Raw genomic sequence first — 126,406 nt, 5'->3', positions numbered from 1 at the left:
TGAATTTTAATAGCATCCGCGAGTATCTGCAGATATTTGCCATATGTGAATGACATAAAGAGAATACGTGTGTACTCATATCAGCATACATACATACAATTCGCATTCATATACACATAACGGAGAATGCTTATCACAATCTAATAGCAAGCACTGTAAAGAGAAAATATTTTCATAGTTTATTACATTATTAACGGTAATAATGTCTTTCTTGACAACTTGAAATGTGCGCTTCACTGCAGCTGCTTTTGCATTGGTGCGATTTTGTGATACTCAACATAAAAGTTGATGGATATATCACATAAGTTCAAAGGCGAAACTGGGTTAAATCACTGTAACATCTCAGCGTTTACGGCTTATGAAGTTCCCTGAGACTTCGTTAAATACATAGCTAAGGCGTTCACGTAAAGTGTCCTTAATATTTCTCGACAGTTTGCCTAACTAGATTGATGAGTTTCATAGTTTATGGAGTTTATGACATTACAAAATGGATTTGTTATAACAAATATGGAGGGAGAGTGTGCATAAATGTATGTACACATGTATGTGTGTATGTGTGCATGCAGTATAATAATATTTTATAAGCACTGCGAATGCTATAACTTTTATAACAATACATTTCAGTTACTTGTTACTCTTGTTTTAGCTTTTGTACAGTTTTCATCTTCATTGTACCATTTGGTGGAGAATTTTATATATTCCCTGAGGATTGTGGTTTATGGTTTTATGCTTCAGTTGGTGTAGTTAAAACTTTACTTCTACAATTCATTACTGAGGCGAGCATATTCTTGTTTATGTAATGCGGAAATAATATATAAAATGCTAATGAATTATTAAGTCACAGTTCACGTCTGTGTGTTGTAATTCAAATTACTTATTCAACTTAGAAACCTATTAGCCCTGCATCTCACACCCCAAATCTATGAGATTCAGCATACACTTTAACGTCTTACAACAGACACGACTTTCCTCATTCGTTATTGCACGTTCAAGTACCTTCGTTTAATGAAAAGAACAATGAGTAGTCGATCAGCGAAGAACTATTCCAAGCATTGATTTTGGTAAGTGTGAGCCCTGAGGACTCATTAGATTAGGATAGATTAGATTTGTGGGGGGGATTGGACAAGTCCAAGCACTCAGTCAGTAGTCCATTAAACTACACCCGGATAGATATGAGTAGAAGGAATAGAGATAGGAAAGATAAAAGGTGGATGCTAAAAACGAATAAATTAGGTTGAGATCACTCTTCCCCAAATCTCTCGGATTCATTGATGAGTTTTAAGAGATCCGGAAGAGGAACTTTGTTCGCACTCGGTGTATCGTAACCCAATATCTTAAGTCTGATTCTGGAAAATGCAGGACTGTTACAGAGAGAATGCTCTGCAGTGTCGTCATTCTCAAGGCAAGACAGGCATATCGGGCTGCCGACGACCCCCATGGTAGCCATATGTTGACCACAGACGTTGTGCCCTGTGATTACACCCACCAGTACTCTCAGGTCCTTCCTGCTGAGTTTTAGGAGAAAGGTCGCTGTTTTCCTGTTTGATTCTTTTACAAAGAACTTGGGTACTCTGCACGAGTTCAACTCAGACCAACGACCTCGGTGCGTAGACCTCATGAAGTCGTCAATTCATAGTTGAATCGATGCGGAATTGACACCTAGAAAGGGTTCAGGGCCTAGTGGCATACTTGCAGAACCTTCATTTGCCAATTTATCAGCTCACTCGTTCCCTGCAATACCACAATGACCAGGCACCCAAATAAGACTAACTTTGTTGTGTTTTGCAACACTGTTCAGTTTTGTCTTACATTCACCGACTAACTTCGAAGAACAGCGTGGGTTAGCAAGGGCTCTCAGTGCAGCTTGACTGTCACTACAAATTCCAATACTGTTGCCCCGCCACTTTTTCTCAATTAGCCAGTATGCCACATTCAAGATGGCATAGACTTCCGAAAGGAATACCGTGGCCATCTGTCCTGTGGCATAGGAGAACTTAGTGTCTTCGTCTAAGTACCATCCAGATCCGCTTCCATTACTGGTTCTGGATCCGTCGGTGTAGAAAGTGTACTGATATCCCATTAATAGGTTCTCTGGACTCAACCATTGATCTCTATCTGGGATCCAAACATCATACTTCCTACCGAAGCCAACGACAGGCACCCGATTGTCCACCAGCATCGAGAACAGTGTGCACCGCTCCGACAACTGGTGCTACATATATCTGACAGTGGCCAGTGCTTACTTCATTTCCCCAGAATCCGTTTAACTTGAGCCTGTACGCCGTCTTCATTGCTTCCTCTCGAATTTTTCAGATCTAGAGCTTGCAAGTTCAGAATGGCATTAAGGGCATCGCCAGATGTCGTACTCATGGCACCTGTGATACCCAAGCACACACTTCTCTATAGCTTGTTTAGGGGTTTTACTCTGGAATTAACCATTGTGGCTTTCCACCATACTACAGAAGCGTATGTAATAATGGGTCTAATCAGGGTGATGTACAGCCAGTGTACTATCGGCGGCCTTAGACCCCATGTCTTGCCAAAGGTTCTCTTACACTGCCAGAAGACTTTTAGTGTTCGACAGACCTTCTGCTCGACGTGCTTCTTCCAGGTAAGCTTACTATCTAGGAGTATTCCCAAATGTTTAACTTCAGAAGGCAGTTGCAGTGTTACCCCTTTCAATGTGCGTAGTAACAGGCCTTCCACATTGCGTTTCCTAGTGAAATGCACTAAGGTACTTTTTGTAGGCTTCAACGCAAGGCCATGCAATTCGCACCAATACTCAATCTTATTTAGAGCTATCTGCATTTTATTGCATATAACTTCAAGTGATCGTCCTGAGATTAGTACGCACACATCGTCTGCGTAGGCTTGGATGTGTCTAATTTCTTGCAGATCATTAATCACTTGCACCAGAGTAGAGAGAGAGTACACCGCCGTGTGGGCAATCTTTCTTTACCTCAACCCTGACTCCTTCATCGCTTTCTCTATCCATGGTAAGCAGTCTTTTGGATAGCATAGAGTGGATCCATCTGACAATGATTTCTTCCACTCCATGACTTCTGGTAGAAGAGCACATAGAGTCAAAGGTAGCATTGTCGAAGGATCCCACAATGTCCAGAAACACACCAAGAGTGTACTCTCTTGTTTCCAGCCCTTTTTCGATTATGCTAACACACTCGTGCCTGAGGACTCATAGCGCTGTTTTGCGTTACATTCATTTTATGTAAAGCTTACATTGTTATTATGATTTTTTGGCCAGTGTAAGGAAATATGAGAGTGTTGAGCATTTGATTGACTCTGCTTGGTTTAATAAAAATAAGGAACCCAACAGTTGCCAGGAAGAGTGGCTCAGCTCGCGCGGTGTACGAATAATTTTGGTGCTTTGATGCCGAGTCCAGAAAGGCAGTAGTCTATTGAGGATCGAGATCTAAAACTGTTCAAGTACAAAAACCCTTGAACAGGTTAATAAAAAGTTAGAGATATAACATCACTGAGATAGGGTAGTGTCGTTTTCTTGGCTCTCTGGATGTATTCAAGTGGATACAGACCGTGCTTCGAAACCATTTTTTTTTCTACAGCAAACACATTCATTTTTATTTAATACTTTTAATGTAGTAGACACGATTGTTCTACAATTTTCTTATAGCATAAATATGTATTTATCTCTATGGATATATTAGTATATATATTGGGTTGGGGAAAAAATAATGTCGTATTTTGTCAATTGAGCGCGACATTTAAACATATCTTGCGTTGTACTTATTGCATCGGGTCACACTAAACGGCGATTTGAAGACGACAATCTGTACTACAAGTGTCTCTTTGACAGTGTTGTGATCGTACGTTTCAGTCTTAAGTTATAGCGCGTCAAAGATGGAGTCTACTAAGCAAGATATTCGTCATATTTTAGTTTTTTACTATCTTAGAGTTAAAAATGCAACGAAGGCGGCGGCAAAAATTTGTGAAGTTTATGGGCCTGATACTGTAATGATTCGCATAGCACAGCGTTGGTTCGATCGATTTCGTTCCGGCGTAGTAGATGTCGAAGATGCACCCCGTACTGGTAGGCCAATCGTCGTAGAAACTGATAAAATCGTTCAAATTATCCAAAGAGACCGGCATGTGAGCATTCGCTCGATTAGTCAGGAACTAGGTGTAGAACACAAAACCGTTTGGAACCATTTGCAGAAGATTGGATTCCAAAAAAAGCTGGATGTTTGGGTGCCACACGTGTTGACGCAAAAAAATCTCTTGGACCGAATCAACGCTTGCGATTCTCTGCTAAAACGGAACGAACTTGACCCACTTTGGAAGCGGATGGAGTGAAAAAGATCGTGGTCGAGAAACGGGGAGCCGGCCCAAACCATCACCCAGCCCGTATTGACCGCCAGGAAGGTTTTGCTGTGTGTTTGGTGGGATTGGAAGGGAATTATCCCCTATGAGCTGCTCAACTATGGCCAGACCCTTAATTCGGTCCTCTACTATGAGAAACTTGACCATTTGAAGCAGGCGATTGACCAGAAGCGGCCAGAATTGGTCAATAGGAATGGTTTTGTGTTCCACCAGGACACCTCTCGTCCTCACACATCTTTGATGACCCGCCAGAAACTACGGGAGCTCGAATGGGATGTCGTATCGCACCCACCATATAGTCCGGACCTAGCACCAAGTCACTATCATCTCTTCCGGTCCATGCAAAACGCCCTTGGTGATACCAAGTTGGCCTCAAAAGAGGCTCTCTGAGTTTTTTGCAAATACGGAGGGGCGTTGTATAAAGGGAGAATAATGAAGTTGTCATCTAAATGGCAACAAGGTTGCGAACAAAACGGGACATACTTGACTTGAATCGTATAATTTTAAGTACGTTAAATAAAGTGTCAAATTTCGATTACAAATACGACATTTCTTTTTCCCCAACCCAATACATATGAAATGTGTTGCCTTTTTAAGTGTAAAATATCGAAGTAATCTGTGAGCCATCTATAATTTTTTTGAAATAAAACCAATTAAGTTTCCATCAATTAACAAGTTTTATAACGATTATCCCCCGAAGTAACTAACTGTGATAAGCCCAGTGCTATTTTAAGCAAATTTTTAATTAAAAATTGTATTTGATAAAACTAAACACAAAAATATATTAATAATCTTTCTTCGCTCAAAGGAAACAGCATTCCCTTTAATAATGCCTTTTTTCATATGTATATATGTGTATGTGTGAGTAGATACATATGTATGAGCGTTTGTACACGATACGAAGAGTGAGCACATTACCCATCTGCATGTACCAATGCTTTTGGTCGAATATGCAGCCATGAATTATTTGCATTTTCGCACCCTCTTCATTTTTTATGAGTCATTTGGTCGCACTTAATTTTAAATATTTATGGCAGCGCAAACATGTGCGTTTATCAATATCAGCAACGGGCTGGGCAAAAATATTTTCATACCAAAAAGGCAATGCCGAAGAAAAAACACGAAAAACAAAAACAAATTCAGTACGGAAGAGCATTGCCACACATGTTGCAGCACTTAAAAGCAATTAAAAAGAAAAGTTTTCCTTGAAAACAACTTGGGCGGAGTTTGGGTAATTATGAGGAAGCAAGCGAGCATACCAAACACAGTACATATGTATGTATGTATCTACATATGGGCTGACACATAAATACATATATATTAGGGTGGGTCACTTTGTGTGGAACGAATTTTTCCGACGCCGGTCCGAGAAGATTGGGATTCTACATAGAATTCTGAGAAAAAAAGTGCATAGCATAGCTCTGAAGTTAATTTTGAGCCTCCCAAATTTCGAAAGAAGCTAAATTTAGCTTTAATTAATAAGAAAATAGAGAGACAGTTGTGGTTTTGAAGATAGAAAGCAGTACAAATACACCGCCTGTTGAAAGTAAAAAGGTTCCAAAACCAAAATAATCTGAAATACGTTACGTATGTAAATAAAAAATTAATGATTGGAATACAATTTTTTAAGAGAATTTTTTAAATAAAGAGTTTTCTAATAACAGGTGAATGGATTGCGCTATCGAGAGCTGATTAACAATTTTTTAAGGTCGGAATTGGATGGTATTGATCTGAACAACGTTTATTTTCAACAAGACGGGGCTATGTGCCACACAAGCCACGAAACCTTTGATCTTTTACGGGAAAGTTTCCGGACCGTGTTATCTCTCGAAGAGGTGATCACAATTGGCCACCGAGATCTTGTGATTTAACACCTTGTAACTTTTTTCTTTGGGGCCACGTGTAAGAAATGGTCTACGCCAACAGCCAAGGGTCGATTCAAGACCTCAAAAATGGAATTCGTGAGGCTATTGAGGACATAGGGCAGCCACTTTGCAATTCGGTTATGGAAAATTTCATGAAAAGGATATTGTCCTGTAAGCGTGATTGTGGTGGTCATTTGCCTGATGTTATTTTCCACTATTAGCGGCATACCTTCCTCTTTGTAATGAAATAAACATCCGATCATTTATATTAAGAAATAGCATTCTTCTGTAAACATCAAAATAACACCTCTTATTAAAAAACCCTATATATTAAAATTTAATTATTATTTTTTTGTTTTGCACGCTTTAGCTTGATTTACCTATAAAACACCTGCGGGCAGTAGTTTGTCTTACTACAATACTAAACAATTAATAATTTATTTGGTAGCTCCATTTTGAGGTACTTTTAAAAGTGGGGTTCTCTAGAAAATATATTAAAAATAAATTCTGCGGCTCGATAACTCCCCAGCACAAGCTTGGATTTAAAACAACATCATTCATAATACTTAGTTGAAATTAATCTTCCCATAAGGGAGGTCGAAATATACTTTAGGGCTTTCTAGACTTAAACTTTTTTCTGATAATTTGATTTAAAATTCGAGTCTGCTAGGAACAACATAAAAAAATTTATCAAAAAGTGTGCCCACCCTAATGTTCATTTATATATATACATATAGATACTTATACACTAAAATTAACAAAACAACGGTGCTTCAAAAATATGTGGCACTTGACTGTTGAACCGAATGTTTTTTAACGCAACAGCCCACTTGTTGGCAATATTGCTCTATGATGCTTTTAATGATGATTTTCATGGCGCTCTTCATGACGCTTTTCATGATTGTTTTTATTATCTTTTACTACAACAAATAAAAATACACTTATTAAACGCTGACTCCAGCTCTCTAGCACTCACCGTGTTGTCCAATATTTGTGATGATCACCCAAAAATCGATTGTTTTCTCCGGTCCCAATTCTTCATAGTCCCACTTCTTTTTCACACGCACCGCGCCATTCGTTTCGACCGTTACCCATGGATTGTCGTCACGTATTTTAAAGGTTTCCTTATCGGTCTCCTTCTCCAGCTGGAAGACGGATTTACCTTCGGTATCGCCATCTGCCTCGGTAAACTCGATACGTTTGGTCGGGCGTACCGCGCGCGTTACCCGACGCTTTTCGCGATGATGCGAATGCTCATTGACCGCATCGTGCTCCAAGTGTTGCATAATAAAAGAGACCGGTTCGGGTGCTAAAAACTCAAGCAAAACTTTGGCCGGTTGCTTGCTTATCAAACTGGGGTAGCGTAAATCGTGCGCTTCCACTTCGATCAGCAATTCGGAAGTTTGTGGTTGATCGGCTAACATAATTTCACCAGTTTGTGGCACAATGATGACAATGTTGCTTGGCGCATTTAGACGATAGGCAATCTTGTCGCCATCAGCATCGGTGGCTTCAACTTTACCCAAAATGCTGAAGCGTTTCCAGGTCGTGGACGAGTTACCTTCCAAGCTAGTGGACTTCTGGCCGGCAATGGCGAATTTGTAATCAGTCGACTTGAATATAGGGCGATTATCATTTTCATCCAGCACAGTCACTTGTATCTTCGAGACGGTCTTATCGAGCCCATCAATATCTGCGGCTTGTACGGAGAGATCATAGTGCGCCTTTGTTTCACGATCCAGTGGCCGATTGGTGACCAACCACACACCAGTCTCGCCATCGTTATCTACCAAAATCGTGTCCACGCTTATTTCACTACCTTTATCCGATTTACGTGTCTGCAAGGCAAACGCTTGATCGTCATTACCATCGATGATAGTGTAACGCACCTTTTTCGATGCACCAGCATTAGCGTCTGGCGCCGCAGTGCCGCTCAAGGCTTGCATCAGTGGTATGCCGCGTACACGTGTGCCTGCGGGCCGATTCTCACGCACCTCACCGCTTGCATCCAGCATAGTGCCCGGAAAGCGCAGCATATCGCTGCGATGCATCACAAAAAGCTGCAAATTGTGCGTGTTGGTGGCGTTGGGCGTCTCCTCGACCACAACCAGATTCACCGGACGATTGACTAGTGGTGAGATGTCGGAAGTGGTCATAACGACGCCATCATCGAGCACTGTAAAATATTTCGAGTAATCACCGGCGAGCATATGATAAGCACCCACAGGCGCTGATGATGCTGAGGAAGAAGTTGTTGCCTTCAACGACGAGGTCGATTTGTTCAGGGGCACTGTTTTGAATTTCTTAATGCTAAAACCCGGATAAGTATCATGTGGCAACACAAGCGAGTATTCGCTGCTGGCCGAGCCACCACTACCAGCCAACATACGCGCAGCATTAGCCGCCGAAATGCCAACCGTTGCAGGCATACGACCGTCGTCGTTGGACACAGTTGGGGTGGCCATATGCGCTTGCGTAACGCGGATATACGTGAGCAACATGCAGATGGCGATGGCAAGTACATAATCGCGTGATAACGAACGCGACGTAGGGAAGAAATGCGACGCGATATTATACGAACGAATTGACGAAAGACGCGTGTTTATTCGAGGAACCGTAACGGAATCGCGCGTTTCACTGCAGTAAAGCGGATGCCCCCGCTGTGGCACGGGTAAGCAACGCGCCGCCATTTTGGCACGCGTACGCAACTTTTTTGCACTGCTTCGAAGTTTTCGTCGAAGTTTTCTGCACGAAATTTTTCACTGTTGACTGCACTCTTTGCAGGCTTAAATTTCGCGTAGACAAAGCACTTTTCTTAATTTATTTGTTTTGCATCAACACATTTTTGTCACAACTGAAAAGAGAAAGAGCAAGAAAAAGAGGGATTCGTTAGTTGTGAATAATAATATTTCTAATTTTTATCTTTGTATACTATTCTCCTAAAATGTGAGTATGTACATATGGAGGCAATAAAAGTTTAATTAAAGTTTGCTCGAATTCGAGATTACTTTTGGAAAATCAAATATAATATTAAACAATCTGTGTTCCATGGTACGCCGAAAGTGAGGACGTAAAATTTTATTTACTTCCTTATAGAAAAGTAAATATACACGAATAAATTTTGAATGGTTTCACGAAGATCTACAGCCCACCCGAAGCAATTTATTTTACACACACACATAAGCAGTTCATTTGTATACAGGATGCATGCGCATTTGTAGTTGGGGACATGCATATACATATGTTAGTGGTTATAACTTCCCGAAACCATTATTCTTCTTTTTGCTCTTTTTCAGATAAAACATGGAGAGCTACAACTTAACTCAAGAAATAAAGAGGTATGCAGTTATCGTCGCTACTTGTGCAAATCACAACGATTTAAAAATCTCTAATAATCTAAAGTGCGTCGATTCATTCGTTCATAAGGTTCGCCGTGAATTGGAAGCATCAGGCTTTACAAAACACAAATGGCACGAGAAATCTTCTGACACTGTCCGATCTGCAGAATTTGTTTAAAAAGAGCAATCGATCATTCACGAGAACCCTTCAAAATCAATGAGGGCACTAGCAATGTAGCTTAATATTTCTGATGATCTTATAACATACGTCGAGTTGTCCATGAAGATCTCCGATATAAATCCTATGTTATGCGCAGAAGACAGTTTTTGATCTACCAAACACGAGAACTGCGAGTAGTCTGATGAAAACGCCTTCTATACAAATCTAAACACCCTGAAGCGTCTGAGATGTTATCGTTTTTTTAGACAAAAAAATTGTTTACCAAGGTCAAAATACCAACCACAGAAATGACAGATGGCTATACTCCAACCCTACAAAGGTTCTTGTTGTCATGCAAACGTAATGTCCAGCCACTATTTTGGTCTTGGGTGCTGTGCACAACAAACGACATGCCATTTTTTACTCAAAGAATTCTGCTGCATATATCGAGGTTGTAGAGAAAGTAGTGAAACCCTAGATTGACAGTCCATAATATATTTCAGCAAGACTTTCCTTGGTTAGAGTTTGAACAATTATCTATTTGTTTCATTTTTAATTTTAATAATATTTTTTTTTAATTAAATTTTTTTTTATCAAAATATAGTTCAATCTACTACAAAAACCCTGCAAGTGGAAGTTTAAAATTTCAGGAAAATGGAACAAAAATTTAGAAATGTTCATCAAAATTTCTGACTTTTTAATCAGATGCCTCAGAAAATTTTAACAGTTTAATAGCTCATTAAATTTTGGTATTAAGATGCAAGGTCAATAAAGTCGCTCAATAATCGCTCTAGTTTTTTTCTATTCGTGTTGGATGTTTCCTTCATATACAAATAGTTTCGAGTACAAGTGTGTATAAAACAGCTTTGCGTCCCACCCTGTTATATGGACCTCTAAAAAGGCTATACGAAGAAAGCTTCAAACGGCCGAAAAGAAAATGCTAAGACGGTTAACAGCGGTCAAAACGCTGGACGAAGTACCAAACCCGCACATTCGTGAAAGCCTTGAAATTGCGTTGGTTGAACAAAAACTACAAAAGCCATCTTTGCTCATATAGCTAATATCATGTCCAGAGAAAGCCTGAATCCGATATGACAAAGAGAGTTCTAGACAAAGTTACTCCGCCGAGGAAACCAGAGTGGCCCAAACATACACGAACGAAGCAGATGGAAAGCCACGTGAAAGAGGAGAATTTAAATATCGAGCCGAGATCGAAAAATCTGGCAATTACAAACCAGCAGAGTTGACCCCAAGTGAAACGGAACAAAAGCAAGGAGGTAGAAGAAGATTTTAATAAAGGAAAAATACTGATTTTTCAACACTTTTCAAATTTGGGGATTTAGTCCGAACGTCTGGGATTTTTCCGATCAGCTCAAATTTTCATATCTTTTTAGTCTCATTTGGCTGTAGTTTTAAACGAAAAGGAAGAATTGTTAAAAAAATAATAAATTAATATATAATTATATATAAATGATTTTAAAGTAAGCCCAAACTATTTGGAATATAGCAAAAGAAGTTAAAAATTTGAATCTGGTAACCTTAGAAAAGAGCGATGGAGGGGAATAGACAGAGAGATAGCGAGAGAGAGAGGAAAGTAAACAGAAGTTGAGAGACATCAATTAAGGGGTTATACGCAGTTATGAAGCAAATAACAGACGGGTTGTCAAGGATTTATCCTGAAGAAACTTCAGAATATTTTAATTTGAAAATTTTTGGCGGTTATAAAAGCATCCCTCAAGAACGTAACAAAATTTTTTATTTATGAAAATGTTGATTATAGAGCGCGCTGCAGGCGATTTCTGGAACCCCCTTTAAAAAAAGACGATTTACGGTGTACATCGTAACTCAGGATTGGATTATCTGAAATCAAAAAACCAAACAAATTTTGTTAATATATTAGATTATCTAGTAATTAATCGTTCGGCTAATCAAAATAGTGAATTTTCACAAAATGGCAGCTTTTAAAAGAAATGATTTCGATTTTTACGTTAAAATTTGGCCGTAAATTGATTATAAAATGGAAAATAAGTATCATATTTACAAAAGGAACGATTAATTACTAGAAAATGTATCTTTAAAGATTGAGTTAAAACGGTTGACCGATCAACCAAGCCGTTTTCTAGATATCGTGTACACCGACTTGAAAAATGCCGTTTTGAAAAAAACACGTTTAAAGTTTCAACACCGGTTGAACGTGCCGAGGCATCTCTACATATTTAGGTATAACTCCGAAAGTATTGCTTACATCTACTTCAAATTTCGTGCGTATACTTTTGAATATATGTACATTACAAAAATGCAATAAAAAATCGATTTTTTTTGAAAGTCATAACTGCGTATAACCCCTTAAGTGAGGAGATGACATACGCTGCCCTAGAAACTACTGTTTTCGAAGGTGAGGAGATATTTAAAAGAAAGAAAAGGTTGAAGTGAAAATGTTACTTCTTTGAATAAAACCGTTAAGTTTCATTAAGTTGAAATACGGCCGACAAGTTTATCAGCCCACTTGGCTCTTCAGTAGAGCCCTTTATTACAAATTATAGATTCTAAACCCAAACTCTCTCTAATATGAGTTCGGTGATTAAACAAACTTAACCCGTTAATACTGGAATCGGTGGGCTGTAAGGTGATAGCTTACGCCGATGATGTTGTTATTGCTGTCTCTGGTAAATTTGTATCTACATTAAGCGACCTAATACAAAATGCTCTAGATATACTTTCTAGGTGGGCAGAAAAGTGTGGTCTAAGAGTCAACCCAGACAACAAAGCACAACTCACATTGTTCACTAGGAAACACAGAATCCCTCAGCTAAGTGCAATTATGCTCAAGGGGGAAGCTCTTGTGATTTCGGGAGAAACCAAGTACCTGGGACTAAACATAGATAGGAAACTGACTTGGAAGTCAAACATCTTAGAAAGAGTCAGGAAAGCGAACCAAGCTTTGTATGCCTGTAAAAGAGCTTTAGGTAAGACCTGGGGAATTAAACCAAAGGTAGCTTATTGGCTTTACACTGCTGTCGTCAGACCAATTCTTCTATATGAAATTGTTGTCTGGTGGTGTGCTATGCAGAAAAAAACCGATTCTAATTTATTGAATAAGGTGCGGAAATCAGCGGAATTAGCAATATGTGGCGTCATGAAAACCACGCCATCCATGGCTTTGGAAATCATATTACATCTGCCACCCCTAGATCTCTTCTGCAAATACTCAGCGGTCTGCTCCGCTTTAAAGCTCAAAGCGAGCTCACAATGGAGGACTGTCACTCATGGTCATTCAACCATCTTAGACTCCTACACGGATATACTCAGTGACTGTGATTATCACCCTCCCATTCTTTGCTTCGAAAGGAATTTCCTAATGAAAATCCCTTCTAGACTGAGATGGCTTGAAGAAGATCCAACACCCAACACACCCGTTAAGATTTACACGGACGGATCTAAAATGGACACTGGTGCAGGATCAGTGTTATTTTGCAAAGAGCTTACTATTAGTGAATCCTTTAAACTACCGGATCACTGTAGCGTTTCTTCAAGCGGAAATAAACGCTATTCATGAAGCCTTAAAATGGCTAAAGATAAACAGAATATCATCAACGGATATCTGCATTCTATCAGACAGCCAAGTTGCCCTTCGAGACCTGGATGCATTCCAAAAAACATCAAGGAGGGTTTTACGTTGTCGCGAATCTCTAAATGAGATGGCCAAGCAATATCGTATAATCTTATGCTGGGTTCCAGGGCACAGGGATATATCAGCAAACTGTAAGGCACGCCAACTTGCAAGAGAAGGTACCTGTATGCCAGACATAAGTAATTTTATGGAGATACCTCTCGTAACTGTAAGCTTCATTAAGGTCGCATTAATTATATTAGGTCTGCAAATCAAAGATGGATTAGCGTTAACACCTGTGAAATTGCTAGGCAAACATGGCCAAGGCTATATTTACGTCTGCCCAAGAGTATTATAAAACTTAGTAGACTTCAAATCAGGACCTTAGTAGGGCATTGTCTTATAGGAAATGATGGAAGGAGATTAGGCGTTTACACGCATGAGGAGGAGTTGGAAACAATCCAACCCCTTTTTTGCACTTCCCCAGCTCTAGCCAGAAGCAGGAACCGAATTTTGAAATTCTAGGAATATAGATAATCTATACACTTTAGGTATCAACAACCTTTTACGCTTTGTCAAAAGCTCAGGATGGTTCAGTATGGAAAGAGAAATGTAGCCCAGCCCCCACGGCAGACAATGGACCCATTTAGTGGTCCAAGTGGCATCGCTGTCTCTATGTGCGATGCGGCTGCCAAACCTGACCTAGCCTAACCCGTTGACATAGCTTTAAACTTTGACACTTTTTGCAGTGTCTTAAAAATCTTGCACCAAAAACTATTGTTTTCCCATACGCAAATCAAGGTTATTCTACCGTAGTTCTGACCGTTTTTGACTCTTTTGCTTCATAGCAGCTTTTGTTAAAGTTCATGTTCTTTATGGACTTTCATTTCCGATCAAAATGTTGTGTGTAAGTAGCCCGATGGCTACGAATATTGCGTTCCTACTCAGGGAGAGAAGCTTCTGCGTTATTCTCCTGTTGCACTTTCGTCATAAGAGTTTTGTCATTTGCTTAAGTTTTTTCGCCTCTTTTACACTCCTTTAAGCAGGAATTCTCTCATTTTTGAGGCTTTATTCACAAAACTGTTGTAGTTATAATGATCGAGGAATGAACCGGCGCATTGTGATAATGTAAGATTCGGACACCTATTTATCCAATTGTGTATTAAATTTCTTAAAGTATTCAATGAGACCCCGTTTGAATATCACGTAAGCAAAAATGCTGAAGCGTACTTAGATACTCAAAACACAATGCCGCCAACCTTTCAATTCAATTAAAACTACTGGTAATGGCATTTATGATTTTCTCTACACTTTGAGCTCATTACAGCGTCGTTTTTTTTTGTGATTCATAATTAACATTCCCAATATCTAATATCCATTAGCACTTGCTTTGATAGTTCATTTCATTATTCATTAGGTCCTCCTCCGCGCACAGTAGTGGCCACACTGAGCGACCTTACATTTTTCTCAACACAAAATTCCATCTTCTCATGCCCATTGAAATCGCTCCCGTTGGAATCCTATAAAAATCGATAAATATCAATTGAAAAGCAGCCGACTACGTCAGCGTGTCACAACAATTACGGTAAAATTAAAATGTCATTAGCATGCAGACAATGAACGGCATTGAAAACAGGGCGCACAGAGGGGGGTATTCGAGGTTACTAAAAAAAAAAATATTGTAATAACCTGTACAGTTTGTCAAAAAAGAATTTTTACGAGAGGAAAACCATTTTTTTACTTTTGATTTTGTAAATAAATTATTAGGTTATTAAAACTATTATTTTTTTAATTCATTATAAGTTCGATGAGTATGAAATATTTATTCACGAAATTTAATTTAGTTTGATTTAACGATTTTAAAAACCAAAAATTATATTATTAGTAAAAATAAAAAATATTATTATATATAAAAAATTTTCAGAATTTTCAAAAAAAAAAATCATTAGAAAATATTTTACAAAAAAAAAAAACTAATATAAAGTGAAAAAAGTAATATAAATATATCCCAAAATTATTTGTATTATCAGGTCAGTCCATAAGTTCGTGCGTATTTTACCCATCAAATTCACTTTTGTACGATTTTTGCATACAAAAAATTATTCGCGGAATATAACAGAACTATTTATATTTTCTTTGATATATTGTGCATTCAACAAGTGATTGTAATCGCGGATAGAAGCACGTGTTTTAAAAAAATAAAATGGAATCTTCGAACGCGTATAAGCATATTTTGTATTTTTTTTATAAAGGTAGTAAAAATGCAACAACTGCTGCTGCAGAAATAAACACAGTTCACGGAGAGAATACCGTGAGTGTAAGGACTGCGCAAAAGTGGCTTTCAAATTCCGAAGTGATAACTGCGACGCGGAGGATGCCCCACGCGCTCGCCGTCCTGAAGTCTTTAACTCCGTCGCCTTGCTCGAACTCGTGGAAGCTGAGCCAAATTTCACAGTCGATATGATAGCTCAGAGGTTAAATTCATCGCATGGAACAGCTCACAGGCACCTGGTTCAGTTGGGAAAGGTTTCAAAGCTGGGAAAATGGGTTCCGCATAGACTTTCCGTCGCCAACCTTCAGCAGAGAGTGAATGTGTGTTCTCAGCTGCTGCAACGGCTCGAAAATGAAAGTTTTTTTAACCGTATCGTTACTGGTGATGAAAAATGAGTCCTTTACAATAGTCCTGTTCGCAAACGTCAATAGTTAGATAAAGATGAAACACCAGAACCGACCCCTAGAGAGAGCCTTCACCCCAGGAAGATTCTCCTGTCTATTTGGTGGGATATGGCCGTTATTGTTTATTATGAACTTCTGGAACCAAACCAAAGGATAACTTTTGATTATTATTCCCATCAGCTATCAACCCTGAATGAGACACCTAAAAAAAATCGACCGTCTCTAGTGAATAGACGCAAAGTTTTGTTTTACCACGACAACGCAAGGCCTCATACCGCGAGGCACACATTAGGCAAGCTAAACGAGCTCGGATGGGAGCTAATGCCACATCCACAATACTCTCCGGATATTGCACCTTGTGACTATCACCTTTTCCGTGGACTTTAATCCCATATAAGTAACAAGAACTACTCCTCAAAAGAAGCTATAAAAAGGTATATCAAAGCATATTTTGGCTCCAAGGACAAACAATTTTTTGAGCAGGGAATTAAAAATTTGCCTAAACGTTGGGAGGACATTGTAAATAATGAAGGAAAATATATTATTGATTAATAAATACTTTAAACATATTTTTTATTAAAACCACCTTAAAAAACGCTCGAACTTATGGACTGACCTGTTAATGATTGGCTGTTTGTGCGCTGCGCAGAGATCTATTGTGTAGCCAAGTAGCCTGCTCAAACAGTTTTAGGCTCTTAATAAATCTTAAAACCGCTCTAGGCTTAATTTTTAACCAGGTAATTTATGTAGTCTGCGTCGTGCCACTGCTGGGCAGTAGCATAGAACGTGTTCTGCTGTTTCTTGTGCCTCTTTGCAGAGTCTACAGGAATCGTTTTCTATCGCACCTAACTTCTTCATGTGATAATTAAGTTTACAGTGTCCTGTTAGTAGTTCACTGTAAAGTTGTATGTCCTTTCTGCTTAAGTTAAGGATTGCTTCTGGCTTTATCCGTTCTGGATCAATGAGCCTTTTCGACTGCCGCATGCCCCATTGGGCTCTCCAGTATGGAATGAGAAGCTATCCAGCGATTTTAGAGCTGCTTAACTGTCAGAGATTTTAATTTGTATTAAATAGTTCATCTGAAAAAAATATGAAACTATTGTTTTTTTTAGATTCTGTTGCAAGTTACTATTTATTATAATCTTTTCAAAAGATCAAGGTGTGCCGAAGGGCGCTCTGTGTTATTTTTGTCATTTTGATCGACTTTAGAACTTCGAAAAAAAGACAAGTGTCATGAAGGAAAAATTGCAAAATTGTACATAAACTTTGTGGTACCAAAAGGAACAAAAGTCGCATGAATTTAAGGAAGGGAAAAATGTATGGGATTTAAAAAAAGTTGTGCCCTCAAAAGGGACAGAATTGCGACTTTACTCGCACAACGCTTTCTGTTCGGCAATTTCTAACTTTGACCACTCATGTCCGAGTTATGTGCTGTTGTCTCGAAAATTTGTCATAGCTACAGACCTACATACGAAAAACTATAGCTGGTTGGTTTAAGTGGTGATTCTTCCAGAATCCAACTAGCGCTTCCGCACCATTTTGTTGCCACATCCTCGTTACCAAATTGTTTAAGAGTTATTTGCAGCAGGACTATATCCAGTCTGTGCAGTTTAGGAACGTTATTAGGTTGTTAACATCTAAACTAGACAGTTGTTCGAGACTCTCGAACAGCGGTTTGTCCAGAGTTAACATTCTGTCCTTCCATAGGGCAAGGCATTCACAGAAGAAATTGAAGATTGTTTCCTTTTTCTCCGGTTGTTTGCAACTGTGACAGTACGTGTTGTGAGGGATGCCCATTTTCGGCTGCTTGTTCTCCAACAGACCAAATGCCAATTATGACTGCCGTTAGTCTACAGGCGTCCCGTCGTTTCATGTTTACCAATGTTGACGATTGCTTTGTAGGTGGGCCACAACATTCTGCTAATTTTGCATTTCGGAAGTATTTTAGGAAAATTGCACTATTGACTGCATCTAATGGTGTGAATACCAATTAAGCAAGAGCGTTTTTCATTACCTTTAATGCTACGATGTCCCGGGACACAGATTAAGGTAAGTTTATGGTTTTCGCTCAAGGTGGCAAGGCTAGTCCTGCTTTGTTCCACCACTTTAGAGGTTGTTGTCGCCAAATCCAGTGCCTGGATTGCAGCTTGGCTATCCGAAAGAATAGCGGTATTTCTCTTAAAAGAGGGTTTTGCGATTAGTAGCCTACAAGCTTCCCCAATTGCCAGTACTTCGGCCTGAAAGACACTGCAAGCATAAGGGAGATGCACAGATCTTTCAATTTTCAGTCTGTGAGAATATAAACGAAAAACTATAGTATCACAACATTTTCACCAGTTTTGCTATTTGCTTTTGTTTGTTTAATTTTCATCAATTTCATATAAAGTATAGTATATTCTACAACAACTACTAGAGAAATTAAAGTTTATAACTTTGGAACTTTTCACAAGATTTATAAAAATTCAGCTAAGTTTCATCAAAACTTCAAACTTTTTAATTGGAATTTCAGAGCGCAAATTTTTATGCACCCACTAAATTTTAGTATAATAAAGTGCAAGTCTGAAAAGGCTAAAAATCGTCAATGATTTCTGAACATTTTTTTCTTGTTCCTACTTCGACGGCTGCCAGAAAAAATTTCATACAAAGCGCGAATTTAATTTTGTAATGAAGGTCAACTCTTCAGCTACAGTGAATGACATATAGACCCAAAGCATCACACAAATTTTGGCATAAGTCAAATATTATTCCAATTTTTCCATGCGTTTAATGATTTTTGTCAACCTTAAGTTAGACCCTAATTGGAGTAGATCCTCACGCACTTATTCACATCGCAGAAAGGCAAATCTGATAAGCAATTAATTTATCTTCCTCTAACGAAGCGAATAAACACCAAATTCCAATATAGAAATTTCTTATAGCATATTTCAGCGAAGTACTTGGGGGCAGTTAAAGGCTCTGTTAAGTTAAGCGCTACCGCTGTTAAGAGATCTGTTAACTTTCAGTTATGCAAGTAACACGCATTTTTACTGCATTAGACAGAATGAAATGGAAATAGCTGATTTTTGTTTACATTTGAGGATTGCTACTCACCGAGCTCTCTGTATTTTGATATTAATAGGGTTGCCTACACGTTTCGTGTGCTTGGTATGCTTTCCTCGCCTTGGTTATTTTCAAATAGAAGGAGTATTGTAAAAATTGTATATTTTTTTTGAAAATAGATGAAAACTTAGTTCTGTGCATAAACCCTTTCACACAAGACTTAACTAATGATTCATCTTTTGTTTGCATTACAAGGCCTTGGCTGCGCCTAAAAGTGCCTTTTAAAATATATTTAAATTATGGCATACATAACAATTTCGTTAAGGTGAACATAACATTTTCTGTTAGACTAGCAAAAGTGAGTAAAAGCAATACTAAACAATAATATACTCATATAATATTGTAATAAGAGTAAACATTTTTACTAGTTTAACACGAAAAAAGAGAGTTCAATATGGCAAGCGATTGGAGAGGAAAATGAAAAAAGGAGCAACAGTCGAATCGGCGAAGATTACCCGTATATGGTTAAGGTTTGTGGGAAATATACGTAAATAGACTAATGTTAACGCCTTGTTATGTACGCTCATTTTTTTTGAGAAAATCTCCTGCTATTTTATGGAAAAGTACAATAATACATTTTCACTCTACCATTTAATCACTCGCATGGATATTGAACGCAATTTTTTCAGTTTTTCTCTCTACTGCCCCACCTAGTTTATGTGACCAATAGATAGAATAATGCTTTGTTTGCACCCCAAACTTTTTCCTTATTTGGCGTTTCATGCACAGATTTTCGCGCCTGTACACTTCCGAATGGTTGTCACGCACCAACCCATTCGACTACGACGGCCACAGGTAAATGTTAAACGCCCGAAAATTGCGAAGTTGACAAACCTCAAACACTTTCTGGGCCTCTTGAATGAAGGGTATTTTCAGCCTTAGAATTTTTCGAACAGCTCTTATCACCATACCAAACTTTCTTAGCAGCCGTGTAGGCTTACATACCATCAGTAATTTTGAAAGCATGCTGGTGAAATAATATGAGATGAGCAAAAAGCTGCGCGGATATGCAGTTACAATAGAAAAAGCAAATGGAATTTGCAATACAAGTGGCAAAACTTGTGGTATATGAAAACCAGCCGAAACGTAAGAAACTTATATTTATCAGACGTGCAAAAGTCTGTTGTTGTTTTCCTATTATTTCATTTATTTTTCAGTTTTGATTTTGTTTAATTTAAAAATTGCTAATATTTTTATGTTTGTAGTTTTTTCTCAACGGTTTTTATCCACATAAGACTTCATAAGTCATAATTTATGCACAATAAAGCAAACGTGTAAAACATATTACATGTTTTTGATAGTCCATAAATTTCTGTTGAACACGAAAACAAACATTAGAAATTATTGTTATTTTTAAGCCAATACAGAAATTTGTCTGCGAACTGTGGTCATTTGTTCAAGTTAATGGAGCTTGCGAGTTGTTGAAATTGCGCCGTTACAGCTATTGTGGTCAGTAGGAAAGCAGCTGCTAAAGAGAAAAAGATGCGAGTAACTTTAAGTGCCCTGATGGGGAGCATAAAATTCAATAATTTCTGAAATTCCTATTTATCTGGTTGTGAAAAATCTGTCTAAAATTGGGTGCCCTCTACTCTCACAAAATGAAAAATTTATAACAAGGGATTTATTAATAGGACATAAAAAGAAAACGCTGAAAATACGACAAAATTAAACTTTTTCCAAGGTTCCAGCAATGGATTCTGGTAGTGGAGATAACAAAAAATATGCGTGGATCAGCGATGTGAAAGTTTAGTTCTGAAATTTTTAAAGGATTAATTGTCTGATCCTCACTTTTTATAAAGGATGATCAATTTAGAGGTAACAGATTTTGAAATGAAATAAAACAACGAAAATCAAATTGATTGGGCAAACCTTATTATTTTTCTGTAGAACCATTTATGACATTTATTTTTTAAAGCTAACTCCTTTCAAATGTTGGTCGCATCTGCGCCGCAGTTCAGCCATCCGTACAGACCAATTTCGAATGACACGCTGGAGGACTTCGGTCGGTATCTCGTGAATAACTTTTGTAATGTTGGGTTCCCAATGCCTCATTTGAAGCTGGTTTATCCACCAAGCATTTAGGCTTTACTTACACGCAGAAATAAAAATCCAAAGGTGTGATATCACACGATGTTGGTATCCAAACACTGCCCCGAGGCATTGAGATAAATTGCTCATCGAAACGGCAACACAGTACTTCCATTGTTTCACGGGCTGTATAGCAAGTAGGTAACACCTCTAGATCTACAAATTTGAAAGGAAGCAATGAAGGCGGTGTACAGGCTCAAGTTAAACGGAGTCTGGGGAAATGAAGAAAGCACTGGCCACTGTCAGATATACCACCAGTATTCAGAGCGGTGCACACTGTTCTCGATGCTGGTGGACAATCGGGTGTCTGTCGCTTGCCTCGGTAGGAAGTATGATGTTTGGATCCCAGATAGAGATCAATGGTTGAGTCCAGAGAACCTCTTAACGGGATATCAGCACACTTTCTACACCGACGGGTCCAAAACCAGTTATGGAAGCGGTTCTGGATGATACTTAGACGAAGACACTAAGTACTCCTATGCCACAGGACAGATGGCCACGGTATTCCTTACGGAAGTCTATGCCATCTTGAATGTGGCGTACTAGCTAATTGAGAAAAAGTGGCGGGGCAACAGTATTGGAATTTGTAGTGAAAGGCCTTGCTAACCCACGCTGCTCTTCGAAGTTTGTCGGTGAATGTAAGACAAAACTGAACAGTGTTGCAAAACACAACAAAGCTAGTCTTATTTGGGTGCCTGGACATTGTGGTATTGCAGGGAAAGAGTTAGCTGATAAATTGGCAAATGAAGGCTCTGCAAGTATGCCACTAGGCCCTGCACCTTTTCTAAGTGTCAATTCCGCATCGATTCAACTATGAATTGAGGACTTAATGAGGTCTACCACAGAGGTCCTTGGTCTGAGTTGAACTCGTGCAGAGTTGCCAAGTGCTTTGTGAAAGAACCAAACAGGAAAAGAGCGGCCATTCTCCTAAAACTCAGCAGGTAGGTCCTGAAAGTACTGGTAGGTGTAATCACAGGGCACAACGTCTGTGGTCAACATGTCGGGTCGTGGACAGCCCGATATACCTATCCTGTCTTGAAGATGACGGCACTGCAGAGCATTTTCTCTGTAGCTGTCCTGCATTTTCCAGAATAAGACTTAGGATATTGGGTTGCGATACACTAAGTATGGACAAAGTTCATACTCTTCCTCTGCCGGATCTCTTAAAATTCATCTATGAAACCAAGAGATTTGTGGAAGAGTGATCTCAAACTAATTCGTCCGTTTTTACCAACCACACTTTATCTTTCCTATCTCTATTCCTTCTACTGATATCTGTCCCGGTATAGTACAATGGTCTACTGACTGAGGGCTTGGACTTGTTCAACCCCCCACAAATCTAATCGAATCTAAAAGTAACTCCGTCTGGTTAGAACAAATTTGGAAATATTGTGGATATCACGGGCTTCAATTTCCGGCATCAAAAAGCCGTTTATCATGGCGCTATAGCGTTTGCAATTCACCGATACATTGGCGCTAGCCTCGTCCTTAAAGAAATATGGGCCGATGATTCCTCCAGCCCTTAGACCGCAACCAACGGTTGTTTTCAATGAATGTAATGGCTGTTCTTAAAAGGCGTCGGGTTGCTCTTCAGCCGAAATACGGCAATTTTGCATATTAACGCCAAAACTAGGCCTCATCGCTGAATAAAATTCAGGTCCTAAAATTCCAAGCCTTCGACGAGTTTTTCAAGAGCCCAACGAATGAAATTATGACGCTTTAGAATATCGGACAGCTTCAAATCTTGGACTAGCTATAATTTATATGCTTTCAAGCCAGGGTCATTACGAAAAATCGCCCAAGTAGTGCCATGAGATAGGCCCAGTTTTTGAGATTGGCGCCGAATCCATGCTGAATCCGTGTCTTCGACAAAACTTTCATTTGCAGCCGCAATACTCTCTTCACTTCCGCCAGTACGTAGTTTAACCGGTCGAGTATCATAGAATTATCAAAAATTATCCTCAATTTTGCCAATGGTTTGACAAATAGTGCGGTCAGTTGGACGGTTAGTGACACCATAATTTGACCTGAGCGTGCTGAAGTTGAAATGAAGATTATCTCAAACGAAGCTTTTCCCGGAACTAAACTCAATCTACTGCACTTGCTCCATGTTTCTTACTGGGTGCACTTAACAGTCATGGCTTGTTAGAAATAGTGCAGGATTGTTGTACACACAAATATTTGTAATAGGGTGCCTCACCAAACAAAATCGTAGTTTGGGCAACAAAGTTATTACATTTTTTATATGCTAAGGCTTCCTCAAAAATATTTCGGAAAAATTTTAGATCTCAAGTATTTTATAAATAAAAGTAATTATTGAAAGTATTTTCTTTCTCTGATTTTAAAATATCTCGAGTTATCGTGTCTTTTATAATACTACAATTTGTTTAAAAAAAATTTTTTTTTTGAATAAAGTCTTCTCAAATAATAAAATAGTTGAAGTTTGAATAAAAGTGTTTAAATTTTGTATCAACGAAATCAAAATGATGAGACTTTTTATGATATTTTTGTAAGATAGGTCTCAGAGAAACTTGGAAAATCGTGACCGATTTACACTTTTAAGATATCACTGGAAAAAGACATACGAGATGTGTTCAAAAAGTATCGCGAATTTTTTGTTTTTTTCAAAAATTATTTATTTATTCATTAATATCTATTTTGTCCCCTTCAAAGTAGTCCCCATGAGATATTACGCACTTGTGCCAATGTTTTTTCCAAACTTCGAAGCACTTCAAAAAATCATTTTTTTATCTTGTTCAGCTCCTTCTTCGATGCCGTCTTTATCTCGTCAATCGTAGCGTAGTGTCGTCCTTTCATGAGCCTCTTCAGTTTCGGGAAGAAGAAAAAGTCACAGGGGGCCAGATCTGGGGAATACGTTGGCTGTGGCATCATTAATGTGTTGTTCTTGGCCAAAGTCGCGCACAAGCAACGATGTTTTGTTCTTCCACAAATCCGGGCGTTTCTAGCGGATTGCTTCACGCAAATTGCGCACAACTTGCAACTAATGTTCCTTTTTGACCGTTTTACCCTATGGCAAGAACTCATGATGCACAACGCCCCTGCAATCGAGGAAAACGGTAAGCAAAACTTTTACATTCGACCGAACTTGGCGCGCTTTTTTCGGTTGGTGCGTGCGGCAGCTTCCATTGAGTTGATTGAGCTTTGGTTTCCACGTCATACCCATAAACCCACGATTCATGCGATGCTGCTTTCGTTCGAGATTGAGCAGTTTAGGTACGAATTTTGCGGCGACTCTTCCCATGCCCAAATCATTGATAAAACTCGAATGGCACGAGCCAATCGATATGTCTAGGCCCTCAGCAACTTCTCTAACGGTGCTTCGACGATTGGCCAATACCATTTTCTTCACTTCATCAATTTTTTCGTCTGTTGTTGAGGTGCTCGGGCGTCCGGCACGCTTTTCGTCGTTCACATCTTTTCGGCCTTCTGAGAGCATTTTGTACCACCGATAAACGTTACTTCGGTCCAAAGTAGCTTCTCCGTATGACACAGTCAACATTCGGAAAGCATCCGCGCACTTAATTTCGTTTTTCACACACAATTTGATACAAGTTCTTTGATCCATCTTTTTGAATAGGTAAAAATCGAAGACGAGCCGAAACATTTGCAAGCAAAGCAGCTGTCAACAATTAACTGAACATTCAAACTGGCCGAACTCGCAGGCATGAGTGGGATACATGAGTACCAACATATCACCACAAAAAAATCGAAATTCAAACATACGGAACCTGCAAAAATTCAAAATTCGCGATACTTTTTGAACACACCTCGTACATACAAGTATTTTCTCACCGTTTTTATTTCTCGAAAATTTAGTTCCTCAGTTTGAAAATTATTCTAAATATTTTTGAATCAAATATTTCTAAATATTGAATTTAATATATTTAAAGAAAGTCCAATTTTCGGATTTACGTTCAAATCGATCCAGCTCATGAAATTCTTAATATTTTTCGAAAATATTTTGTTGAAATTTTTAAAATTTAATAGATTTTATGATTCCGATGGAAAAATAGCATACATTTTTTTTTTGCATGGAAAACGACGCACCCTAATGCGCATATGTATTGTTTAAGTTTTCCTATAAGTAACTGATTTATTGACAACACTGTAAATAACGTTAAATATTTCGATGTTTGCATTTTTCGGCTCTATGTTATAATTTGTTGCTATTATTATTCATACACTTATTTACATAGCGTATAAATTTTTATTTGCTTTCGGTTTATTGTATTGCAGCAGGGGGTCCACCATCTAACCGCTGCAACTGCAGCATTCGAGGCACATCCCACTTGTTAAATGACTTTTAAATGAGCTTGTAAACAATGGCTTTCCACTTTTTTGATAACTACCGACAAATGCCAGCTGCCTGCGTGGACAATTACTGGACATACAAACATGAAAAGGCGGCTGGCGCGCGTATGGGATATTTCTGCTGTGTGTGTGTGTGCGTGTGTATTTGGATATTTGTACAAATCGATTATCATTTTCAGTTTAGTTTTTGTTTTGATTTGTTTTTGTATGCAAATTTATGCGTTGCGCCCATCTGAAATGATTTCAAGCCAAACAGAAATCAAATTTTAATTGCACCCACACATTAACAGACTGCTTTTTGTTCAATATACGATAGGCATAGCTGCCATGTACCTACTTTTTACAAAAAATTTTACTCTTCTTCTGTAAGCGGAAAATGATGATAATTAACAGCGTAATTTGTAAGCTTTGACTTTTTCCACATTCGAATGCTAATGACTTATATGGGTAATTTTTTTCGTGGAGCTAGAAAATGATAAATTTTTGGGTTGCACACCAACAGCTAACATTTTTTTCAAGCCATTTCGCTTAATGGGAAATAAATTAAATTTCTCTCTCCTCTAAATTATGCCATATAAATAATCGAAGTGCCAGCACTTTAGGTTGTGACTTTTATCCAGCATTTTTTACTACTCCAAATGTATGCAGCAGCGCTGGCAAACAAAAAACCTAAAATAGTTAAGCCTTTGATAGCGACGAACACCTGTTTCAGGTATTTATTATAGATTTTTTTTTCATACAAAACATATTTCAACCAAATCGTTGACTCCTCTAGTGGCTTTGCTACTTAGTTTCATTTTTTGATTAATACCAAACAACATTTTTTAATGAAGTTTTACACTTACTACTTAAGAAAATAATAGCAGAAAAAAAGACAAAATAAAACACAAAACGATTAATTCAAAGAAAAAATAACTAACTCGCTGAACTCAAACAATCTGTGAATAAACGATCCACTTCGGGCTAATTTAATGAATGTCATCGCATTTATGACTCTGGTCTCGCCATCATTGATTTATGTGCAACAAGATAAAAGGTACTAATTTATATTTGAACGACGAGACGGTCAGGCTGATGCTGGCGTTGATACGAAGGAAAAACATTAACACGTTCCTATAACAAACATACACAATCATAAAAATGTTGAAGTACCCTGTAAGAAAAATGTTTACTAGGGAAACAAGTTTCTGGCTAAGAACTCACACTGCGCCCGGCGACATCTGTCTTCACGATGTGAGAGCAGAGAATTATGCGCAACAATCGATGCTCTCACATATTCCGACTGTAGTTTCATTGAAATTATTACAGCTACTGCGTTAGTGAATTGCTGACTCGAAGGAAATGAAGTGTTTTCAAACAAAAGTTACAGCGTCAGAATTTAATTATGCTTAGTATCATTTTTCATTATAAATTTGTTAAATTATTGAAATATCCACAGCCAATTTCCAGTGCTGCCAAGCAAAGCTTTGTTGTGGATTTTAATGTTTTGTGCAAGATAAAAATCGTTTGTTACTATTTTATGGACAGTTGAAAAAACTCACGCAAACTGAAAATGAAAATTCGGGTTGGCGTTTGCTTCAGAGCCTCAAAATCCGTTTAAAAGATACACTTCTACCTTTGTTGTGGATTTTAATGTTTTGTGCAAGATAAAAATCGTTTGTTACTATTTTATGGACAGTTGAAAAAACTCACGCAAACTGAAAATGAAAATTCGGGTTGGCGTGTGCTTCAGAGCCTCAAAATCCGTTTAAAAGATACACTTCTACCTTAAAATAGGAGTAATTTTGCTCAAAGGAGCAGCTATGAACTATTTTTTATAAAAAAAGCAGGAAATACTCGACTTCCGCCAAGCCAAAGTATATTTGGAAGCGTAGTAACCACCGCAATAAAAATCAGCAGTTACAGAAATCAGAGATCATACATTTTCCATCTCTGATTTGCTTGCTTATTTCCGATTTCCAATTTTTCGAAAAGCGTTCTAATTGTTTACAAATTTGCAAAAGTAATAGAAAGAATTGATACATCTGATTAATGCATAGTGATTGTAAACATTAGAGAGTTTTATGGAAAAAAGGCAGGACTCCAAGCGCTTGAGTAAGTTTTGACTTGTTGCAGTTTGAAAACTATTTTACCACTTTTTAAACACATTTTGGTTCACAGATACGTCTCTTATTAAAATTTATGTAATTTATGTTAAAAAAGACCTTCCAGAAGACATAAGCTTCAAAATGCAAAAAACCCTATGTAAATCTGAGCTCCGTGTATATCTTTAATTTACATACATACATATTTTAGGACGACTTTATTTTAAAAATTATAGAAATTGCGCTTTCTGCGTGGTGCAAGAAGGCAATTTTAGGCCTACTGTTATGGCTTGTCAGTGAACATGAGATTCTTTTAAGTCACGCTGGTGATTCATAATTTTTGTTGACTCTAAGTCTGCTAGATATTCAATGAAGTACTTGCTAAAGTGGGGATATCGTTTTTTTCATAGCGAAGCAGCGACGGAAGTAGTGATAATCATCTTTGTCATCATCATATTGGCATTTCAGTCCGACATGCACCATTACCTCCTCCACAATATGCCTCCATTCTTCTCGACAGTCCGCTTTCGCTCTATGTTGTGAGAATCTCATCTTTAGTATATCGTCTTCTACGTCTTGCAACCATCGTAGCCTTGGTCACTCTTTAGCTGCTCATTCTTAGGACGTGTCCATACCAAAATAATCTTTGTGACTTTATAAATTGCATTACATTTTGTTCTGTTATTAAGGGGGGGGGGTAGGGTCACAAAATCGAAATTTTTTTTTCTTCACTTATCTTATAGTAAATCATTTCAAGAATGTTGTGTCAAAATTTTAAGTGGATCGGAGCAGAACTCTCAAAGTTATAGCCTTTGTAGGCACTCTACCTCGAATGCGGATCATCGATAATTTCTCAGAGTCATTTTTTCAAACGCGTTTTTCCCGAAACGACTTCTTAAAAGTCGGTGCCAATCACAACTCCGAAACTATTCAACCGATTCTTTTCACATTTGGCACACGTTTTCTAAATCAAAAATACCTCCCCCTACACTGTTTTTTTTTTATTTATTTTTTTTTAAGGTTGTTTTTCACTTACAAATATGGCGAAATTTTTCGCCAAAAATGCTCGTTTTACGTTTTTTTGCCACCAAAACTACAAAAATGAAAAAAAAAAAATTTTATTAATGTAGGGGGGAGCATTACGTCATACTTTAACTGAAAAATTCGACTTTTTTAGTTTCAGATGATTCTACGACGAATGCCGATTGGCACCGCAGATCACCTCTCGAAAAACATATGTCCAAAAAAACTCTGTCATGGGCTTATTTGTCAATATTTTATTATTAATATTTTTTAAAAACTTATTGAAAAGATGTACAATAACATGCAACTGATTTTATTAAAGTATCTTAAGCCATATTTCTGTAAAAAATTAAAAAAAAAAAAGTTTTTTTTTAGCGCTAAACCCTACCCCCCCCCCCCTTAAAACACTGAGCTCGAGAGTAGAGCCGATTATTTTTCTGAAGATTTTTCTTTCAAAATTGAATCAGAAAATTGACGAAATTAACTTTAAGGACTCAAGTGAGAACCAGTCTTATTTTAGTTTTGTATATCTGGAGGTTTTGTTCCTTTGATATCAATGAAGACTTCATCAGTTTGATATGGGCAGAGTATGATCTGTTTCCTGCCTGAATACGATCTTGTATTGATAAGGACGGATCCTTATTAATGCTGAGTACCTACTACGTGTAAGTATTTAATCACTTGCATGGGCTCAAAAATATAATTTTCGATTCTGAAGAGACTATCATGAAAGGGTCGTATCATATATTTCGTTGTTTCTTCATTTATCTTGAGACCCGCTATAGCTTGCACTAGCCGCATGAAAACGTTCGTGCGCATGTTTGTGTCGATTTATAAAATATTGTGCCTGATTGATCTATTTCATTTATTGCTGAATGCAGTGTTCAATTAAACAAAAAACATTGACAGTGAGTCACCTTATTAAGAGTCATATTGATCAAATTCCTGTATTTTTGTGGTATATCCAGTATTTTTAGGTGATAATCGATACATTTTTTGTAGAGTTTATCAAACGCTCAAACATAGTGTAGATTAATTTTGAACTCATAACATTTTTCGAATATATTCATCATCTTTGCTTATTGTGCGTTCCGAAAAATAAGTGTTCAATGTTGGTACCCACAATAGCACGAGTGAGGGATAGGTTTCGGGAGTTTGCGAATCAGTCATTTCAGCCATTAGCGAATTAGGCATTTTCATCGAAAGTAGGCAAGATATGTCTTGTCCCTCAAAATTGCATCTTAGCTCTCCTTCATATAACTCAAGCATATTTTGAATATAAGCCAACCTGGTTTGTCAATAATACTTTAAAAATTAATAATAATTAGCACTACCCAATGGACTAAAAATTAATAATAATTAGCTGGGGTTCAGCACTACCCAATGGACATATTTTGTGAAAATAAATTTTTTCTCGTGTTATTAATAATTTATAACTTATATGAGTCTAATTGGTCAGCAAATATGGCTCCTAAAAGTATTCCAACAACGGTGCCGCCTATCAGCTCCAAGTGTAGCTAAACTGAGTAGCTCAGGTTAGGCCATAAGTATAATTCCAAAACCAATTTTCAAAGAAATCACTCCAATAGTTAAGAGAAAACGAACTACGAACACATAAGAAATATAAATATATTCAAAATTTTAAATTTCATAATTCATAAATAAATAATAATGAAGAACATTAACACTAAACATTTCTTTACATCTCATTTCTCTAACAAAAATTTAATTTAGAAGCTTCTGAATAATACCTCTATGCTCCGTGTTAACGACTGTTCCAGGTCCCTCGTTAATTCTCATATATATGTGCATAGGTATATGAAAATCGTTGAGTTTAAGACTAGTTCGGATCTATCGAAAACAGTAAGCTGGGCATATTAAACCCAGATATCGTCTTTAGTACTACATAGTAACGAATTACCGAAGAAGTCAAGCAATGAATGCGGGACAATTCACACTTTCCAGAACATCGCCTTGTAAAATTCAACAGCTGTTGATATGAAAATGTAAAGGAAGGTGAACTAAATTCTCTCTAAATTCATTAAAAGCGCGCAAGTGCCATACAAGCTGATACGAGTATTCCTACAGGGTACTTGCACGCGTGTGTTGTGATGTGTGCGCGCTGTTGTTCGACGATCAATAAAACACAATCAGCATGGCATATAGACAGTATGTTTGTATGTACGTGTAGAAACCGAGTAATTCGATTTAATAACCCCAGCTGAACGAGAGCTTTTTAAGGCTTGAGGGGAGTTGCCCGAGAAATAAGCGAAAAGCAAATAAATATAATCAACATTTAATAAAAAAACAATGGCTTTCGTATTTAAACTATTCATATGCATACAAATTTATTTTGATATGCACATTTGTATATATTTTTCGAGTGTTATGAATAAAATTCCCATTTGGCTTGATGCTTGGGCTGATAGTAATGCAAATCTGCGGGAGAGCTAATTTGTAGCACTCTAACCGCTACTCTACCCATTTAGATTTTTGTAGATTAGGCGCTGCTTCTTCTTGGTAGCCTTATTTAATTAACCGCACTTGTCTTGGGGTTTTTTTTTTATAATCAATACAAAAAATGTTCAATCTATAATTAAGATTATATTCAGGGATACAAATGCAAGGTGGCATATAATTTTGTTAAATGTCGCATTTTATTTAAAGTTTGAATGTGAAATGGAAGTGTTGTACAAGTGAAATGAGTAATGCAGGCCCCAACATTACTGAATGACTTCTTAACAAAATTTTTAAATATCCAAAAAAATTTTGTAGTTTCCAACACTTGGACGAAATTTCCTTTTTTTATATTTTTTGCTTTAAATAACATGGCGCAAAATTATTCACTTAATCGCCAATTAAATATATTTGACACTTACGAGCCAAATAGCTTCAGTATAAAAACAGGTAAACAATTAGGTCCGCAAAGGTCAATATAAAGATTTCCAATAATCCAAATTTTTGTTTGTTTATTTATTAAAAAAAAAAAAAAAAATGATTAATTTTGCGCCACCTGCTATGAGACTTCTTCTTCTTCTTAATTGGCGCGATAACCGCTTACGCGATTGTGGCCGAGTTTAACAAAGCGTACCAGTCGTTTCTTTCTCGTGCTAACCGGCTCCAATTGGACACACCAAGTGAAGCCAAGTCTTTCTCCACCTGATCTTTCCATCGCAGAGGAGGCCGCCCTCTTCCTCTGCTACCACCAGCTGGTACCGCATCGAATACTTTCAAAGTCGGAGCGCTTATATCCATTGGGACGACATGACCCAGCCAACGTAGCCGCTGGATATTTGATCTCATACAACTCATCGTTCCATCGACTGCGATATTCGCCGTTGCCAACGTGCAAAGGTCCAAAAATCTTACGCAGAATCTTTCTCTCGAACACTCCAAGCGTCGCTTCATCGGATGTTGTCATCGTCCAAGCTTCTGCGCCATACGTTAGGACGGGCATGATGGGAGCCTTGTAGAGTGTTAATTTTGTTCGTCGAGAGAGGACTTTACTGCTCAGTTGCCTACTTAGTCCAAAGTAGCACTTGTTGGCAAGAGAGATTCTACGTTGGATTTCAAGGCTGACATTGTTATTAATGTGTTAATGCTGGTTCCTAAATAAACGAAGTCTTTTACAACCTCGAAATTATAACTGTCTAGAGTGACGTGGGTGCCGATACGCGAGTGCGCCGACTGTTTGTTTGAAGACAGGAGGTACTTCGTTTTGTCCTCGTTCACCACCAAACCCATTCGCTTTGCCTCTTTATCCAGTTTGGAGTAGGCAGAACTAACAGCGCGGTTGTTAAGGCCGATGATATCGATATCATCGGCATACGCCTGCTATGACACTAGATTATTCAAAACTGTTTATTGGAATTAGTATATGGTACAAGATTCAAATATAAGTCTTCAGCATCTCTGAATTTTGGGAGAAGCAGGAATGAAAAAAGCACCGAAAAACACGTTTCAGTGGGCTTTCAAACGCACTCTTCTTAAAACCATGACTTCAGAATCAGTATACAAAAAGACATAGGAAATGAGTCTCATATAAAAACACATCATGTAGACCTGTGTAATCTATACATTTTAGCTATGAATGAGAAGACATCGAAATTGGCTGCAACGAAATTTTTAAATTATTTTTTTCCTGCAACATTTTTGTTTAATTTTGATCTCCTGTCACCTGAAACTGAAACCTATTAAAAGGTTTCTTATGCTTATGAATTATTTATAAAAATAATTCTGGTACAAAACTAAGCAAATGGAAAATTAGAAATGGGTAGATTTTTAATGTTAAAATGGTACGAAACTCAAAGAAAATTAATAGTAAAATGTGAACTCCAAAGCGGCTGCAGTAAACGAGAATTCTGTCAAATATGAGCGTACAAAAAGTGGTGGTAGATTCTGTTAACAACCGCGCTGTTAGTTCTGCCTACTCCAAACTTCAAAGGTGGTAGATTCTGTTATTCTCTATGCTGCTCCCATTTGAGCGGAAGCTAAACCATTCCACGTACGACACGTAACAAAGGTGTTACGAGTAAATGCACTAAGAGTCGCTTGCGCATACGGGACCGTCTGTGACGACACGATTTGCGTTATCTCCATAAAACTCCCTATGGATATACTCGTGTATGCACGAAAAATTAGTCATCTCTATGACAGGCAGGGAACAAACCCTTATCTAACGCAGTTCATCAACGGAAACAGATGCTTTCGGTCGTATCTCCATCGTTTTAAGCTAGCAGGCAACCCCTACTGCCCACAAAGCTCCAACATAATCGAAGATGCATAGAATGTTGTTTTCCAATGTGACCGTTTTCGAGACGAGCATCAAACACTGGAGGTGCTACTTGGACACCCGTTACAGGTGAACAATCTGATACCAAGAATGCTGTTAAGACATATTCAGCAAAAATAATGCAGTACCTTCGATATGCGGAGTGCGCAGCTGAAGAGTAGGAACTCTTGAGTAAAGAGGCTCTAACTATTTGATTCACGACTATATCAGACGGGAGCAACTCTGTACTAACAGGTTTCATATCTCTTTCTTTCGAGGTTCCTTTTGCTTCAAAAAGCTGAGCAATTGAGACTATTGATGACATGAAACCTTCATATGTCCCTTTTGACACCCTAGATAAGCGCGGCACAGATAGAGACATAAGACGATGGATATGTAGCAGGAATCTGGTGGATCCAGACGTGGGTGAATAGAACTGGTCCACTTCATGGGCGCCGTTCGAGGTCCTCCCGAAGTAATGCAGAAAGTAGGAAGGGAGTCTTGTTAGAAGAGAAGGAAGGATTGTTTTAGTGGCCGCTCCGCTCAATGCAGTAGACGACGGTCGCTGTAAGTGCGTAGGCATTTTGAACCCTATCTCAGCCTCCAAAAAAATAAAAAAAAACGATATGCAACTTACTTGACGCAATTAAGTTTTGAATAGGGTTATTGAATTTGTTGTTCATACACACTCAATAAAGCTAGATCGTTAGCATTTCAGATCAAGGCAAATCGCCGTACTACATTTATTCCGTCACAGTCTCTTCCTTTTTGGTTTCGGCGCTATTCTTTGCACAATTTTAAAATAATTTGATGCTGGAAATCAGCTTTCCACATTTTTTCTATTTACTCAGCATCATTTTGGGCTTCCACTTGTTTCCTCTTCTTTGTTTTCGTGATATTCAGTTTTCTCATTGAAAGATATTCACAGAGTGGCGCGGACAATCTGACTCACTTTATATGCAATTAAGTACTAATTACGGAATTAATTAATTGAGTTCTTATATGGAATATTGAGCTCAACTAAAGCCTTAGTTACCTAAATTTCTTAACTGCGCAATTAAAGTGCATGTCTGAACATAGTATTGAAACACAAAATAATAAAAATATTACAACTAGTGATTTTATCTTTCGAAATCAATTAATAATAATACAAGTTTCTTTTATTTTTTTTTTATTTTTATTTCCCTTTTTTTGATATTTTTTAAATTTTTTTTAATTTTTGTTTCCCTTTTTTGATATTTTTTTATTTTTTTTTTAATTTTTTTTTTTTTAATTTTTTAAAATTTTATTTTTTTAAATGTTTTAATTTTATTTTTATTTTTTTTCTATTTTTTTTTTTAATTTCTTTTTAAATATTTTTTAAATTTTATTTTATTATTTTGATACATTTTTTTTTAATTTTTTTTAATTTTTATTTTCTAATCTGTAGAAGAAGATGCATAGAAGTGGCAAGAGTTAATCTTTTATACAAAATTTTTGTGAAAATTTTTACAAAAAAAATTTTTGTTTAAAACTATAAAATTATAAATGTAATAACAGATGAATATTAAAAGAAGAGCTGATCTGAAATGGCAAGGGCAATTGAGGTCAAATTATATAGCGTGATGGCCCTAGGCACTGTTAATTTTACATTTTAGAAAACATTTTTTGTATGTAATTTTTTTGTTATATATTTTCAAAAAATTTATTTTATGTTAGTATAACGAATTTTCAGCTTAAAATTTCATACAATTACATAATTTACAAAATTAAACAACATTTTTCTATCAATTTTAATTCATAACAATCACATCCGCCTCCTCTCTACAATCAGAAATACGCCCATCTGCCAAAAGCACACAAAAACTTAAAATTTCCAACAACTTTCTGCATTTATCATATTTTTACTAACCAAAACAAAAAAAAAATATTCAAAAATAAATGAAAAGTGAACGCCCCACTGCAATGCTGCAACTGCCAACGATATCAACTTTGTTACTGAACTTTAGTTCGCAACAATACTCGACTCGCAAAGCCAACATAGAGGTGGACTGGCAACAAAGTCAGTACAATTGCCCAGAAAAATGTCAACTGCAACTTTTCGGCCCCGATAGCTGTGCACACACTAACCGAACTTTGACTACACCGCAAATGCTCGAATAACTTTCGTTCATTAGTGTGAGTGTGTGTGTGTATGCGTGAATGTAGAGCTGCGTGAGATGGTATTTGCAATCAGAAAGTGGTCAAATTACCAATCCACAAAGCAACAGCAGTGTGAAAATTCGATATGCAGGAGGAAAAAATTCACTTGCAACAAAAAAGCAAATTATCCACGCATACTTGCCACAAAAGTTATCATAATGAAGTTTCTACTTTTTGCCACTAGAAAAGTGCATAATTAGAGCTGCATTTTTTTGTTTAACTATTTTTTTGTGGGGGCAACGTGTATAGGTATGGGTGTGCGTGTGTGTATGTGAGCATTAACAGTACTTATCCGTACAAGAATCGTGTGTGTGCATTTTAATGTAAAAGTTTGTTTTTTTTTTTTGCTCTTTTCCCACATTAGCCACCAACTTTCCTTGCTTGACACTACTATGAAGCTGATCCAATATAAAGTTTGTAGGTGCCATATTAGCACATATCTACATTTATACTACATATTTGCTTGCCCAATATGCATAGATTTCCTCTGCAGGAAAGTTCAATGCACTAATACCGAAGTGGTTTGCTTCTGATGAATTCTGTACCGTGACTAGTTCCCGTTTCTACCACATCCGATTTCTCTTTTTTTCTGGGCTTATCACTTTTTTCAGATTTGAATAGTTTTTTTTTTATTGTCATTTTAGGCGCAATGTAAACCAAATATTTTATTTTGTAAATTTGCTTCTTCAGAAAATTCGAATGGTGTATACTAATGTTCACATTTTGAAGAGACAATCGAAAAAAGTAGAAGTGGCAGAAGAGCAGTAGAGCTACTTTCTTTATTGTATCAAAAAACGTACTAGGCTCCCATATTTCACCTGCCGTCATGTCAACAATCGCGTTTACAAAATGTGTAACGCAACATATGGCATATCAAAATATTTTGCAAGGCCGCACTGGTAACTAATTTTATCAAGAAATCTTAACACTGCAGCTAACCGATGAATTGAGTTTATCGACGAAGCCTAGCAAAGTTCTGGTTTCCTTCTTGAAATACTTGCATCACCTTTGTTTAAGTAAAAGTTTTGTATAAAACTGAAGTTAGGAAGTAATTAAAATAAAGGGTGGTAAAATTAAATTTCAAGAGCCGGTGTTGATTTTGAATAAAATACAATTTTTTAGGAAATTATTATCATTTCTCTTTATTATGATAATATTGGTATGGCTCAATTACGTACTTAACAAAATATTAGCCAAATGGCCGCCCGGGCTTCGGCGGCACAACCTCCATCCGATGGTCCAAATGTTCGATGACGCTGAGACATAATTGAGGTTCTATGCCGTTAATGTGCCGAATAATCTCATCCTTTAGTTCTTAAATTGTTGCTGGCTTATCGACGTACACCTTTTCTCTCAAATAACCCCAAAGAAAGAAATCCAACGATGTCGTTGACGTTTAGGTGTGGTTCTCATTCAACATCGGCCCTTGAAATTTAACCACACTTTAGTTCGCAAAGCAAAACAAACTTTACCCACATTTACTCCTCCATTTTGAGAGAATTGCAAGCATCCCTCTCAACATTTCCCGCTAAGTTCCTAAACGCCGAGTATTCTTCGAAATTCCCTCTTCCTCAAGTAGAAGGAATATCAATGAAGCCATTTTTTAAGAATTTGATTTCAATGTCATCCAATCAGGCAGGTCCTGTAATTCAGTTGTGAGTGAAATTCATTGAAATGTTCCTGAAATTGCTATGAATTTTTGCAAGTTAATTACAAAAGCTGCTCGAATATCACAAATTACAATTTTTATTTTAGAAAAAAAAAAGCCATAATGCTTTTGTAGCAAGCGTTCGAGTTCGTAGATTTTCTGCGATGACTCAAGTGTCTCAAGTGTAATATTAATATTATTATTTTTAAGTGATAGCACTAAAAAAGTGCACGCATCTCTTCTCATTTCTTTTCTGCTTTGTAGTTATCACACCCTGAAAACAGAAGTCGCTGCCTTTCACATAAGCAGCGAAGTGGTTCACAATAGCCGAAATTGTAATACGAGTAGTACCAGTTATTTTATATCACAACCTCGAGTTTTTCCTGCTGGTCTCATTTCTGTGCGCAGCTAAATTTGCTGCAATAGTTGCATTGGTGTGCCACTAAAAATTAGCACTTAGATTTGGCAATTGTGACATTGAATAATTATAAGCTCTTAAATGAGTACATGGAAAAGCAATTCGCTTGCTAATCACCACTCTAAAGTTTTTAACTATTGCGCTAATTTTTATTGCAGTTCACTGCATACAGAAGTGGGCTGGGTTTATGCAACTTTATTTGCCGAGTAATAGATGCTAATGTTTTTCAGATGTATGTTGTACCGTATGTCTCTGGAATTTATTTAATTTCATGTGCTCGGTAGTTTATATTTATAGCTTTATTGTGGAACAAAATTTGACAGCAATAGTGTCCAAGGCTTTTAGTAGATTCCTGAAAATCAAATCGCATATTTTGGAATTTTAGGTCCAGTTCTTCTCTTTACTTTATCACGTGCGCACTCCACCTAAGTTTCGTGTCGAGCGTCTTACCTAGATACTTTGCTGTATTGGAGTTTAGTACTTTAATGCTGCTTATGTATATTGGTAGGTAGTTGGCCTTTTTGTTTGTAAAGTTGATGTGTACAGACTTTGTTTCATTCAGTTTAATGTGTCATTTATCTGTCCAATTGTATAGATTATTAATAGCAAGCTGCAGTTGTGTAGTAGACTCTATGTCAAGTGATCCAAGTATTTTGGAGACTGCCGTATATTTTTCTCGAAAATTTATTGAATAGTTATATTACATTGCGAAAGGCACTACCAGCTATGACTATCGGCCTAATCATTCTTGGGGTATAATAAGAAAAAGACCGATATAATTTAAAAAACAATTAAATGATTTTCATAATTATTCAATGTGGGAACTTTGGTAGAGAGCATTTTAAAGTGAAATATCTTAAATTTTCTTTTATAAAGCTTAAACTTTTGAAATTAATAAAAATTATCCTTCTTAAATTTTTTAGCAAAAATGTACTATTTTAAAAATATGTTGGAAAAACCAAATGTTTGGGAATAAATATGTTTTGAAAAAAAAAAGTTTGGTAAAAACTAAAAAAAAAATATATTTTTGGAAACAAACAATTGGGAAAAAATATTATTCGAAAAAAAAAATTGGGAAAAAATACTTTTGAAAAAAATTTGGAAAAAAAATTGTTGGAAAAAAAACTTAAAAAAAACTACTTTTGGGAAAGAAATTTGGGGAAAAAACTTTTGGAAAAAAATTTCGGATAACACTTTTGAAAAAAAAAAAAAAAAATGGATAAAAACTTTCGGATACAATTTGAAAAAAAAAAAAATTTTTTTGGTGAAAGTATTTTTGAAAAAAAAAAATTAAAAAAGTATTTTTGGAAAAGAAATATTTTTCGAAAAAAAATTTGGGTTAAAATTTTTGAAGAAAAAATTTTTTTGGAAAAAAATGTCGAATACAATTTTTAATGAAAAAAAAAATTTTGGTAATTTTTAATAAACACTCCTATTCAGATTTTTTCTTATTATTTTCATTAACAGCTGAGACTATGCTCAGCTGAGTAATTCCTCAAAACTTTCAAAATCAGATTCCCTTAATTTTCTTAAAAAATCAGTGTAAAACTCTAATGAGTGCTCTAGTGAAGTGTATAGTTCCTTTAAATGCTAAAATGTAACCCCTCATGGAGTGATTTTGTTCATTGCTTCATATGGAATCGCTCACATCACCTTTTATTTCGTTTCTCTGTTGTCGGAGATTTGATGCATTGTAATGCAAAGGATTGCTGCGGGTACATGGGATACATAGGCTGGTCACATGCATCGTAGGTATTGTTGTGAGGTTTTATTTAATAACGAATTTTACTAGCGATTGCGATTATTGTTCAGTTCGAAAGGAAATCACGATTGCTGATTTCGCTTCGACTATCGGCCAGGCGAATTGTTAGCATTGACGCTTTACCCTGAAGATTCAATTGAATGTGTAGAAGACTAACTATGATTGTTCAATCTGGAGCCAATATCGAAAACGTTCAAAAATATCCAATTTTGCTAAAAAATTAAAGTCAATGTTACTTTTTTTCTATAAAAAAGTAATCCTGTGTCAGTCTCCATTTCTAATGCTGATATTCGCAATTGCATATCAAAGGGACGTTCTGCCTTTGGTATGCTGGATAAAGTCTGGAGATCGGCGCATATATCCAGACGTACGAAGTTGCAGATTTGCGAGGTCAACGTGAAATCTGTGATCCTACATGGTTGTGCGGCGTGAAACCTGACCACGTGCGACTTGCAAACATTGCAGACTTTTTTAATCATTGTCCAACCAAAATCATGCGGATATTCTGACCTAAAACTACAAGTAACACTGGCCTATAGGCTATTACAAAACTAATACCCATCCTTCTCGAAGTACGACGCCGCAGATAAAAGTGGATCGGCCATATACTGCGTAAGCCATACACTGCGTAAGACATCACAACAACTGCGCTGTATTGGAGTTCCCAGATGAAGGAGACCAGCCAACACTTGGAGGCGACAGGTGGATGCAGAAGTACACAAAGCAGAAGAAGGAATAGCCATTTCTAGCTTCAAATAAGTCAAATTATAATCTGCTTGTTGAGATCCTATGTTCCAGGGAAAATATATTTATTTCTTATGCTTCGTAAAAACTTACAAATCCAGATCCATAATCCAGACTCATTCATACGTGATTTCCGGCTCAGAAAAATTACGAAATCTCGGAATGCCGGTGCATACCTAGCTCGGAAGTAGTCCGATCTATCCATTGCCAATATACAGCAAATGATCAAAAAATGTTTTTGGCGACGGTTTGTAATGCCACTCGCACTTCAGTGGTCAATCGAACTGTCTCGACAGTTCGCATAAACGAAGATAGTTTTACGATATTTATATACTATACAAGGTGAAGTCCAAAATAAACAAGACTGGCATCATAAAAATGTTTTTGATGGCGTCATCTTTTAATGAGTTAGTGCTTTGGAAGTTATACCCCTAGCTGACTTCCAGTGAAAACTTGGTGAAATTCGGTTCGGTGGAAGCGAAGTTATTGCGTCAAAAGTGTCAGTATGTTTGTATCAACGGTACAAAAATGAGTTTCGAACAACAAATATTGTTTAAACTGCTAAAACGTTTACCGCAACATTTAGGTAGGTAGGTGAAATGATTGAAGTGCCAGTCTGGTACTCCTCAAGTAGCACTGAAGCGCCGTTTTGATACCATTATAAGACCTCCAACAGGCAGATATCTACAGCCAACCAGAGCTGTTGATATAAAGGAGTAGATTGATGGAATTTAGGTTGGCGCACTGCCCCAGGCTGTCGAAGAAAGGAGCACCCAGTGACCTTAATCGTCTAGCTGAAATATTTGAATTGATCAATTGTCTATCTCGTGCCAGAGTTCATAAGTGGTTTACACGTTTCAGAGATGGTTGTGAGGACATAAATGACAATAAACATACAGGCCGTCCAAAATCAGTAATCACCGAAAACTCCATCGAAATTGTTAGTAAATTTATCAAAAATGAACCGAAATCATCGTTGGAATTGATGGAATCGGAGTTGAATATCTCCAAAACATCGATTTATCGCATTTTAACTGATCATTTGGGCTTATGAAAGGTCTGTGCAAGTTTCGTTCCGCACAAGTTAACTGAGGACTAAAAATTGCACAGAATTCAATTGTCGAAAGACCTCTTAAAAGAGACGAGACAAGATGAGAACTTCCTTTACAAAATTGTAACTGGTGGTGAAATGAGGTGTTTCCAACATGAATCTGAAACTAAGCGTCAAAGTGCCGAATGGAAGGCCCCAGACGAGCGACCACCCAAAAATCGCGTTTGGAAAAGTAAAGAAATCAAGTCGATGCTCATTTATTTTTACGATTCCATGGGAACTGTTCACAAGGAGCTCGTACCAATGGGCCCAACTGTTTTGCGTCCATTTATGCCTTCTAAAAGGCTTGTACCGACAGCCTGAAAGACATTCCGGTCAATTCCCTGAAACACTCTTTCGAAAAGCGTTTAGATCGCGCAACACATTGAATCGAGGCCAGAGGGGACTATTTTGAATAAATAAACTCAAAGTTATTACAAGAAATCTCCTGTTGTTCTTATTTTAGCTCAGTCTTGATTATTTTGGATTTCACCTTGTATTAAGATTATCCAAATTAATTAAATATCTTGGGAATGTACCCACAGCACCGCCGTTACTCAAAGTGACTACGCGAAAGTTATTTATTTATTAACGAAAATTCAATCAAATACAAATCCATATATATCCGTATGAATATTTGTATATGTATGTATGTGTGTATGTTTTTTTTTTAATTTTCGCGCGCTCCTGGTAACTCCATATGCGCCACTACAGCACAACCTTTAATATGTAAACACTTCCACTGTCCTGAAAAGTTAGTTAGCCAAGCAGTTATTTGCTCTGCTGATAGTTTGGCAGCGTAAAATGAATGGTTAAATGGTCAACAAGCGCACTCACTCGACAACAAGTCAAGGACAAAGCAATCAAAAAGTGTTCTTCGAATGTAGGTAGGTATGTACATGTGTTGCGTTGCACACACTACTGACGTTGCACGCACCATGGCACACATATGTGTGCCACACCGCCGCAGCGAATGAATTGTGGATTTGAGAATTTTTCCATATGTACAGATACTCGCACATGTATGGGGTGTGCGTGTGTGTTTGCACATAAGTGTGTACAATTTTCAGCGTCAGGATATATCAACCACCGCTGCAGCAACAAGCAACAAAAAAAAACCAAAACCAACAAAAGTACCATCAACAGCTACGCGCCCTTGAAACTATTTTTCATTGCTTTCCACTGTAGGTGGTAGGTGTTTTTATATTCGATGCGTTTTCGTTATTCATTTTTAGTGGCTAAGTTGAAAATTCGGTCAAATGCAGTCATTCGTTGCTCGAACAGCGGTAATTACAAGAGCCGCGGCGAGGCGGGTCAGCCGTCAGCCATCAGCTGTGTGTTGCGTGTAGGGCATGTGCGCCAAAGGAAGATGAGAGTGGTGGGCTTAAGTGCGCTACGATAGGAATTTAAATAGAATTTTGTGCTTGTGTGTGTGTGTGTGCGCGCTTATATAATATTTGTTAAATCTTGGTAGGTATTAGTTTTATGTTTTGTTTTTTGCTTTTTTGGCAGCGGCTCTAACAAGGGTGACAATTGCGCTAATGCGCTTTCGAGCATTTTCCCATTCGGACCTCATATGTGTCGCAGCCGCATGCAATTTGCCACAGCTGCTTTGCATGTGTTTGCCACACCAATTTGTAAAGGGCATTTACTGCAGCGACGTTAGACCAAATTAATGCATTTTTTATTATTTTTTTTTGTAGTTTTATTTTTTTTTATTTGCTTTCTTTTTTTTTTGTTTTTTTTTTTGGCAACAATAATGAGTTAGTGAGTAATTACTGTTATTATTTGATTTAAGGCGGCATGCAAGTGACTTTTTATGCGTTCGCTCGCCAATAGACCAACAGGGGTGATTTATAAATAGGTCATGTTCAAAATATTTCAACGCGGCAAAAAAGCGAGAATGCGTTGAGAGTGACTTTGTTCGCTATAAATGCACGCATACATGCACAGTCCATAGGTATGCATATACATTAGGGTGGAACATTTTTTATAAAAAAAAAATTGATTCTATTTTTGCCGCTGGAATTAAAAAATGTATTATATTTTAAGGATCCCACCCAAATATTTTAGAAATATATTCCGAGCTGGACCCACTTTAAAGTTCATACAAAAATATTCGGTACTCTTTTTTCAACGAAACTATAAGATTTTTAATATTTTAAGAATTACACCAAAATATTTTGGAAATATTATATGGGTATGGGAATAAGCTTCAGACCTCGCAAAGGAGGTGTGATGCTGATACTATTTTTGTTTTTATTCTAGTAATATACTGGTGATTTGAGGTGTATAAGTGAGGTCTCGATGGCAGTAGTTGACATTCGTTTGAAGCGCTCTTTTTTATCAGACGTCAAAAATGTCTACGTTCGTCCCGAAAAACAGCATTTGAGGGAAGCCATGCTTTATTATTACCTTTTAAAGAAAAGTGCAGCTGAAAAGTGTCGTGTACTGATCACCATTTACGGTAATCAAGCTCCATCAAAATCAACTTGTAAAGAGTGATTTCAACGCTTCCAAAGTGACAGTTTCGACCTGAGTGATAATAATGATACTCAACTACAACAATTATTGGATGAAGACGCATGTCGAACCCTTGATGATATGAAAAGAGTTGGATGTTGACAGATCAACCGTCGGTAAACATCATCAGTAAACATTTGGAAATGGTCCAGAAAACAGGTAATTGTAAGGAGAGGGATATCGCGAGAAGTTTGGTGACGTGTGAGATGCTTCTTGAACCGTAGAAAAGAAAAGGTTTTCTGCATCGCATCACCACTGGCGACAACAAATGGCTCTATATTGAAAACCCTAAGCGCCAAAAATGTAGGAGCCTGCCAGGTGAACCATGTCCATCGACAGTGAAAAAAAATATTCATGCTTCAAAGGTTATGGTGTGCATCTGGTGGAATCAGAAGGGTGTCATCTATTACAAACTCCTCAAGCCATCAGAAACTATCACTGGCGATCGTTACCGGCTGCAGCTAAAGCGTTTGAATCGAACTCTCAAAGAAAAGTGGCCGGAATGGGACGGTAGACATGATAAACTGATTTTGCTGCATGACAACGCCAGGCCACCAGTTGATAAATCGGTCTAGAAATATTTAGACGGTCTGAATTATGAAATCTTGCCCCTTCAGCCGTATTTTCCAAACATTGCAACTTCGGATTACCATCTCCTCCGATCAATGCAGTCGGCCCTTATTGGAGAGCGGTTCACATCTTACGAGAGCATCGCAAACTGGCTCAATGAATGGATCATGTCAAAAGAACTCGAATTTTTCATTAGAAGAATCCGTATGCTGCCTGAAAGATGGAGTAAAGTTGTAGCTTCGAATGGCACATACTTCAGGCATTTAATTGTTTAACAAAGTCGTAACATTGGCTAAGAGAGGACGGTAACTTATTGCCATACCCAATACAAAGATTCACGAGAGCTGGACCTACTTGGAAATCCATACAAAATATTCAGTCCTGTTTTTCCATTGGAAATCAAAATTCATTATATTTTAAGAACTCATCCAAAATATAATAATTTGGAAATATATTACGATTTTTTATAAAGGGTGGTTAAATTTTAAGGGCCGACGTTAAATGTGAACCACACGTCAAGCTTTTTTCTGCATCTCATTGAACATTTTTCAATTTAAGACTAATTCAATTTGAACTATGGAAACACACACAATCGGGTCCACGGTCAGAATGGTAGCAGGAAATGGCAACAGTGAATGACCAATTTTCGAAGAAAATCATCTTCAGTGATGAGACACATTTTCACCTCAGTGGATTCGTCAATAAGCAGAATTGCCGCATTTGGGCGAATGATAATCCAAGACTCATTGCCGAAAAACCAATGCATCCACAAATAGTGACTGTTTGGTGCGGTTTATGGGTCGGCGGCATCATTGGGCCGTATTCTTTCCAAAATGAGGCTGGTCAGGCAGTTACTGTGAATAGTGTTCGGTATCGTGAGATGATAACGAACCTTTTATGGAATTGAAAGATATGAATGTGGACGATATGTGGTTTCAACAGCTAACGAAACAATGGCTCTTTTGCGCGAAAAATTTGATGACTGAATAATCTCACGTCGCGACGATGTCAATTGGCCGCCAAGATCATTTGATTTGAGACCGTTGGACTTCCTTCTTTGGGGTTATTTGAAATAAAAGGTGTACATCGATAAGCCAACAACAATTCAAGAGCTAAAGGAGGAGATAATTCGGCACATTAACGGCATAGAATCTCAATTATGCCTCAGCGTCATCGAACATTTGGACCAACGGATGGAGGTGTGCCGCCGAGGCCGCGGCGACCATTTGGCCAATATTTTGTTTTGTGCGTAATTGAACCATCCCAGTATTATTATAATGAAGAGAAATGGCAAGAATTTCTTAAAAAACTTGTATTTTATTCAAAATCAACACCGGCCCTTGAAACTTAACCACCCTTTGGTATAATAATTGTATTATTATTTAATGTTTGTAAATAAATAAATAAATAAGATTTTTGGCTTTGCACTAAACAAAATTTAATGACTATTCACATCTTTTGTTTAACACATGGGCTGAAAATTCCCAGGCCTAACAAGGAAAACAGGGTTGTTTGTTCAAAATAAGCTTTATTCATCAACGTCAGTTCCATCAAGAGCCAACATAATCATTCCAGCGCCGCTCTAACATTTCAATACCACTTTTGCCGAACGATTTACCTCTTGCCTCCAAATAGGAGTTAGTTTCAGCGATATCCTCTTCATTCAAGCGAAACTTCTCACCGGCGACCATTTTTTTTAGATTTGTGCAGAGCCAGTAGTGGAAGGGAACTAAATATGGCGAATACGGTGGATGTGGGAGCAATTCAAAGTTCAATTCATGTAGTTTTACCTTTGTTTTGAATCATCAACCCATTCTTGTTTGTGGTCATCAGTGAGCGGTGTACCCACTTTGTGTAGCGCATTTTCAAGTCAAATGCTCATGCGCTATAAAGCCAACACATTCTTTTGATATCTTTACTATGCCAGCTAACTCACGCAACTGCACTTTTCGATCATTTAAAACGATTTTGTGGATTTTTTTGATTTTTTCTGATGTTACCGCCTCATTTGGATGTCCACTGCGTTGTGCATCATCGGTGTATTTAAGCCTATCGTTTTATTATTCTTTCTGGTGTAGCGGCGTCCCCATAACACTTTTAAAGCCATTGCTCGCTTAAACGATATTTTTTGCCCTCAAATAGCAGTGTAGAATTAAGACATGAAATTATGTTTGATTCGTTGTTTGGAAAATAACAAAAGTAACGTCACTCTTGGCACAAGAACTCACGAACTAATGAATAGAATATCATGAAGTTTTAAGAAGTGTCTTTTTAAGGTTAGTACTAACTGAAAAAGGGGTAAATGCAATAAAACTAGTGCCATCTATGTGTAAATCCCTGGACTTTTCAGCACAAGCTTAACCGAATTATCAGAAATTCCATACAAATGTTTAAGGTTTTTGCAACAAAAGTCGTGATTTAGCGAATTAAATTACTTAGAGAAATCCCGGAGGCAAAGAAGAGATAGGTTACCATTGCAAATATGTTTACTTATTTCTACAAATATTTTTATTAAAGCCGTAGAGCAGCTATGTTTTAGGTCTAAATACAAACTGCCTTTAAAAAGGCTGGTAAATTTCTTGAGGCCTGTAATCACTAGGGCCAGTATCATTGCTGTGGAAGGAGGCATTGCAGGGAAGCGATGCGTTGGCCGAAAGCAATTGTCATGGGTACGAAATAAAGGCTTTTCCAATGTTAGGTGTTACAGGTGAATGGATTGCGGTATCGAGAGATGATTACAGATTTTTTATGGCCGGAATTGGATGGTATTGATCTGGACCGTTGACCGCTTACTTTCAACAAGACGGCGCTACGTGCCACACAAGCAACGAAACCATTGATTTTTTACGGGAAAAGTTTCCGGACCGTGTTATTTCTCGAAGAGGTGTTCACAATTGGCCACCGAGATCTTGTGATTTAACACCTTGTAACTTTTTTTCTTTGGGGCCACGTGAAAGAGAAGCTCTACGCTAACAGCCCAGGGTCGATTCAAGACCTCAAAGATGGAATTCGTGAGGCTATCGAGGACACAGGGCAGCCACTTTACAATTCGGCTATGGAAAATTTCATGAAAGGGATATTTATTGCCCTGTAAGCGCGGTCGTGGTGGTAATTTGCCTGATGCTATTTTCCACTATTAACGGCATTCCTTCCTCTCTATAATGAAATAAGCAGCCGCTGGTTTATATTAAAAAAATAGCATTTTTCTTTGAATATCAAAATAGCACCACTTATTCGATAACCCTATATAAGACTTTGAACGGGCTTATGCAATATAGCAGAATTATGTACGTAGAGATATTTATAAAGAATTTGTAAATCGTATTAATATACAGCATTTTGTGCCACCTTACAAAACAAATTGCATGATGGCAATGAAAAAACATTAATTTTTTTTTTGGTGAGGCTCTCATTATATTTTTACATAAATACATCAACACACTCGTAGCATATTTATTTACTCATTTTCTTGCATCTACACATGTTTTATGGCTGCTTTTTCACTCTTTATATTTATGCAAATGATTAAACACCTGGGAACAATTTATTGGTTATGGATATTTTCAAATATTTTGAATTTATTTTTTAGTGCATTTTTTCACTTACTCTATACATACAAAGGCTTTTGAAGCTTTGGTTTTAATGTTCACTAAATTAGTCGTATTGTTAGTTAATTCATTTATTTGCTCTAAACGCTTTTTATGACACCTTTGTAGTCTTTATTACCGCTTGACTTGTTCATTAGCCATAAAGTCCGCTTTACAAATTTTAATACCCTGATCAATAAATAGTTATAAAAGCAAAAAACAAAAAACGAAAACAACTCAAATTTGAATATACGATTGCATATACAATACAACAGTTATGAGCTGGAGTGAGTTCTGAAAGTCATCAAATGCATTGTGGCCAGTCGCCGAAGTGAAAAACAAAATGTATTGTGTGGCGAGGAGGAGGTCGAAATTTTCACAGAGTGAAGAGAAATGAATGTGAAATTAGTTATATGGTATATGATTATTTTTATCTTTTCGTTGCATTGAGTGGTTATTCTGCATGTTCGGTTCAAACAATTAATTTTGTTTTAAATCACATCTAATAATCGGTTATTTGCTGCACGAGGTTGATAATCCAAAAAACAAAAAGGCTGTGAAAAACTGCGCCAAGATATGCAATTTAATATGCCGTCACAAGTAAGAGTAGATACTATTTACATCTAATAAAAAATAATAATAAAAAATCGTTCATCCATATCGAGAATAATTTTTTACACAACCTCAAAGAAGAGATAACAGTTTTTTTATTTTATTTTTTTTAGGTAAATGAAAGACATACATACCTGTATATTAGGCCGGGTCGATTTGTGGGGAGGCAAAAAAATCGCCCATTGCTCTGTGAAAATCATATTCTACGGATCAAAATAAGAAAATTTGCCGAAGGAACCATACCTCTAAAGCGCATTCTGATGTCCCCCAATTTGGGTCGAACTTTTTAGTTTATTTTCTCATGTAAAGGCCAAAAATGGTGAAATTTTGAAATGATTGTATGGGGAACCCCCCAGGGGAGTTCCAGGGGGTATGCCACTGGCATGGGTGGATCGGCTGTCCAAAGTTAGTGGGGGTCGGTCATACATTTGGACTCGATTGGAGCACTCTAAATGGGTCAAAGTGGGATTTTTCGTGTGCGGAGCTCGAAATATGACAAGGAACAGTAGGAAACGACGGACAGTAGTTCAAACTTCCAAAATCGTACCAACACCTGACCATCGCCATTATCCTCGCTTCCTTTTTTTCCCATTGCATAAGGAGCAGAAGGTCTCACAAAATATTTCCATCTGGTTCTGTTTCTTGCAGAAAGCTTAATTTCATTCCAAATCTTTCCTGATGTCTCAACTTCTTTCTGGGCTGATCTCCTACACGATATTTTTAGACGGCCAACCTTGCAAGTAGCTGGCGTGTGTTAGTCCTGACGCAAGATTTCATTTGCGTTCTTTTGAAGCATGTGCCCAATCTACCTCTACTTTGTCAGCTCCTTATACTCGTTCATTCTTGAAAGAGCGTCTTTTGAAGTGGTATTCTTATTATTATTGAGCCATGGCGCACTCCGATCTCGAATGTGGTCAATTATGTTTGACTTTGCGCCTATACTTTGTGTACTTCCTCAGACTTTTTGTTGCATAGCACCAATGGAACCAAACAACGTAGATCTGCGTCTTGTGAGATGTGTACTCTCAACGAAGAGATGCCACGCCGTTTGATTGTCCAGTTCGCAAAAATGGCAGATGCTTTTTTTCAGATAAATGATATCGTTTCCTTGAAATGATAACAAAGACTGCAATGCCACGCGCTGTATACAGTTCGTAAGTCTTCGCTGTCTAGCCTAAGTACCCTACTTGATGCTCATCTAAAGGGTGGTTAAGTTTCAAGGGCCGGTGTTGATTTTGAATAAAATACAACTTTTGTTTAGAAAATTATTGTCATTTCTCTTTATTGTGATAATATTGGTATGGCTCAATTACGTATGGAACAAAATATTGACCAAATGGCCGCCGCGGCCTCGACGGCACACCTCCATCCAATGGTCCAAATTTTCGATGACTCTGAGGCATAATTGAAGTTCTATGCCGTTAATGTGCCGGATTATCTCATTCTTTAGCTCTTGAATTGTTGCTGGCTTATCGACGTGCGCGATATGCATTTTTATTTGAACGCCCGTTTTCACAATAACGCGTTGTTGGATTGTATATGTTTACATGGTTCAAATTGAGTTAGTCTAGAATTGAAAAATGTTAAATGAAATGCAGAAAAAAGTTTGACGTTTAGGTGTGGTTAACATTCAATACCGGCCCTTGAATTTTAACCATCCTTTAGAAAGAAGGATAAACTGCTTTACCTACATCTGCTCTGTACTTTCCATCCAGTGTCGTTTGAGTTACTCTTTTCAATTATATACTTGTGTATGTATGTATTGATTCTCAGTCAATTAATTTTAGTTTCTTCTTTAAATTTAATTTTCTTCTTTCACACAGCCTTCACTAACACTCACCATCAGCAATTTTTTCTAAGAGTATCATTAAATGTTATATACTCTGTAATTTTATACATTTCTTGATTGGCCGTATCGAATTCTAGCAAATGGTGTTTTGCCTAATTATTACCAATAAAAATGCTAATTTATAATTTATTTCTCTCCAACGGTGCAATCTCACAATTCTTCGCCCTAGCAGACTATTCCAACACCGCAATGTGATTGGATTGAGGGGAACCAAATAAAATAATAAACAAAATACAGTACAATGTCCAACAATATGCACACACATGCATGCATAAACGTGTGCGATCGTGCCCCTTTCTATAAAAATATTATTACCTCTTACAGCCTTTGCGCTAGTAGCGCCGCTCTCCATTCGTACTATCTATCTACCTACCTTCGTACCTATTTGGCGCATGCCATGCTCAATTCCACGCCAGCAACAAAACAAAAAACAGCTACCTGAGATTGCAGCATTGCTGTCAGCCACTCAGGGGAATCCAAGGTATATTCATATGTGGAATACCCGTATGATATTTCGTGCTTGCTGTGAATGCTTATATGTGTGTTTGTAGGCATGAGTGTGCGCTTGTCACAGCCATGGGTAGAGAGCGTCAACGCGACGCGGAGCACCTGGAAGCAATCTAACTGTCAACTGTGCGAGCCCGCAACAGAGGGTTGATGCTGTCAAAATATGGCAATCATTTTTCAGCATTTGCCAGGGAATTCAAGAAGATGCTGAATTTAATGCGGGCGCGTGTGTGTGAGAGAAAATGATAAGGTTTTTGATTTTTAGGAAATAAGCAAGAGAGGTAGAAGTAATAAAAGAAGAGAAGAGCTGCATTATGAAATATTAAACGGTAAAATGAATTTCTTGCAACGAATAGCGGCAGCAGCAATTTTGAGATTATGATTTTAATGGCTCACTTTAAAAAAAAAAGAAAAAGAAAAAAAAGCGCACACCGTTGAAATTAAAATTCCTTACTTTTTTTGTGTAGTTGTATATCTAAAAAACAAAACAAAAAAACACCCACACACACACTTCGAAAAGTTGATACCACGGCATGCAGCCAAGTTAATTTGCACATTGTACAACCTTCGAAATATCAGCGTTTTTCACACTTCTCTCCACAGCATTAATTCTTGAAATTTTTTTCCGATGCCCAGCAATTTTGAGACCTTGGCGCATGCGCAATACGGTGATTTTATTGTTAACAACTTAATTTGTAGTTGCCGATAATGATGACAACGGCGGTGGCGGTAGCGGCGGCGATGACGCCAAAGTACAACAGCTACTTGCGATACTCCTTTTGTTGAGCAAAAAAAGTATCAGATTTCAGTGCAAGAAGCAGAAAAAACCTGCTGTCGTGCAACGTCTCTGCTGTATTTACTTTTTTCTTTTCTTTTCTGGGCTGATTTCTTGTGCTTTTCATGGAACTGGGTTTCTTTTGCATAAAATTATAAATTTGTTTCTTTTTTTTTTTGATACCGCTGATGGCGGCTATTGATTAAAAGTTAAATATTTGCATGCATTAAGTGAAGGTGTGAAAAAAGTGAAACAAAGATAATAAAAACAATTTAATTTAACAATTTAATAACTTAATTTATGAGCAGGCGTTCAATTTTTCTAGTGAAGTTGGCACAGAAGAAAAACTGATAAAATTGCATGCTAAAAATATCTCTTCACGATTAAAGTAATGATCATTGGCTGGACATTGGATATCTTTTAATCTGACAAAATGGAGACCTGAAATGCAATTTTTTCCAAGATTATTCGGAGGATACTTCCGGAAATGATTTGCATACAATTTTTTACAAAGAGAGTTTATGAACCCGATTTGGGTCTTAAGCCTTATAAAGTCCAGTTAACACAAGAACTCAAGACGGCCGATCATCACCGGAATTCCAACGAAAAATCATCTTGAGTGATGAGGCCCATTTCCACCTCGGTGGCCTCGTCAATAAGCAAAATTGTCGGATCTGTCGCTCAGAAAATCCAAGAGTTATTGTTGAAAAGCCTCTCCATCCTCAACGTCTGACTGTTTGGTGCGGTTTATGGTCCGGCGGAGTCATTGAAGCTTACTTTTTCGAAAATGAAGCTGAAGCAACAGTTACGGTGAATGGATTGCGCTATCGAGAGATGATTAACGATTTTTTATGGCCGGAATTGGATGGTATTGATCTACAAGACGGCACTATGTGCCACTCATTTCTCTTTGAATGTCAAAATAACCTTGGAAAACTTTTAGATAAGTATGAAAATAAATCTCGTTTTTCTACATTTACTATAATAATTAATTTAAATAATAAGTAAATAAATGTTTAAAAATTACGAAATTATATTTATTTTTGTTAAATTTCTGTTAATCTATTCTTTTTCACAACTCAATGAGTAACTTTCGTGTAAGAAAACATACAAATTTCAAACACCCAAAAATAAAACTTTAAAATGCGCAGCATATTTTCACATACAATCCTTTACCGAAGCGCAGCAAATAATTTATTTTGATATTCTCAAAAACCTGTAAAATCATATTTTTTTTCTTACTTTATTACAGAAAATTGAAACATAAAGTTAGTGGCTCTGACTAAACCCAATTACCGAGCATCAAACATTTATTCTTTGTGCGCTTTTCGTAAAACTTTTAGGTAACTCTATTATCGAACAGAATGGAAAATTCAATCAAAAATCTGAAACAGACCTGATTTAATTAAGAAATACCCTGAACTTGCACATGGCCAGTGAATTGTAACAGTCCAAAACACACCAATACATGTGTGAGCAACATGCATGTATGTGTGTATGCTTGTTTGAGTGGCCGCACACTAAGTAAGGAAACAGGGAGCAGCGTGTATGTAGTATTTTAGCTGCTGAGCTAAAATAAATTTATATGAAAGAGCAATCTTTACAAAAACAAAAACCAAAAAAAACAACAACGTATCTTTGTACAAAACCCTGACAATCAAAAACACTGCACAGCAAAGTCAAAGTACTCAAGCTGTGAATGTGAGGAGGCGGCCGTACTGGTAATGGATAGGGCAATTGCCGTGGTAGTTTTGTTGTTGTTAGTGCTGTTGTTGTCCTTGTTGTTTATGGTGTAGTGTTGATCAATTGGCGCATTGCCAAAATCAATATTTTTGCATTCATGCTTTGGGTGCACGTGTGTATGTATGCATGGGTGTGTGTGTGTGCCATGGCAAGTGCCAAATTGCAAAGTGCATTGAACCGGGGTGCAACACTGCAATTACTATTCTATTAATATACATATATTCTTCATACATACATACATACTCCCATAGTGCAGTGTTCACACATACACATGCAAGTTGTAAAAATGCAATCTCTAGAGCGCCTTCAATGGACACGCAGCAAAGCGGTTCAATAAACTGATGAAAGGGATTTCATACCGGAGTCACGTGCATACATGCATACATATGCACACACATACTCGCCGCTCTACACATTCCCAGCTACATATAAATTTGCGCATTGTGAGTTACTGCTGGCTGTGTTTACTATTTTTCACCATTGCCTTGTGAGACGCCACCCACACTCTGTGCGAAGGGCGAGCAACTGCGTGAGGAATTCGACAAAGTAGCGCCAAGGTTAAAATATGCGATTGAAATGGCAATTCAATTCAATTCAAACTGATTGTTTTATGGCAGTCAATGAATTTGTATGTGTGTCTTTGTTTTCTGTTTGCACCACTGTCTGCTGTATTGACTGCCATTCCTTGCCGCAATCTGTCAATATTCGCAATTGTCGTCTATGGTAGCAGGAGTGATGAGCAAATGGAGAAAAAATCAATGAAAATTGTAATGTGAAGATTTGCGAAGAAAACAAGTTCAGGCAACGAAAAAAGGTTACGCATATTGTATGTCTTCTATGAAAATGTATAATTAGCGAATATTGAAATAAATTTATTTGGCCGCTACACCCTTTGTGGGTGTTTGGTCGATCTCCTGCTCCTATTTGTGGTGTGAGTCTTGACGTTTTCCCATGAATGGAGAAATCTTGAGTTTCAAATTCGTTCCGAACAGCAAGCGGTTTTTTTATGAGGAGCTTTTTTCTTAGTACAAATAGCGCTCGGACCGCTATTAGAAGAAAACTTTTTCTATCATTTAGTGTTTCAGGCATTTCCAAGTGGTAGTCAAGTAGCAACCCATTCGGCTACAGCGGCTTGGTTGTTGCTAAGTGGTTCGTGAAAAAGTGCCCAGTTTGCAAAATAAAAAATATTTTTTTATTAACACAATGTTAAAATCGATGAATCAAAGTTCCAATTGTCGGGATATCCATAGTATTCACCAGATTTGGTCCCTAGTGACTTCCATCTGGTTCCAGGCCTAAAAAATTCATGCGTGAAAAGCAATTTTTATCAAATGATGAGGTCATAACAGATTGGGAAGCGTTTTTTGCAGCCCTTCCAGATTCTCCCTGGAGGAATTCATAAATTGGAATCTCGTTGGAACAAGTGTATTGATGTTTCCAAGAGGCTGAATAATAAAGTGAATATCAAACCAAAAAATTGTGTGTTCTTATCAAACTGCGTAACTTATTTAACTGCCTAGTATTTTGCTACAAAGTACGCTAAAGGATGCTACACATTTTTTTGTGGAGAAATATTTTCAAGGCTTGCGACCATTAAAAGTAAGCATTTATATTCATATAACTCCTTATAAAGCTTCCAATTTTTTATTTTTATTTTTAGAAAAATTCTGGGTACGCAGTTTTGTAACCTGTTCTAAATAAATTTTTCAAAATGCAAGTTTCAAGTGGCGAAAGACTGCCCTGGTTTTCGACAATTTTTTTGCAGAGGTGCTGTGCATTTTTTCCATATAAAAGGCTTCCGAATGTGTACCTTAAAAGAAGAAAATTCCCAGATTGGTATGTAAAGAATATTTCGAAAATCGACGTGATTTCCGGGTAGATTCAAACCAACACTTTTGACACTAAAATTTAATATGCTATGAAACTGTATACCCAGAATGGTTCCGAAGAATCTGATTCAAAAATTTAAAATTTTGATGGTAAATTTTTTAAATTTTTGTGAATTTTGTACGAAATTTGAAGCATTGAGTTTTAAGGTTTTTTAGATGAACTTTTTCAAAATCCAAAAAAGCGATTAGGTACAAAAAAATAGTTAAAACTTGGTAGCTCGGCGCACTTTTAGTATTTTTAACACCGTTGTATGGGGTGCCTTTATATGTCGGGATTTGGCAACCCTGGTGTTGCAATCTGGCAACTGACAGCTGTATCGCAAAGTTTGACATTTTTTGGCTTTTACGTACTCAGAACGTTTTGAAATACCAGCACTATTTGTGTTGTTTACAGTAACTTAAAAGATTCATCTCGGTCCAAAAATGGAATTAAATCGTGAACATTTTCGTGCGATTATTTTTTACAACTTTCGACATAGATTAACTCAGCAACATTGCATGGATGAACTTAATTCATTTTTTGGCGATGAAGCTCCATCAAGGACCAGCGTTTATCAATGGTATGGTGAATTCAATCGTGGTCGTAGTTCACTCCAAGACGAATTTCGTGAAGGTCGTCCAAAATCAGTTGTTGTTCCAAAAACCATTGATGCTGTGCGCGAACTGATATTGCAAGATCGTCATGTGACCTATCGTGAGATTGAGACAATCTTAGGCATTAGTGGGACCAGCATACATTCAATATTGCATTAACATTTGACTGTCAAAAAAATTTGTTCGCGTTGGATCCCACACAATTTGTCAATCGCTCAAAAAAAGGCTCGTGTCGATTGGTCGAAGGAAATGCTCAAAAAATACGATCGCGGGGCTTCGAAACACGTCTATGACATCGTGACAGGTGATGAATCATGGATTTACGCGTATGAGCCCAAAAGTAAACAGCAGTCGACTGTATGGGTGTTTCAAGATGAGCCAAATCCAACAAAAGTTGTTCGCGCACGAAGCACTTCCAAGCAAATGGTCGCCTGTTTTTTCGGAAAAACTGGACATGTCGCAAACGTACCACTAGAACAACGCAGAACAGTAAATTCTGAGTGGTACACAACCATTTGTTTGCCAGTTGTCTTCCAAGAAATTAGGAAAACCAATCGCCAAAGACGGATCACTCTTCACCAGGACAATGCGAGCTCTCACACATCGGCTCAAACAACTGCATTTTTGAGCACCCAGAACATCAAATTAATGGGTCATCCGCCGTATCGTCCTGACTTGGCACCGAATAACTTCTTTTTATTTCCGTACGTAGAAAACAAACTGAGAGGTCAACGTTTTTCGACACCTGAAGAAGCGGTTGCGACATTCAGAATGCATATTTTGGAGGTACCTCATTCAGAGTGGCAAAAGTGCTTCGACAATTGGTTCAAACGCATGCAAAACTGTATAGATCTTCATGGAGAATATTTTGAAAAACAATAAAGTGATTTTCGATGATTAAAATTTGTTTTTGTTCTCTAATCCCGACATATAAAAGGCACCCCTCGTACCGTAGGAGAAAAATGTGTAGTTTTCCACGAGATTTATAAAGTTTATTATAGCCTAAGACTTTGGCCAAAATATTTCGGAAATAATATATTAAAAATTATTTATGTGTTTTGCACCGTTTTATTTAGAGCATCCCACAATTTTCGTAAGCGCAATAATTGTAAAGGCTCAAAAGGCTGAAAATAAACCCATAAGCCCCCTTAAAGAGCAAACGTACTTACACACACACACAGACATTCAATAAATTTTTATTTATTTTCCTTCTATTTATTTTTGCATTTCCTGTATTTGTATTGATTTCGGATTATATTCACAAATGAAAGGTGCGGCGGCGGGGAACGCTGGCAAGCAACGAAAATCCAGACAAATCCTCGACTGCGATTTTTCCTTTGTCAGCGCCAGTATAAATTGAACAAAATGGAACCATCAAAGGAAATCAAGCTAAAGGGCTAGGGGAAGGAAGTGCAAGAGTGTCGCCCCCTAATATTTTCTTTTTTTTTATTACTATACGAGTACTGTGACACCAAAGGCACATCCGCCGCTTTTATCTGCCAGCCTGTGCTGCTGCTGCCTCGGCGTTATTTGTCCAGATCATTGAGACATTACGTTGTGTGACGCTTCCTGCAGCGATGACTGCGATACAATCACCACCACCATCACCACCACCAGCTTTAGTCACCATGTAATCCAGACTCATGGCGGCATCCCCGGCACCAGCATTAGTGTGTACTTTCTTCGAGTAGAGGGCAAACCCACCTACTCTGCCGCACATTCCGCTCTCTCCTCGTATACATTTCTCCTGTGCTTTTCTCCGCATGTACGAATAATTTATTTCACTTCTCTTATTGTTTTTTTTCTCTGTTTTTCTACATTTTCCGCTACATTCGCGTTCGTGCAGTCTCATAGTCGCTCGAAAAAAAGGATGCGCGCACAGGTTTAAATCAACTGCAAGTGCACACAAACGTACACACATATATACATATTAACAAGGCAAACACAAGCGTATGCTCATCCTCTCCCCACTGGTAGTGGCAATTCGTGAGTGGTATGCTAGTATATATGTATGTAGATATGTATGTGTATATGACTCATGCGTTTCTGTTGTGTGGCTGCGGTATTGCCTTCCAAATGGTTTTGTTGCAGTTGTTTTTGTTGGCTTGGCTGCACCAGCGTGAGGGCAATCACCCGTCAGCGTGCGCATCGTTATTCTTGTCTGTCCTCATTTCTCCCCTTCAATAGTCTAACCGTCTCCTTACTTCTCTCATATATTTATTTGTGTACCCTCTTCAGGCTCCCTTGCGTTGATTGGTTTGGTTGCTACTTTTGGTGAATTCGCAGTTTGTCTTTGTGCTTTGTGTACTGTTTTCCACTTTTCCTTTTGGGGTTGCGATTTTCTATTGATTTTTTTCTTGCATTACTTTTATTGTTTGCTTATTGTTTTGTTGTTAACGATTTATTCCGTATACTGAATTTCTGGATTTAGCGTTGTGCAACAACGGCAATAACAAACGGATTGCATGGCGGAGCTGAAATATTTTTCGAGACATTGCATGACATTACAAGATTAGGTGCGAATGGTGGTGATGTGTAGGGCGTTGATGACCTGACGACATAGATGACTTTAGAAAGACATTGAAGCCATTCTGATTGTTTTCTTTGTGCTAGAAATTTAAGAATATTGATAGAACGATAGCTGGAATCGATAGATGCAGAAGTGTACTGAAGTTTGGGAATGCTCTCAGACTAGAAAAATCAGTGATGACTCTTGTAATAACTCACCTGTTATATTATCTGTACTCAATAACGAGTCGCACAAATACGTTTATTTAAAATGTTTATTAATTCGTTTAATAGTTACAAATATATTATGCTCGCCGTCCATGTGCTCACACCCATTCACCGTAACTAACTAACTTCTTCCCCTCACTCAGGTAAGGCCACTCTCGCTGGCTGCCATGAAACGGCATCCACTCTCATGAGTGCACGCACAGACACATACATGTCTATACAACTCTTAATTAGTTTTAGGTCTTAAGTCTCAAGTTCATTTCCCGAGATTTCAGGAGTATTTTATTTTACATGCTAAACGAGTTGGGCCTTACAATGGGTTATGAGCCTGGGTGTGTCCCACAGGATAATCTGTTCGGTCTAACCTAATCAACTTGTGGTGTGCCCCAATGAATAACTTATTACCTCGAAAAGGTACTTGTTTCAACTGAATTTTAAAAATATTAGTTAAATAAAGGTTTTGAGCATTTCTTCGCTTTTAAACATAATTAGCATTACCCACTTTCAAATCAATTTCACAATTCCGCGATTGAAGAAGTCCACGCCACTATTGGTAAAGCAACCGATCAGCTCACTTTCACAAATCTCTCCTGAGGACACTTTCGCGCAATCATAGAAATATTGCAAATGCCTCAAGAGGTAATACTCGGTTTGTGTACACCCTCGACTATATGGCGAATGCGAAGGAACCTTGCAGCCAAGATCTCGAAGTTCTTGGTGCCACATTAAAAATATGTGCGGCTTAGCATTGCCTTGAGAAACATCTGAGAGCATCTGTTATATTCTGAGAACATCTGTAAAGTTCTGATCATTTTCGGTCGATCACCTGACTGAATCTGGAAAGTTGTTGGTAGTAACGTACAAATGATTGAACCAGAGTAGCTCATTGGGTTCCCTCTAATCACACCAAACACTTATCAGATCCTTCATCATCGTTAATCCGAATTGGGTGATTATTCCTCACCGCGATTTGATTATTACTTCTCGTGAGTTGCTCAGATTTTATCATCAGCAACCATCCGCTTCAAAATTGAATCGACTTCGTAATGCCTTTCAACAAAGATTTACAGGTATCAGTCAAGCACGTTATTTTCTGTGAATTCATGTAGTACCTTCATCGAGTCTTGTCCTGGGACTAGACTCATACAAATTTTTCTTGGCTAATCTTCATTGTCTGGGAAACAAGTCGATTCAACTCCGTGTTCTTTCATGTTTTTATCAGCATCTGCCATGATTGGCCCAACAAAGCATGCCTCACCACGTATTTGCCGTCATCCATATGAACAGAATGGCATCGTTAAAGCTACAGCTTTGTTGTTGCATTCGGTACTGTTTTGGCGTATTGGCAAGTGGCAGATGAGATTATTAATAACGCCATTCTGATCTCTAAAGCACATGGAAGGACAGATTAGATCAAAATGGGTAAGTCTGGCTCACTGCCACCCCAAAAAGCTTATTTTTTTATGATTTTAGATCGAATATACGTTGCTGAGTTTAATTTAAGTTAGGTTAGGTTAGTCAGGTTGCTTGTTTAACACAAGACACTCGGTGGCCCTAAGGCCCATTGTGATCCCTGCATTTATTTTCCTTCCTCTAACCAAGTTCCTTAAACCATTTAGATCTTTTTAAGAAGGTAACTAGTCCCTCCAGTGAGACATTTTGCAAATTTCCTAGGTCCTCAAAGAAATAATCGCCAAGATATTTGGCACGGCTTCTGCGAAGTGCAGCACATTCACAGAAGAGAGTACAAAGAGTACCGACTCAATTCCTTCTTCATATCCACAGCTCCTGCAGAAGCCATTGTGAGGTACCTCCATTCTACTAGCTAGGGTGCCAATAGTGCAGTGACCCGTGACCCGATTTGTTGAATCCAAGCAGACATATTATCCTTTTAAGATTCAGTTTTGGTCAGAGCGCTTTGGAGAACCTGCAATTAGTAGTGAAAGGCCACCATCTTTTGGCTTCCGCGATTACCCACAAGTCAATCGCATTGTATAACTTGTTTAGAGGAATGCTTAGGTTCTCTATCACTCGCTGAAGGTCCAGCTCAGAGCCTATGCTTACACACTTATTAGCTCTTTCATTTCCCTACACTCCAGAGTGGGCGGCAACCCAACAAAGTGGGTTGTTGTGTTGTTGGATGAGCGAGCGATGAATTTAGAGAGCGAGCAATAAATTTAATTTGATTTTCTTAAAAATCAATCCATAATAAAGACTACTTTTTATTTAAAAATGCTCACGTGAAGTGTGCCTACCTAAATTTTCTTAAACTCGGTCACGATTGCTTACGTGATTGTTGCGCCAACTGAGAAAAAGATGAAGAACTTAAAGAGATGAGATGTCAAATGAATGAAAATTTTGATTTTGATCATTGAATACATTGTTTTACTTCAGTAAAGAAGGAAAATATTATGGGAATATGGGAACCTTAAAAGTGGTCTTAAATACTTGCATTTGATTTGTAATACTATTTCAACATTTTCGGACTGCTATCCGCAACAGTGCGCTGCTGCACCAAAAATACTTTAAATGATTCTAGAACAAACCAAAATCGAAAAATATATTCCTCGCTGCGTCGGTATTAGATAAGTCACCTGTATGGTAAATGGCATAATTTCGCTCACACAGAAATCCAATCAGCCAGCAGAGAACTCCAACACAATATACCGCAGTATACCACGAAGAAACATATTTTTTTTGAGTACTTAATACATCTTAAATAAATTGTAAATTCACCAATATTAGTAAGTATTATTCAAATGTACGTCCAAGCTTTATAAGATGCCAGAAGAGAATAAAAAAAGTTAGATTTTCGCCCGCTAAAGAAGGTACTAAGAAACACAGCGTCTCTAAATTTATACTCCAAATCAATAGGAATCGTTTTCAACACTTTGTATTTGTTTTCTTATACAAATTGATTTAAGATATTTCCACTTTTTTGCATAGAAACTGGTTCACTATTGCACACAAATTCCATTTTTTCACTTTTACTTTATTTTGAACAGACATCCACTAACCGAAGACCAACAAATGCTGCAGTGGCAACATAAAAATTGGTTTACATTGCAAAAGCTAGCAAAAAGTACAATAAATAAATTGAATATGCATGTATGTATGTACATATATAATACTACATTTATATATATAGGTGTAGATAATTGAAATCTATGCCAAATAGTTGCGTGGGTGGAATGCATTTGCACAAATGTTGCATGCAGCAAACGGTATCAAATAATGAACTGAAAGCGACAGCAGCATACGAATAGGTTTGTAAGCAAAGCAAAGTAATAAAATACGAGTGACACAGATTGAATTGGTTCAATAATTTTTTCCAATATATGTAAGTATGTATGTACTTGTAGTGGCAGAAAAAAGAACATGTAAAAATGAATGGAAGTATGCAACTGGTGAGTAAAAACAATATGTAATGAAAAAAATATTTATAAAAAAATTATAAAAAATACTACCAAAAAATAACAAAAAAATAAATATAAAAACTAAATATTAAAAAACCAACTTATTAAAACAAACGTTACGCAAAAATTTATTGATAAAAAATTATGAAAAAAGGTCAGGAAAACCAAATAATTAAAAATTAATTGGGGAAAAAGTGGCAAAGTATATGTGAAACAAGTCGATTGGGTTGAAAAATTTTGGCATTTATACGCAGCGGCTGATAGAAGCACTTGAAATTAATATAAAAATGCAACTGGTGAAGATGAAAAAATAGGTCATGCAAAAATTTAAATTGAATGTGAATAAAAATTTGAGACAAATAATGGGAGAAATTAAAATAGTATTGTAATATGATAAAAGATAGCAGAAAAAAGAATTACTATAAAATATACAATAAGAAAAAAATAGAGGGAAGAAATTTGAGAAATAAGAAGATATGAAGAAGAACAACCAAAAAAAAAATAATGAAAAAAACTATTAAATAAAACATTATGGAAAAAAATGATGGGAAAAGAATAAACACTTATAAAAATTCATGGACGAGAATGAAACAAAAACAAAAATTAATGATGTTATAAAAAAATTTTTCAAGATTGAGGAAACCTTTTTCAAAAAAATATTCAATAAAAATAAAAAAAACAAAACAAAAAAAACAAACAAATCATTAAAAAATAACGTATAAAAATAATAAAAAATTCCATTAAAAATTACGAACAAAAATTAATGATGTTAAAAAATTTTTCAAAAAAAAAAAAACGGAATAATCCTTGAAAAAATCATTAAAGGCGATGAAAAAAATTATATATAAAACGTACTAAGTAAAAAATTACGAGAAAAATTATGGAATAAAAGAATAAAACCATATAAAATAAATTTTCTAAAAATTATGGATAAAAAAATAAAATATTCTCCTAAAAAATTGTGGGAAAATGAATGATGTAAAAAAATATTTCGAAAAAATTACTAAATAAGATGTTGTGGGATAAAAGTATAAAAAAAAAAAACAAAAAAACTCATTAAAAAGTAAAGGATAAAAATAATAAAAAATACCATTAAAAATTACGAAAAAAAGTGAATGATGTTAAAAAATATTTTGAAATAAACGGAATAAATTTTGAAAAAATTGTTAAAGGCGATGAAAAGAATAATATATAAAACGTATTAAATGAAAGATTACGAGAAAAAATGTTGGCGTAAAATTAAAAAGTTAAAAAAAAACTTTTTTTCAAAAAAGGTATGGATAAAAAAATAAAATATACTACTGAAAAAGTACGAGAAATAAAGAAGTTATAAAAAAATATTTTAAAGCATTATTTTCAAAAATTTCAATATGTAATTAACCCACACCGCAAAACTCGCTATATATGTATAAAAAAAATAAACAAAATTTTAAAAATGTATTAAAAGAATACTAATAAAATTAAAAGAAATTCAGAAGAAATATGATTTTATAGTAAAAAAAAGATTCAAAAATTAAAAGAAAAAAACGTAAATATTGGTTAAAAAACCGAAAAAAAATTAAAAAATATATACAATACATAGAACCGGCTATATCTGTGTTCATTCTTCATGTGAAGACCAATTTTTTAAGGCTGACAATGTTTTGAACGAACCTAGTATGACCAAACAAATTTTTTTATTTTTTAATCAAAAAATTAAATCCTTTCAACAAAAATAAAAATTATTTTGCTTTTCCGTTTTACACTCAACACACCCAAAAAACACCGTTTCAAATGAGGCGAGGGCTTTGATGCGAGAAATATGAGCAGTTGCCAGCATTTTAGCCAGGTCCACCAAAATAAGCCTACGTTTTAAATATTTGTTCACCTTCAATTCAGGACTTATCTCAGTTCATATAAGAAAAGAGGTACAAAGTGAAACATCGATCGTTAGCAAATATGGCAATCGCGCCTGCTTGGCTTTTTCATTTTCACGGTACTTAGCTGGTTCAGTGCAACAACACTTGCTTTAGTAGTGGCGTAATGATGCATCATTTCAGGCTTCCTTCTTATCATCTCTCACTTCAGCAGGATGGTGTTAGAAAATTTTTAGTAACAAATTTGTGCTTCTTTGGAATATAAGAGTAAGTGGCAATTATAATGCACACTTTTGAAAACTCACAAGTTATTTAAGCGCTTTACAACGCGTAAAAGCTAGGGTGACCATTTAACCCCCATTGCCGAAGCTGTTGGGACCTTTTAGAGAAGGAGACTGTTAAGTATTTTCTCTGTAAATGTCCGGGTTTGGCAGCTAGACGATTAAGATCACGGTGCTCCTTTCTTCGACAGCCTGGCGCAGTGCGCCAACCTAAATCCCACCAATCTTCTCCATTATATCAACTCAAGCTCTTGACTGGCTGTAGATATTTGCCTGTTGGAAGTCTCATAATGGTATCAAAACGGCGCTTTAGTGCTACTTGAGGAGTGAAGTACTAGCACTTCAACCATATCAGCTACCTACCTACATAAAGGGTGTTTTTTTTTAGAGGTTTGGTTTTCAAGATGAAATAAAACGTATATATTTTAATGTTATGGCCAAGAATTTAGCTTTATTATAAAGATAAGGGTTTGCCATTATGTTTTAAAAATGATTTCGGGCAAGTGGCCAGCCGCGGCGGCTCGAATAAATTCCAGCCGAGAGGCCCAATTTTCGACCACTTTTTGCAGCAATTGGGGCCGTATGTCAGCAATAACGCGCCGAATATTCTCTTCCAAGACGTCAATCGTCTCGGGCTTATCTGCGTAGACAAGCGACTTCACATAGCCCCACAAGAAATAGTCCAGCGGTGTTATATCGCACGATCTTGGAGGCCACGCCACAGGTCCACGGCGCGAGATAATGCGCTCACCAAAAGTTTCCTTCAATAAATCGATTGTTGCGTTGGCTGTATGGCATGTAGCGCCGTCTTGTTGGAACCAAAGGTCGTCCACATCAACATCGTCCAATTCAGGCACGAAAAAGTCATTAATCATGGCTCTATAGCGCTCTCCATTGACTGTAACATTATGGCCGGCTTCATTTTTAAAGAAATATGAACCAATGATTCCCTTTGCCCATAGAGCGCACCAAACAGTGATTTTTTGAGGATGTAACGGCGTCTCAGCAATGGCTTGTGGATTAGGTTCACTCCAAATGCGACAATTTTGCTTATTGACATACCCATTCAACCAAAAGTGAGCTTCATCGCTGAACAAAATTTTCTTGTGAAAATCGGGATCGGTGGCCATCTCGTTTTGGGCCCAAATTTGCACGATTTGCAAACGTTGTTCAGGTGTAAGTCTATTCATTATGAAATGGCAAACCAAACTGAGCATAAATCAAGTGACAGCTGTCAAAAAGACCATCTACGAAAAAAGTAGTGCCAACTTGAAAACCTAACCTCTAAAAAAAACACCCTTTACAAAATAGTACAAAAATTATTTATTTTACTCGGTTATATTATATTATAATATATATATATAAATACATTTTTTTTTTATTTTTTTATTTTTTTGTTTCGTTTATTTTTATTTTTTATTTAATAAAGACTTCCATATTTTTGCATTGAAAAAGCTTTATTGCCTGAGTAATATATATTACTTTTATTCAAAATTTTGTTATTTTGACCCGATTTATGCCGTTGGGTTAAGTCCCCGATTACCAGTTATCAAACGTTTAAGCAAACTCAATTTTTTAATAAAGCTTTAGAGCGAATTTAAAACGCTCATTTGCGTTTGTTCGCTCATTCATTCGTGCATTCGCTCCACATTCCAACTTTAATTGATGACAATTAAAATTTATTAACTGCAATTGTAATTAAATGTACGCGGCCATGCGAACACTTGCGCCTGCACACTGTTGCTGTTACCGTCCTAGTGTGTGTTTTAAGAACTCCAAAACAGCAACAAAAAGAAAGAAAACAAACAAATAGGGAGAACATATTTCCACTCGCCTTCACAGCGCGCATGGGATGCTTCATTTGGCGCGCGGGCAAAGCCAAAGTTTAATTACAGCAGATTGCATATGAAAGCCGTCCAAATCCAACCCACAACCAGCTGCCGTAGTAGTATATGCAACTTCTTGCGCCGCAGTTGCCTCAAAAGCCTACACCTTCACCTGCAACACAGCTAACCGCCAACAACCAACGACCGACGCTCGTCATACTACAGCTTCGCGCCACCAAATTGTATGCATGTATGTATGTGTGTCTGTTATTTGTTATCCAACCGCAGCTGCTTCGCCAATTCCATTTCGCTTCCATTGACTGCCCGTCCGTTTTTGTTTTTTTGTTTTTTGCTTCATTTAGACTATATGACAGTACGCTCTCTCTGCGCGCACTTTCGTAATGCCCACCCGATGGGCCGCACGCCGTTTATCAACATGAAATGAAGAGTGAAATTCTCGCTGCATGATTAAGTCGTTGGCACGCATTCATTGTGTCGTTGGCGTAGTAGTCGATGCCGACGACTATGTTTTTTCTGTTGTTTTTTTTTTTTTTTTGTGTTGTGGCTTTTGTTGTTGTTGCTGACTTTGTAGACATTGCATTGCCCGGTTTCCTTTTCCTTTGACTTTGTATTGTTTTGCTCATGTTCCTGCGGTTGGGTGCATGCGACTCATACTGGCCATCCTAGTCCGGTTCGCACTCTGATCAACACCACCACCACCATCTACATTACCACCAAATACGCTGAAGCCCATGTCATTTACCGAAATTGTTGTTGTTGTCGTTGGTCTGTGCATGCACGCACGCCCAATCTAAACACACACGTGCACTCACTTTTCTCACATTCCACCCGCACCCCAATTCTGGCTGTGTGTATTTGGCTTTGGCTGGCGGCAGCATGTTTGAGTTCAATTTCCAGCCATCGGTCTGCCTGTTGACAGTGTCTGTGTGTGGAGTTAAATGTTGTACGCACATGTACACATTTATATATGTATTTTTATATGCGTTTGTGTTGGTGCGAGAGTTTTTTTGTTGTTTTTCTGACATTGTTGTTACTTTAAATGATCAGGATTCCATCATTTCCGACGAAATTCTGCAAGTGCCATTTATGGTAATTGCCCGCATTTGTTTTCGTACATAACTACTCTTGCATATGTAGTGCATACAAACATACATACATACACACATGCAAACACACATCCATTTATACATACATACGCTGTGCTGTTAGCTCCCTGCTGGTGTACTTGAAATGCTGAATTGGCCCGTCGACAGGGTCAAGCCATTTTGGCATTTAACTGCAATGCGTAAATATTGACATTCTTATAGTTGCATGCACTAATACATAGACACGCACGCACATAAGCGTTGGTTGTTGTGTACGCTGTGGGAAAAACATTGCATTCGACATTGAAGGGTTCATCAAAATTTACCCTTCCTTAAGTTGGTTTTCAATTAAAATTTTCAATTTAAAAATGTTTTACTCGGTTATATTATTTTATTTTATTTAATCTCTAAAATGATGTAATTTCACTATTCAAGCGCGCAAACGCGCTAAATTATGATTTATGAGCTTCATTAAATCTCTAAACGTTAAAGTGGAAAATACGAATTTCAGCACCGTTGAGTATTTTCTCGCTTTGATAATTTTCTAAAAAAATTTAGTTAGTAATAAAACAGACCAATATCATTTTTGCTTATAATCCGAAGATCACATCAACAGAAACCATTTTTGTAGAACAAATTTATTGCCTACTGAGACGTGCAACTAATTTTTTCTATGAGGAAGTAAAATTACTTGGTTCAAAAAAGACATATTTTTGACAATTTCTTCCAACGATACAGACTGTAACAGCAGCTTATTCTGCCTTTTATATGTCGGGATTTGGCAACCCTGGTGTTGCAATCTGGCAACTGACAGCTGTATCGCAAAGTTTGGCATTTTTTGGCTTTTACGTACTCAGAACTTTTTGAAATACCAGCGCTATTTGTGTTGTTTACAGTAACTTAAAAGATTCATCTCGCTCCAAAAATGGAATTAAATCGTGAACATTTTCGTGCGACTATTTTTTACAACTTTCGACGTGGATTAACTCAGCAACATTGCATGGATGGACTTGATTCATTTTTTGGCGATGAAGCTCCATCAAGGACCAGTGTTTATCGATGGTATGGTAAATTCAATCGTGGTCGTAGTTCACTCCAAGACGAATTTCGTGAAGGTCGTCCAAAATCAGTTGTTGTTCCGAAAACCATTGATGCTGTGCGGGAACTGATATTGCAAGATCGTCATGTGACCTATCGTGAGATTGAGACAATCTTAGGGATTAGTGGGACCAGCATACATTCAATATTGTATAAACATTTGACGGTCAAAAAAATTTGTTCGCGTTGGATCCCACACAATTTGTCAATCGCTCAAAAAAAGGCTCGTGTCTCGTGTCGATTGGTCGAAGGAAATGCTCAAAAAATACGATCGCGGGGCTTCGAAACACGTCTATGACATCGTGACAGGTGATGAATCATGGATTTACGCGTATGAGCCCGAAAGTAAACAGCAGTCGACTGTATGGGTGTTTCAAGATGAGCCAAATCCAACAAAAGTTGTTCGCGCACGAAGCACTTCCAAGCAAATGGTCGCCTGTTTTTTTCGGAAAAACTGGACATGTCGCAAACGTATCACTAGAACAACGCAGAACAGTAAATTTTGAGTGTTTGCCAGTTGTTTTCCAAGAAATTAGGAAAACCAATCGCCAAAGACGGATCACTCTTCACCAGGACAATGCGAGCTCACACACATCGGCTCAAACAACTGCATTTTTGAGCACCCAAAACATCGAATTAATGGGTCATCCGCCGTATAGTCCTGACTTGGCACCGAATGACTTCTTTTTATTCCCGTACGTATAAAACAAACTGAGAGGTCAACGTTTTTCGACACCTGAAGAAGCGGTTGCGGCATTCAGAATGCATGTTTTGGAGGTACCTCATTCAGAGTGGCAAAAGTGCTTCGGCAATTGGTTCAAAAGCATGCAAAAGTGTATAGATCTTCATGGAGAATATTTTGGAAAACAATAAACTGATTTTCGATGATTAAAATTTGTTTTTGTTCTCTAATCCCCGAAATATAAAAGGCACCCCTCGTATCGTCCCCCTTTGTGAATAGAATGAAAAAGCTGTCAAAATCCACGCCGTGAAATATGCGTGAAATTTCATACGTATTTCACGGCAACGCACTACTCAGTTCACACCGTCAAAACACCACTCATCATGTCAGCAACATTTTTTCACACCTATTTAAAATGCACGTGCCATTTAAAATTGAGTGAAAACTGCGAATTCGTTTGCGAGATAAGTGCCTTGGTGCGAATACTCCAAAGCCATGGCATTTTAAGCGTCCTCTCAAGGAGTGTAAGTAAATCTTTTTTTTCTGCCAATATAAGTAAATGTGTACAAATTTTGTTCTTACCAAAATTTGCCAATTGCTTCTAGGATCATACTCACAAATTTGAAGTTTCTTCTCCTGGACAATCACTGTTGCCAGCCACATTTCATGGCAGTGAAGTTATCGTGAAAATATAAATTTGTAAATATTAAAATGTTCGAAAACCTAGTTTAAAAGTTTATTGCTCTAAGAAAATTAGAAGATTTGCTTCTGATATAGGTCGGTAGGTGGGGTGGCTTTCGCAATGACACAATTCGACCTTTCATAGGTCCATTGTGTGGAACTTATCCTTACTCTATGGTTTCATTTTCCAACCACCTGGTAGCTTCAATAAGCAAGCAAATCTTCGTTAGTTTTAGATGCGCTATGCCCGCTACATCAATTTAAATGCTATGTCAAAAGTGCGCAGCCGCCTTGTCGCTAAACTTTCACACTCACATACTCGTAAAAGGTGTCTGACTGTTTCATCTTCTTCTGTATTAAGACACCTTCTACTGAAATCGAAGTACGGCAGTCCTAACCTTCTACCGCGGCTGCATATCAGAGAACCAGTTAATACCCCTATCTTTTTTCTTATAGCTTCTCTGTTAAATCTTAACAAGCTTTTATAGCGACCGCTGTTCCATTTCGGCCATGACTGTCTGCTTAGTTCGCATGTTGAGAGGTTTTGCCAACTTGTATTTACCTTATTGATGGTTTCCCTATTTATAAGTAGTTTACAAGTGGCATGGGTATCAGCGTCTTATCCACTTGGAGGTCCAGCGTTGTACCGATTCAAGCGAAGTTCAGCTGCCTTCCAGTCCCCTGCTATATTCCTGTGGCCTGGTTTAGCGCTTTTATTGCTGTTTGATGCCCGTGTATATAAATACTTAATTTGAGCGGAAGTGTATGCTGCTCAAGACGCATTAAACTTTATTGTGAAAAACAGATGGAGAGGCAGATTTATATTATATGTTTCTCTGCAGCGACAGCCAAGCTTCGCTCATGGCCTTAGACAGCCCCACAACCACTTCAAGGTTAGGCAAGTCCTGTAAATGACGGCTGGACTATGTCGGTAGACATAATAGCCTGATGCTAACATAGGTCCCGGGACACGTGGGTATTGCGGGTAACGAAATTTCTGACTCTTTAGCCAGAATGGACTCTGAGGCCAACTTCCTTCACTCCCCTCTGCAGCCATCAAAGCCACGGTTAGCAAAGGGGTTACTCTAACCCACAAGCGAGCTCGCCAATCTGCGAGGGGGAATGCAGATGGACAAAACTGATGTTACCTGTCACGTCCGATCGATTTCGCAGTTCCTCCTGTCACTAAGCAGAGGGGACTGTGGGAGGCTGATTGGACTGATTACGGGCGACTTTCTGTGAGCAAAGTATATGGAAAGGTTGGGCATCTCAGACAGTGCACTCTGCCCCGCATGAGAATGAGACGGCGGACTACTTTCTGTGCGTCTGCCCAGCCTTCGGACAAATCAGGCTTGAGATCTTTGATATCTTAAGAAGCGATCACCACAAGATCAACTCAGATTTCTTCGGAGCTCGAGTAGGTTTAAAGAAAATTAAAAAGGGAATCCGAGTCCAGTACAATAGATTTAATTGTGTCTTGCCAGTGTATCCCGACAAAAAAATGGATTATAGGAATATAAAATATTCTAATTTGATGTCGAATAGAAATTTTGCCCTCAAAACTATACTAGAATTTCACGAAGACCATTTTTGTGTATCAAATTGACCTTTTAGCTTTCTGTTTTACTGATCAATGTGATCTTTTTTTTAAGAAAATTATATTACAAGAGTTCTTTTAAATAGCAAATTTGAATGCTAAATTTTTCTACGAAAATATTTGTCATAAAACATTAGTTAGGATTACCGAACACACAGAAGCTCTCGCTCTTAGAGTAGTAGTGATTTTTATTATGAAATTTTTTATTAGAAAAAGTGCTTTTAAAGTGAAGAAACCTGGCATTTTGCGTCATTTCGGTTGGAAGTTAAGGCATTTCGTGTCAAATTATGTCATAAAAAAAAAAGTGCTATAAGTGATGAGCAAACTAACAGAATAATTGGCGCTTGAGTTCTTCGTTAGACGTTTGGCCGAGCTTTTTTTTCAATTTGTGCTGCAGGGCTTGTTTTTGCGCTACAAAAAGAGTGACCTACAGTTTTATGTTTCATTTGAAACGTAAATGTGTTATTTAAGTAGAAGTTTTTTGATATCAAAAATGCATTCGAGTAGTTTTGCCGCCGCCTGCCAGGAAATGCAGGCTATTAAAACACAATATCTGTCACTCAATGATCGACGTTCCCAGTGAACAACGAAACCGGAACCAACTGAATGCTGGTCATACTCGTATAGAAATCAACTCGACTCGGCGGCCGTAATTAGTCGCCAGTAATTGGTAATATCTATACCAATTTTCCTTTGTCTCATTAAAATTACTGTGAGATATTTTGAATTTTCAACCCCGCTTAAGGGTATTTTTAGACTGCGTGCATTTGGTGCTTGTATTACGTACATACGAGTATGTATGTAATAGGACTATGAATAAGTTCGTGCGGTTTTTTTTCGAAATTTGAAACTTTATTGACGTAAAATGGTTATAAATTTAATATTCAAAATATTGTCCATCGCTTACTACTACTTTTTCCCATCTTTCTGGCAATTCACGGATTCCCTTTGTGAAAAATTCGGTCGGTTTTGCCGCAATCCACGAATCGATCCATTTTTTGACTTCATCGTAATTACGGAAGTGCTGGTCAGCCAGGCCATGTTGCATCGATCGGAAGAGATAGTAATCGGATGGCGCAAGGTCTGGACTATACGGCGGGTGGGGTAGGACATCCCATTTGAGCGTTTCTAAGTATGTTTTGACCACTTGTGCAACATGTGGCCGAGCATTGTCATGTTGCAAAATAACTTTGTCGTGTCTATCGGCGTATTGCGGCCGTTTTTCTCGCAGTGCTCGGCTCAAACGCATCAATTGTCGTCGGTAGACATCCCCCGTAATCGTTTCATTCGGTTTCAGTAGCTCATAATACACAACACCCAGCTGGTCCCACCAGATACACAGCATAACCTTCAGGCCATGAATATTCTGCGCCGACGTCGATGTTGAAGCATGGCCAGGGTATCCATACGTTGCCCGACGTTTTGGATTGTCGTAATGGACCCACTTTTCATCGCCAGTCACAATTCGATGCAAAAAACCCTTTCTTTTGTGCCGTTGAAGCAGTTGTTCGCATGCCATAAAACGGCGTTCAACGTCTCTTGGCTTCAATTCATACGGCACCCAATGGCCTACCTTTCGGATCATTCCCATGGCTTTTAAACGTTTGGAAATGGTTGATTGATCAACTCCCAAAGTTTTTGCAACCTCTTCTTGCGTTTGAGCCGGATCTTGATCGAGCAATTCCTCCAATTCGGTATCCATGAACTTTGGCGGCGCACCCTCGCGTTCTTCGTCTTCCAAGCCAAAATCACCACTTTTAAAGCGTGCAAACCACTTCTGGCACGTTCGCTCAGATAGAGCATGCTCACCATAAACTTCCACCAAGATACGATGACTTTCGGCTGCTTTTTTCTTCATATTAAAATAATGAAGAAGAATTCCCCGCAAAAACACATTATTTGGCACGAAATTCGACATTTTCAAGTGTGGTAAAAATATTGTTGTTTACGCTTCAAATAAAAAACTTATACTGACGTTTGTGCCTTACGACAGTAGCTCTCCAATGAATGTTTGGAAATGTGGATCGATGGAATAATAATCAAGTTACGCCATCTGTTGTAAAACCGAAACGAACTTATTCATAGTCCTATTATGTACATACATCCATGCATGAAATGCAATACAAAACCTCTGGGGACTATTCGATACTAACGAAGTCACTTATGTCATTATCAACCCACTATCGGATAACAACGCATTTCCTGCACATATCGAACCTGCATGCCGACATAGCCGCACAACTGCACATAGACTACTTACTTGCGTATGTACGAGTGCTTATTCAACTGCTGCGTAAGTTAAGTTAATATAAGTATTAAAATTACGTAAAAATTGCAAGCAAACAAATACCTGCACGCATTGTTGAAAATATCACAGGAAAGTACATACATAAGTGATGAAAGGAAAAACAAAACCAAGTTACAGCAAATGACTATAATTCCGATAGTTATGATCGGTGTAATCCAATAATTCGACGACAATTACCGCAGAATAAGCGAACCAAGCAAAACGAAAAAAAAAAAAAACAACAACAAAGAGCATCATTGCATTCTTCATAAAGCACAGCAGAGTAAACTCGTAGGTAGTTGGCTGTTGCAATGTCTGTAGCCGTAAGCGTCAACTCCAGGGAAACGTGGGAATTTGTAATTGTTGCTGTTGCTGTTGCCGATATTATATTAACAATGTAAACACACGCATACATGCATATATCGATATACACACTGGTAAATCCATAAGTGGCATGCGGATATTTTTGAGAGTTGTTTCTGTGTGAACTTTTCACTTCGAATGAATTTCAACTACCTGTATAGTGATAATTTAAGCAGCTTCATTTCGCATTTTTAGTTATTTTAGATTTTCTATCTATTTTCTATCGGTCCATTCAAAAATGTACGCACTTTCATACTCAATAGTATTGGGTATGGCATCTTTTTTAAATCTTCCCAAACTCCCCATCTAGAACATTGCGAGACAGTTTCTGATATTAGACCAGTCGGACGATTCTCTCCATGCTCTTTGACTCCATGCCATCAAGAGTCGTACTTGAAAAGAGATACAGTGTAGTGTTGCCAGAGGCTTAGTTGTGGTCAAACTCTGAAAATGAGCCCGGCAAACACTGTTTTCGCATTTTCATGGATGGCTCCAGGACCGAGCATAGCTGCGGATCTGGGGTATACGTGGAATCCAGTAGGACAAAACTGCACTTTGCTCTTCGAATGCATGCATCTGTGTTTCAAGCGGATGTGTATGCAGTTCAAGAAGCGATGAACATTTTTGTGGAAAACCGATGGAGAGGCAGATCTGTATGTGTCTGCAGCGACTGCCAAGCTGCGTTCATGGTCTTAGGCAGCTCCCCAACCACATCAGGGGTAGTCGGTCTTGTAAATCTAGGCTGAACTATGACGGTAGACAAAACAGCCTGATGCTTACATGGGTCCCGGGTCACGTGGGTATCGTGGGAAACGAGACCTCTGACTCCTTAGCCAAGATGGGCTCTGGGCCAAAGAAGTTGACCTGCTAACCGTGGCTTTGATGGCCATAGAAGGGAGTGGCAAAAAGGGCTCTGAGGTCAACTTCTTTGGCCCAGAGCCCTTTTTGCCACTCCCTTCTGTGGCCATCAAAGCCACGGTTAGCAACCCACAAGCGAGCTTGGCAGAGAGGCTGCAGATGGACTAAACTGATGTTACCTGTCATATCCAATCGACTGTCGCAAACCCTCCTGTCATTAAGCAGAAGGGAGTGCAGACAGTTGGTTGGACTGATGACGGGCCACTTTCTGTGGGCGAAGCAGATGAAAAAGGTAGGCATCTCAGACAGTGCACTCTGCCCAGCTTGTGAAGAGGAGGATGAGACGACGGACCACTTCCTGTGCGTCTGCCCCGCCTTCGCTCGAACCAGTTTTATGGTTTTTGGCAATGATGTGTTAAGAAGCGAGCGCCTTGGCTCTTTGGTACCACAAGATGTACTCAGATTAAAGAAAATTAAAAGAGAATCCAAGTGTAGTATCATACAATGGATTTAATTAATGTGTAAGAGCTGCACTTACTAGTTGTCCCGACAAAAAAAAACCAAAAAAAGACAAGTCGGACGCGTATCTACGAAAAATGGTGACTATTTATGCTAGTCTTCCAAATTTGATACCGATTTCTGGCCGAAGTGTCTGGGGAACTTTATTTCTTCATCCGATATGTCTAATCGAATTCTGTTCGATTTCCTATATTAATTTTTCTTTCACCCACAACTCGACAGGCAAGACCATTTGAGATTTTTTTAACTAAGTAATTTTGCCAAAAATTAGTGCCATCAATAAATTCACTAAAGCAAAATTTAGATATTGTTACTATAGGCATCACTGACGATTTACTATGTTCATATTGTTAGAAGGATGAGAATATTGTACAGCATTTTCTATGGCGCTGCCCGGCTTTCGCCCGACTTAAGACGGTTAGGTCGGATGTATTGAAAATGGCCGTGCTACGTTCTCTTTCACTCGACAAACTCCTTCAAAAAAGTATGCAGTGAAGTAAGGAGTTCCCACCCTCTCTCTATACATGAAATAAAACAATAGTGGACAGACCTCAATAGATATTTTACCCGAAATCTGTCAGGAAATACTATAGACTTTCACACTTCTGACTTCCTATAAAACTTTTGATACATTTGTGTGAGCCTTGTCAGCCAAAAATCTTAAAAGTATCGGATCTTTTTGCTGACAAGTCTGATGGATATCTGACAGATATTCACAGATTTTGCTAGTTGGGTTATTTGTACACTTAATGCAAAGTATTTATTTGAATTTAACGGCTGTTGTGTATGAAACACTTACTGCTGTTCGCGGTTTGGCTTGTGTATAAATGAAATTCTGAATGTATCAATTTTAAAAATCGATAGGCGTTTTTGTCTAATGCAGGTTCAAAACTAAATGTGCATACTTTATCTTATAACGCAGCTATAAAACTTTCTGAAATATAAAATAGCGGCGGCCGTAGCTGAATGGGTTGGTGCGTGACTACCATTCGGAATTCACAGAGAGAACGTAGGTTCGAATCTCTGTGAAACACCAAAATGAAGAAAAATAATTTTCTAATAGCGGTCGCCCTTCGGCAGGCAATGGCAAACCTCGGAGTATATTTTTGCCATGAAAAAGCTCCTCATAACAATTATTTGCCGTTCGGAGTCGGCTAGAAACTGTAGGTCCCTCCATTTGTGGAACAACATCAAGACCCACGCCACAAATAGGAGGAGTTCAATTAAATCGTTCTCAGTCATATTTTACGTGATACCCACCTTCTATCACCTAATTCATCTGCACTATTATTTACCATTTGCGGTTGTAGATTTAAGTGGCAACGCCATACACAATTAATTTTTATTAAAGCTCTGCTCATTTTTTTTAACGCGTTTTCTTTGATAGCCATATCCTAACCTCTAATTAAATTTTGATATTATTTTGATGTTTTCTTTGAAATAAGATGGCAACGTTAGTCAAAAAGCCAAGTTTACTTTTACATTACATATACTTTTTACATTTAAAATATAGTATAATCAATTTCTGAATCTCCAAATAAATAGATGGCAACACCAGCTAAACATTTTTTATTATTGAAGTTTGCTTAAAATCTTTACATCTAATATTCAACTGAAATTTGCGATAAATTTCTGCATCTGCAATAAAAATTCAGGTGGCAACGCTTGAAAAAAATTTTTTCGGAATACATTTTTGTTCAAAAAATTGTTATGTCTATTTCTTAATTTCCAAACATATAGGTGGCAACACCGGCTAAAAAAATTTGTTATTAAATATTGTTTGAAATACTTGCATTTAATATTCAACTGAAATTTGTGACAAATTGTTGCTTTGCAATAAAAATTCTGCAAATAAAATTCTGGCAACACTACACAAAATATTTTTTCGCAATACTTTTTTGTTCAAAAAGGTTTTATTGATGCCCTTGTTGTAATTGTTACGTCTCTTAATTTAAAATAGCTGGCAACACCGGCTGAAAATATTTTATTAGTGAAGATTGTTTCAAATACTTGCATTTAATATTCAACTGAAATTTGTGATAAATTGCTGCTGTGCAATAAAATTTAGGTGGCAACACTACATAAAATATTTTTTCGGAATACGATTTTGTTCAAAAAGGTTTTATTGATGAACTTGTTGTAATTGTTATGTCTCTTAATTTTCAAACAAATAGGTGGCAACACCGACTAAAAATATTTTTTTATTGAGGATTGTTTAAAATCCTTGCATTTAATATTCAACTGAAATTTGTGATAAATTGCTGCTTTGCAATAAAATTCAGGTGGCAACGCTAGAAAAATATGTTTGGAAATACATTTTCCATTAAAAAACGTGTCTTAGTGTCCTTATTGCTATTGTTATATCTACTTTTTAATTTCCAATAAAGTAGGTGGCTAACTAATAATATTTTTGTATTGAAGCTTTTTTAAAAGCTTTGCATTAAAATTAAACCGTAATTTATGATAATTTCTGCCTTTGCAATAAAATTGAGCTAAAAACTTTAGCAAGTGAATTATTTCAGAATAGATTTTTCTCAAAAAATTTGTCTTGATAGCCTTGTTGTAACCCTTCGGTCGATTTCTTACTTTCCTAATAAATAAATGGCAACACCAGCTAAAAATATTTCTTCATTGAAGCTTGTTTAAAACTTTTCACTTTTAATGAGTTTAGCACCCCTTGTAAGGGAATTTTATGATTTTTGACACCTCCAAAGTTTTTGTGCAGCCAACGACTAAACGAAGATTTAGCTCCATTACTTGTTGAAGAAATAAAACAGCATCTCTTTCCAATATACGAAGATTTACCCAAAGATGATTTGCTTGAGCGATGCCTTGGTGGTCATACGCAGAATGCAAATGAAAGTTTTAACGCGACAGTTTGGCGATTATCACCAAAACATATGCATTCAGGATTGAAAGTAGGTGAAATCTCAGCATACATTGCTGCTGAGATATTTAATCAAGGTTTTAGTTCAGACGAGGCGCGAATAAGAACTATTGGAAGAAAATCAGTTTTTTCAAGAGGAGGAAGGACATTTGTTTGGACCTGGCACTGAACTGGTAACTGAAACTGGTCATTTTTCTATACTCAAACTTTAAACGCGATTATCTCGAAACTGTATTTTTAAAAACTGCTCGTGTTGTAACTCGTAAGTTAAAGTTATCGACCGATTTGTTTGAAGTTTGGTGAGGCCTTTCTGTACATTACTATCGGAAGGATAAACTTAAAATTTCAGATATTTCGCGTTGATAAATAACTTTTTGGGGGCTAAAAATGTCAAATTCTGACTTTTTTTCAAAGCCTTATTTTATAATTAACTTTATATTTTTTTTTAATTTTATAGGTTCATCCTTTCCGTTAATATGTTATAAAAAAAACCAATTTCATTTTTTTTGTTTCAGATCGATAGATTAAGAGTAATAAATAGAGCAGTTTGGGACCTCGCGCCGTAGGCAGCCGACAAGAAATGATCGTGAGCAGCCATTTTGGAAAACAAATTTTTTTTGTACTCTCGAAAGGTTAAATAAAGTTTTGTTAAAGCTTCTAAATAAAATAATTATTTTATCACCTTTAAAAATATGTTTAAAAAACGACCGATTTTTAGGCTTCTACTTGGATTTCCCCCCTTAAAGTCCATATTCGTCTCTTTGAGCGTTAATTTAGCTCATGAGCAGGAGTTGAACCAAAAAATTATGAAAAAAACCATGTTGCAAAAAATAACCTCATTTTCTTACACTTACATTTAATATGGAATGGCTGTATGTCAAGCGATTCTATATTATTTTTATATTTACTTTACTTACTCTTTACTTCAGTAGTCAGATTATAACATAAACTAGCCACCAAGGTATTAGTGCAACATAAACCACTAAAGTGTGTGCCACGTGGTATTATAAGACAATCAGTTTTTTTTCAGATTTTCTGCCTTTTTTTTTGTTTTGGCCTAACCCGATTTTCTGGAGCAAAAAAAAAAAAAAACTAAAAATATATCTAAAGAAACAAAAACCTCTTCATCAAATTCGCTGATTCTCCTCCATTCAGCAGAAAAAAACTTATTTTTCGCTGACACAATGTGGCGACACCTCGCAACATTAGCGCTGGGACTGCTGGCAATTACACCTTTGTTATTGTTATTGCGGTGACATGGTGTTGGCAGCAACATAATCGCCAGTGCATCAATGGGCCCGAATAGCGAAGGTCTCTGGTGGCACATTTGTAGCAAGATTCTGAGACGCTGCAGTGAAGCACTCCGGCCTTTTAAACTGGTTTTGCAGTAGCAAAAACAAAGGAAAGAAAAAACAAGAAAACTACAGCAGCGAAAAAACAGAAGAAAATTACAGCAAAAAAACGTGGATGCAACTATAATTTGCTGAGGTAACACTAACCAAGAAACGATGTGGCAAACATTAAATGGCTGCTAATTTGTAACTCGTCCGCCCTTTTATAGACTTTTTAAGTATTGTGTTCTTTTTTTGTTTTTGTTTTAAATCGGCACAGCAACAGGCAAAAAATTCAGCTGCCTATGAGTAATTTAGAGAAAGTGCATAAGTTCAGTTCAATCGATTTCTTGAGTTCAACGGCAAAACAGCGGTTGAGCGCCTTAAAGTGTCATTCTAGTACTCGCAACTGTTCGTCATTGTGTGCCTATAAATGCAATACACACATATACATATACAACTATCGTCATGGATACATACATACATGTGTATATGGGTGTGTATGAGTGAGCTCTTTGCCAACACATGCGAATATCAAAGGGGCCATTTTTTCTTGATTTGTTTGTTTTTTTGTTTTTTTTTTGTACTTTTTGCGGGTGCGCACTTATGCCAATCAGATAGACAACCCCAGTCAGTCAGTCAGTCAGTCAGCTGCATGCAAGTGTTTGCACTATAAGTGCCACAATGTAGTTAGTTTGCTCTGCATTTGCCAATGTTGCAATGGTGCCATATGCGAAAAAGCTGTCACTTCTTACTTTCGCACACTGCACCACTGGTCTTTGCCCTGCGTCTGCTACGGCAGCTCATCGATGTCGTCGCCTTTGTGAATGTTGCATGCGTTGCACAATATAACCCTATTGTGTGCCATCGCTCGCTCATTCATTCATTGCTTTCCGATTGCGGCTATGTAATAGCATTTTTGAAAGGGGAAAGAGAGAAGGGGGATTGGTTGAGCTGGCAATCTCATTGTGAGTTCACTTGTTCATTAGACATTTTCTTTTGCCGCTGATACCATTACCACTTGCTGTGTTTTCTTTTTCTTTCTGTTTTTATATTTTGTTTTTTATTTGTTTCGTGTATTTCTTCTGGTTATGGATTCACGTTGCTCTGCACAGTAAAGAAGCGAACTTGCGAAACAATGTACATAGTGAATTGGTTGTGTTAATCAGGAAGTTGTGCCACAAACGCGTTGCCAGATGCACATATATACATACATACAATATATATTTGTAGTACAACCGGAAGATAGCCGCATTGACATCAAATATGTCAATACATTCGCATGCGAAATGTAATGCGAAGATTTGTGGGAGACAAATGCAGCTAATTATTCGGAAGGGTATCGAATGGGTTTGCATTGCCTGAAGAGGCGTGGTACCTTTTGAAAAAAAAAAAATACTTGGTTATATATTCACTTATATATCCCGTACACAATGGGCATTGAATGCAACATCAAATGAAAAATATTAAGGCACAAACTAATTCGGTTACAGCCTTTAAATAAATTGAAATATCCAACTTTTAAGAATTCAGAAACAAAAACGATACCACAACATCTGATTCTTGCTATGAATATGAAACTGAAAGTGGTAACGCTTAACGAAATTGAATATGCGATAAAGACTTTGAAGAGCAGGAAAGCACCTGGGTACGACAATATCACAAATGAAATGCTGAAATATGGCGGAATACAGCTTCAACAAGAGCTTATAAAACTTCCCAATATCATCTTGAATCACGAAGAAGCTCCATCAGAATGGAAAACAAGTATAACAATCCCGATCTTTAAGAAGGGGAAAAAAGACAACCCGCATAATTACCGCGGAATAACGCTCCTACATCCCACCCAAAAGCTTTTCACAAGACTCCTATCATGAAAATTACAGCCATACTTACACGGACAAGAAGAGTAGCAAGGATTTCGTAAAAACCGACCAACAACAAATTGTATTTTTATCCTACAACAAATAATGGAAAAATCAATTGGTTCAAATCAAAAGTTCTATTGCCCAGCCTTCATGTGTTTTGTAGACCTTATAAAAGCTTTCGACCGAGTCAGGCTGAAGGACGTCTTGGAAATTTTAAAAGAGAGAAAAGTTCTTCGACAAATTGTTGAAGTCATTAGGAATCTCAATACCAATTGCACAACTAAAGTTATGGTAAATGAGAAATTTACCAACTGTATAGAGTGTACCACAGGAATACGACAAGGGGACTCATTAAGTCCGCAACTTTTTAATCTAATCATAGATAAAATTATTTCTGAAGTTAACCAACTTCAAGGCTATAAACTAAATAATCAAAACATAACAATTATTTGCTATGCAGATGATGCAGTTTCAATTACTGATAGTGAAGATAATCTTCAAAGGCTCTTGCACCGTTTTATTACTACTGGTTTGAAATTTAATATGGAAGTTTCAACTGCAAAAACAAAATCAATAGTAATATCTAAGGAACCAATAAGCTGTAAGTTAGAAATTGACCAGAGCATTTTAGAACAAGTAATGCAATTCAAATATTTGGGAATAGATGTATCGAGCGATCGGAACATCGTCACAGAAGTGAGAGGAAGATGTACAAATAGTGCAAAAGTATCGGGTTTTCTGCGAGATATTATATGGAAGAACAAATATATGAATGTAGAAAGCAAAACGCGTGTGCATAAAACAATCGTAAGACTGATATTAACATACGCTGCAGAAGCACGTTAATATCAGTTATGTATTTAAGGGGGTAGTATGGTTAATTCGGTGTAAAACAAGCATATTTTTCGAAATTTTTTTTGTCGACACAGTTGATTTATTCAAAATTTTAAAATTACTTCATTATAAAGTCATATTTAAAGAATATTGTGTGAAATTTTCATTGATTTTTATGAAGAAATGAGTTGGTGGCAGCGAATCTTCGCGGACGTCTCATAAAAAAGTTTTATTGCGGTGTCCCTCAGAACTCATTACTGGATCAACTATATTAAAATCAAAAAACCAAATTGATTTCATCAGCTAATAAAGTTTCGCAGGTAACAACGTTGAATTTTTTTTTTTTTTTTTTTTTTTTAATTTTTTAAAGCGCTTTGAAGTTAAAACACCGATTTTTCATAAAAAAAACTTGAAAACTTTGTTGTTTTAAAATATGACAAAATTTAAAAAAAAAAAAAACTCGACGTCATTACCTCGTGAATAAAGTAAAGAAACAAAAAAACCAAATTTGAAAAGAATCGGTGCAGTAGATATGAATCTACAGTGGACACCGACCGTAAAAAAGGCAAGTGTGAGAAAAACGCGTTTAAAGATTTTCGGCAGCGTGAAATCCGGTTGGAGAGGTAGATACTTAATCCTTTGTGTCTTTGTCAATTTTACTCTAATGCACTTCAAACTTTCACACAATAATCTTAAGATGTTATAGAATAATTAAAAAAAAAAAAAAAATGAAAAAAAAAAAAATACCATACTACCCCCTTAAATATTACATATATAATTTAGTATTGTTAATATGATAAATTATAACATTTTGTATCTACTCGTAAGAAATTGTGTAAAGAAAAACAGGCATGTCCTAAATAAAAGAAGAAGAAGATATTTTGTTTTTACGATATTTCGAAAGTATAGCATCTTAAGAATATACTGTGAAATTATCATGCGGAAATTCCCAATATTACAATAGCTTCTACGCGCTCCTGTAGCTTAAACGTTAAATTCATTCATTTCGAAACGACTTTTTCGGCCTGGTGTTGTCAAAATAACAAAAAAAAACTATTCAACCGAATCGTCTGAAATTTTAATATGTTATTCACAATATCAGTGGCTATCGCCTGTACTAGAATCATTTTATTATTTCAATTGTTTCGTTTTTTTTTTTTTTATTAAAAAAACTGAACAAAAACCCGATTTTTAGAGTGTCAAATTCAAAACCGCGCCATTTTGTCAAATTTTTTGGGAAAAATGTAGTACAGTAGGTTTTGTTTTTATGCGGCTTTTTTTTATGCGGTTTTGAAATAGTGCGGTTTTTTTTTTTTAATTACAAAATTCATGTCGACCTATCGGGAATTGTACATATAAACAAGATTCTAAACCAGCTAAGCAAAAACTCATCACAGATTACATCAGAAATGCTAACCCTCCAAGTAAGGAACCGCCTGCATCACCATCCAGATCAGACGTGTACATTTCCTCAAGTGACGGAAGTGATTTTACGCCAAATCCTAAACGAATGCGCAACATGCGGGTATTGTCTGATTCTATTTCTGACGATGTAAATTTATTTTGCGATTCTGACGTTTCTTAAATAAAGATATAATTTTCAAAAATACAATATTTTGTTTATGCGATTTTATTTACATAATTATTTCAGATTCATGCGGTCTATGGAACGTATCTATAGTTATAATATGGGACTAGTGCCCTTTTTCATGCGATTTTATTACATTATTTCAGATTTATGCGGTTTTAGCACTTTGAAACGTATCTATAATTTTACTATAGAACTAGTAGCTTTTTTTATGCTGTTTTTTTATGCTGTTTCTTGCGGAACGTATCTACCGCATAAAAACAGAACCTACTGTATAATGTAACCTGCTTTGAACAAAAATTTTTAAAAGGGGGATAGAGGGGTGTATCACCATCTAAACACTGAAAACCGCACCCTCCGTAGACATATATGTCTAAGCAATTTAAGCAATTTAATGTTAAAGTGGTGTCATTTAGCGAAAAGTTGGTGTTGCCATACACCTGACATAAACACGAAGTTCGTATGCAGAGATGTTCAGTCAAGGGTTGATTGTAAATCTGCAGTATTTTTTGCTGTTATTTAAAATTGAGAAACATTTTTGAAAATATAAACATACAAAAAAAGCGTTGTAGTAGGAAATTTTAAATAAAAACCCCGCACGTATTTAACTCATAAAAACAATGATATTTAATATCGCAAAAAATTATTAAAAAAACTGAAGACAAAAATCCGATTTTTAGAGTGTCAACTTCGAAACCGCGCCATTTTGTCAATTTTTTTTTTATTTTAATATGGCGCATAGGTACAGTCGTATTTATTACTAATTTTTTAGACTTTTGTGTTTCAGACAAATAGAAGAGCCCTAAGGGACAACACCGTCCAGGTCCAATCGCAATTTTTAAAATTATTAAAATAAAAAAAAATTTTTTTGATATTCATTTTTGTATGTAATAACTTATTTTACATACAAAAATGAATATTAAAAAAAAATTTTTGTCTTAAAAATTTAAGTAACGTTTTTCATATTTTTATTGTAAAAAAATCTTGAAAATATCCTAAATTTTTGAGCTCTAAATCACCGGGACTCCTTAGGCAGCCACCAATAGACGACGAACAATGAAAATACATTCACTAAGATACTTTAGAGCTAAATAGCAAATACCAATGCGGCATTAGACTACTGTTCGTATGGTGGTCAAGTTCAGAGGCTTTGGTTCTAAGAAAATATATTCAAAAGTCAGCTAATATATTTTCTGAGCGTTTTTGTTTAAAATTTGTTCTGCTACTGCTTCAGATTCAGATTCCTCTTACTTGGTTCAATTTCAAAACTTTCTTTGACTTCACTTCGTTAATTTTATCCGAGAAAATGCTGAAATACGCATCAAATAATTATTCTACCTCTTCGTGCCTTTAACCCTCTGCTGGATACCTTTTTTAAAACCTTCGGTAGGGCACCCGGGTCTGGCCTTTTTCGTGCTATTCGAGGATCAGTTTAAAAAGATTACATAAAACGATAGGAAATTAAATTTTAAGAAGCTACTTAGAAGCTCAAGTAGTTAGCTATAATAGAGATATTTTATATTCACGTCCAAAGTCGAAAAAGTCTGGCCAGACCCGGGTTAACAATTCGTTCATTGCGCAGAAGATTTTGGCAAAATAAATGCATTACAATATTTTCATATCCATTCTGTAGACTCGAAATCGCCCAGTGCGACTTTATTTTATTCGTCAAGAAGAAATTTCTTCTTAAAGAAACACGTCAGGATGGTGTAAGGAGATCTAAGGAAGAACGAGATAACTTTGGAGTACTACCGGGAGTGGTTCCAACTGTAAGCGTAACGTTGGACTGATTGTATAGAGTTAAAGAGAAGCTATGGTTTGAATGTCGATATACAAAATGTAGCCCGTAACTAAATTTGCTTACATGAGTTTTATTGAGAAATTTATGGAACATTGTTACTACACCTCATCAATTATTTTCTCAGGGACTTTGGAAAGGTAGTATTGCCACAAACCAAAATTTGGAATATGACGCAGTTCAAAGTGCTACACTTTCTATGTAAATACTGATGATACTGCATACTGAATATTACCGCTCGAAATTGAAGTTGTAATAATACTCTATAGTTGTAAGAACGCGAAACTCTCCGAAATACTTTTTTGACTGAGAATGCAAAGGTTTAAGAGGGCTTACTTTCTATATGCCCTGCACAAAAGGTCTTGTTGGATCACAACGCCAAAGCTTCTTACTTAATAATAGCGCCAATACTTAGTCATAGAATTAAAGTTTTCAACAAGTTTTTGTTTTATAAATTATATCTAATGCCAGCTCATAAGCCGTGTCTAGATTAGTGCAATAGAAAAAAATTTAAATAAATGACAACAGAGGGAAATAAGAAATTGATTATGACTTTATTTTGAAGCTACTTTCATGTGTGGACTAGCACATCATTCAAATGCGCTCCAATTATTGCAATATTGCGGGTTAACGTAGCCGCAGAGCCAAAAATGCGGCACGTCACACACTCGGCAAGCGTGAAACGATGCATAGCAAACCTTATGGAATATTTTCTTATCATATTTTGATGTCATTGGTTGTCTGAGTTACCAGCTGCTGAAGAAAAACAACTGGGAAAACTATCACTGATATCTGGTCACAAGTTATGCGCACTTCCCAAATTTCAATTGTGCAAAAAAAGCATCTTTCATCATAATTTGAATTAAACCATTTTCTAGAATTTGGCTCACCGCTTCTGAGAGATTAAAAAATTATAGCCTATTGTTTCGGCACCACATTTATTTACTGTGAGTATTCCTGTTTACTAGTCAGTGGGCAATTTTTGTATTTCCAAATGTTCAATAATTCGCAATGTCTAAACAAACTCCTATTGACATATCTTTTCAACACTTCTTGGCAATCATTTGTGACACACTTATGACGGATTAAATTGCTTTTGATAAAATCTTTGTAATCTCTTTCTTTATACCCGTATACTGCCACATATCGGAGAAACCACAACTAACTAGGCATTTAAAAGTGCCAGCCTCAGGCGGAGTTAAAGTGTTTGACTCTGAAACAAAACCACACAATTTGTGGCGGTCAAAGCTATCAGGCAATCAAATCAGCAACTGCGCCAGAGATAAACCAACACTCGGCTGAGTTGCGGTTAATTGTATTGCAAATGGCAAGCGGTCGCACTGCGGTCGGACACAAATAATTGAAGAGAGAGAGCAACGCAGTCAATGCATTTTAACGCAATTACGTGCGTAAAATTCAATTTCGGCTGGAAAATCGAAAGACTGGATTGTGTCTGTGCGAAAGCATGTACGAAGATGTTTTGCTGGTAGTTAAATGGTGAGGAAAATTATGCAGCGCTGAAGATGGAATCCAAAACAAATTCAAATCAGTTACTAGACACTGCAATGTGGTTGGGCCTAGTCTATTAGTGCCGCTAAATTAGATAAAACAAATAATTTCACAGCTCTCGCTTTCGGTAGGCACAAAAAGTGCCGCCTCCTTCTTTGACGCTGAGTTTCTTGATTTAACGCTTGATTTGGCGCAGTCTTAGGCAAAACGTGTACACCAACCATTTGCAGTGCAGCTAGGAGAAAACATTGGGTTGAAGTCTCAGCAATTTTCTGTTGGTGGGTGATTTCTTGTGGAAAACATAAAGCGTAAACAAAAAGCAGGAAAGAGAACAACGAAAAACAGCAAATACAATAAAGAAAATAGAAGAAGAAATTAAGTTCTCCATTCTCCAATTCGCCTCGTCTACGCTACCAGTGGGGTGCGAAGAAAAGGCGACCGACCGCCTAGAATGCCCACTTACCGACTGCAGACAGTACTTCCTCTGCGTGCACGCAACAACCAATACAGGCGCACATTTGCTGCACATACACGCTAAATCATAGGCAAGAAAACTCCGAAAAAAGGGATACAATATCCGACGGAACTAAAATGAGATGGTGGCAAAAAAGATGGATCTGGCTGCTTTTTTTCAATACAGCTACAGGCCTATGAGGGTGCTGGTAGACTCCACTTGCGCACAGTCTCATGTACATATTTGCAAGCGCCAAGTATGTTTGTATTGGTGTACTTTTTTGCCTTTGTTTTCTTTCTTGTAAGACGCACACTAACACTTATGCAGCAGATAGAACCGCACAGCGCAGGATGCAAACGCTAGAGCGTGTAAGTAGACGTCTGGGTAGCCACGTTGGTTGAACGCCAGCCCGATGGGGTGGCGGAAGCAGTCGTGCCAGTGCTGCCAATGCCATAGCCATACGAAATGATAAGAAGTAATCGATCGATTTTCGCCACTGCGTGCATACGCTATTTGTTGGTGTATGAGTGTTTGATTGAGTGCGAATACGATGATAACAACAACAACAACAATGGCGAACAGACATAGTAGTGCGGCAATAGTAGTTGTAGTAGTAGTAGCAATAGTCGCAAATCGCCCAAAAGCAGGCAACACTTTTGCCACTCTTTGCCTCAATCACATAGCTGACGACTGTTGGCATGAAAGCAGACGAGCGTAGCGAGCGAATTATGTTGTATTAGTATAAGTGCAGTATATGTGAATGCGAATGAGAGTACCGTTGTGTATGTATTTGTCTAAGGTGTGTTAACCTCGGCGAAAAAGCTGCCACTGAGTGCTGTTGTGTTGGCGTAATTTTCGAAGAGCAGTTGAAACAGGGGAAAAAACGTATTATTGTAATTAAAAAAAAAATATTTTTAGTTGTAGTTTCTGATGTTTCACTTACACAGAAATGTCAAAAACAAAAAAATTATTTAAATAAATTAATGGAATTTTGGTGTAAAGATGCCGCTGAAATAAATAAATTTAGTGCACTTGCGCGTGCTACACCATGCACACCCACCCGCAAACTGCGCCAAGCTACTACACGACAAAACTCACACATACGCACACTGACTACAGCAGTGCGATAGTATTTCAATATTAATTTTTAGTAGCCACTTGAGTTAGAAATTTTGGTAAATTACTACTTTTCTACACCTACTTACATCTCTTTTCAGTTTTATATCCCCACTCAGGCGGCTAATCCGAATTATTGATTTTCAAGTTTTAATCCACTGGGAGTGTTGCGTGTAGTATATCGAAAATCACTTTTCCGTTGCACGTTTGTCTGGTTGAAATGTGTTTTTGTTTTACTTCTTGCACTGCTATAACTTTGTTTTCTTTTTAACTACTCACTTAACACTTTTTTAATCCAGCAAAATATTTCTGCTGCAAAAGAGATTTTGTTAGAACTGCCTTTGGATTGCTTTGGCTTCAAATATAAATTTCTTTTCTTCTATAACTTCAGTGCACTAATCCTGATACATATACACTGCACACATACATCTTTATATGCTTCCACATGCACACACATACACATGCGCTCGCGTTAAACTGAACTGAAGTTTTCTTTCAGCCGTATACTAGGTACACACACAAAAAATGGCAAATTGGCTATAAGCAAAAATTTTCTCGCCTTGGCTTGCGTTGCTCCCGAACTTTCAAATGCAAATTTTCAAGCTTCAAAAACACATTTTCCAACTTTTGCATAAATATTTCTTGCACTCACTAGCAATAATTGCTTAGATTTTGATATTTTCCCAAATTTATAAGGTGAAAAATGCTTTCAAATCAGCTTTTGCCAATACACCTCACACTCCCACTATTTGCTCAATTTTTTTTTTTTTGTTCTACTAAATACACCACCGTGCGTTTTGCCGCTTATATTTTCAGAATCGTCCTGTCACGAGCAACGCAATCGACACAATGAAGCGTGTGAGCAGGCTGATAAACGAGCGAAGCTGAGCGGCACGCTTGCTGTTTGCGCATGGAAAATCCAAAATCCTGCGCTCACCACCGACAAGCCGAAGGCAAGAAGACAACACAGCATGGCACCACCAACACCAACGTCAACACCACCACCACGGCTAGCGCTGTGGTAGAGTTGACATTTTCACCAACACTTACATGTGAGCATGAAAACAAATTAGGTAGATGTGTTAGTGCATGCATCGATAGGCAAATGCTTGCGGTACTTCTAACGGTGTTTCAACTTCAAAGCTGAGAGCGTCTGATAAACAAGCAAATTCCGTTTATTTACATGTAATCTAATTCTCTCGCGCTCATTTCCTCTACCACAGCTGATACACTCATTTCAACATGGTCAAGCAAATACACAACAAAAACTCTCTCATTTTCGGCGCACTCTCTGTGTCACGCAAACTCCCTCAACTGCGGCATTTTACGGTCAATCGTAGAAAAATAGTAAAACTCATACACCACCAAAAGTCAAAAGAAAATAAAAAAAAAGAAACAAAAAAACAGTATAATAATAAGAGGAAAGCAAAGTAAGCACTTGCCTGAAGAACATGTGCAAAAATTGTTATTCCTTCTTATTTTTCTTCTTCGCCTCTTCTCTTCTTGTTTTCGTAAATCAGTAAGCACAGCCACACATGCATGAAGCTGCCAACACCGGTAAGTGGTAAGTGGCTACACAGAGGGGTAAATGTACATATGTATGTATGGATGTGTGTATGCACATTAATGTCTGCATGAGTTTTTATGTGCTTTTCATACGCCTGATGTGAGTAAAATATTCTGTCAGCCAGTCTACGTATATCCTGCCACAACCGCAGACGGAACCGTCATTTCATAAGATTATGGCGAGTGTAGTTACAGCTACAAATGGACATTTGTAAGGCACAAGGAACCGGCTGGAAAAGGTCACTAGTGGCGAACTAATGCAATTGTAATGAATTTGGGGCCATATCGAAAACACATTTTTTTTTTATAGGCATACAGAAATTACTATAAGCATTGCCAATATCAATTATCAGTCTCTCATGAAAATATTTCTTTACATTTTTCATAGGGAGCTAAAAAAATTGAAAACTTCGAAGCCCTTTTTCTCGACATTTTGGTTTCTTGGAGTATAGGCCTCTTGCAGTAAACGGGTGAGTGTTTTTGTTCTTCCTTGTCATATAAGACTAATATAAATACGTATTAGACAAAATTTAATTCATATATAGGATATTTGTGTAAGATATTTTTCAAAGAGCGATACCACTTATTTGACGCGATAAATTCAATTAAATTACTAAGTTATAAAAAAATAAATAACAATATGGGTACCAACTGAGAGAAGTTTAAGAAAAATTAATTTAAAAATTATTTGTGGTACAGATTACCAAAATTAAATACGAATTAAGAACAGGTTTTCAAAATTTAGGCATATTTAATAATATAGGTGACAAATGAAAGCAGTTTAACGATGATCAATTCCAAATTTATTTTTGGTGAGGGTTGCCACCTGTTTGAAAAACAAAATACAAATTAAGTAATTGGTTAAGGGAAATCGGGTTATCTTAAAAATTTACCCCATATTATTTTGAAAGAGTTTATAAAAGAGTTGCCACCTTTTTTAAATTTAAGCATATTTAACAATATGTGTGACGAATAAAAGAAGTTTAATAAGTGTTAATTTCACAAATATTTTTAGAGGGGCTGCCACCTGTTTGAACAATTAAGTACAAATTAAGTAACAGGTTAAGGGAAATAGGATTATCCAACAAATTTATTCCATATTATTTTTAAAGAAGTTAATAAAAGAGTTGACACCTTTTTAAAATTTGAGCACTTTTTTCTGTTTAACTGAAATAAAATATTAATTATCATTACATTGATATGAATACATGATTTAGTGCAAGGTGGCGCAAAATTAATCACCCTATCGGAAGATTTATAATTTTCGAATATGGTATGGTATGTTAATCACATTGGACACCTCTGAAATAAATAGCTGCAGTAAACAAAAATAAACGCAGTAGAGCGAGTAAGACCAAAAAAAAGTGGCACTTGTTAATTTAGTAGGAAAATTGTTCAAAAACCAAATTGCGCCACACTGTACATATGTGGACACTTCCACACATCCATCATATCGAATGTACTGGGTGATCGATATGAAGTGTTACCAACTTCACAGTGCTTGTATCTGTAAAACAGCTCATGACATCAACGTCAAAATTGTTCTAATGACAGTTCAATATATTTTTTATAAGCCATCAAAAGCATTTGCGTCTCAGTTTTGTTGAATTTTTTTTCTGTGATGGAACTTAAACGTAATAGTGTGATTGCGTTATATTTGGCTGGAAAATCACAACCAGCCATTGTTCGTGAGCTCAGTCCCCTCAAAGTGAATAAAATGTTTGTGTATCGCACTATAAAACATTACAATGATACTGTTAGCATTGCGAAACGCTATGGAGGTGGACCAAAAAAAAAAACCGCAACAACGCCAGAAATGGTTCGGAAAGTGAAGGCCCGACTGAGAACTGAAAATATCGCAAGACAGCATTCGACGCATATTGAAAAATGAGCTCAAGGTCAAGGCTTACAAGTTCCAAACAGCACACGCTCTTTCACGCCAGCAAAAAAAAGTTCGGTGCGAAAGAGCAAAGGAGTTGTTGCGCTTGCACGAGCGTGCCGAATTTATTAACATTGTGTTTTCTGATGAAAAAAATTTCACAATTGAGCAGTTCATAAACACTCAAAACGATCTTACTTTTACTTGACCGAACGCTCATACGAGAATTTGAGCCTACGTATGGCCACTCGAAGCAATTTCCCATCGCAGGTAATGGTTTGGGCCACAGTGACCGCTGATGGACGCTCTCCAATCATTTTTATCGAGCCTGGTGTCAAAGTGAATGCGACTTATTATCAGGAAAATGTTTTAGAAGCTGCTTTAGAGCCGTGGACACACAAACATTTCGGTCGTAGACCATGGACGTTCCAACAGGACTCGGCACCGTCTCATAAAGCTCGTGTGAACCAAGAATGGTTAAAAAATCCTGTTCCACACTTCATTTCGTCCACACAATGGCTTTCGAATTCGCCAGACGAAAATCCGATGGACTACTCCATCTGGTCCATTTTGGAGAGCAAGGTGAGGACTAAAAAATATGCCAGTATGGATGTGCTGAAAAAAGCGATATACGAGAATGGGACAAAATACCTCAAGATCACATTCGTGCTGCATGCAACTCATTTTTTGACCGTCTGAAGGATATAGTCAAGGCAAAAGGTGGTCATATCGAGCTGAAGTAAATATATGTTAAAACTGCAATCATTTTTGAACAAATTTGGCTCCAAAATCAATAAAAACTAATTTCACACAAAAAAGTTTTGGTGTTTTGAATAGGTAACACTTCATATCGTTCACCCTTACATTGCCCATCGTAATCCTTCAAACTGCAAAAAGCAGTCATCTAAAACGTGTTTTACTTATATTTTTAATGAATCCTATAATTGGTTCTAAAATTGATTTTGTGAAATTTTTCGTTTGAAGATGATCATGAAAAAAAAACCAATGCTTTCGCATGACCGCTGATTTTTGCGGCCAACAATTCAAACGCCACTGTCAGCGAACCTGAAGCAGTACTTCAATGTGACTACTTTTAAAATGTTGTGCATTGATGTCCCTTAAAAGTGGCTTGGATTTTATCCAAAAATTATTTATACCTTTTTTTTAAATAAATTTGAATCAGTGTCGCACGGGACATGTCGCACGTGATATTTTCTCTATCATAATATTTAGGTTACTTTTATTGATTTTTTTGTAATTATTTATAAACAAACTTTCGTAAAATTGTTTTTGAATCAACAGAAGTGTTCAGAGCATTTATTTTCACACAATAACAACAAACTTAACGAAAATTTGTACAATAGAATAAATAGGTAATTATATAGGATTAAGTATATTATAATGAAGAAAAATAAATTTAATCAGGCTAATCACCTACCCTGTCAGAAATCAAAATAGATAAACAAAACCAACGCAATACTAAGTATTGTCGAGGCCCTGTGCTGCCAAGTGGAGTTAACAAGGTAAACAAAAAAAAAATTAAATTAAACTAGTAGCTGGATGTGAATATGTGCGTAAATAAATATGCTTACATGAATTTTGATTATTTCCCTATACAAATTTTCTAAAACCATATAATTTTATTAATATTTTATTTAATATTTTCTCTGCGGTGGACCTTCTCATGGAATCATCCATTATTAAAACAAATATTTGAATAGTAACAAAGTTTACTTAAACTGCAATGAGTACAACAGCCTTTTTACATGCGAATGACGTTTATGAAATATGGTGGCCTCGGAGGATAGGCTAATAAGAGAACTCATCCATAATTTGCTAAAAAGCCTCTACGTTAACTGTTCGCCAGAACCGAGAACAAAAAATCTTTACATTTATTCGAAAAACAATAAGTCTGAGAATATTGTTTATAAAGATAGATTGCAATAGATTTCATTTTCCTATCCTGTCTTTCGTTGAATCCAATCACGATCTATAAAAAATTTTGCATCCTCGAATGTTCGAAGAAGTTCAAAGTACCTTATAAAGGGTGCTTAAATTTCAAGGCCCGATGTAGAATATAAACGACACCTAAACGTCAAGTTTTTTCTGCATTTCTTTTGACGTTTTTCAATTCCAGACTAATTCAATTTGAATCATTGAAAGATATACAATCGTGCAACGCTTTAAAGTCATTCACGCTTATTATGAAAACGGGCGTTCAAATCAAAATGCATATCGCGCACTTCGTGATTTTTTCGGTAAATTTAATCATACAAATGTGCGTACAATCGGAAAAATTGTGCAAAGGTTTGAGCAAACCGGGTCTGTAGGAGATGTGAAAACACCAATGCATGCTCGTACAGCTCGTACTGCAGAAAATATTGCTGCTGTTCGCGATAGTGTGGTTGAAGAGACGTCCACCTCAACTCGTCGTCGTGACCAACAATTGCACCTCTCACGTTCGTCGTTGATGAGCATTATGCATAAAGACTTGCATTTACACGCTTACAAGGTGCAATTGACTCAAGAACTAAAGCCTCTTGACCATTTCAAGCGTCGTCAATGGTCAGAATGGTGGCTGGAAATGGCAACAGTGAATGACCAATTTTCGAAGAAAGTCATCTTCAGTGATGAGGCACATTTTCACCTAAGTGGATTCGTCAACAAGCAGAATTGCCGCATTTGGGCGAATGATAATCCAAGAGTGATTGCCGAAAAACCAATGCACCCACAAAGAGTGACTGTTTGGTGCGGTTTATGGGACGGCGGCATCATTGGGTCGTATTTTTTCCAAAATGAGGCCGGTCAGGCAGTTACTGTGAATAGTGTTCGCTATCGTGAGATGACAACGAACTTTTCATGGCCCGAATTGGAAGATATGGATTGGCCGATATGTGGTTTTAACAGGACGGTGCCACTTGTCACACAGCTAACGAAACAATGGCTCTTTTGCGCGAAAAATTTCATGGCCGAATAATCTCACTTCGCGGCGATGTCAATTGGCCGCCAAGATCATGTGATTCGAGACCGTTGGACTTCTTCTTTAGAGTTATTTGAAAGAAAAGGTGTACGTCGATAAACCAGCCACAATTCAAGAGCTAAAGGAAGAGATAATTCGGCACATTAACGGCATAGAACCTCAATTATGCCTCAGCGTCATCGAAAATGTGCCACCGAGGCGGCGGCGGCTATTTGGCCGATATTTTGCTCCATACATAATTCAGCCATACCAATATTATCATTATAAAGAGAAGTGACAATAATTTCTTAAAGAAATTGTATTTTATTTAAAATTAATACCGGGCGTTGAAACTTAACCACCCTTTATTTTAATGAAATCCCTGTACATGTAGACATATGACTCAAACGGCGCGCAATCATATCCGACTACTCTGGATCCCTTGTGACAAAAACATTAGTGGGAACGAGAAAACTAACAGATTAGCCAGAGAGGAACCGAGCTTTTTTTGACGGTAAGTCAACATGCGATCAAAGACGAGCTTAGAGCAGGAGTAGAAAGTCTAAAAGACCTACACTGGCACCGTACAACACCAGACTAAATATTTACTGGAAGGTAACAAACTGAAAGGTTTAAACATCTTATAAACCTTGTGAAGAAAAAAACTGAGCTGCTTACTGGCAACCTCATCAGTCAAAGCAGCCTATGAAGTTATTTGAGCGCTGGCTCGTGGTGTAATCGAGTGTCTTCAAAGACATCATAGCTCATAGCTACTACTCGATACAGTATAGCTAAAGGAGGTTGAGAATTGGTTTGACAATAATTGTGAAAAGTTCTTAGTTTAATTGGATCATAATGCACTGAGATCTGTGGTGTACTCTATTTAGCTTGACTACGAGCCTGTAAGCCAAAAGCCTCAGCCGCTAATGTTTCTGTAATAAACATATTTTACTTATTGTTATTTTTTTAATTTATAATAATACAACTCGAAATGCATTAACATTTTTCTCTTAATAGTAATAATAATAATTGAAAGCCCATAATTAATTTGGCCACTTTTTGGAGCTTTTCGTTCCATATCACCAATAGATTTATAGTCACATCATATAAGTGAGTGAGTGTTTGTCATGCGATAGCTGTACATTCAAAGGGGATGTGGTATGATTTTTCATCGTCCAGCTCGCAAAAAAGTTAAACGCTATTTCTACCAATTCAAGTTTCCTGAAATGATAATGAATTAAATTCTTCTTATAGTGAGAGCTCAGAAGTCCTTTCTACACAAGTTTAGTATCCTACTTGAAGAGGAGTACAGAATAGATTTTTGTATCGAAGTTTACCATATACCTCATTTCAATGCCCCTCTATCTACCCACCACATTAGGCATTTCTTTAAACTGGTATGCAACTGATTACAAGCGCACTAGTTCACTTTTGTTGTAAGAGTACTACTACTAAAAAAGAGGAGTGCCAGACTGGTACCTCAACCATTTCACCTACTATATACTACTGAAACCTTAATTTCGTTAAGTCCGATTTTTCCTACAGGGCATAGAACATACAATGGCATGCAATATTCCTTAGTTTTTGAGTACGTTGATGTTTCAAAGGATTGAGATTTTCTTTTCTTGCAGACACTACTTTCGTCTTAAAAATATTAGTTAATTCTGTTTATGCTTTTGAGCTATACTAATTGAAGCGCTGCAAGTAGAAACCAGGTTTCTCAAAAGTGATTTATGTACAATACATTAAAAGTGTGACTGCTTTGAATGAATGCGGATGTAAGTAAGTACGCGTCATGTGTAGACAAATAAATACTTGTATATTATTTATATACATTACGATGGCTCCGAAAAAAGTTTGTTTTTCTTGATGCTGGTTCCAAATTTATTCTATGACCAAAAAAAATAGATCTTCTATATTTTTATTGTTATTTTTTTCTAAAATTTAAAAATGCCGCCAACTCTTTGAAGAGCTTTTTTCCGTAAATTTGATATGCATTGTTGAGAGATCGATGTTATGATATTTAATCTCATCTTTTAATTTCTCTTCGCAAATGCCCAAAAATAATACCAAGAATTAGAAAAAAAAATTATACTTATATTTAATTTTTTTTCTATTACATCTATTAATTTTTTTTTTCTATCTTTTTTTTTTTTAATTTAGGTTTCGCTTTACAAATAGCAAAACCATATGGCATCAAAGAATAATGTGGCACGTTTGTGTATAGATATTAAAAGCGAAAATTAACTAATATCGATTGGTAAATATTTTATTCCAAATTCAATGAAAAGTGCATTTTTCTGTGGTAATTTTCGAACGTGGTCTGCATAATAAAATAGAATAAATAAATAAATATTTGCGCATACGCATCTACTAGATGTTTGACTGAGTTCCCCTCCAATTTTTGGTATGCGTCTGTGTGTTTTAAGCCGACTTCGAACGGCAATGCTTTTTTGAGGAGCTTTTTCATGGCATAAATACACTTGGAAATTTGACATTGCCTGCCGAGGGGGAACGCTATTAGAAACAAAAACTTTTTATTATTTGATGCGCATGATATTAACTTGTATATATGTATATAGAACAGATTTAGGTAGCCTAATGTGTTGTTCCACTTAAAAAATCTCCTGCTTGCCCCTTCCTTTATCTTCAAACTGTCAAATACCCGGCATGCGTGCCGTGCCGCTAACGCAAAGTAAAATATTCGAGTGTACGAAAACAGTGGAGAGCAACGCAATAACAAGCAAATATAGAAATCAGAGAACCGACATATTTCATTTTTGATTTGCCGGCTTTCTTAGTGGAGTTTCACACTACAATTTTCTTTTTTTAATTTAACTTTTTCTTTAAAAATTTTAATAGTAGTAGGAAATAATTGATAAATTTGTTTAACCAGAATCATAGCAAACACTTCGAGATTATACAGGAAAGAATCTGTACTGAAAATGGTTGTGATATCTTTGATTTTTTGTACTTTGAAAATTAATTTTATGAATTTTTGGCAGATTTCGGCTCATGTCAATAAGTCTTGTCTTGTAAGTTTATGCATTTTATATTTAAAAAAAATCTTAAAGATATAAACTTCACAACACAAATAACCCTGCTCAAATCGAAGCTTTTTGTGCATAGTTTTTAGCTTACAAATATATTTCGGAAATTTTTTTAATAATGTATTGCTGTTATTGGAGACTGGCTGTGCTTCTAGATCCATAGCGCATACAAAAAAGTAATGTCTAAGATTCTTAGCAATAATGGGACAATTTCAGATAATACTCAAAACTGTCTACATGCTGCTCATCTGTTTGTATGCAGCAAAATTAGTTGGAGAGAAAATCCATAAGCTCAAGGCATAGTCACAAGACTCCTGTATTCTGGCTGAGCGATAAATATAAAGGGTGGTTAAGTTTCAAGGCCCGTGTTGATTTGAAAAAAAAAATAATAATTTTTTTTAGAAATTATTGTCCCATCCCTTTATTATGATAATACTGGTATCGCTGAATTAACTATAAAACAAAATATTGACCAAATGGCCCCCGCGGCCTCGACGGCCCACCTCCAAAAACCACCAAATGCAAAAAGTTCCTTAACTAAAGGGTGGTGAAGTTTTAAGGGCCGGTATTGATTTTGAATAAAATACAATTTTTTTAGGAAATTATTGTCATTCCTCTTTATTATGATAATATTGGTGCGACTCAATTACGTATGTGACAAAATATCGGCCAAATGGTAACCGCGGCCTCGGCGGCATACCTCCATCCGATGGTCCAAATTTTCGATGACGCTGAGAGATAATTGAACTTTTACGCCATTAGTGTGCCCAATTATTTCGTCCTTTAGCTCTTGAATTGTTGCTGGCTTATCGACGTATACCTTTTCTTTGAAATAATCCCAAAGAAAGAAGTCCAACGGTGTCGTTGACGTTTAGGTGTGGTTCACATTCAACATCTGCCCTTGAAATTTAACCACCCTTAGATTTTAAGTGAAGTCTATGGCTTCTTTGGCTTTTATTGAAAGTCAATCTAAATTTATACTTGCAAGAAAATATCGGACTGCCTGCATTTTGGGTGGCACTCAAAAAATATAAATTGATTGCTTTCAATGCTAGCTTTACCACGGCACAGTTGTCAGGAACATCCCTGTGCCTAGGTTAGGTTGAGGCGGTTGTTCACTATGCGATACACTCAGTCTTGAAAATCGGCCCCATCTCTTCTAAAATCAGTGTGCATTTTTCAAAAATTCCAGAAGATCCCTCATTTCGACAGTACTAAGATTTTATTATTCGTTTAAAAATTGTGTATTCCTGTGCCTAAGTTCTTACATAATCTTTGTACATGTAATAATTACCTACGCGGAGTTTGCCTGACAACCAGAATATATTTTCATGCACTGTATTGTATAGGTGCAAGGTGTTGCAAAATTAATCACCCTATCGGAAGATTTAAATATTTTGTAAATGGCTTCGTATGCCAATATTTGACATTTGATATTTCTAAATCAGACAGTTGCTGTATATAAACAGACCAAGAAAGGTTAAATTATAGATTTCCATCATTCAAAATAATTTTTTTCTTATTTAGTAAAAAAGTTATTTAAAAACCACTTTGGATGATTAATTTTGTGCCACCCTCTATGACATATTTTCTGATGTCATGAGTGACTGAGGAATACTTTTTAACCACCATTATTATCGCTTTCATTGTTATACAACTCAGAAATTTCAAATATATACCAAATACAATTCATTCTCCAAGAATTTCCATGACTTAAAATAATTTTAAAAGTTCTTGAAAACCAAAATTGGGTGATTAATTTTACGACAAAATTTTTTAGCCAAAACCGTGGACTATTTATAATTTTTGCTGCAATTTCAGCATAAAACAGGCTTCAGTTGTTGATAAATCATAAATTGGAACTTAGTAAGTGCTCTTCTGAATCTAACCCACTCTTTAGTCTATCCCTCAGTATTCACCCACGAGCTAAAACGGCAAAGAAACTTGAGTTCGTGCTGCTGAACTACATTTTCTAATGCATTTCCCATGAGTTTATAAAATAATTTCGCTTTCCCTGAGAATTCTTATATAAAATGTGGTCTCTAAATAGAAATCGACGCAGTTCAATCTATTTCATGGTATTTTCCAATAATTTCGTGCAAAAATTAAAGATACCTTATAGTAAATATGAAAAATTATGTTTCAAACTCTGCCTCCAACATTAAATCTTCGTTCACACGTTTGGTGACCTGCCCTTTAAAATGCTTATCACCATATCGTTACTATCCTGATAACATCAATCGTGGTGCACTTTGAACAACTCTCTCACATACCTGTTTCAAAAAGTCTTAGTGCATTAGCTGACTACCCTACTAAGTATGTAAATCTGAATGATGAATTTGTTCATCTGAAAGGGAACATTTCCGAGTATGACAAGCATAAGTATTCCAAACACTGAGCGACATACTTGAACATAAGCACTTCATATTCGAAAGCATATTGATACAAACAATCTAATTATTATATTTTTACCTACACATACACACGCACATGCATATGTATGTAGTATGCGCCATGCGTGTGCAAGAATGAAAAAGCATGCGTATTGCCTGCGTATATAGTGCAGAACATTATTTACCGCTACACTTTCACTCACTCACTTCAAAGAGCTTACCAGCACACGACACTCTTTTACACCGCCTTCCCTTGCATAAGTCTCTCTGCTCAACTACCGAGCATTAAAAATGTACTAACGGCAAAATGAGAGTATGACTTCTAAGCATAACTCCCAAAGGATGTGAAAGCACAAGCAAATATGCAAACATTCATACTCCACACGCGCGCACGCACACACTCACACTCACTATTCACCTTTGGCTTTGCAGGGTAACTGTCTGCTTGCAACTTTCTTTTCCACTTCCTTTACTCACTTTCACAAATTTTTTTTCTTGTTTTTTACTTTCCACTTAAAGTGACTGCACAAATACAAGTATCACTCACTCTCGGTCAGTTGGAGGGGGTGGAGTGCACGCACACTTAATAGACGATTGGGCGAAAACCCGCTTCCGTGAAATGTAATGTACCGCTCGTAACGACAGCTTCGGCGAATCTGTATTGGAGTTGCAATTGGGATATTAAGGATAAGCGGTTTGTCTAGTTGCATAAAGGAATAATATTTAAGGTGAAATACTATTGGAGAGCATTGAATGAGAAAATTGCGAATAAGAGAAGTTGAGCGAAAGCGAATGTGAGAGCGAAAGGAAGGAAGTGGCTGAGAGCGTTGGAAATCGCTAACGGAACAGGAAACGACTGACATTTGGGACAGTCGCTTAGAAATCCGGTCCGAATTCAAATTGACAAGCGAAAAGTTGCTAATAAAAGTTTATTGCTTACAAAGTTGTGAAGTAAATGTAACTGAGACTTAATATCGAGATGTATTGTGGCTGTGAGGCAGAGGTAGGGTGATTCGAGATGAATTAAGTTTTTAGTACTGTTGCTAAGAAAAATTGAATTAGTCACTCAATCAAAACTTGAACGATAATTGGCAAAAAAGTAGCTCATTCAATATCTGGATAAATAAATAAGGTCAGTTAAATTCTGACAAAGATAATACAAATAGTTACTTATTGTTTTTCCCAAGAATTAAAACATCCCCTCTCATATATAATCGGTCGTTGAGCCCAATTTAATATATATTAATTAAGTTTAATTAAAAAAACAACTTAGCCTGGGGCTTATATTCTGTTACAAGTAAAATCCGTTATAGATATGAAATAATAATATCTACTTTTAACGAAGTTGGTTTTATTTAATCATCAATCAGCTATTGCAGCACGCACGGAGTCCATGCATATTGCCGTCGCTGCTCGAAGCAAAAATTGTTTTAGACTCTACAAATTTCTGTGAGGTCTTCGACAAGCCAATTCTGACTACAAACTGTTGACCTATGGACTCAGATCTGGACTTCAGTCGCCCAATTTTCTGCGGCTATGAACCCTAGAATATTCTTTTTAACCACTGCTGGGTGCTTTTTGGCGTATGGGCTGAGACATCAAAGACATCGCCCTGATACTCTTTTGACCCAGTCGCAGAAATGAAGAGAGCTAACGCCTAAGACACCTGCTAAAAAAATGTACCTTTCCTCTCTGAAAACGCGATTATTTGAATATTTTTAGGAATATCGGCAGGCTGATAATAAGTCTGCCATGAACCCAAAACATTCACGACCTGATTTTTTGTTTCTGCATGCTCTTCAATATTAAAACACAGATGCCGCATTTAAGTATAAAGTAAAAATTACACAAAAATATTTTAAACAAAATTCATCTGATCTGCAGATTTCGTATGATCGGACTTTCAATGTTCGAATTGATCCGGGGACAGTAGCAGACCCTGATGAAATTGTATATAAAAATGACCTTCACAAAAGTGGAGGCTCGTTGTCAGACTCTACATATCACACTGCACATATCGCAAATTTTTAAAAATTAAAAAAAAAAATTGAGTAGACAACCTTCCCATAACACAACCCACCCATAACATAGATATTATCAACTTTTTTACACTTTTCTCATATACCATTGTTTTCAGTCCCTTGGGTGTCCGCTTAAAAGAGGGTTCACTGTACTTAATTCCACAAAAAATAAAACAAATTAACGACATTACATTAAACATGAAAACCAGCTGTGTAATATGCGTAGACAGACTTTCCTTTAACTTATCGGCTGACTTATAAAAGGTGGAGCAAAATTAATCACCCTATCGAAAGATTTATAATTTTCTCGAATGGCACCCAATGTCAATCATTTTTGACAGTTGTGACAGAGATTCCAAATATTACCATTACATACATTTCTTCTATGAAAAAATTCCGACTATTGGTTAAATGGAGAAAATTCGCGTCCCTGTCAAGGAATAAAATTATCAAAAATTAACGACAATTTTAAGCCACTGCAAACTTGCACTTTAAGCTGCATATCCAAAAGTGTTTAAAAAATTCTGAATAAAAATTGGGTAAATGTTTAAAAATTTTAAGTTATGGGCAAAGTCTGAAACTGAGTTTTGTGTGGTTTTTTATGGAATAAAATATATTCCTTTAAAAATAAAAAAAAGTGTAAGTTATTAAAAAAAATATTAAAATATTTTGCAGAAAAAGAAGTCCATTACTTTTGCTTACAATTTTTGCGCAAATTATTTAAAACTGGTTTATGGTCAATTTTTAGCTCCAGGGCGATGAAATGACTACCGGTCAATTTCGTCTATTTCTGTAATTTTATCGACATATTCGACATTATCGACATTTTCTTTAACAACAAAAATGCCTGAACGGAAACGGCGAAACCAAAATTGCACGTAATTCACTGTTACAGCATCAGCACCATAAACACCATTCACAATTTCAGCGGCCTGGCTTGCATTTTCGCTCCTATCAAAGAAAAACTGTAAAATGCACCGAATTTTCGCTTTGCTCAGTTCCATTGTTAACACCCTGTAACTCACAACTGAATGGATCGAACAAACAAACAGCAAAATTGTTTTTTTTTTTTTAATTAATAATTTTTAATATCTTTTATTTTTTTTTTTTAGTAGTTCATTTAAATTGAGCTGTCATCGCACCATTGTACCATTTTCCGAACTAACCTTCATTTTGTCATCTTATGAAATTTATTTAATTGTCAGTTAGTGTGACCTTTACATTTTTAAGTAATTTTAATGTGAAGTAAAGTGCGGAGAAATTAGCTAAGCCGTGCATTTACCGTTAATATAAGTTATTTTAAGTTTAGACAGCTCTATAACCATACTGGCTGACCTTATACACGGACAAGCAGGGTGACACATTTGCTTTTCCACTTGTGCCGCGTAAAGTACACTTCACAATCAATAGTATTGCGCCGAGTATATCCCGACTGCATCCCGTAGTAATTCAAGAGGCTGAGGGGTAGAGTTTACTCTGCTTTAATTTACATAGAGATTTCCAAAATATAACCTTCTGTATTCACATTTAATACAATCAGCAACGAATGAATGCCAGCAGTGGCACGAGAGGCATGTGACAAAACAAAACCAAAAGCAATAACGAAACTGCATAAATACTGAAAACAATACTTCTCATGTAAGTATGTACACATAACATGTCTGTACGTGCATATGTATGAACATTTCTTTAGTATTCAGACATATGTGTGTATGTATGAGGAAAGATATCGCCCGTTCGCTCGAAGAATGTCATAAACCTAAGTTTTTTTTTTGTTTTTTGATAAAAGTATGTAGAAATACCCGCCAGCTTTTCTTCTATGACGTGTAAAAGATCATCTGCGGTATCTATGAACAGTATCTTAATAGAGAAATATTTTTCTGTATTTTTATTTAGGTAGCAAAACTTAATTGAAAATTAGTAGGCGGTTTTTTCAATATTTTGGTTTTTTGAAATATGGCATTCCTTCAGTGAATATGCGAAACATTTGAAATGGTTATTAGTAAATGTTATGAAATGAGCTACAAAGGATTACGTTCACACGTTATACGTGGCAAGAAAAGTGGTCTGTCAAGTTGCAGAATTTTGAAAAGTAAAGAAAAGCAAATGCAGTCAAGAAAAATGTTTAATTTTGAAAAAATGACGTGCGGGCTAACTTTATAACCGCTTTATCCTTAAATTTTCGCACCTGACAGATATTCTTAAACTTAAAATTAAGCAAATGCGATTTATCAAATAAGTCATAATTTGAAATAAAGCTTCTTCTTTTAAAAGTCTTTTTACTTTGGACTCCTCAATCAATAAATTTTAATGTTATTTTGTCGACCAGTGTAATACTCAAAGTCTCTTTTATTTTGGACTCTTTTATACAAAAAAATTATTTTATTTTGTCGACCAGTGTAATATTCAGTCTTTTCACTTTGGACTCCTCTACAAAAAAAAATTATTGAAATTTTACTTTGTCGACCAGTGTAATACTCAAAGTCTTTTCACTTTGGACTCTTCCATAAAAAAATTATTTTTTCGACCAGTTAATACCCAAAGTCTTTTCATTTTTGACACCTCTATCAAAAAAAAATTAGGAACTCTTCTATAAAAAAAATTGGAATTTTACTTTGACCAGTGTAATATTCAAATTCTTTTCTCTTTGGACTCCTCTTTCAAACAAACAAAAAAATAATTTCTTTGTCGACCAGTGCAATACTCAGCCTTTTCACTTTGGACTCTTCTATAAAAAAAAATATTTTATTTTTTCGACCAGTGTAATACCCGAAGTCTTTTCATTTTGAACACCTCTATCAAAAAAAAAATTAAGAATTTTACTTTGTTGACCAGTGTAATACTCAAAGTCTTTTCACTTTGGACACTTCTATAAAAAAAAATTACTTTTTCGACCAGTGTAATACTCAAAGTCTTTTAATTTTAGACACCTCTATCAAATAAAAAAATTAAGAATTTTACTTTGTTGATCAGTGTAATACTCATAGTCTTTTCACTTTGGACTCTTCTATAAAAAACATTGGAATTTTACTTTGTTGACCAGTGTAATATTCACATTATTTTCTTTTTTGACTCCTTTTTCCAAAAAAAAAATTTCTTTGTCGACCAGTGCAATACTCAGCCATTTCAATTTGGACTCTTCTATAAAAAAAGTTGTTTTATTTTATCGACCAGTCTTTTCACTTTCGACTCTTCTACAAATAAAATTACATATTTTATTTTGACGACCAGTGTAATACCCAAAGGTTTTTCATTTTGGACACCTCTATCAAAAAAAAAATAATTTTTTTGTCGACCAGTGCAATACTCAACCATTCCAATTTGAATTCTTCTACAAAAAAATTGGAATTTTACTTTGTTGACCAGTGTAATACTCAGTCTTTCACTCTTTCAAAAAAAATTTTAATTTTATTTTGTCGACCAGTGTAATACTCAAAGTCTTTTCATCTTTAATTTTCAGAAAAAATTTCGATTGTACCTATCATTTGGTTTTTTAAGTGATTCCAGCAGAACTAAAAGAAAACTAAAAATATTGCATATCTTACTGAATTTAAAAACCTCACAAATGTCGAAATTATGTCGAAAAAATCCAAAAATTTCGGGATTAATTATTACCACTAGTAATTGAATCCCTATTATCTACCGCTGAACAAATGGGCGAGCGGTCGTGTGAGATTAATTTTGCATTGGTACTTGGACTATTATTCCTTGTCATCCAACACATGAGTTTTTGTGGAGGCAGGGGAATCTTCACGTTATATGTAGCTTCCTACCTTGCAGTTTGTCAGTGGCGTAGCTCCCAGGGACCTCTTTGCCTGGTCAGTGTGGCATAGCTGTATCGGATACTTAGTTCCTAGCGGGTGGCGTAGCCGAATGGGCTTGTTCGTTACATACCCGATTCAAAAAACCGCTGTGTGAATAAAATACGAAAATGTTTTTTTTTCTAATAGCGGTACCCCTTCGGCAGGCAATGGCAAATATTCGAGTGTATTTTCTCCATGAAAAAGTTCCTCATAAAAAACCATCTGTCGTTCAGAGGCGGCATAAAACTACAGGTTCCTCCTCAAAGCGTATGAAAGACAATTTTTATAAAATCTAAGTATTGTTAACAGTTTACTCATTCAGCCACAAATTCTTTAAAACTAATTGGATATGTTACAATCATTCTAAACAATCTTTTTCACACTTCATGCAGCTAGTATTTTTCTGCATTTAATTTTCATTTTCATTTTCCCAGACATGACACAACACATTTTTCTCGCACTCGAGAGCAAAGTTCAAAGTAATCTTCAGTATATTTTAATGTTCACTGTCAAAGTAATTCGTTCTTGTGTCTTACTTTCTCTTCTGATAAACTACAGGCACACATGCATACATGCGCACATACATACATAAATACACATATGTATAGTAGTGCTCTAATTCCTAATACTCTATTTGTGTTTCCTAGAAAATACTCATATCCTGCAGGCGCACATCTGTGTCTTCGAAAAAAATGTAGAACTGCACACTTAAAAAGTAAGTACGCCAGTAATTTCGGCAACCTTTCAAGCGGGTTAAGAAAATTCAGAAGAACACAAAAGAGGCTAAGAATAAAACTAAAAGTGAATATTTGTGAATTTGCGCCTCGCGGCACCAGCAACAGCGCCAACATTGTGGACACACATTGTACACACATGTTTGGCTTGAGCTGCAACGCAATGTTTAGTTTCAGGGTTTGGTAACGTTGAACTCGAGAATTCTTGTTTTCCTTTGCACTGCTTTTGTCTGTTAGAAAATAAAAAATTAGAAAATAGTCGGTTGAAAAAGAATATTAGTGACCGAGCGCAAGGCTCTTGTATTTGAACATACCGGAATAACTCTTCTTGTAAGTGTGGTATATAAATGAAAAGATGGATTGACCCAAGCAAAAAGGCGAGTCCAGAACTAATTAGTAAAAGTGTAGAGAATTAAAGTGCCAGATTATTTTAGCTAATTCAAATTAAAAAGACATATTCAATGGGAATGCAATCAAATTTTTCTATCAGAGAGAAAGGGAGAAGTAGAAATTGTGATGGAGATGGAAATAAAGATAGAGATGGAGATAGAAATAGAGATAGAGGTAGAGGTAGACATAGAGAGATAGAGATAAAGGTAGAGATAGAGATAGAGATAGAGATATTGATATTGATATTGATATAGATAGAGATAGAGGTAGAGATAGAGATAGAGATAGAGATAGAGATAGAAATAGAGATAGAGATAGAGAGATAGAGATAGAGATAGAGATAGAGATAGAGATAGAGATAGAGATAAAAATATAGATAGAGATAGAGGTAGAGATAGAGATAGAGATAGAGATAGAGATAGGGATAGGGATAGGGATATAGATATAGATAGAGATAGAGATAGAGGCAGAGATAGAGATAGGGACAGAAACAGAGGCAGAGATAGAGACAGAGATAGAGATAGAGATAGAGATAGAGATAGAGGTAGAGATAGGGATAGGGATAGAGATAGAGATAGAGATAGAGATAGAGGTAGAGGTAGAGATAGGGATAGGGATAGAGATAGACATAGAGATAGAGATAGAGATAGAGATAGAGATAGAGATAGAGATAGAGATAGAGATAGAGATAGAGATAGAGATAGAGATAGAGATAGAGATAGAGATAGAGATAGAGATAGAGATAGAGATAGAGATAGAGATATTGATATAGATAGAGATAGAGGTAGAGATAGAGATAGAGGCAGACATAGAGATAGAGACAGAGATAGAGATAGAGATAGAGGTAGAGATAGGGATAGGGATAGAGATAGAGATAGAGATAGATATAGAGATAGAGATAGAGATAGAGATAGAGATAGAGACAGAGATAGAGATAGAGATAGAGATAGAGATAGAGATAGAGATAGAGATAGGGATAGGGATAGGGATAGGGATATAGATATAGATATAGATAGAGATAGAGATAGAGATAGAGGCAGAGATAGAGATAGGGACAGAAACAGAGGCAGAGATAGAGACAGAGATAGAGATAGAGGTAGAGATAGGGATAGGGATAGAGATAGAGGTAGAGGTAGAGATAGGGATAGAGATAGACATAGAGATAGACATAGAGATAGAGATAGAGATAGAGATAGAGATAGAGATAGAGATAGAGATAGAGATAGAGATAGAGATAGAGATAGAGATAGAGATAGAGATAGAGATAGAGGTAGAGATAGAGATAGAGAGATAGAGATAGAGATAGAGAGATAGAGATAGAGATAGAGAAAGAGAGATAGAGATAGAGATAGAGATAGAGGTAGAGATAGAGATAGAGATAGAGATAGAGATAGAAATAGAGATAGAGATAGAGATAGAGATAGAGATAGAGATAGAGATAGAGATAGAGATAGAGATAGAGATAGAGATAGAGATGGAGATAGAGATAGAGATAGAGATAGAGAGATAGAGATAGAGATAGAGATAGAGATAGAGATAGAGATAGAGATAGAGATATAGATAGAGATAGAGATAGAGGTAGAGATAGAGATAGAGATAGAGATAGAGATAGAGATAGAGATAGAGATAGAGATAGAGATAGAGATAGAGATAGAGATAGAGACAGAGATAGAGATAGGGATAGAGATAGAGATAGAGATAGAGATAGAGATAGAGATAGAGATAGAGATAGAGATAGAGATAGAGATAGAGATAGAGATAGAGATAGAGATAGAGATAGAGATAGGGATAGGGATAGGGATATAGATATAGATATAGATAGAGATAGAGATAGAGATTGAGATAGAGACGGAAACAGAGGCAGAGATAGAGATAGAGATAGGGTTTGAAATAAACATGCATAATGCAGAGCCTCTGGTTACTTTGAAAAAAAAAAAACTTGTATTTTGTTGCACAGTGATACTTGTCGCAGTCAGTCTCTCCTCCGTGAGACATTTATTATAAATATATTTGCATTTTCACTTGTACAGGATCGGACATATAGCGTTTGCTTTTTGAACCACCTATTTTTTTGAGAATGGAAACACAAATGACAAGTCAATTGTGTTCATAATTTACTTAAAGGTTTGACATTTACTAAATGGGACGCTATACGCTTGAACAAAATTGGGAAATATTGAAAATGTATTTCCAAAGTGGTGAGTATTCTTCTTCTTCCGCGGTTACAGTCAATGGCGAGCGGTACCGTGACATGCTCAACGAGTTTTTGTTTGCAAAAATTGAAGAGGATGACATGGACGACATTTGGTTTCAACAGGACGGAGCAACATGTCACACTGCCAAAGTTACACTCGAACTTTTAGCTACCGTTTCTGAAAACCGAATAATCAGCCGAAATGCCGATATCAATTGGCCGCCTCGGAGCTGTGATTTAAGTCCGTTGGACTATTTTTTGTGGGGAGCCGTTAAGGACAAATGCTATGCGAACCATCCAGAGACGACAAACACGAAATCGAAGTTGCCATTCATGAAATTTAAGCCCAAACAATAGAAAATGTGCTTAAAAATTGGGTTGATCGAATTGCCTACTGTAAAGCCAGTCGTGGCAGTCGTTTGAACGATATTATTTTTCATTCATAAATGACAATGTTCAATATTCAAAATAGAAAAAAAAGTTTGAAAAAAACATTAGTTTTTTTTTTATATCTGATTCAAAAAGCAAATTTTACATGGCCCACCTGGCTATATTATATTAGCACTCCTTGCACGACTCATGATGAAAATTTTTTTAGAAAGGTACCTAAAATCAGACCGTTAACCAGCTCTCACAGAATTTGAAGGAATCAGCTGATGGACTGACCTAACCGAGGTCATGACAACGATTTGTTTACGTTACAACTTCGATTTTGTTGGTGATATACGAAAAAACGCAACACAGCTCATATTGCTTCGCTGCCGTCTGAACAACGAGTGATTGGAGGAGTGTGGGAATACGCGTGAAATGAGCGGGCAGAATTCTGCTGCCAAGTACTCTGTGACGTGGTACAACTTTGTTTTTCACCATAGCTGATGGCCAAACTTGGTAATATATCATCCTTGGCAGGACGTATAGCGATGATATTCCATTCACAACCTATATTCTCCCAATTATGTTCGAAGTGATATGAATTATAGAAGCAATGACGCTAGCTATGTATCTTCGGTTATTTTTAACAGTTTTAAAGTTTATAATTTTTTAGGATAAAATATATTTTTAAATATAAATACTTCTTTTCGGGAAAAATTTTTTTTATTGAGATTCATTTTTCTTGGGGGAAAAAAATTCTTTTGAAAAAAAAAAAAATGTTTTTGGCTATTTGGAAAGACACTCCCACATACATTTTTTCTTAACTTTTGCGCAAAAACACAAAATGTTTTTTAAAACAAAATTTTTAAAAAGTGTGTTTTCTTCTAAAAAAGTAAACAAAATTTAAATATTTTAATAATAAAAAGAAGCGAAGATATGTGCTGAATAAATCTCAGTATAATTTTTATTTTAATTTGCCAGTTTCTTTCTTATTACACTCGAGTCTACAGATAAACCAATTTGTAAAAAAAAATTACAAAAATGTTCAATATACCTGGATCACTTGACTGGAATCGCTCCCCTATGACACCGAGGAATACTCATAAGAAGAGCAAAGAAAGTCTAAAGCAGAGATGAGCGGCCCGCGAGCCACTTGCGGCCTTTCAACTACCTTTCTAAAACTGAATTTATTTTATCGGCTTTCTCCCATCAATATATTGTTATCAAATTTATTATAATAAAATGGTAGTACATACTAAATCGAAACGTATTTATGTGACGAGTTACTCACTTGTCGGTGACTTGTTCAAACAAGTTGTTGTTAGTCAAATACTGACAAAAAAAGAAATGAAACCCTTTGCGGATGGAGAGGTGATAAAGGTATGTCTGACTGATGTTGCATAAATAGCATTTCCTGATGAAATACATGTTTTTTTTCAATTTATCAAGATTTATCATTGCAAGGAGAAATGAAGACTTCCCCTAGCAATAAAGCTTCGTGAACGCATTGCGAAATTCGAATACTTTGGCACTTGATGAGTGTTGGGATATTAGCGATACAGCCGCAACTCGCTATAGTTGCACGTAATATTGACGCCAATTTTAATATTACTGAAGACATGTGCTCACTGATCCCAATGCAAGGGACTACAACAGACAAAGACCTGTACGATTAACTAAAGTGTTGAGAAATGTTTTCATTTTATTCGAAAATCGTATTGGGATATCGACAGATGGGGCACCAGCAAAGTCAAGCATGAAGATGGGACTATCGGAAAGGCTATTTCAAGACATTTAAAAAGTCACGGGAAGGGAGATATTCCTTAAAGTTTAAAGTTAAAGTATAATTCTCGGATAGAAATTGTGTGCGAAAAGATTAAGCTTGCCAAATGCTACAGTACCAATAATTAAACTAATCAATTTTATAAAGTCGCGCGCGTTAAATCGCCATGAATTTAAAGAATTCGCGAAAATTTTAGAAACTGAATAGGGAGACGTGGTTTTTAATACCGAAGTACATTGGCCTAGTAGCGGTGTAATGCAAAAAAGAGTATATAACTTAACCCTAGGACTTATACCCAAGTACAGGTGTGGCCAGTAGCTACTTTGGGGTGATGTAGCTCCTAAATCGCTAAAGATATTGACTTTTTTGATACAGGAAAACGAAGTAAATATACGTCGATTGGTGTCTTATTTGCCATGCTAGGTCCTTGCATTGATGAGATATAAGCTTTGAAAGTTGACACCTACGTCTTCTTATACCCGGGTACAGGTGTGGCCAGTAGCTTTTTTTCTCGTTTTTTCTCATTTTTTGAAGGAAAAACATTTTTATTTATTATTGTCCTTATAAAATATTATTTGATTGATTATTTCTTATAATTAAATATGCAAACAAATTTAAATTATTCAATTGTCTTCATTATTTTCACAATTATTACATGTAAATGTATTTGAAGAATGCTTTATGCATATTCGGCGCTGACATATTTTGCACATGTTACGCGTTCGTCTTCTGTGTTGGTCATGGCTGTAGCAGAGAAAACAGCTTCCAACCTGCTGTTTCTTTGGTTTTGCACCAGCAGCTGCAGACGTTGACGGCCTATTGTCAGCACTTCCTTGCAAGGCCGTACTTATGAAACTCGCGACTGCAATTTTTGTGCTGAAGTTCCGCATCACTTGCTGATTCACCGACCGCTCTTCAATTATGGGCATAGACAGTTCCTTGGCGAGCTGGCGAAGAAATCTCTTACGCTTCGCATTGGTGCATCTGATGTTGGGATTATGAGATTATACGCTGTCAATGCCGTCAAATCAATCATATTGAAGAATAGGGACAGCGGCCAACGCTTTGTCATCCTTCGGCAAGTATATTCTCCAAGCAATTGGTCCATCACGTCCACTCCTCCTTTTGTTTTGTTATAAAACTCGATCATTTCTGGTTTGCCGCTTTCGCCAATGTGATCATCGTCATGCATTGATGATAGTAATACAACTGCCTGGTTTTTTTCGGCACATAGGAGCATATGGATATGTTTTGCCTAAAACCGAATGTATTTGACCTCTCTGCACGATCTTTGTGTGCCAACATCTCCTTTGGTATGTAGGGCTTATTTTTCCGCAGAGTTCCAACTGCCGTCAAATTCATGGATGACAAGCTTTCCAGTAGATATAGGGATGTAAAAAAATTGTCCATCGTTATATTTCGCCGGTTCCATGAAAGCGGCTTACTAAATCCTTCACCACGCGTTCACCCTGGTTAGTTTCCCGTACCGTAGGTGCTTGGCCAGTATATATTTGTCCATACAGTGGATATGCGTTTTTGGCATACCATACCCACCACAATTTGATGCCATATTTTGCCGGTTTCGATGGGATGTATTGCTTGAAATGGGTGCGGCCACGATAGGGAAAGAGCTGCTCGTCTACCGTTAGATATTCACTTGGCTTATATGACTGCTCAAAGTTGTAGTTCATCATGGTCCACAGCTCGGATATTGGTGCAGCTTTGTCAGTTACCAAACGTTGTGCCCGTGTGTTGCCATCGTCAAACCTTATAAACCGCAGTATAGCCTGAAAGCGGTTAATGCCCATTGACGCACGATATAATGGACAATTCTCCACCGACCACAAGTCCGGCGCACATTCGGCATTGTTGCGGTTAGCGCCAGTCATAATAAGCACTCCAATGAACGCATACATTTCGCTCAAAGTAACCTTCTTCCATGTTTTTGGTTCCGCCTCTGGATGTTTTGCGTTTAATTCCGCATATGTAGCTTCTGCTTTTTTGTTGGTGCAGCGTACTATAATATCCACCATTTCCGGAGTCATAAAACATTTATATGTATTGACTATTGACATCTTACTTGGATTACAGAGGTTCACTGCTCCAGCCCGTTTGCAATCTGCTTCCACTTCAGTATGCCATAATCAGGATCTTACTGGAATCGGTCCTGATGGCCCTCAGGCCACGACATTGTTTTGTAATCAGCCGCTCCTAACTTGGAGAACAGACCCCGACCAGGATAACCGCTCATTCTGAGGCCGACGCTCCTGGATTTTTTTTTTTTTGTTTTTGCTTGTCATAGGGCCATTATAGGCTAAAGAGAACTATGAACAAAATTATGAGTTTTATAAGAGGACTATTATAAAAAAGATTTCAAAATAAAGAAGAAGGAATACGTTTTTCGGCCTTTTTATCTTAAATTAGGCTTAAAATCGGTCTTAACAGAGATTATACCCAGCAGGGTGCTGATTGGGGCTGGTTTGGAGAAAAATAAGATAAGTTTTTGAAGAAAATTTGGACGATGAAGAACAAAGAAATTAGACTGGAGATCGACAAAATATCTTCAAGAAACTCTGCCACGAAATGTGATGAGCCGAACGGTGGTCAATTGAATAATGCGCGCTTAGGTTGCGGCAAAAATGTGTAAATAGCAAAAATGACAATGAGCCAAAGATACGGCGTAGAGCAAATAAATATCTGGCTTTGTATACAGCAATAAAGCGTCCTAAGCCAAAAGAAAGTGTACCCATATTCTCATGGCTTAACCAGCATTTCATCATTTTTAATCTCCCCATTCCGGCCGTAGAAGAGCGCTTTGAAGGTCTTGCTGCGGATACTAATAATTTTCAGATAATTCCCACTGGCTGGTAGGCATTTTTGTTGTAAATAGTACTGGTTTCGGTGGGCATACATTGAAATGGGCCCACTTCTGAAAGCAACTCTATTTTGTTATCATCTTCTCATACAATAATAATACTCGTGAATACTCGTGTATAGATCTGCGCATGTGTTTGTGTTGGGTGCTGCGATAATCCTCCATAGGCCACAAGTTGAATTCGATTTTCAGCTGAATATTGATTGACCTTTGTGTTTACAACATGCCACATTGCGTTGAAACGATGGCCATCTCAACACGCTGACTACACTCCCTCATCAGCAGTCGTCATTTTAGTGGCGCAGTGGAAGGCAATATACAGATGTATGTATGTGTGGAACTGCATGGGATGCTGGTTGCGAGTAGTTTCACTACATGAGCCCATTAATTTAATTTCCATCATTTTATAGATATTTATCTTTGACTAGCCTGCGACCTTTCCATCTGTCAAGTAAACAAACATACATACTTACGTATGTGTGTACACACTCCAGTAACTGAGTGGTGGCCCATTGATGATGTGCTTATTGACACAGAATTCGCAAGTACATACAAAAATGGGAAGCGTGCATGTATTAATTTATGCGTGGGAATTAGCTGAGTTATGATTAGATGGTTTTTCTATGAGATTAGTATCGATTTAATACAATGGAAAATGTTAAAAATGGCAGAAAGCATAATTGAAAATATTTTTGTATATTAAAAACGAAAATTAAGATATTTTTCCCAATACGAGAAAAATTAGATAGTGCAATTTTGGAAATAAAACTCCACTCAAAGTAATTGAAAATCTATGGTCTAGGTGCTATGTCGTGGGGACAAATACTTCATTGTGAAGGGAATGTAAGGCCGCGAGCATGTATTATCATGACGAGGTTGATCGAACACACGATGCTAAAAGAGCTATGCTCCGGAGATATCGTTGTTGCAAAAACAAAGTACTGGAAGAGTGGGAACAGTGTCGAAGCTATCATAGTTTCGGCCTACCTACCCCACGACTCTTTACAGCCACCTCCTTGGAGGGAGCTAAGAGAAGTGGTCAAGTACGCAGAATCCAATAATCTGGGGCTAATAGTGGGTTGTGATGCAAATTCACAGAACATTGTATGGGGAAGCAGCAAATGCAACCCCAGAGGTCTCAAGTTACTGGATTTTGTCCTGTCATCCGATTTGGTCATTCAAAGCACTGGTAACAAACCAACTTTGTGTCCAGAAGGAGACAAGAGGTGATTGATTTAACACTTACCCATAGGTCAGTTGGAAATCAAATCAACCGATGGCGAGTATTGGAAGAGGACTCTCTTTCTGGTCATCGTTTTATCGAATTCCGACTGGGAATTGGTACCATATCAATACCTTCAGGTAGGAGTCCTTGAAATGTTGACTGGTACAGGTATGGTGTGCTTGTAACAGAGCGATTACCAAACATTAAAAAACTCAAATTAGTAGAAATGATTGAACATGCTACTAAGAAATTAGAAGGTACTTTAATCAAATGCTTTGAGGAAATGTGCCCACTCAGGCAAAGTAGACAGGGGAAAGCGGTTCCTTGGTGGAACCCTGAACTGTCAAAGCTTCGTGTACGGTCCAAAAAACTTCTTAATAAGGTCTTAAAGACCCAAACACTGGGGTCTCATGGGGTAATCATCGACTTACACAGAGAGAATAGGTATAAGAAAAAAGTACGGAAAGCCAAACTTGAATCCTATAGAAATTTCTGCAGTAACGTCGAAGAAATAAGGGAAAAAGCGAGGCTTTGTAAGGTCCTTCTTTGTAAGGCCCTTTCTGGAAGGCTGGATTCCATTCGAAAACCTGACGGTTCATACACCATTTTCAAATCGGAAACGTTTAATGCTCTACTCGAAACCCGTTTTCCAGGTAGTAGAACTCTCTCTGAAGTAGAGAGTCGCATGAACAATAACGGTAGCAACGGTGGAACCTCTAGGTACAGCTGGTATATTGCTAGTCGGATAGTGACAAAAGAGTCGATAATGTTTTCCTTGTCTTCCTTTGAGAACTTTAAGTCCCTCAGACCTGACGGAATATATCCAGCAATGCTTAAAAAAGGAGCAGACAGCCTAATTGATTTCCTGAAAAGGATCGTCACAGCCTGTCTTGCACTTCGTTATATGGTATACCATCCCAATGGCGACGCATACGAGTAGTATTTATTCCGAAACCAGGAAAAGACGACTATTCCCTAGCAAAAAGTTTTAGACCAATCAGTTCGTGTTGAAAAGTCTAGAACGAGTGATGGAGAAACGTAATCGAGTGGGGATATTGCCGAGAAGTCCACTTAGTAGAAATCAACACGCATACCAGAGCGGAAAGTCATGTGAATCAGCCTTACACGATCTTGTTAGCAAGATTGAAGCCGGAAGCTGGAAGCTGACGAATACAGAATGGGCGTGTTCGTGGACATTGAGGGGGCTTTTGATAATGCCAATTTCGGCGCAATATGTTCTTCTGCCGAACGACACGGAGTTAATCAAGCCATTATAAAATGGATATATTCCATGCTCTCGAAGAGGCTGTTAACTGCTGGTGAGAACAGTGACGAACTAATCACCGTCAGGGCCAAGCAAGATGTCCCCAAGGAGATGCAGGAACTCGGTTTTTATGTTCAAGCATATGCGGATTATGTCTGTGCGCTAACATTGGATAAGTCCCTAAGGGGATTTGCACGAAAGTGCAGAGGATTCTGGACAAAATTGGTGACTGATGCATGAGACAATGTCTTTCATGTCTATGTCAACCATAGTCTTGTTTACGAGAAAACGGAAATTGGATGGACTCAGTCTTCCAACACTGAAAGGTGTGACACTTGGTCTTTCCAACGAAGTTAAATATCTAGGAGTAATCTTGGATAAGAAGCTGACTTGGGAGACACACGTTTCACTGAAGGTGAATCGTGCATTGAAGATTTTTCAGCAATGCCGTAGAGCCTTTGGCAAAACCTGTCAGATTTCCACTGCGTGAGCAATGTAGCAATTCAGAATGCATGCAGGAAAGTTTGATGGATATTTTCTTTACCGATGGGTTGAAGAATGAAATATGGTCTGGAGCCAGATGGTACTTAAACGATAGTAATAAGTATCACTACGCTATGGGAGAAATGTCAACTCTTTTCCAAACGGAAGTTTTTGCCATCCAGAAAGTAACCGAATGGATAATCGAGAGGAGATGTAGCGGAAAACAGATTGGAGTTTTCAGTGATAGTCAGGCTGCACTGAAGACTCTGGAGAACGCGAAGCAAACCTCAAAGATTGTTCAAGAATGTAAGAAGAAGGTTAATTCTGTAGCAAAACAAAACAGGCTTGTACTTATATGAGTTCCAAGACATTCCGGTGTTCAAGGAAACGAAATTGACAATGAATTGGTCAACCGTGGATCAGCGGTTCGCCCACAAGGGCCAAAGCCAATAATCGGATCAGTTCCGCAGAAATCATGAATTGGATCAGCGATTATGTAGGCAATCTACATAAAGAGCGATGGTCCGGTGTAGCACGCTGCAGAACTACAAAGTGGCAGAGCTGCAGAACTATTGTCAAACTTTCTACTAAAACTTGGTAGGAAAGACGTTCAGTGTATGATGGGTATTATTACAGGACACAACCCATGGGGTCAGCATATGACCACCATTGGAATCATTGAGGACCCAATGTGCCTGTCACGCTTGGAGGAGGCGGATAGCACTGGCACTTTCTCTGTTACGAGTTTTGGGTTCCGATGTCATGAGAAAGAGTAATATTCGTTCTCCAAAACTGGAGGGTATTTAAAGATTTGCCAAAGAATCTGTAAAATCCTCACAGAACTAACTATCTCTATCACTGTCTCTATTCTTTCCTATCTCTTTCTCTGATGTTTTTCTCTTTCCCTCCTTGACTATCTACCCCCTTTCCAGAGCTTTAAATACAATGGACTTTTTAGCCTGAGTGTTTTAGGAGCCACCAAATCTCCTGGTGCTCCTTGGCTGAACCTTTTCAAATTTCAATTCAATTTCAATTGAAAATCGAATAAGAAATTTTCATGTACAATACCTACAATCAAGTTCTCTGCTTTCTGATTTAACGCTACTTAAATATAAGTTCAGATTATCACTCTATAGTCCTTTTTAATAATTACAAAATATTTACATATAATTCCTACTATTAGTTCAATGTTGTCTGTAAGAAACCTTGCATTTCTAGATTTACTAAATGAATAAAGCGAAACTTTATGCAAACATTTACCTCTTCAAATTCGCACTCTAAAGCCTCTCTGTCATTCTACCTACAGGCCTCAATCATAGATAATATTGCGAAAAACAAATTTTTAATTAATGTAGTTTACTTGTAGATTTCCTTATTGCGATAAAACTTTTGCTCTAACAACATTACCAAAGCTGATTTGCAGCAAGAGCAAATACGACAATGAAACTCAACGCACAATGCGAATATCTACAATAAATGTGACTGCTTCTATGTTTGTGTGTATGTGTGCAGATACACAGATTCTATTTCTAAGCTATAATACAATACACAGGCTTATCTTCTGTGCGTATTAAATGTGTCTATACACAAATACATATGTGTATGTACTGCTGTATTTCTGTATTATTTGCGCATCAGCGACCCGACGTCAGTACGTTAATAAAGTCTATAGGCAACTAAAATCACAGTAAAAGCTGGAATTGCTGCTCACTGGTAGATCCGACTACAACATTGCACTTGACAATTGGCTTTTTTGCATTGTATTGTACGATTAAGGCTGTACTCATTTACTGCTACTAATTAAAATAAAGTTTTTTTTCGTCATAAGAATACTGGTAATATTACTAATACTCGTTGGGTATATGATTTAATAATAATTATAATAAATAATGAACGACCCTTTGTTGGGAGCTTGAGCGAACTCCTTCTTTTATTTGTGGTAAGCGTCTTGAAACTTTTCCGCATGTGGAAGGATCTTTATACAGTGGACCTTAATATATACCGCCTCCCACTAGCAGAAGATTTTTTATGAGGAACGTTTTCATGGCTCAAATACAATCAGAGGTTTGCTATTGCTTGCCGAGAGGCGGCGGCTATTAGAAACAATTTTTTTTCTGTCATTTTGGTGTTTCATTACCGAGGTTTCGAATGATATTGCATGATAGTCACCCAGCAATCCTGTATCATCAGCATAAGATAGAAAATTGTGCAATATTCGAAACCAAAAGTAATAAACTTTACTATGTATAAAATTATTTTTACCGATATCTATTTTTATCGAAAACCATTTGTATCGATAACCATTTCTATCGATAGCCATTTTTACCGATTTCTTATTTATAGCTATTTTCAATTTAATTGCATTCGAAACATACTATATTATATTAAATCTTACTATATTATAAAAAATTATTGTTATCGATATCTATTTATATCGAAAAAATTTTTTCTCGATTTATTATTTATGTCTTTCCAGTTTGATCGCATTCCAACAGCAGGTACTAAATCTTATACAAAATTATTGTTATCGATATCTATTTATATCAAAAATATTTTTTATCGGTTTATTATTTATAAGTTTTTCCAGTTTGATCGCACTCCAAATGTAGGTACTAAATATTATAATACAACGTTATTTTTATCGATATCTATTTTCATCGAAAACCTTTTATATCGATTACCATTTTTATCGATTTCTTATTTATAACTATTTTCAATTTAATTGCAATCGAAACATACCAAATCTTACTATAAAAAATTATTATTATCGATATCTATTTATATCAAAAATATTTTTTATCGATTTATTATTTATATCAAAAATATTTTTTATCGATTTATTATTTATAAGTTTTTCCAGTTTGATTGCATTCCAAATGTAGATTTTAAATTTTATCACAAAAATAATTTTTATCGATATCTATTTTCATCGAAAAGCTTTTTCATCGATAACCATTTTTATCGATTTCTTATTTATAGCTATTTTCAATTTAATTGCATTCGAAGCATTCTAAATCTTACTATAAAAAGTTATTTTTATCGATATCTATTTATATCAAAAATATTTTTTATAGATTTATTATTTATAAGTTTTTCCAGTTTGATTGCATGCCAAATGTAGATTTTAAATTTTATCACAAAAATAATTTTTATCGATATCTATTTTCATCGAAAAGCTTTTTCATCGATAACCATTTTTATCGATTTCTTATTTATAGCTATTTTCAGTTTAATTGCATTCGAAGCATTCTAAATCTTACTATAAAAAATTATTGTTATCGATATCTATTTATGTCGAAAATTTTTTTTCTCGATTTATTATTTATGTCCTTCCAGTTTGATCGCATTCCAACAGCAGGTACTAAATCGTATACAAAATTATTGTTATCGATATCTATTTATATCGAAAATATTTTTTCTCGATTTATTATTTATTCCATTACAGTTTGATCGCATTCCAACAGCAGGTACTAAATCTTATACAAAATTATTTTTACCGATATCTATTTTCATCGAAAACCTTTTTGATCGATAACCATTTTTATCGATTTCTTATTTATAGCTATTTTCAGTTTAATTGCATGCGAAACATACTAAATCTTACTATAAAAAGTTATTGTTATCGATATCCATTTGTGTCAAAAATATTTTTTATCGATTTATTATTTATAAGTTTTTCTAGTTTGATTGCATGCCAAATGTAGATTCTAAATTTTATCATAAAAATATTTTTTATCGATATCTATTTTCATCGAAAACCTTTCTCATCGATAACCATTTTTAGTTTGATTGCATTCGAAACATACTAAATCTTACTATACAAAATTATTGTTATCGATATCTATTTATATCAAAAATATTTTTTATCGATTTATTATTTATAAGTTTTTCCAGTTTGATTGCATGCCAAATGTAGATTCTATATTTTATCGTAAAAATAATATTTATCGATAACTATTTTCATCGAAAACTTTTTCCATCGATAACCATTTTTATCGATTTCTTATTTATAGCTAATTTCAGTTTAATTGCATTCGAAACATATTAAATCTTACTACTCGTATACAAAATTATTGTTATCGATATCTATTTATATCGAAAATCTTTTATTATCGATTTATTATTTATAAGTTTTTCCAGTTTGATTGCATTCCAAATGTAGATACGAAATTTTATCATACAAAATTATTTTTATCGATATATATTTGTATCGAAAAACCATTTATCGATTTATTATTGAAATAATTTTTTTTTGTACAATGTAAGTACAAACCTAATATATTTCAAATTATCTTAATATAAAACAGACGTTTTATCGATATGAATTTTTTTCAATATTTTTTTATCAATATGAATATTTATTATTCAATGTATAACTATTTTTAAACCTCTATTTTTCATTTATATTTTGTCGACTTGCTGTTGTATTTATTATAAATTAATTTGTTTGTGTTTTTATTATTATTATTATTATTATTAGAAGGCCATTGCGCACTGCGACCAGAGCTGATCTATTGCGAAAGGCCTATTTTTGTAACCCTAGAGTTTTAGGCTTTTTAAAAATTTTAGCACAATTTTGGGTTTGTTGTTCCAAAGATTGCATGGAGATACTACGATTCCACCAAGGTGATGAAGTCTCTGTCTGCCCAACGCAGGACATTCACAAATCACATGTTCTGAGCTTTCTATGTCCATTTTGCAAAAGCGGCAGACTTTGGTCTGAGATAGACCAATATTATTTAGATGATACCTCAGGCTGCAGTGACCTATAAGATATCCTGTTAAAAGACGCAGATCTACTCTGCTTAGTGAGAGTAGCTTGTCAGATATTCCTTTGTTGGGACTTTGGAATAGTTTGGCTTGACGCTGACCGGCGCGGTTTAGCCAATGTGCAGCAAATTTCCTTTCTTCCCATTTCCTAAGGAACTCATTAATGTGGCTTTTTGTGAGTCCACGAAAAGACTCAGGACCAGTAAGTTGCATATTTGTTCCTTGTTTGTGTTATATAAAAGCATTTCAAATAGCTTTTTTTGTCCTGTAATATTGGGCAATAACTATATTCAACATCATATAGAAGATATTTCAGGAAATCATTAGCTGATAATGCACACATTTGATGTTAAAATGGGCGTAATAATTTTAGTACCTACGATTTGGAAAAACAAATTAAAAAAACTAATCTGAAATGTGCTATAGCGCCGCCCATTAGTAACTGAACAACACCTGATGCCACTAAAGGTAATCTAGCGTGTACATTGTTTTCAGTGAAAATTGGAAACCAGGATAAAACATAAATATAAATATTGCAAACACATTTACTCTCAGTGAACTTTGTTGCAACAAGCGCCACGAATTCACCTGCAATATTGAACAACTTGCAAACGCCCACAACAGCAGTTTTGGCTGCAGTGCAGAATTCACCATACATATCCGCAACAGTTCAACAATTGAAGCATCACCCACAACAAAAATAACAACTACAACAGCAGCAGTAGCTAGGAAAAGTTCTACTTTGTAAGTGACCGAAGCCGAAGTTGTGCCATGGAAAAAATGCCAACAACGCACGCAGAAATAGTCTGGCGCTGCGGAGGGGAATAGTGTGGAGCAAAGTGTGGCGGAACATGTTCGCCGCATTGTAGCCAATACGTACAGCTAATACCACAAGTATTGAAACTTTTTAATAGTTTCTTACCAACTAACAGTTTGCACTTCACTTTGTTCTCAGCGCGCACATCGGCAGTTTATACTCGCACAAAGCCATTAGTATTTTTGCTGTTGTTATTGAAAGTTTTGTGGGTGTGCAAAAGTAATAAAGGTTCCTTTTCTACATATTTGTTTCTGTATTTGTGTTTTTTTTTTTTTTTGTGTAGGTTGCATAGTTTAAAACGACAACAAACGAAGTGTTCCCATTAGATTTTTGCAATTCTGGCAGACACCTTTGATGAAATTGAAAATGCCTACGAAATATATACGAGGATCGTTTGAAAAGTTTTCGCAAAGTCAGAGAGATGGAAGAATACACACTAAGTTTCAGCCAGATCGATATATCTCTTTGTGTTTGGCATTCATTTGAACCGAGAAAGTCAGGCATCAGCTCACGCCGCGGCAGCTTTGGTCGCACAATTAATGGAAATCGGGTTCCAACTTCTTTCACTTGGCTCCCGCTAATCACTCGAACTGCTATTTGTTTCCCGATTTGTAGAAATGGTTGGTGGGGAAAGATTTTATTAAATTTGATTTTTTGGTGTTAAAATGACCTTCAGATTACAAAATACAAATTTGAAAATTAACTAAAGAATTTTATGTTTAAAAAAATAAATGTTTCACGGGATTCATATCAAAAAATCCCGAAATTTTCTGGACTAATATTGCGGAGTACGTGATTCCGGGTGCGATATTAAAAAAAATCCGAATTTACGCCCGTAGCATGTATATGTAAATGTTCATATATACAGTTTCACATATCTCTATTTAACCCTTTCAAGAGCTGTGGGTGCTATACGTACAGTATTCATCAAAAGAGAGTGTACACCACATATTAACAAGTTTTGTATATATATTTTTTTTTTTTAATTTCAATTAATTTTCATACAAATATAGTGCACACTACGACAAAAACTAATAACGCAAAATTTCAAACTTTGTACAAAATTTGTGAGAATTCGATAAAATTTCTTCAAAAAAAAAATTTCTTCCGAAAATAAACTTTGTAATTAGAATTTCTGAAAAAATTTTGAGTACATAATTTTGTAGTCCATTGAATTTTGTTATAATAAAGCGCAAGGTTCAAGTTAGTCCAAAATCGCATTGAGCTTTTTTTTATTTTTTGCTAGCGGCTTTGCGCATTTTGTTCATTTATCACTCGACATTTTCTTATGGAAGAAAACCACGAACATCGAGCCAAAACCGAGCGATAGCGATTTTTGAGCTATCTGACATTTACACTTTGTTATAAAGGGTGGTTAAATTTTAAGGGCCGATTTTAAATGTGAACCAAACCTAAACGTCAAGCTTTTTTCTGCACTTCATTTAACATTTTTAAATTTCAGACTAACCCAATTTGAACTGTGAAAAGATACACAATCAATCAATGCGTTAAAGTTATTCAGGCTTATTATGAAAACGGGCGTTCAAATCAAAATGCATATCGCGCACTTCGTGAAGAAAATCATCTTCAGTGATGAGGCACATTTTCACCTCAGTGGATTCGTCAATAAGCAGAATTAGCGCATTTGGGCGAATGGTAATCCAAGAGTGATTGCCGAAAAACCAATGCACCCACAAAGAGTGACTGCTTGGTGCGGTTTATGGGCCGGCGGCACCATTGGCCCGTATTTTTTCCAAAATGAGGCCGGTCAGGCAGTTACTGTGAATAATGTTCGCTATCGTGAGATGATAAAATAAAAAAAGAAAATAAATAAATAATTGGCGCGTACACTTCTGTTAGGTGTTTGGCCGAGCTCCTCCTCTTATTTGTCGTGTGCGTCTTGATGTTGTTCCACAAATGGAGGGACCTACAGTTTCAAGCCGACTCCGAACGGCAGATATTTTTATGAGGAGCTTTTTCATGGCAGAAATACACTCGGTGGTTTGCCATTGCCTGCCGAGGGGCGACCGCTATTAGAAAAATGTTTTTATTAATTTTGCTTTCACCGAGATTCGAACCAACGACCTCTCTGTGAATTCCGAATGGTAATCACGCACCAACCCATTCGGCTACGGCGGCCGCCGTGAGATGACAACGAACTTTTTATGGCCCGAATTAGAAGATATGGATGTGGACGATATGTGGTTTCAACAAAACGGTGCCACTTGTCACACAGCTAACGAAACAATGACTCTTTTGCGCGAAAAAGTTGATGGCCGAATAATCTCATGTCGCGGCGATGTCAATTGGCCGCCAAGATTATGCGATTTGACACCGTTGGACTTATTTCTTTGAGGTTATTTGAAAGAAAAGGTGTACGTCAATAAGCCAGCAACAATTCACGAGCTAAAAGATGATATAATTCGGCACATTAACGGCATAGAATCTCAATTATGCCTCAGCGTCATCGAACATTTGGACCATCGGATGGAGGTGTGCCGCTGAGGCCGTGGCGCCTATTTGGCCAATATTTTATTCCATACGTAATTGAGCTGTACCAGTATTATCATAATAAAGAGAAAAAACAATAATTTCTTAAAAAAATTGTACTTTATTCAAAATCAACACCGGCCCTGTTACTAAATTTCAATGATATATAAAACTGTGTACATGGATTTTCTGATTCTGTGCGATTCTGAGTGAAAAGTTTGAAATTTTTGAGAAAATTTTATATATTTTGAACAAAGTTTGGAACTTTGCATTATATTCGTACCGTATTTAGTGTAGCATAAGCTGTGGTTTTATAAAAAAATTAAATTAAAAAATAAGTACATAAATAGTCTAAATTTGTTGATATGTTGCGTACACTTTCTTTTGACGCTGACATCGCACAGATTTCATTTGGGTGATTTTCATATTGAAGGCTCAATTTGTGGGCAAAACTATGCATATAGTTTTTGTAGAAAGTAGATATATTTATAATATTTATGTTTCAAAAGCGTAATTCAAGATGACAGATAAAAGGTAGCAACTCTTTCATGAGCAGTTCTTAGAAATTGACAAATTCTTTTGTACTTCATTTCTGAACATTTTAGGGTCGTTAAACTCTAATCAGACTACTGAAACTCCGCCTAAGAACTGATATTCCTTGAGATTGACCCCACTTATACGATTAACGTAATTCATATTATATCCACTTATGCGAAATTTGTAAATCAGATCCCAGATATACCTAAAAGAACT

At 36.6% G+C, this 126,406-nt stretch overlaps 2 protein-coding genes across 2 annotated transcripts; both read right to left on the bottom strand.

The window, feature by feature from the left end:
* Nucleotides 1-7,079: 7,079 nt before the first annotated feature.
* Nucleotides 7,080-89,420, bottom strand: LOC128864819 (neural-cadherin-like). The gene is made up of 3 exons (XM_054104575.1): nt 88,675-89,420; nt 7,198-9,075; nt 7,080-7,141 (listed from the first exon to the last, which is right to left on the bottom strand). The coding sequence occupies exons 2-3, from the start codon at nt 8,909-8,911 to the stop codon at nt 7,080-7,082; spliced, it is 1,776 nt and encodes a 591-aa protein (XP_053960550.1). The 5' UTR covers nt 8,912-9,075; nt 88,675-89,420.
* A 23,721-nt stretch (nt 89,421-113,141) lies between these two features.
* On the bottom strand, nt 113,142-113,762 carry LOC128864818 (piggyBac transposable element-derived protein 4-like). The gene has a single exon (XM_054104574.1). It carries the CDS (start codon nt 113,760-113,762, stop codon nt 113,142-113,144), a length of 621 nt encoding a protein of 206 aa, XP_053960549.1.
* Between the last annotated feature and the right edge of the window lie 12,644 nt (nt 113,763-126,406).

Source organism: Anastrepha ludens, chromosome 5 (genome assembly GCF_028408465.1).
Source record: "Anastrepha ludens isolate Willacy chromosome 5, idAnaLude1.1, whole genome shotgun sequence".
NCBI classification, from domain to species: Eukaryota; Metazoa; Arthropoda; class Insecta; order Diptera; family Tephritidae; genus Anastrepha; species Anastrepha ludens.
The sequence above is the reverse complement of the archived record's forward strand: the minus strand, read 5'-3'. Positions and strand labels throughout refer to the sequence as shown.

Excerpts from the sequence above, each read along its gene's own strand:
- LOC128864818 (XM_054104574.1), bottom strand. The coding sequence starts at position 113,762 with ATGGTGGATATTATAGTACGCTGCACCAACAAAAAAGCAGAAGCTACA.
- LOC128864819 (XM_054104575.1), bottom strand. The coding sequence starts at position 8,911 with ATGGCGGCGCGTTGCTTACCCGTGCCACAGCGGGGGCATCCGCTTTAC. Across the intron at positions 7,142-7,197 it reads CACAAATATTGGACAACACG|TAAAAGATAATAAAAACAAT; the intron begins GTGAGTGCTAGA and ends TATTTGTTGTAG.